The sequence below is a fragment of the Chroicocephalus ridibundus genome, chromosome 2, assembly GCF_963924245.1.
Source record: "Chroicocephalus ridibundus chromosome 2, bChrRid1.1, whole genome shotgun sequence".
Lineage (NCBI taxonomy): Eukaryota > Metazoa > Chordata > Aves > Charadriiformes > Laridae > Chroicocephalus > Chroicocephalus ridibundus.
In genome coordinates this window covers 122513689-122657867 of record NC_086285.1, presented here as the reverse complement: position 1 = coordinate 122657867, position 144179 = coordinate 122513689, and the positions used below count along the sequence as shown (strand labels likewise).

The following is a 144179-nucleotide window of genomic DNA, read 5'->3' as shown; positions in this document are numbered from 1 at the left end:
CATGGTAAGAGAAAAGAGCTGTTATGTCTCTGTTTTTCTACACAGATCTGCAGCCTACCTCCACCACAGCCGCAACTCAGCACTGCATCCCAGGCACCACAAACGTCCAGTCCCCTTCCAGCTCAGGTGAGTCCTCCTGCCGAATCTGAATACATTCACACCACAAGCAAATCCTGAGCCCTGGCAGGCTTCTCTGTCAGCCTCCTGTCCCATGGGCGGGCCATGACCAATGGCCCTGCAGTCCAGCCTGGAGCTGCTGGAATCCCACCACACCTCTCACCTCTCCCTGCTGCTCCCTTCCGGATGCCCAGAAGGGCTGCGCTCTCCTGGCCGTTCCCCGCTTTAGCCAGTCCTCTTACCTTCAGATCAGCCTTCCTGGTCTCTCTGCCTCCTGGTCCTTCAGGTGGTGCAGCCCTGCTGAAGGTGACAGGATAGCTGGGGGAAGCTCCTGGAGCTGATGCTGCTGAGCCCCATGTCCATGGCCATGGTGCTCTGGGGCAGGGAGAGGTGGGCCAAGCACTCTTGTCCACTTTTGCATGTGACAGCAGGGAGGGTGCCTCATTTCTGCACCCTCGCATTTGGTGAAGTTGTAACTTTCTGTAAAATCTTGGCATTTGCATGATCAGTAGAGGCTTCTTGACAATAAAGAAGGAAAAAAAAAAAAGAAAAAGTCCAGCTGAGATCATCCAGTGTGCAGCTAATTCTGAAAGTGCTGACTGGGTTACCCGCAGCATGGCTGGCTATAATGTAGGGATTGAATGGGATTTTTGCTGTGGTTGCTCTCTCCAGCTCTTCTTTATGCCTCCGCTCTTGCACAGTCTTCTGTGTTCTCAGTGCTACCTTGATGACATCAAAGTGGAGAGAGAGAGGAAAGGCAAAACAGCTTGCCTCTAACACAGCTGGAGCCTGGGGCATGAAGAGGCACGGAACAAGAGTGATAGAGTTAGGAACCTGGAGAGCGTGTTTAGTCCCGTTTAAAAAGGCAAAATGTGGAGTTGAGAGAAGTTAAATGGTTTGACCTATGTTGTGGCAAAGGTGGGGATTTCTCGCAGGGAAGTGCTGGCTGAATTCTATGTTAAGATCATTCCCACATTCCTCTCCCCGCTTCCTCCTCCTCTTCAAATTATCAGATACATGGCATATGGAAGTATTAGTCTGCTCCCACCATAGGAAAGGAGATGGAATGTCTGTGGATATATTCGGCAGTATCCTACTTTTCTACCTTTGCACAAAGCTCAGGAGACAGCCATTAAGGCAAGACAGGTGTATGTCACATAATGAATCTCCTGTGGTGGACAGGAGACATTACTAGAGGATATCACGTAATCATTTCATCACAAACCAGGGTGTTTGCCAATTGTTGAAAATGCGTGATGTTCAGTGACTATAGGCATTTCTGTGTTTTCACGTCTGTTTCCTCAGGCAACACAGCAGTTTTTTCTGATGTCTAAACTAGCTGAAGGAATGTTTTCCAGAGGGAAAGGTGTAGAAGAGAGAAAGGAGCTTAAAAGGTCCAATTCATTAGTCCCTGTTTTCTTAAACTGAGATCTCCTGTCTCTTGAAGCTATAGTTTTAGGCACATCTGCTCCGTGTTTGAAGGCAGGAGGAAAAGAAACATTGACAGGTGCATAATATCACAATTAAACATTCTTCCAATAATAAATACATCTGATTTGGAAAAATAAAAAAAAAATGATAGTTGTTTCTATTTGGTTTTGTTGGAGTATATGAGAATCTAGTACATACTCATTTCTAAAGCCGTTCATGGGGAAAAAAGGGGGAGAGGAGAATAGGTGCAATAGAAGAGATACACAAGAGAGATTTCAAAGCATGGGCAAATGTATTTTTTTATAAATAAGTGCCACTGCTTTTTACATCTTCACTGATGAAAGAGGTTGCTTAACTATTAATGAAAATGTAGAAGCACAGATGCTTAAGAACGTATAGCTTTTAAAAATTATTTTTGTTATTCTAAATTATTATCTACAATAGTGACAACCATTTTGAGAGTCATTGACACATTTATTATTCTTTCAGTAGTTGTTAATTATAAGATTGGTCGCTACCCAGTGACTGCATACAATCCTTAAGGGATTTTTGCCGACAGTGGATAGTGTCTAAGCAATCAGTAACAGCACATCTACGTCTGACCCATATTTCAGAATTTGATATAAATCATGTTGCTAATGAGTAGTGCATGAGGCAACAACTACTTCCATTTAAATCTTTACAGAAAAGCCGTTTGTCCAGCAATGTATTTAATGGCAGATATTCCTAGCAGCTAATTTGATAAATGCTTGCCTAGCACATGAAGAGTGGGTTTTCAGAATTCTCATATTCAGCTTGCTGTGGTTCCAACAAGAACAGTTTCACCTCACGGGGGTAATTAGGTCTATGTAACTGGACTGAGGTGGTAAAATGAAAATGTTTTCCTGTTAAAGTGTCAATCAGGTGTCCTTGGCAAGAGGCAGATGAGCAGTACTTCAGTCTTCTCAAAGAGTATAAAAGAAAGGATATTTCTCAGCAATTTGTGTAACCCGCTGCTTAAGAGAATGTTGTGCTGTTATAAAAACATGGGAGGTGACAATTATGAGTTATAATGGTATGGACTAAGAGAAATAAATAATTAAAAATAAGTAGCCTGTCTTCATCTCTGTGATACATGCTTAATCTTTGCTTGCACACTGTCAAGACATTGTGGAACATGACAATATTTTCAGACAAGATTTTTAATTGTCCTGAAGTACTCCAGTGTGGGAATCGGTATGCTAAAATGTGCAGTGTCACCTTGGAGGAACCTGACACTGCAAAATTCATTGCAAAAATATGCAGATTTCTCTCTGTATAAGGATACACTTCCTTGTTCCTGTGAAGACTGGCAGCTTAACAAATAATGTTAAGTACGTTAAGGAAATAGTTCTATTTAATAACTATCACAACAGTTATTAAAAAAGTGGTTGTGAAGCTGTTCAGCTTTCTCCAGATTTAGTCGAGATAGAGGTACATGAAGTGTCTACCTTAACCAGTTATTTTAAGCCTTCAGAATATTTGAGAATTATTTGTCTGGTTAAAGAAGTGTGGTGGATATTTATTAATAAGATTTAGATTCCCATGTTTCAATAGCTGTTTTGCACAAAATTACACAGGAAAAATCTACACTATAAGATGTATTTATTCCCTATTTTGTGAATGACCAGGTGTGACTGATGCAGCAACAGATAAGTTATAGCATTTTTAGCATATAGCAGCCTGGACAACCTTAAGAATCAGTAATACTGCCAGTGAGTTTCTATCACAGCTATTAAAAGCTGAGACCGGTATAATACATCCTGGGGGTAATCTGAGTGAGGTATTCTCCCGGATCTAAAGCTTGGGCTGTCACAGGCAATCTTTGGAGGTGGTGTGTAGGGGTCACATTCCACAATTAAAAGAAGAACTGAATCCCTATCCCCACATCAAGCATGGCTTGTTCTCTTTCTCTTCAGCTCTCTGCCAGCACGTGCAGCTTCCCTTCCTGAAAAGGCACGGGTGTACTCACTCTCCTGAAACCAGAGCCATGAACACTTTTCTGTGTGTAGATTTCTTTGCTTTTTTGCTCAGAAGGCTTTTCTTAAAGGGGAAGGAGGACAGCACCATGACTTGTTAAGTACACGGCAGAAGTTGGGGACTGAAGTAAAATCCTATTTTCCTAGTATATAGAAATAAAAACAATAATCAAGTAGTTTGAAGTAGCTGGGGTAAGTTAAAATCTGAGATTTCTCCTTTTTTTTTCCTTTGGATACAAGAAATCTGTATACAACAGAAGTCTCCCAGACCACGAAGGATGGGAGAGGGACTGGGTCCTGATGGTTCCTTGTATATGCAGAATGCGGATTTGCACTTGCACAAAACTTGATTTCCAGTACCTTCAAAGATACACATCCTGAAGAGTTAAAGAACTTTCCTCGTGACAGTTAATCCAGACATCTAGGAATACAGGGCCAGATCTTCAGTTTGTGTAAATCACTGTGACCCTATAGACTTGTGAGGAGTTGCACTGATTTATGCATGCTGGACATCAGGTCTTCTCCTAGTTTTCCTTTCAGAACGGTGCTTTTACTTTATGTCATCAATTTTTGTAAAGAAAAACCTCAGAGATGTAAGCAAGCGCATTTCTATATATTTTCTGCCTATAAGTGAAATAAACTTAATATCCTATTCAATCACTTAAAAATCTGCATTACCAATGAGAAAAGCCCTTCGTTTTTGTTTCAGAAAAAGACGTGCTCTGCAGCAGAAGCTCTGTTCTGCCATCTATTGTGTGTGTTTTTGGCTGTGACATGAATGAGAGTCAAGGAGAGAACATAAAAGTTAAAGTAGGTTCATATGGAGCACAATGCCCTCAATATGTCAGTGGTAGCTTTTTCACTATTGCCTCAATAAATATAGAAGTCTTTAATGGCTTCTTACAACCATTCAATCCAGCTGGCTTTATGATTTGTATACCCTTCTCCTCTGTGCTGGGTTAAGGTTTTACTTAGAAATACCCTCTGAGCTTCTTCACACCGTGATCGTTTCCCTGCAGTGTGCGGTCACACTGAAACAAATTCACTGAGCTAATTGTCCTTTTATTTATCCTTTGCACACTGGAAGTCATTTAAAAGTCAGTTCATTTATGCCGGTGTAATACAGTTGTAAGGCTAAGTGCTGTTCATGCTAGTTGCATAGTAGGAAACAAGAACTAATAGGACCCTTTCTGTTTGAGTAGTTTCTTTTCGTAGTCCCAGCTCTGCTGTCATTCACTCAAGAGGAGATTTTCATTAACTTCAGTGAGTATGGGGACGTGGCCATCTCCACATTCTTTGTGGTTTCAGCTGTATCTCTGCATAAACATAAAAGAAACTAAAATCAGTAAGGTTTATGACAAGATATTCAGCTTCTGGAAATCAGTACATCTCTTTCCGTTAGTGCTTAAGGTAGTGAGTCTGGTTTTGAATCTTGGGATTCTGGTGGGACTATTTAGGAGAACCTCTGGAGTATGAGGTGGTGTGTTCTGTACCCTCCAGTTGAATATGCTAAATTTTAAAATTATTGCAGTCTTTTTAGGAAGCAAGGTCCATCCAGTGAGCCAAGGCTTTCTCAGCCTTGGCATTGACATACATTGTCCGGATGAAATTGAAAAGTGACATCTTTCTCATAGGAAAGCAAGATACATTGCCTTGCATAGCTTGATCCCAGTTTCCAGGAGAGTATGAAGATAAACATCAGGCTAGTCTGATCTTCTGCCTGCCAGAGGTATAGATATGCTACACTGTCAAAATGTATGAGCAGTATTTTCCCAGATTTCCACACAATAAACTGCCTGATAGGTATGCTTGCCATCTGTATCCTTCCGCATTTAAAAAAGTCCTCAGTCCAATTCTACCTGTCCAAATTTACACTCCAGGAAGAAAAAATGTATTAAGTGGAAAACGCAAACATCTCATCAGAGCACCGTATATCTTAGCTGATTAATAACTGTAGTCAAAAGACCAGGGAAATTCCACACGAAGCCAAACTTCACGATGGCAGATGGTTTTGCCGGTCATGGTAACCTGCAGACTGCCCTCAGGAGTGCTGTCTTCTGCGTGCAGCATGCGTGGTCTTGAGGATATTCTTTGATGAAAAGTGCTAAGCGTGCTGGTATAAGCTGCCACTGCAACATGTTGATTGCTGCAGATTCTCTTGTCAGTGTTCAGGCCTTACAAGATCCTCGCGATATCTTGCCAGCTGTGTGCAGCCCCCACAGATGATCGCGTACTCCTCGCTGGAGCAGCCAGATTGTCACCAGCCTAATCTCATTCATGAGCAGCTATTTATGTAAGTGATCACATGGTGTCAGGCCTGGTCGAGTGAATGACCATTTATCTACGTCCGTAAGGGATTCGCAATCTGGCCGCATGCTGATTGAAGCATAAAACAGGAAAATAGGTATCTAGAGAGCATAAGTTTGGTATGCTGTGATAAAAACTGCAAGTGTGCAGATTGCCATGAAGGCTACGATGGCAGCTGGAGGTGGGGGAGGCACAGGAGACGAGCCTTCTGCTTTCTCACCGGCGTCAGATCCTAGGGCAGTGTTGGAGTGTTGGGATAACCCCCAGAGGGTAGTTTTCTGCTGGCAGTGGACTCGCCCCTCACGTTACACAAGTAGAACTTAAAGGGTGTCTGTCATATATAAATATAAATCCCTGCGGTACCTGTCAAGGCAACTGGTAACTGAACAGTTATGGCTTGTTTCTGCTGCTTCTCACTGGCACGCAGCTGAGAGCAGATTGTGCTACTCTGCATTTGTAGCTTCAAACCTGTGAAACATCTCTGGCAGCGGATCTGAAGCTTCTTTTCTTTTCCTCTCTCTTATCTGCAGGTCCAACAGATCTCAGTATGAAGAGGCAGTTAGCAACCAGCTCCGGATCCTCCAGTAGTTCAAGCTCTAGACCCCAGCTGAGTCCAACTGAAATAAACGCAGTGAGGCAGCTTGTGGCAGGGTACCGAGAATCAGCCGCATTTTTATTGCGTTCTGCAGATGAACTGGAAAACCTTATTTTGCAGCAGAACTGAGTCATGTGACCTTCACACTGGCCTGGTCTTATCTCAGAGTTTCCACTAATGACATTTTGATTTCCCAGAGCACACACTTCAGTTACTGCACAGTCTTTTTAGGAGAGTTAATTACCATAACGCCACACTGTTCTTGATCCATAAAGTGATGTGTTAAGGTGCTTCAAGTGAACTTTGACCTCCGGTATTTCCGAGGTACTTTACTGTGTCCAGCCTATTGCTTTTGTTTTAGTGTGTCAGCATAAATATCGAAAAAGTGGCTAGAAATTAACTCGTTCTAACAAGTGGAGGAAACAGAAGATGCTGTGACGGTTTTAAAAAAAACATGGTTCAAGATCCAAGTGCAATATTAGTGGAATGTGATACTGACTCATTGGACTTAAAGCTGCAGTATATGGCAAGACGTTGCCAAATGTCCTGTTGCTACAGGGCACAATTGCAATTAAAAGGATCTTGTATTTTAAAAAAATGTAATTTTTATAAAAAACAAAACAAAAGATTTTTGTTTTCATTCAAGATTTTTCATTTTTACTTTGGTAAACTTTTTCACTGGTCCTGAAAATGTTTTGAGGAGCTATTGTAAGTCCCCCCTTCCTCTCTTGAACCCCCGACTGTGCCCTTCTACCCAACTTCATATTCTTTCTACAACGAGTAACTCTTGATGCTGGATAATTCTTCCCCCCTGTACTGTAAATTGTCATCTATGGAATACCTTCCGAAGGAAGCATGCATTTCCTGCATTCATACCATTCTCAACTCCATTCTGTAATATATTGCAGCTTTACTAGCAATTAATAAAGAGTTGAGGGTTTTTTAAAAAAGACATATCATTGAGAAAAAAAAAAAAAAGATAAATCGATTTCTAACGGTGAACTCATCTAACTCCATGATCACTGCTGCTGTCCTATAAAAGTCCCTCTAGTTGTGATTGGATGTAGATGATGAATGTTAAGAGGTTGCAAGTGACAATCTGAAAATTTGCACTCTTGTGTGTATTTATTTTGTTTTCCTTAATTTAAACAAAATTCTTACGGAGGAAGGTCATTGACACTTCTGGTATGATTTGTATAATTCCCAGGCCTAGCTAAAACCTGTACAAAACTGTAAATGGATGCAGCTGCAACTATAATAAAACTCTTCTTTCCCCTCCCCCACTCTTCCCAACCCCTCTATTTCTTATTTTATAATATTGATTACACATTAATGGTGTTTTCTTTGTGCACTACGGCAGGCTTATTTTTAAGTATATAGAAAAAAGTACTTTAGTTTATGCTTACTGTACTATCTGTTCTGTTGTTTAGCTTTTGTTGAATAACAAGTTTCTTGTGCATTCCTAAATTTGCCTTATTTCATGTACAAAATTTTATGTAATTCCGTTTTTGACAATGAGTTTAAGGCATCAGTGATATTTTATATCTACTTGTTACATATAGTTTTCCAAGTAATGACTGTGATTGTGACCAAGTAATGTGCACTTTTTCTTGTAACTGTGGACATTGCTATGCTTTTTTTTCTCTAGTGTTTCTAGAATTACTGTTGCTTACAGTTATGTAAAAGAAAAAGAACTTTTGTGATACTGTTGGTGAATATTAATGTGAAAAAGCCTATGAAATATGAGTATTTTGGAGGTACATAGATACACAAACATCTCTAAGTTGTGGACTGATGTTCACATATTTAAATGAGAATTCAAAACCTGAGGGCTGGAATCATTTCCTCTGTTTTGTTTGGGTAAATAAACAGATTTCTGTGTTTAAATACATGATTGTGAAACATTATAACATTTAAATTGACAGAGCATTTAAAGCTATAAATATTATTGTCTTTGAACAGCAAAAAGGGCCTTCCAGTCCAGTTCATGCAGACACCCAAACCTCTTTTCTCAAAATTATCGAGTAAACCCAGTAGGCTGATCTGGCTGGATCTTTGTATTAATGAAGAATGTCCTCAATAAGAGCAGAAGCGGGTGGTCCATAAATCATGAGATCTGAGTCACTAGTATTTTATAATTTTAAGTTGGCTGGAGGCAACACCATTTTGCCATGCTACGTTTATTCTTAAAAATTTATTGGATATCTTTTTAAAGGCACTTGGTCTTGGATATGAGAACATTGTTGCAAATTCTTACTAGTTGCTACCCATCACTTGAGAGATGCATTTGCTTTCAACATCTTCTCACCATGCCCGTGAAAGCCTATAGCTTGTCTCTACCGTAGATGTGTGGTTTCCTCGGCTTTTGTCTCACCAGGCATTCAAAAGTTGGTTAGGAACCAAGTGCCTTTCTGTCTCTTCAACTTTAAAACATCTACAGCTGCTTCTGTCTCTTGCGTGCCAGGAAGGGATGAAGCAGATACCTTGTGCCAGGTCACTATCTTGGCCTCATCCAAAGAAAAGCTCTGGCATAGGTTTTCCACAGAGGAGAAGAGTGACAGCTCTGCCTAGGTTTCAAAGTTTCCTTACTCCTGTTGTGCAGGGCAGTGTGCCTCGAACTGTCAACTAAGCAGCAGCCAGCAGTTTGTCTAAGATGCTGTTTGCCAGCCGGGAATGCTTCTTAGCTGGGCACCTGTCTTGCTAAATCCAGATTAGGACAAGAGGCTAGAGGATGAGGAGGTAAGAGATTTACTTCAGTGTTCTACTCTCTGACTCCTCTTTCCTCTCCCCTAATTGCTCCTTCTCTTGAGGGAGAAGTAGGAAAGCTGGGGGCCACCATATGACCTTCAAGGCCTATGGCTAGTCTCTCCTTTTACCTGCTCCACCCCCAGCCTACTTTGATAGTTCTCCAGGGATGTCTTCCACAGCACACACATCCTCTTCTTCTGGCTGCCTTCTCTGAAATATTTAGGGCCTTCTTCAGTTGTAGGAGGGTTGATGTTCTTCTCTAAAGGCTCGTACAGATGCTTAGTTTTCAGTCCTCAAGTGGTTTATCTGTGCCAAATTCCAGCAGACTGATGGGGTCCTTATAGCTGTTTCCACCTCTAAGTACTGGCTTTTTTCAAGTCTTCTTTGGAACAATCAGAGATTTAACTATAGTTTTAACTTCCTCTTCTTTGAAGAGGGTACTGAAATTCAGACCCATCCTGTGAAGGAGAGGTCATAAATCTCAGTTCACTTCTGTGTGTGCAAATCTAGATCCAAGCAACACAATTAGATTTGCCCTCTTGGATGCAGTATAGGTGTCAGAGCCACCTACTCTCTGCCTGCTTTCAACCTCCTAAGGAAGTGCAAGTGGAGAAGATCTTGCTCCAACTATAGACTGAGTCAGGTATCCAGAAATAACTGCAGAGTTATTTCTTTCTCTTATCCGTATCTTCTGTAATCAATGCCTGATCACCCCAGCCTAATTATTGCTGTTAGGGTAAGGCTGCCTTCAGAAAAGTGTTGTCCTTATATCAATTACCTCCATTAAACTATTACTTCAAGCTCATGGATGTCTCACTACAGAACTTCAGTAGTGCAGATGGGCAGGTCCTTGAGACCGCCTCACGTCTTCCCAACTATCCTGGAGTTTCCTTGAGAGTTTCCTAGAGTTTCCTTGAGTCTTCAGGGCGTTGACGGAAAGGGACGGATGGTGGGAGAATGTCGTATAATATCCCTAAATTCCCATCCAGGGTTAAGTACCAAACATGACTGTGGTCTCAGTGGGTTGAGTCTCTTTAGGCTTACATCCACACTGGGAAGACAAGTAACTTATCCATTCTTTTCTCTTCTCTCCTTGAATTCCAGGATAGGTTTCATTTTCATTTACAACTGTGAGTAAGAGCTTTAGATGCAACCTTAGGTTGTGGGAGCAGACAATCTGACCAGTTTAACACGTAACCACATTTGTTTACTGCTTTCGATGTCAGCTGGAAAACTGGAGTCAGAACACACAAAAAGAGACCTGGAGTCAAAATTTTTTATCCAGATTAGCACCTTGCTGCCTGTCATCGAAGGAGAACGCCACCATATCAGCCATGATGAGTATCAACAGCTACAGAAAGACAATTCAGAGGTAAGCAAGTATTTGACAGTTCAAAAGCTGCCCACCCTTGTATGGAGAATGAATTTTCTGAATGAGGAAAAGCAGATGAACGTGTACGTGACCATAGCTGTAAATCTAATTGGAAAACAGAGTTATACTGAAGGGATTGTATCTTCTTGCTGTAATGACCTGAGTTCCTGTCGAATACAGTTTAAGTGGAGGTAAGTTTTGTTGGTAAAACTCCATTGAAAAAAGGAACAATTTCATTTCTCTCATGTTCCTAGCATTGTATTAAAAACTTCCCATAAATTTGTTAAAGCTCCTCTGAATTTGGCTTTGAGTGGCTTGTGAGGCATTTGTAAGGACGATGCACATTTTTCTATATAAAGAGAAGCTGATCTCAATAGATCCTGTAGTCAGGACCTACCCCTGACTCTAACTACTATTGAAAAACAGTTACCAGTACATGAAAAAGAATTGTGAAATAATGACAAAAATCAAGCCATACCACGCAGATAGTTGCTGGACTAAGTATGTAAGAATACTTTTTTTAACGGTTGGACTTGATAATCTTAAAGGTTTTTTCCAACGTAAATGATTTTATGCTTCTATGGTAATATAAAATGGCTGTACTGGACAAGAGCAATTCTTCACAGCCTTTTATTCTGTCACTGATACTAAATAAAACAGATACAGCAGGATGGAAGAATAGAGTAAGCATATAGCAGTGCTCTCTAAAGGCATGTCCATGGCCTACAGCAGTTTGAGGCTGCGGTGGGTTGTCCCTGGCTGGCAGAGAAGCCCCCACCCTGTCACTTGCTCACTCCCCACAGTGGCACAGGGAGAGAATCGGACGGGCAAAAGTGAGAATAAAAAGTGGGTCAAGTTTAATAAGTGAAGAATGAAAAAAGAAAAATTGATGCAAAAGCATCACCACCTCCCACCAGCAGACCAATACCCAGCCGGTCCCTGAGCAACAGTGACTTTGGGGACATACCCCACCCCAATTCCCCCCACGTTCTGTTGCCAAGGATGATGTTATATGGTTTGAAAAAAATGAGTTGCTTGAGGCCATGCCATCTGTGAAAGCCTGAGCCAGGTCTGCTGACTCCATTCCAACGTCCTGCCCCAGTAAAGCAACCACACTCCAGATGTGCCAAGTGAAATACGTGAAGTCCAAAAATAGGACTCTCTCTTTCTGCTAAGCTGTCCTCTGGACTGGATCAGATGTTGGAGGAGAGGGTGCAGAAATGTTTTTTTCATATACTCCAACCCAAATAACCTGCTTAAATCTCTTTTTCACCACTGAAAAAAAAAGGAGCACAAAAGAGCTGGAAAGGCTGTAAAATTAATAACTGCTTCATGAATGGAAAGTCTATGTCGTGCCACCTAATTCAGTCAATTTCTCCAAGTGTGGAGAAAGGTATTTTATGCAAATTTTTTTGTTCCCTTTTCTAATAATGTCTGGAAACACAATGGAAAAGAGTTCTAATTATTGTGACTATATATATATAATTTGTTTTGTAAGTACACCTTTGCTGTGGTAAGCCAACTATTAAATTATGGTGTAAGGAGAGCTGGGAGAAGGATCCAGTCTACCAATCGCACATAGGTAGGATTGTCCTCATTTTCCCTCAGAGTCTGGGCAACAGGGGAGTAGATCACAGTAGGTAATTAAAAAGAAACAGTGTTGCCGAATTTTCAAGGTTTTCTAGAAAATAATTTTGCTAAGTTCTTCCTAATGCTCCCTTGGAAACTTGAATCAGGTAATTTTTTCCTGCAAGGCTGCTGTTTTGTTATTGTAGGGTTGCTAATCAGTTCTTGGTGCTGGTTTGGTTTTTACACTCAGTCTTAACCCAGTGAAACACAGCAGGAAAAGTGCTAAAAAAACGGAAAAATAGCAAGGATAAGTATTATTAATTTTTCAAACATGTCTCTGTTGAACTGTTTCAAATTAATTTTATTTGTAGTTGCAAACTCTGAGTGCTTTAGCACCACAAGCTTGACCTATTTATTTCCTCTCATATTCTGTAGCAGGGAGGGAAGGATTTGCTCTGTGGAGATATGGCTTCGAGCTGAGAAAAGCCCTTACTGCCCTCGCCAGCAGGCCCCCTTATCAGCGTTCACTTGCTGCCCCCGATATTTGAAAATTACAAGCTACAAGGGATGCTTAACTTGCAGATATGTTCTCTAATAATTAGAGGCATAGCCTACATTTTTTTAATGTCTTTGTCCAATCTTATGTTTTTTCTTTTCAATGCAAACAATGAACTATAAAGTAAAACCAAAAAATAAAATTATAGCTTTAATATAAACCTCTAATATCCAGCATACATTTGAGGTCCACATTTGGAAAACTTTAATAAACTCAGTGCTAAATTACAAAATCATATGTTTGCTCCTTTTAAAAAAAATATTGTTAATAGTGATTGTTTGCAGTGTATGGAGTCCAGATTTCTTCTGCTGTGTGGGGAAATCCTCACCGTGGAGGTCACCCCTTTTATTTGGACAAGGGTGTCAAAGAAGGTGGCACACCACATCTATTCTCCTTGCCAAGTCTTGTGGCACTCCATTACCTTGCAAACATTGCTGATGAAGGGCTTGAAATCACTTGCAATTAGAAAACTACCACATGGTTATTAACTAAAGCTTAGTGGTTTGAACACCAAATCTTTTATATCTGGTAGAATCATAGAATGGTTTGAGTTGGAAGGGACCCTCAAAGATCATCTAGTTCAACCCGCCCTGCCATGAGTGGGAACATCTTTCGCTAGACCAGGTTGCTCAGAGCCCCATCCAGCCTAGCCCTGAACACTTCCAAAGGTGGGGCATCCACAACTTCCCTGGACAACCTCTTCTACTGTCTCACCAACTGCATCATAAAATTTTTTTTCCTTAAATCCAATCTAAATTTACCCTCTTTCAGTTTAAAACCATTGCCTCTTGCCCCGTCACTACAGACCCTGGTTAAAAAGTCTCTTTCTGCCTCTCTTATATGTTGCAAGGCTGCATTAAGGTCTCCCTGGAGCCTTGTCTTCTCCAGGCTGAACAACCCCAACTCTCTTGGCCTGTCCTCATAGGAGAGGTGCTCTGATCATTTTTGTGGCCCTCCTCTGGACCCACTCCAATGGGTCCATGTCTTTCCTGTGCTGAGGACTCCAGAGCTGGATGCAGTACTCCAGGTGGGGTCCCACCAGAGCAGAGTAGAGGGGTAGAATCACCTCCCTCGACCTGCTTGCCACGCTGCTTTTGATGCAGCCCAGGATGCGGTTGGCTTTCTGGGCTGCGATTGCACGTTGCTGGCTCTTGTCAAATTTCTCACCACCAGTATCCCCAAGTCCTTCTCTGCTCTCAATCTGTTCATCCCCCAGTCTGCGCTGATTTGGGGGTTGCCCCAGCCCAGATGCAGGACCTTGCAGTTGCCCTTGTTGAACTTCATGAGCTTTGGCCCACTTCTCCAGCCTGTCAAGGTCCCTCTGGATGGCACCCCAGAGGTATCAATATCTTGACCCGTTACTACAGTATGCACAGGAGTATGCTGTTATGATTACTCTATGATGCTATACAAAAGCTCTCATTCCCAATGGCTTTTTGGCTGGTCGTTCCATTCCCTATACTATTGGGCTGAAAATTTGGTGGAAAATCTTTGTGAAATGCGATCACTGAGTTACGGTGGGCAGTTTGGGTATGTTTCAGTAGTATTTCAGAAAACCTTCCAGTGGCACAGTTTCCTATACTGCTGCCACTAGGACTTTGTACCGGTATTTTAGCACTTGAAAGAGAATTCCATTGTCAAGAAATTGAGAGAGAAATGCGGTTATTAGCTGTCACTCTGTACATCATCCTAGATGGTACATTTTTTTTGATGTAAAAAAGTGAAAATTAATTTTCATTGCTTAAAAAGGGCCATCTGCCCATCCTACTCACTATAAAAGGCCACTTTCTTCTTTTCTTCTGTAGGGGAAAATGAGAATACTAACAGGGATACTGATTTCTTATTAGCCTTCTATTGCTCCCCACCAATAAGAGGATGTCATTGTTATGGTAATACAGTGTGAATCACACAATACAATGAAGGAAATCACCAGGCATTAGATGCCACCAAGCCCTGAAAGGACTCTACCGATCCAGATCCGCTTGTCTTAAGTTACTTGAGTCAAGACTCAGCTCGACACCTTTCGAGTGGGCAGTTTACTCTACTTGTCAACATTTTTTTCACTAAATTTATATTAGTGAACTATGAGAAAGACTTACCTGCAGCTGAAACGTTGCAGGTCCTTTCCCAGGCAGCGAATAACAGCTATCGGGGCCGGTCTTGAATGGGAAAAGGGGTGGCACTTGTTGAACAGAGATCAGCTCTCAGGCTAAGAGTTTAGAAAATCTTTATAAAAATGACAAGCACTCACCTAAGCCACAGCTTTACCCAGTTCAGTCTTTGGCAAACCTCATGACCAGGGTGCCCTTATGACGAGGTGCCATTTCAATTGTTAACGGCAACTAAAACAGTAAGAAAGACATTCAGCGAAAACAATCACATCATTTACCGGGATGAAGTGCAGAGCTGATTACATGTCTCTGATTATAATAGTTCTTCCAGCGATCACAGCTGAGCTGGGAGGCCTGTACCAAATACTCTGACTATATGTTGCTTTCTAGAAAGCTGACAGCTCTAAGGTGAGGGTAAAAAGCTCTTTCATTACTGACTGAGTAATTCAAAATTAAATCCAATTCAAAAAAGGGTAGGCAGTTGGTTTGGCTGCCAGAGACTCTGTGTTCATCCACTGAAACCTGCTAGCTAATTCGCTAACATTCACTTGTAAAATTGAGTTGCTGAGTAGTAGACTGAGTGTGAACACTAATAAATGGTAAACTGCTGCTCTGAAGCGGTTGTGATTCGTGACAAGCAGGTACACTGCGGTAGCTTCTCCTCGTGAATATTTCACTGTTGTTTTATGTGAGAATATTGCTCTGAAACTGAGGCCAAAGTACATAGAAGTGAAAAATTAGCCTGGTCTGGCACCAAACAGCCAGGCCTATGTTTTTGCAAGCTGCTGAGCAGCAGCGGTTTTGAAAATCAGTGTCTGGAAAGGTCTCCAGAAGAGGGTAACTGCTTTTCTCTCTGTTTGAGAAGCATCTGGCTAATTAAGAATAGAATTTAAGGTAAGTATTGCCAAGACTGCCTCCTGTGCCACTGCCTTCTCTTTTCTCAAAGTGTATTTAAAGCAAATGTATTCATGGCAGGAATTCGAAAGAGACCGGACTTCTCCCCAAAGTATTTTGAGATACCAAAATAACGTAGTGATCTCGCCTCATTTCCTTCAAGAATGACAATATGACATGGTGGAGGTGTGCTGTGTAAAACCCACACTTGTCAAACTAAAGGAGTTTTATTAACAATTAAGCAGTTTGGATTCTGTTCTGCCGATGGCAGGGCTTATGGCAATGTTGTGTTACATCCAACTCTCAAGTGAGAGTTGGGCGATCAGCCCCTCCAAGTCAGAGGTGCAGAAGGGTTTCTGGGTGGGTACTTGGTGAGTTTGAGCTAAAGAGCTCCATCAAGTCTTGCCTGACTAGAGGTCACTCATGGGCTCCTCGTGGTTAACCCCGTACACTTCCATGGTGCCTTCTTAACCTCATGCTGTATTTGACACTGTCGTTTGGCTTCTTTGCTGAGTTTGTAGGGTTGGATTGTCACCAGAAGGAAATGCATATTCTTAAATATTTTTGCTTGCATCTGTCCTGAGGAATCCATTTAATGAGACTCCATTTATTTGCTCATATTTACTCTTTAAGAATCTAGAAATTCAGTTGTAAACACAAATGCCTTAAAAACACAGGAGTAGCTTCAAAATATGGTTGCAAAAAACATTAAAAATATCTAGAATGGATTTACAAGATCCCTGGAGCTCCAAGCAAGAACTTTGTTGAGAACATGAAGCAAAGGTAGACAAAGGAGGGTTTATACATTTCTAATAAGATATTACACTCCACTTTTTCTTCCCTCACTGAACAGTAATAGGCCCTTTCATGTAATGTGGTGGGTTTGGGTTTTTTCAACGACAATCTTTAAAAAGCAAAGATAATTAAAAAAAAAAAAAGAAAAAAACCCGAAGTCAAAAGAGATACTTTCAATGGAAGGAGGAGACATATTCAGGAGAAATCATAAGGCCAGCAATCACATCAAACTTAAAAACATCGCTACTTTATTCCTCTTAAATTGCAACACATCCGTACAGGCAAAGGCTTGAAAACTAAACACCGTACCCATCACGCATACCCTCAGCTCGCACAGACGTCCCTGAGAGCCGAGAGTGCCCGATGCTCGGCAGGCTTGGTCTGGGGGAGGGGAGAGAAAGCAGGTGCCACACTGACTGGCAGCAGCTCACCTCCGTGAATACAGGTGTGCCTGCGCTAAAACGTTTCCCCCACTCCCTGGTCATTTACCCCACTCTGGAACGTGGGTATTCATATGGCATTCTTTCACACTTATTTAAAGTATTTTTATGTTTCGTCATCCTCCTAGCAGGAGGGAAGAGCAGGGAAAAAGTGTGACAGGCAGTTATAGCCATACTTTGTTCTGATGCGTACGCGTTTCTAACTGCAGATTCAGCAGGACGCAGCAGCATCACTGGACAGGGATGGTCGTAGTTAGCCCAGGCACCTGATTGACTATCATCTATCATCTGACATATTACCATTACTTTTAATTAATTTGTCAGACTAGACAGCTTTTTTTTTTGCTTTTTTTTTTCCCCCAGAAGGGTGAAACCAGGATCATCACAAAAACAGACAAGGCTGTGCGTGTGCTTTGATGTGTGACAAAAACACCTAAGTGGGCTGCTCTTAGATGTAGCAAATGTGTGTGGCATTCGTCTTGAATCTCCTTCTTCAAAGGAGAGGTTATCATTAATTTCTTCAGAGGATGTCACTGCTCAGTCACTTACCCACCCCGTTATTAGCGTGTCCCACTGAGGGGCAGGTACCATTCTCGGAACAAGGGAAACAGGGGTATTACACAGGCATCAAAAAGAAAATTTTTGGGCAGTGACAGAGGTTTTCCTTTGCGGCACATCCAAAACAAGGAGATTAATGTCTGGGTGGCAGCATCTAGCAAAAGTAACCACCCTTTAACCACTGACATCCAATTATTTAAATGAAAGTCCATAATTATTAGTGTTCATTTAACCACTTTATCTCCTACCACGCCAAGAATTTTCACAGGTTGCTGTATCATGACACCTACTGGTAGAGATAACCGAAATAAATAGATGCTGTTCTTTCTGAATGATGAAATAGATATTTCTGTCTACGTTGGGATTTTTGTTTCACATTGAAGTGGTTACTGACATATGGACATTCACACAGGTAGGGCAATCACTGCAAAGTGCGAGGAGGAAAGGGGGAAAGGAGGAAACTCAACAGTGTCTGCAAGGGGCAGGTGCACCCCAGATCGGTGCGTCCAGGTAAGTATTGCATCCTCAGCTCCTGTGCCCTGGAGTCCAGACAAACCACTTCATTCTGGGGGTTATCTTCAGTTGAAGCTCTGTTTCGTTAACTAGGACATTGGTTTGTCCTAGTTAAGAGAGAAGAGCAATCATGTAAAAGACACTGCCCCTACCTGAAAAATATAGCTGCCTAGGTTTTTGGAAAGCAATAGCTCATCACTGAGAAGCAGCTTTCACAGAGATATTTTACATGGGCTGCTGTAGGTAAGCTTGAATTTCTTTTAATTGAGGTAATGTAACAGTTGATGGACTATTCTGAAGACGCTAGGGATGGATTGAAGGTGATGTGAAGAGAAGAAGCAGAACTGGGCTTTAAACCCTTTTGTATGATTGTCATTGTTGGGGTTTGGCTTTTTTTTTTTTTGACTTACAGACCTTCTCACCTTATATCACCCGTCCTTCGTTGGAGCAAAAATACCCATATGAATAAAACCAGAAAACAAATTTGTATGAACTCTAATCAGGCACTGGTGGGTTGAAATTAAAATACCATATTTTACTATACCGCTCCATCAGTGGGTGCAGAATTTTCCAAAATGTTTCTAAAAGAAGCAATTTTTTGGCAAGTTCAGAAAAATAAAGCATCTTTCCATTCCTCGGTGATAACTCCATTGGACTCTGACCCTTTCAACCATTTTATTCCATCTCAGACACACTCGTACTTCTGTTGCCACCTTGAAAGCCACCTGCTTCCCCAGTGTTTCTTGTTTCATTAGGGAATAGAATTTCCTTATTTGACGGCACACTGGCAGCACTTTCATTCCCCAGTATATGGTTTACCACTGCGCTATTATCTATGTCTACTCAAGCTTTTGAGATCTAGTCTAGGTTTTCTCCTCCTATTAAATTAGCGTAACAATGTCAGTTATCAAATTGTCATCCCTGTTAAGTTCTTCCACTGTGCGTTAATCCATTGTCACGCTGCACAAGGCAGAATCAAGCAGCTTTTCCAGCAGTTTACAAGTGCTACGTCTGGCCAATACTTCAGCTGCATAAATCATCTTATGTCGTGTAAATATGAATGGGAGTTTAGGTATATGAAGAGAGAGGAGCAAAAGATAGTAAGGATGCCAGACTTGCTCATTTGTTGTTTGTTCTTTCCTTCTAGGAACAAGGAGTACAACAAAAGGAACTTCTTGCCTATTGCAGGCTGCAAAGCAGTAGAACAGATGGCACCGCTTCCCAGGAGGAAAAGTACTTTTTGCTTTAACCATTTTTGAAAATTCCTATTTGAGATGTCAAAATATTTTTTTCCCACATGACCATCCCTTTAAACGCTGTGGCTGAATTTTGGATGCATTGAGTTGGATTTCACCTGGAATAATTTGGGAAAAAAAAAAAAAAAAGTGGTTTGGAACGCCCCACACACACTTTCTTCACTTGTATTTCCTTTTTGCAAATGAGGACTTGCTTTTGGATGTTCTTTTCAATAGCAAATTATCTCTCACCTGAAACAAGACAGTGGCAGGAGCCTTCTTGTTAAAGCAGCCTCTCCTGAGACCTTTAACTGATGTATTTACCATGCACCATATTACCAGCCAACAGAGGCTGAGCCACGGAATTTGCCTCCTAAATCCTTGCAGGAAGAGACTGGCTTTTTCTATTAATTTACACCACATAAGGTGATATCTAAGACATGTTTTTCCCTGAAAAAAAGCTTAATTGGGTAATTATAGCTGCAATGCCACTTCCACTGTCATCTTTCCTCCTGGGTAAAATTTTGTGCCAATTCACACAGATGAGTTACTTAAAAGGGAGTACCTCTCCAAGAATCAGTTTTACAGCTGTTTTGTGGTTATGAGGAATCCTTTCCCAGTGCCATCCCCTATGGTAGTGCTATTTATAAGCTCAAAGGAGGGCTTGGAAGTTCAGCGAACTGATCGTTTGACACCATCCACATGCCCGTGCACTGGCATTACGCCCTTGGGCCTTACCAGAAAACGTCAGCTGCCGCTTTGGATGTCCTGAGGGTCCTCTGAGCATGGAGCAAAGCACCTGCCCGGACTTGGTGGTGGAAATAACTAGGTATTAACAATGACTACAGGAAAAAAAAAACCACAAAACCAAAAAACAACCCCCGAAAAAAACCCAAGCCCCTAAATTCCATTTACACATCTGCTGTTAGCTGTGTAAAGACTGCAAGCTGCATTTATATTTGATTCTCTAATCCTCCCATTTCTTGGTAGGGTTTTGCCTTTATTAGTGGCTACCTGGCCCAAACCCAACCAAATACATACTATTCCTGTGCCCTCCTTCCCCATCCGTCCCCCCATGTCAAGGGGAAGGGGGAAGGGAAAGGGACCTTCAGGAGGGAGGCTCAGTTCTGGGCTCCCAGACCCACAGCAGCCCCCCCTGCTTTTGCCAGGCATGAGGAAACTCTGCCCTCAGGGGTCCCAGGCTCCTGATACAGCAACCAATTTTTCACCTCTGTTCAGGCAATCAAAATCTTAAGCTTATCCTGAACACACGAAATCTGGCGGTTCTTTTCTTCTTGTGCCATTGTGTGTGTGAGAGGAAAGAGCGTGGATCAACAGCTGCCTTTAGTCAACACAGTCAATCGGCTTAAGAATGTAATCATCTAGAAGAAGGAAGGGAGGCTAAACTGCTGTCACTTGCTGCTAATAAAAGTTACAGCATTAAGCAACAGCGGGGGGGAGGCTTTTGTTCGCTCTAAGTGAGCATTTGGCTCTCCGTGTGCCTTACACCGTGGCGGCCCCGTACACTGAGAAGGGCTCTTACAATGGAGCAAACTTGGAGGAGACATTTATTCAACGTGCTACTTACTCTGCCATTCACTTCCAGCGTCCCCGCTAGTTCCCTGAACGTTAGCGCTTAAATAAAGCTTCCCTGTCCTCTACCATCTAATTCTGCATTGTTAGGCACAATCCAGTGGTTTTGTTTCTTGGATTTGGGGGTGGGGGGGTGGGGTGGCGCTTTTTTTTAAACAGCAGCTGGTTGGGTCTGGCACAGTAATTACTGTTGTGTCGTAAATTCAGCATAATGGCTGCACGGCAGGACCAAGGAGACGGGCTGTGAGGCAGCAAGCCATGGTTTGAACAAAAGAGAGCTTTGATAAATAGTAATATTGGCCAGGAAAGTGATTTTAAAATATTTGCAACAAAGTACGGGCTCAGTTACCTGACAGATACCATATTTTAACACGCCCTTCCCTTTGAATATATTATTTTTCTTATCTTATTTGAGATTGTGGGGTTTGGGGGAGTTTACCTGAGTTTACTTCTCATGTAGCAAGCACTAGGAATGACACTAGAGTCCTGTTCACCCATAGAAGAGATGAACATTAATTCAGAATTCTGCATTGCCTGATGTGACTAAGGAATGATATGGGAAATCAGATGCTTTGGAGCTAGTACTTACCTGGTGATTCAGGTCTTTGTGTCCTTTCTCAGACCTTCAAGGAGCTTACCAGTGTTGCCAGTAACTGTGATGTCCGCTCTAAACTGCAAGAAGGGAGTAAAATCACTTTAAATAGGCGCTGGATAGTTAGCTGAAAGTTATTTCCTTTTTCAGTATTGCTAATGTGCTGGGATCACAGAATCACAGAATGGTAGGGGTTGGAAGGGACATCTGGAGATCATCTAGTCCAACCCTCCTGATAGAGAAGGTTCACCTAGAGCAGGTTGCACAGGAACGCATCCAGGTGGGTTTTGAATGTGTCCAGAGATAGAGACTCCACCACCTCTCTGGGCAGCCTGTGCCAGTGCTCTGCCACCCTCAAAGTAAAGAAGTTCCTCCTCATGTTTAGGTGGAACTTCCTATACTCTAGTTTGTGCCCATTACCTCTTGTCCTGTCCCCGGGCACCACTGAAAAGAGCCTGTCCCCATCCTCCTGACACCCACCCTTTAAGTATTTATAACCATTGATAAGATCCCCCCTCAGCCGTCTTTTTTCCACACTGAAGAGACCCAAGTCCCTCAGCCTTTCCTCATAAGAGAGGTGTTTCGGTTCCCTCATCATCTTTGTAGCCCTTTGCTGTCCCCTCTCCAGCAGTTCCCTGTCCTTCTTGAACCAGGGAGCCCAGAACTGGACACAGTACTCCAGGTGAGGCCTCACCAGGGCAGAGCAGAGGGGGAGGATGACCTCCCTCAACCTGCTGGCCACACTCTTCTTGATGCACCCCAGGATGCCATTGGCCCTTTTGGCCACGAGGGCACATTGCTGGCTCATGGTCATCCTGTTGTCCACCAGGACTCCCAGGTCTCTTTCCACCGAGCTGCTCTCCAGCAGGTCAGCCCCCAACCTGTACTGGTGCATGGGGTTATTCCTCCCCACGTGCAGCACCCTACACTTGCCCTAATTGAATTTCATAAGGGATGAAGCAAGAAAACCAAAGCTAAGACAACTGATCTAGCCCTGACAAAAAGAAAAGTTCAACATCCAAGTACAAGACATGAAAAACCAATGCTAACATGCAAAAATGAAAAATATTCTGAACCAAAAGAGCAACTCTGGTTGAGCTACTGGCTAACACTGGTTGTCTCTAGGAGGAATCCCAAACCTAACGAGTTTTCTGCATGCTTTACAAACTAAGTAAATATAAAAGTAAAGTTATAGCTGTCCACGTCATAGAAATGATGATTGCACCAAAGCACTTTACTTGGGAGCAAAAAAAGGTGCCCTTCCTATACAGAATGTAAAAAAAAGGAGGAATATTTTAGCCTATCAGTGGACAAAATAAGACTCCTAGACTTTAGTTTATCATTAACGTTCCTTCTTTCTCTTATACTATTGTTTGTAACATCACCAATAACTGGGGAGATTGGGACAACAATCCATTAAGATTCAGTTAAGCAAGTGTTTCTCTGCTTCTCTGAAGCAACTCCTGCGCTCCACTCTGTATACGCAGCACTCGGGATTATTAAAAGCATTTAACAGCAAGTGTTTAACATAAGCCTGCGTTAAGAGTATCCAAGATGCTGGGATCAGCCCTTGGAAGAAAGCTTAGTGAGGTATTTCAGACAATGTCAGATGCTAATAGTGGGTGAACGCGGGCTTTAACTGTAGCTCACAGCAGTTTGTTGCCCTGCGTGGTGAGAGACTCTGGTCTGTGCAGGTCAGAAGCCACAACGTGCCTCGAATGCCCAAAGGGTGGCTGCAAAAGCAGCAACCAAAACCTTCTGATTTGAGCTATTGCTGACCACTCAATGTTGGCCAGATTAACACTGCAGAGGCCTTTCTGCTGGCAGGGAAGGACGGGCAGTGTGCCCACCAATACCTCTGTTCTTGAATTCATCCCGTGAAGGATGAACTGCATGTCCTTCTCTTCTCCAGCTGGAGAAGGGAAGGCTCTGGGGAGACCTTACAGTACCTGAAGGGGGCCTGCAAGAAAGCTGGGGAGGGGCTGTTTGCAAGGGCATGTAGCAACAGGATAAGGAACTATGGTTTTAAACGAGAGCAGGGTAAGGTTTAGATTAGACATTAGGAAGAAGTTCTTTACAATGAGGGTGGTGAGACACTGGAACAGGTTGCCCAGGGAGGTGGTGGAGGCCCCATCCCTGGAGACGTTCAAGGCCAGGCTTGATGAGGCTCTGAGCAACCTGATCTAGTTGAAGATGTCCCTGCTTAGTGCAGGGGGATTGGACTAGATGACCTTTGAAGGTCCCTTCCAACCCAACACATTCTATGATGCTATGATTCTAAGGACACCAGTAAAGCTGATGGCCCACGGAGGCCTGGGGAAGGGGCAATGGCACCACACTGTCCTTTGTGAGGTATTGACTTTTCTTACATGAGAATTAAGTTGTTAATGTCTCATTGGGCAAGGTACCCAGGTCACGGGGTTCAGCGGCAGTCAGAGGCAAGGCGTTGCTCAGCCCAGAGGTTTGGCACTTAGCCTGAGCTCCTGAACTGGAAGTGACAGCCTGAGTCCGCAGAGCCATTGGAGGAAGGAACGAAGAGCCAGCTTTAAGCCTGACAGTTGTGTGCCTCCCTGGTACAGTAATACCAGAAACATGTCATGGGAAGATTTAAATAGAAAGTGTTCCATTTAATGGGATTTTGGTCACAGTACTGCGGATCACTTTAGCAGCATAAAATGTACATTTGAAGCACTGCCCCTTTGCCTTCAACTTCTGGCTCATTTTCCTTTGCTAGTGCCTTAATGGTGAGCACTGTTTTTTTCAAAGGGAGAAACGATCAGCAGCACATAGACAATTTGATGGCTTAACATACTGCACTGCCGGCTGCTGAAGGCAAAATACCAACCACTGCCTCTTTGCTTTATCTGTGTTATATGCTAATCAATGTAACTGCAAGAAAAAGGAATTAATTACGGGAATGTACAGTTAATTTCATTGTACAAGAACACTACACAAGACAACTAATATGGCACTCCTCCAATTAAATGTCTTTTTTCTCTGGTATGTATTTTGTTTCTTCAAACCCCTTGTAACTCCAATCCCTTCTTGCTACACTAAAGAAGATCAGGCTTTGTGTGAGACCCATGACAGGGACAATAGAGGGGGTAAAACAGACGAGAGAGTAACTGGCAAAGACGACAGGGAAGGGGAAGGTTGGTGAGATGGGAAGAAGCAAAAGGCACGTCTTTATGGGACAGGAAGGTATGCCTCTACATTTTTCATCAGAGCATCCTGTGCTATCGTGTTCCAAATGGGAAATGGTGTGACTGATGGAGGAGCTGCAGAGTCCCACCGAAATAACCATGTTTCGTCCGTTCAACAACATGCTCTCTTTTCTGAGGCAGACAGCAACCCCAAGAGTACATACTGCTTTCAGCAGTACTGTAAGATTCAAACAAAAAATCAGTTTTAATAAATTCAGGGTATACAATTCTGCAACTACCAAGAATATACATTCTCGATTGAGTCCCACCAGCTATGTGGGGCTCCGTGGAGGCCCTTCCACCCCTCAGAGCAGCGGTGCACTCAGACGTTGTAACAGTATCTTCATTTCCCCTCTTTGGCCTGGTCGTCATCCTCATAAGCAGAAATAAGTCTTCCTTACCCTACTCCACTCCCTGGTTCCCCTTCAAGACAAAACCTCCCTTTTCCTGTGTGAAAGCAATTCCTTAAACCCACTTCCTTCTCTGTCCCCTCACTGCCCCCAGCCAGTAGCTTCTGAAGCAGAGGGCCTAACGATATCATAGCAGTTCTCTTCCTCAACACCAACCATTATCCACTGCCAGCACACTCTTTTTGAAGACCCTAAAACCAGTATCTAGTTTTCACTCTTAAAATTTTTCCTGATACCTTCTACTATTCCTGCACATCCTTCAAGCATTTGCTAATATTCCTGCCATGAGCAAACAGTATGTGATCCCTTGATTACATATGGTTTTAGAGAAGCTGGTAGTTACTAAACTTTCAATATTTGCTTATAGCTATAACATATCTGAATTTTTTAAATGCAGGATGAGAAACTAAGTAGGATTGGTATGCAAATAGGTAATATAATGCTAACATGATATGCAAATTACAATATCTTTAGAAAAAAATATGGAATTGCCCCATGAATGATACTTGCACAAACACAGACATTTGGGGTTAAAGGCAGGGAAAGGAATTCCCAGTTCCAAGTGGCCCATATGGTCTGAGAAGAAAAACTGTAGCCATGGTTTCCACCTCACCTTTTCTTCTTCCCTGACTTTCAACATCTTGCTTTTTCTACTTCTCATGCCATATCTGTTTCTCTTTCCCTCTTTTATCCTGATCCCTCAGCCGCAAAGGCCCCTGTAACTGGTCTCCAGCCCAATGCGTCGCTGTGCGCACGTGCAGCACGAAGCACATCTCCAGCCCCTCTCTCACCAGCAGCAGTGAAAGAGGTCAGGCTCCATGTGCCTGTCCACATGCAGGAGAAGGCATTTCAAATGCATTTCAGCATGGACCTGCAAGGTCCCAGTTGAACCCCACTGTTGTCTCTTGCTTACGGATAATCTCATCCTCCTAGTCATTTTTGTTTTGTTCTCATTTCTCCTCCAGGTTAATGTCCTGGAATTTGTCCATCCACCCAACAGGTTTTACCACTCCTGCTGAACACGTAAAGGGCTAGGTCTCAGCTTTCTTGGGAGTTCTGAGCTACTGCTTTCTTCCAACCTTGCGGCCACCCAGCAAAGAGGATGGGCCATTCTGTAAAGGCAGAGTTGTCCTTTTAGAGGCACAGGGGCCAGAAAAAATAGTATTATATATACATATTATATATACAAGGGCGCTCCTCCTCATATGAAGCTCCTTCTTCCTTGGTTTCTTGGTTCAACTGCAATTCATGCCACCACATTCCTCAAAACTCTGTTCTAGCAAATGTGTTCCCACATCCCAGCCCTGGTCGTTTGCTCTGGCCTTCACATGGCATAGAACTGTACTCCCAAATAACCGAAATAGATATTATTACTTTGGGCTGAAATAAAGTCAGGTTCTCTGCATTCTGCTCACTAAACAAGTGATCATGCTTTCAACCTCAGTGCAGGCATATTAGCACCACCTTCCACTTTGATGTGCTGAAAAGCCTCCCGTCTTCCCATTCTTTTTGATGTTCCTCTCTGCAAGACACCCAGACATGATCACACAGCAAAGCATTTCACGTGTTTGCCATGAGCCGCCCCCACGTACCTCCTCATCTCCCCACTGGACTCCCAGTGCCCAGTGGTTGGCTCCAGGCAATGGCATGCCTGAAAAACTGGGTTTCCATGAGCCACGCGCAGCTGATCTGCCTGTGTTTTGTGTTGGTAACAGTTTTCCAGCCCTTCTTTGTGATCAGCAGAGCCCCAGCAGGTCACCCTTGCCATTTCCAGTGGTGATGCTGCCGAGGTTCTTTGTAGGCTCAGTTCTGCATCTGTTGAAATCTTTGTACTCACTTCAGTGGGTGCAGTTTTGACCATCGCAAAAGGCCTGACCACACTAGGTGTATTTAACGATTCAAAGACTTCCTTCTCTGCAATATGTAGTTTACCCTCCAACAGCTTTTACTTGACACCGCTGATTACTTTTCCTGTTCCACTTTAATCTTCTTCGTCGGCCTCTGTGGTTCTTTACTTTGATACATCATCTACTTCCAAAGTTTATCTGTCCTGTTACCCATTTTATTTTTGTCTTTTATCTCATGCCGGCAACTGTATTTTCTTGACCTTTAGACAGAAGTTCACCTGATGGCTCTATCTCAGAATGCTACTTTGAACTTTGTTTAAAAAATAAAAATAAAAGTCACAATTCACAGCATTTGCTAACAATTACTACCGAGCGGTAACTAGTGTAACACAGTTATTTCTCCCCTTCAGAGGAGCTACCAGCAATGGACTCCCACTGAGTTATGACTTTTTACGGGTTAGCTTATTTGATCCGTCTCAATTTTTTTTGCCCCGTATTTCAGTTGAAATGTCCCTTTGCCCCTCTTCCCACCACAGCAAACAAAGAGATCATATGTTAGAGGGCAATTGTTAGCATGGCTTTTTTTGGTTAAAAATAAAAATGTAATTCAAAAAGTCTTTTTTATTATCCTATGTATTTTTCAGCAAAACTTTAGAAAGCTGAATTTCACGGACGAATGACGGGGCAGTGTTTCTGAAGTGCAGTAATCTGCACATTATCCTGTGATGGTCCTGTAAGTGCTACCTTAATCACAAATGGTGCATATTAATGAAGGTCCTCACCAGATGAAAGAGAATGTTAAAGAGCAGACGAAGCTTGATGGAATTAACACAACCGACTTTGAGTTGTGCTCAGATTGATTCAAACAGCTTCTAGCTACACTTCTGCAAGAGGGGGAGGGGGAAATCCCAAGATGACAGACGCCGTGCAGAGCAAAGCCCTTTCTAAAGAAAGAAATAAATCATTTATGTACAGTATTCACTAAAAACTGCAGGGGGCAAGAGACTGCAGGTTTTCCTTTCAATAAGGAAGAAAAATGCATATATAATAATTGCTGTTGCAAACATACACGGTACACAGAAAGTGAGTCTGGATAAGAGACATTCCCCTCCTCATGAAGGAATGTGGCTGAGTTATTCCTGGGATGCTCATCTGCTAATAGCATCGGGATTGTCTAGCTGCAAAGCAAAAGGAATCTCTAACTTTATCTTTTAAATTTCTGAAATTCTGTCGTTCATTTGACCAATCCAAAACGCACAATGACCCGTGCTGAGAGACATGCGCCTCAACGCGAGAAGCGGTCGCAGAGTGTACCTAGAGCTGCAGGCAGCAGCGGTTGGATGGGGTCTGCAGAACTGGGGCAGATCTCTGTCCCACAGCACTGTCCTTTTCGTGGGACTCATTTATTCAGGATGGTCAGCCTTGTAAGCAACTGCTGCCATAACCGTATTCTGGGTAAGTTTTTTGTTTTTCTTTTCCAAACAAACCACAATTGAGAACAGCAATCCAGTCTCAAACTTCATAAGGCAGAGCGCCCATTTATGTGCTTAAGCACACAGGAAAAATAAACCCTCACGGTCTGAGGCATGGCAATTAATTGAAAAGCCTTCTACGTACTGATTCCCCCTCCTCATGTTATGATTGCTATTCCTTGTTGTATTTCTGTAAGCTGCAGGACCCCCTCCCCAGCCGGAGAAGCCTCCCAGTGTGGGGGCTTCCCCCCAAACCCGGCACTCGGTGCTGCTGGCACCCAGCCCTCCCTCCCGCTCCTCCAGCATCCCTCCTGCGCAGGGGCCACATCGTGGCTGGGATCCAGCCATTTCTGGCTGGCCGGTGGTCCCTTGAGGGCTATTAGCCGCAGACAGTGTGTAGAGGAGCTCTGAGAGACTACTGCTGATCCCTGGCTGCGTCGCCTCAAAGAAGGAGCAGGCTGTAACTCCTTTTGGCCTCTTTCCCTGAGGTACGCTCTCAGAAGATGACGGTAGCAGAATATCTGGGTGTCTCATCCACCAAAGTAGCAGAAGCGCTATTCATCGTGTGCATTCTCAGAAGTGTATTAGTCATGGTAAGATATGCTTTTAAATATTTCAAAGATCTGATTTTTTTTCAGGAGTGGGATCTGTTCTTTTCAGGGGGAAGTTTGTGACTAATAACACTAATCGTACCAATTTCAATTAACGGAGCTGAGATCATATAAGCACTTGCAAACCAATTAAGTGGCTAACCTATAAGCCTGTCTGCCGTGTACGTGGAGGCAAGAAACGCCCCCCCCCCTCAAAAATCCAGGTTCCCGGGGGAAAAACAACCCCGTGCTGAAAATTTAGGCTGTGATTGGCAGGCCTGGTCCACGTTCGAGCTCCGCCAGCTTTCTCCTGCCCTCAGCATCACTTCACCCCACTCACCGGCTGGGCCCTGGGTGTTTGAGAGGGTAAAGTCTGCAGTGGTAGTTGGCGTTTCTCAAACATCCTGGGCTCGCATCTGTTGGAGGTAAGGAAACACTGGCATATCTTATCTCTTCCAGCCCTTGCTGCGATAGCTGGTGCGCACATGTTGCCGTCAGCTAAACCCACAAATGGCTTAATGGCAGGTACATAATAGCCCGTTAGCAGAGGTTTGCCTGGGATGCTGGCAGGTGTTTACATGAAAATTTGCCCTGCTTGTCATAGCATATAGGACAGCCAGCACCTGGCAACCTCCTACCGAACAACACATTCTTTAATTGCTCCGAAGCGGTAGCAGCAGCTGCCGCCAACCTCGTTAAATAAACAACAGGTTCCACACCTGCCTGAGCAAAATCCTGACCCGGCTCCCAGCCCGCCAGCGGGCGCACAGGTAACCCTGCCTTCCCCCCAAACAGCGGCCTTGGGGATTAGAGGGAGTCTATCAGCATCGATTCGTCCTTCGGCTGCGGAGGTTCAGTTCGCCCTGCCCTTCTCTCGGGAGCCGGGAGACGTGAAAATCTTCCTAATTAGATTTCTGTTTTATGGATGATTCTTGTCGCACACGCGCACACGCCCACACACACACACCACCCCCAGACGTACAGGCACAAAGTCTATGTGCCTGAAAAAATCACTATGGCACGACAGCCAAGTGCTTATCTCTTGCAGAGTGCTTTGATACAAAACAATCCTGAGTTGTTTCTGAGGGTCCAAAGGCTTGGTACAGGACAGGGCTTTTTATTCTCCATGGAGGGAAGCTGTGCGAAGAGCCAGATTTTGGTTAGATATAGCCAGCAAAGACAAGAGAACTGTATCTCCTGACTTGTAACAGGTGCGCTTGTACTCTCAAAGCCATGAACAATTGTTTTATCATTCCCCTTTCTATCAGGTTTAATTAAATCTCGGCATCTTATTGGATTCTACAGTAAATACACTTGCCTGGATCCACAAACGTACCAAATCAGGAAGAATAGTGGGGAGGAGGAGTTACTTACCTGCTGCCAGGATACTTCCCTTCTGGTTTTCTATTTTCCCTCCCTTTTATGCTGTTGAATAAGGTGTGCCTCTGAGCGACCCCATGGCATTTTTTCCAGCCTCCAGCCAGTGTCCGAAGAGGCTGCAAGCGAAGCACAAATGAGTAAAAAAGGAATAAATGCAAAGGTCCTTGTTATTCATACTTAAGCAAAAGCTACTGTAAGAGACAAAGTGATTATAGTAAAGCGAGTGGAACCCCAGGTGAATGCTAGGAAAATGCAAACAAAATAACCTTCCCAAAAAAACAGGTGATTAAAAATCAAGATGGTCCATTTAAAAGCTGTGTGGGACTTAGTTTGGGGAAGCAATCTGAGAGCAAAGCCCCATGCTAACTGGGCTCTGTTCTTTTGGTCCGCAGAGCAGGATTTCCTGCATTTACGTGTTTTCTTGAGAATTTAAAGACAGAAAATACTTAGCGGCAGCTCTTATACTACAGTTTTAACAGACACAGAAAGGACCATCTGCTGGGTCTCTCAGCTACACGAGAGATGAAAGGGAAAAGGTGAAACAGGAGCACTGCATCTATTTTGCAGTTGTACATCCACCCACCATAGGGATATATTAGCTATTCTTTGGCAGCACTAAATTCCTGACAGGGACAAGTTATTTACTACTAATAGTCCACAAAAGCAAGCTGGCACAGCAAATCCCCTTCACACAGCCATAGAGAGTAACCAGTAGTGATTATCAAGCGACTATTATTTGCATTTAAGTATTTTCCAATAAATTGCCTTCAGCCTGCTTTGCAAACATCGCTGATAAATACAGTAAATGTTGTTAAAGCACAAGACTGAAGTGCCTGTGTGCCAGCAGTGACCACTGTCTGTTCTTACGCTCTGCCTTTCCAACAGCATCGTGCTGCAATCACAGCCCAAGTAAAATGCTGTATTTTTAATAGATCCCCTGTTAATTACACGTTCAAGCGACAAAAGCGATTTTATTGAGCAGAAGTGCAGGTTTCAGCTTAAGTAGCTCCGAGCGGATATTACCTTTGGCTGTTTGTGGGAACACGTTGCCTTCTAGTGGCTGGCTACAGCTCCCTTGTACCAGGAAGGTTTCAGGATACTCTTCCACAAACATACCCAGAGTGCAGAACATTTTTTTTTAATTCCCTCTAGGGGAGAAGCAACTGTCCGACAAGAGTTGTGCTCTGTATTGCTTAGGAGGCAAGAAAGAAGAGTCACAAGGAAAGACCCTTACTGCTTGGTTTGAGTGTCTTCTAGGAGAAATTTTGAATGTGTTTTAAGCCCTCCATAACCTGTAACAAGCCAAAGCAATGGAAGTTTATCAATTCACGGTGCTGAATAAGCCTGTCTCTCCTGCGTGAGCACAGAGAAAGAAAGAAAATCCTAAGTAGTAGTTTCTTGCAAAATACTGAATGCACAACACCCATGAGAACTGGAGCTGAAGGAGAGCCCCGGGAGGAGGTTTGCCTGCTGGACTCTGAGAACCAGGGTGGTCTCCATCTTAGCAAGTGGGGGGAAACAGCTACTGCTAAAAAGTAGAAATAGGTTGGGGAGATATTTAAGCCATTAGATTCAGGAAAGTAGTAGAGAAATAGAGATGACAAAGCCAGATGGGGTAGTCTGCCCTCCCAGATTTGCTAGAGGAAGAATTCACTATTGAGACAGTTAACCAAAGCCCTTTTTATCTGCATGTAAAAAATTTCATCTGAAGTGGCTGCATTTGAAAGGTGGTGGCAGCTTCAACAAAATGCTTCCTATGGGCTTGATGTTGATGGTTCATATTACTTTGGGGATCATATGCAGGGCTGGATCCTAAACCTCTTATCTGCAAATGCAAGAAAAGTCATTACAAGAAGAAGAATTAGAAACAACGGCAAGAAAACAGTGACTAAGCTACATCACTGAAAGAGGGAGCCACATGAAAATGGCCAAAGCTGTGCACTATTTAAAGAGACACAGATATGGAAGGCAATTTTTTTACTCCTTTGATGTACAAAACTAAGGCTGGGGGGCAAAATAGAGGTTGGACACAAAGAACAAAAGGAGAGGAAACAGAATTACAGCTGAAAATTAGAAGCAGAAGCCCAATCATTGGAAGAACAAAGACTGGATCATCAGCTCAGAGGGTGAAAGAAAATGTGACAGTAAGTAAAATGTAAGAGGCCTGTTACAAGAGACCTGAAGAAAATAGGAAAAAAAAAAGGCAAGAAATTTGAAGGAAAGATTTTCAATTGCACAGACTAGAAGGCGCAAGTTGTCAATGACAGATGCATGGGCCTGGAGAGGGATCCAGTCACTGATAGGGTGGGCATTTTTGAAAATCCAACACCTCGCTAGCACCCCCCTGCTTCAACAAGCAGACTGTTTTATTATTGCAGAAGAAACAAGGACTACTGATTAACATAGCTAAAGAAAAAAATGTTTAAATCAAAATGGGATGTTTCCCCTCAAACTATTAAACGCACGCACAGAACAGCACTATATAAGAAGTCAGATTAGACTGTTGCAGTCCTCCCTTTTGGCTCCGTAATCTATGAATATACTTGGAACACATAGCTGTGCCATTCCCACCTGTTCTCCAAAACTCTGCTCATGCACACATTGCATACATAATGGAGAAAAAAAGCAACACATACGTGAGCAGCAACTGCCTTCATCGCAATCTGCACGAGGTAAACATGACAGAGATGAGTTAAACACATGAATACACCACACAAAATCCAAGACTGTTCCTTCTATTCAGAGCTCTGAGTACTGACTCCTGGGGCACTGCCAGTTTGAAGAACGTAGCTCATCGTTCTTGAATATCCAAGCAGCAGGATTGGTGGAAATGCAGTTTTCCTCTCCCCTAATCTATTCGTTATACAACTGCAACTCTGAATCTCCTGTAAAGTATAGGAGCATTAATTGATGTATGTTTGTATAGGTAATTTTTTAAACGCAATAATAAAAACCAAGAGGCTCCTCCTGTGAATGTATACGTAGTAAGTCTACATGACTTATAATCCCTTTCCCAAAGAGATTAATATCCAAGACAGTTAAACACTTTGTAGAATATTCCTGTTGGTCCAGTGAAGGAACAGATGCATCCAAGACTGAATTTGACCTATAATTGCCTTTTTTTTTTTACACTGGAGGCTGTCAGCCACCTTTTTTCTGTCTAATGTTAGATTCTTGGGCGACATCACACTGAACGATAAATGCAGAATGACTTGAAACACACAAATATAGTCTTCCAAATTGCCACCTGCAAACTCAGGTCACAAAAAGAAAGAGATGAGAAGGAGAAGGAGAAGGAGAAGGAGAAGGAGAAGGAGAAGGAGAAGGAGAAGGAGAAGGAGAAGGAGAAGGAGAAGGAGAGAAAGGAAGAGGAAGAGGAAGAGGAAGAGGAAAAGAGAACTGTTAGAAAAATGTTACTACCAACTTATAATTTTGGTGCTTTGAGAAAGTTGTGGCTCAAAACCTAACACTGTTTTCTAACAAAGTGTCACCTAAAGTTTTCAGAGGGCTACCTCTTGGAAAAAGAAAATCCCCCAGACTGCTACTGCAGTCGCTGTGGACTATCTAATGAGACGATCCTGAAAGTAATGTGGACCATCAACATCAAGGCACAGGAAGTATTTTGTTGAAGCAGCCAATGCCTTTCAAGTGCAGCCACTTCAAATGAAATTGTTTTTACACACATATAAAAGAGTTTGGCTGTGGTAAACAAAGGAATGCTTTTGGTATAGGGTAACTAATTATTGTTACAGTCTGCCACTAACTGGAATATCACCTCACTCTGAAAATAATAAACTTACCCCCAAGCTTGAGAAAACTATCCAACTTCGAAAACAGTAATTCCTTTTTCTTCAAGAAAGATTAAAAAAACCTCCCCCTCTAACATGTTGATAAGCATGATAAGGTAAAGGTATTTAATGATTCTACAATATGATCTTTCCAGAAAGTTATAGTGTAGGTCAAACAAAGAGTATTCATGAGACAGACTGAAAATAAAAAAGAAAGTGAAGTTCAGATTTAAAATATGAAATCATTGTGATGCAGTTCGACAAAGTAGTGCCAAGGGGGAATTCAAAATTTCTTCAATATTCTTCAAGCTCATCACAGCCCAATGAATAAAAATCAAATTGTCTGTTTCTTAATATTCCAGAAAGGATTAATAACTAAGATAGGCAATATGGAACAATATTAGTGTTCGCATCTATGAATTTAGATATTCACACCACCATTCTGCATTTCTAACTTCATTTATTTAATGACAGACAAAAATAAAGGCTGGTGGCTGTCGTGGTTTCAGCTGGGATAGAGCTGACTTTCTTACTAGCAGCTGGTATAGTGCTATGTTTTGGATTTGGGATGAGAAATAGTGTTGATGGTGCACCGGTGGTTTTGGTTGTTGCTCGGCAGTCAAAGGCATTTCTGCTCCTCACACCGCCCCACCAGAGAGTTGGCTGGGAGTGCAGAAGAATTTAGGAGAGGACACAGCCGGGACAGCTGACCCCAACTGTCAGTGGGATATTCCATGCCATATGGTGACACGCTCAGTATACAAAGCGGGGGGAAGAACAAGAAGGAAGGCGGGGGGGGATGTTTGAAGTTATGGCATTTGTCTTCCCAGATAACTGTTGTGTGTGATGGAGCCCCGCTTTCCTGGGGATGGCTGAACACCTTCCCACTGATGGGAAGCAGTGAATGAATTATTGTAATTAAGGTGATGTGAATGCTTAGTAATCCCGATTTACAATAATGGCATATTATCCATTCCTAATTGCTATCCAATCCTAATTGTATCCTTGGAACACAAACCCAGTTAAAAGAAATTTTAAAGGCAAGAACCAGAGCAACGGCTTGGAATCTGAGACCAGCGAGGACAGGGCAGGAGAAGGTCTGCTGAAGTCAGAGAAGGTAGAGAGTCAAGTACAGCTAGAAGAGAGACTCTACCATGCCACTGCTTCTGCCTGGAAACTCCGTAGCTGTAACACCAGCTCTGCATCCGATGTTAAAAAAAAAAAAAAAAGTCACTCTGGAGTGTGAGACACCACATGTCAGAAGTGTACTGTGAAACATATGTTCATGTTTTCCCTTTAAGACAGAGTATTTCACATTTAGGGCTTTTTTATATATACTTTAGATTACAGATGAATCTATTGTGCCAAAATATTGGCAGCTGCTTTCCAACATGGGAGACTGCCTTCCACGTTCAGCAAACTCTCCAAGCCTTTGACTATAAAACATCTGAGCAGACTCTTGCATATTGATATTCATTACCTGTACGGTTTGCATAACAGACATGCAAACAGCCCAATCAATAATATCAGCTCATATTGACTAGCTATTTCTACCCTGAAATAGGAATGACAAGCTTCAATTGATTCACATTCATGCACTGTGTAAACATAATTTAAAATTAACATGTATGAGAGAGAGCTCATACTATTATTACCGTGTGGAGTAACCTGGGGGATGCACCATAGCACAAAGCTGGTATGCTAGACAGAGCTAGTCAATTAAACGTAAGGTATAATTTGCCACCTAAATATTCCACAAACTCCAACTGCTGCTGGCTACAAAGCCACAGCAATAGTCTGTCCTTGTGCCAGCGCTGGTTGCTCCTCGCAAGCTGCTGGAGGGGCAGTGAGAGAGAGTACGAAACACGGCCGACCAAGCCAGGGCTGCCCAGGAGGAGGAGATGTAGCTGCAGCTGGAGGAAGTCCGAGGAGTGAGAGTGCCTGGGATAAAGGGATGCTCTGGGTACCAAAATACCTCTCTCTTGCTTTGCTCTACATCACACCAAAGAAACAGGCTCCCACCCACCTTGCGTAGCTGATTAGAAAGAAAAAGTTAGCTTGCACAAGATGGCCTAAATATTTGTACAACTTCACGTCGTAACTGGCTTCTTGCGCTGTGCATGCTGGGTTTTCTGCTCAAGGTCCAGAGGAGTTCACCTCATTTTGGGCAAGTACCAGGTTCCAGTTCAAACAAGCAAGCTCTGAAGGCCCAGGAAGACCCCACTCGCCCTCTCTTTGAGGACCATGTGTGCCACCCTCCCTCTTTCCTCCCCAGGCGCCTGCCACTGTCCGGTGACTTTGTCCTTTGACCTCCCCAAGGAGAGAAAGGGAGAGGTGTGCGATCCCTTCTTTACTTTGGGGCAACAGAGGCGTAGCAGTTTTTCCAGCATACAGAGGAAAAATGTGGTTGAGTAGTGCAGCCCTGGGTTAACTAGTAGACCCAATGCTCCTTAAACACGCACACACACACACACACACTTCTGAGCATCTACAGCACTTCTTTCAGCTCCCATGCCGGTTCAGTGATTCATGGCTCACCCTTTACAAGGGTTTTTCCACCAGGTTATATCCTTGCCTGTTACACTGGCAGCCTAAAGTCAGCTCTCCCGGCCTCCTCATGGCTTCGTCCTTTGCTGCCTCGGCAGTGAGCTCCCCAGCTTCTGTATTCACAAGGCGGCCCAAGAAAGGATGGGTCAGAACAAACAGCCAATGCTTAGTTATACACAAAGGTAAAAAGATCCAACATAAATCTCTTTTAACTAAGCTACTATCAATTAACTATCAATTAACTGTGGGGAGGGGAACATAGAAAATCCTGTAACAAAAAAAAAAAACAAAAAGAAAAGCAAACTGCTCAGCCCAAACAGTGTCTGCATTACCATTATAATGGCAGCCTGAATGAAAACAGTGGAAAAAAAAAATCAAAGAGCTAAGTAGTTTGTTTTACAAAAAGGAAAAAAAAAAAAAAAAGAAAAAGGAGTTCCTTTGGCAGAAAAGTAAAAGGATCTTCAGCTGTCTTCTTGTCAAGTCAGGACAAGACCCTGGTCCTGCAGTTCTCCAGTTCCAGGAGCAAGTTTCACTGACGCTCTCCGCTGGTGATGAGAGGGACCATATTTTGTCCACTGTCACCCTGATGCTGGTGGATAAAAGATCTCTGTGCCCTACATTTTTATCTATTGAGGGCTCATCATCTAGTGTTTTCAAGGGGAAAAAAAAAAAAAGAAACTCAATGATAAGAAGAAAAAGATACCATAGAGCAGCTGCAGCTGTAATTGGCTGAAGGGCTAACAAACGACCTAATATTCTTCTAGCTAGGATTTATCCAGCTGCCCACTGTTCTGATTAAATAGGACTAATCCATCAGACGAAAATTGGTTCATTGGTTCAAGAAATAAACTTACCTGTTTCTTAATTTTTCTTTAATTTTATTATTAGAAGATAAAGCTCCATTTCTCTAAACCTAATGTTTCTTCTAAATTATTCATGGATAATTTTGTAAATTAACACATAAACCTACTCCCATAGAGCTCTCTTATGAAGCTGCTGTATCTGATCTTTATTTAAAGCTGTGAATTAAAACAAAGCACAAGATGAACCACTAAAACTCCCAGACTTTTGTATCAGTGAATATATTTCATACAAGCTACAGAGTTTTTTCTAGTATTTGACCTCTAGTATTTGACCAGAAATAGGAAGCTACCACAGTTATAATTAGCCTTTGATTGATCACAATATATACGTATCATTGTTCCACTTCTGAAAAATGCTATGTGTTCCAGGATAAATATGGCCTATTAAATTGTAATCAATAGGATTTTTTGAAGTCATTTGGTCTCCATCATCATAAATAATATAAAAGTAATGTTAAAAATGATAGAATCTTTGACAGGAAAGTTTTCTGCTTGGCACTGCCTGTATGTTGGTGCTGTTACCCCAACTAGGGAGAAACAGTTGGTCCTTCATAGGCAAAGAACGTACAGAAGTCTCTAGACAGCAAATATGTGAAATCTTAATTAATTTATTTACAAAGCTGCAAAGTCCACCCTTTGGTCCCTCCATTCCCCAACTGGAAACATTACCAAAGGGTTTCAGAGGGCACTTTATTTCAGTCCTCTCTCTTGATTCAACCTCTCAGCATCCTGCCCTTAATTCCTGGCTGGCAGACGGGCTCCCTTTCCCCCCGAACACCTCAGTGTGAATGCACCAGCCACAGACCTACACAGAGAAATTTTCCATCTCATCACCCATCTTTGGCTTAGCCTTCCTCATACAGAGGACAATAATGATTCAAAGACCCAAGTGCGCTGCTATCAAAAGAACTCAAATTTTTAGTATCAGATAGTGTACTACAGTATATTATACACCTTTGGCTAATGTCACTGTGCTTCAGCAAACATTATGGATCTAGTGCTAGTAAACATCCCTTGATTTGCTGCTAAGTCCTGCCAGCAGAATACATATTTAAAAAAAAAAAAAAAAGAGAGAGAGAGAAAGCAAGAAAGCCGGAAAACAGAACAGTACAGAGCACAGGAGCTTCCACTTGTTATGAATCCACTTAATGAGCAGAATGTTCCTTTTCCAGTGACATTTGTAAAAGCCAATTTCCAACACTGCATGTCTTTTTGCACTGAAATACATGACAAATCTTCCCTATAAAGTCATTCAAGAGCTTAGCATGCATACAAGCAAGCAAGAAGTATTCGCTGTGGCAGCATTTTCTTTTCCCCATTGCTCAAATGACCTCCGTCAATATCATGTTTCACTTCTGCTCCATATGGCTGAGGTCACGTTCCAAGATCTTGCTCCCCATCAGTGCAGAGATTGTCATGGCTTCAGGTCTGGAACAGCTTCACTGTTGAAACCAGGAAAGAAAATGGAAGTATTGGAAGGTTCTTCAAATAAGACTAGTGGAACGGACCCTTAAAAGAAGTAAAAGGCCAAAGACTGAAGAGTTAATGAATGTAAGATCCAACTTCCAAGCCTCTCTTCATCTACAATGAACAATGTGGTTTAGCTACCAGAGAAATGGAAAAACAATCGGAGTTGGAACGTGACTGGTATTTCACCAGATGGCAATTGCCTTTACAAGATCTAACTGGCCAGAGAACAGATCAGATTTTGGTGGATCTGACAGAGAGCCTTTACAAAACTAACATCTCAGCATTAGAAGAGTTCACTGTTTTACTCTGTTCAAATCAGTAATAGCAAACTGCCTACAAAATGACTGTAAGCATACAAACAATCAAAAGAATCAAAGAAAAGAGTATCAAAAGTTTTACTCTTAAATTTAACTTACATTCTTGTTAACTAATCAAGAGTGTGAGTTTTGAAAAAAAGAAACCAACAAAACCCTGCAACCTTGCTTGGTCTGATTTCCCATCTGCTCAAAAACAAAGGCAAAAAATAGAAGATAACATTAACAAAAGCGCTGCATACATTAAGTGCGAGTGAACGTTATTACTGAAAGAGCTGTGTATAGATAAAGTCCTTTGGCAAGAATCTTAGATGTAAGCAACCTACTGTCTCGCCTGAGGGACCCAATCACCAGCCATGGGTTCATTTCAACATTTCTGACATTTGGTCCTTAACTCTCTCCGACATCTGGGAGCCCCTTGGGACTGAGCCCTCCCGGCAGAACGGGAGAGACGGTGGCAGTTCCAGGGAATGGGTTTCTCCTGGGCAGAGTGAGCATTTTCTAGTATTAAAATTGGTGGTAGTCACCTCCCTGCTAAGATCGCTCCCCACTTCCCTTTTTCATCTTGCAGCTTACATGAAACCTGGGCTCTGTATAAGGCTCTGAAAAGCTGATCTAAAAAGAAACATCAAGGCTTTTACCGTCGTAAGAAACAGAGGCTCATAAAACTGTGATTGTTAAGCCTCCACAGTCAAGTGAAGCAGGAAAAAAAAATATCTAAAGGTTTTAGTAAACACATCTGAATTTGCCATCTTGGATAACTGAGTACCGCAATAAAGTGCCAAGAAGAGACTAATACATACTTACATGCCACTAATTTCCTGGTTTCAATAAATTCAATATAATAAAATTGACAGATGCTGTTTTACCTACACAAGTGATTCATGAAGGGCCCGAAACTGTAACGCTGCAACAAGATATGCCATCTGTGCTAGGGTTTTTTGTGTTTTGTTTTGTTTTTTTTTTAAATAAAAAGAACTGACTGGCCAAAGAGTGGTGACAGCACATGATTTGCTCAGCACAAAGTGAGAAGCTTGTGCCACCTTTACCTATAGAGGTAAGAGAATTACTGCTATTTTCCTATCCATTGTTTCCTCAGACTGTTATTTTGCATATGCTGAGAAGAAAGAAAAATAAATCAAAGAAATTACGGAAATTTAAAACAAAATTAGATATTTTTTCATGTCTCCTTTTAAAATTATGTTAATTGGCATGCATTTTTAATGACAACATCAGCAGCGAGTAATAAAAAGTCAGCAGGATCTACACATGGATGAATAACAACACACTAATGATAATTACATAAGCCTTCTGTGTAGTGACATGTGGGTCAGGAATTGAATTTGCACTCTCAGATTAAATCATCTATCAGGTCCCCACATCATCCGTAACAAATGTCACTGGTAGGTTTCTTTCTCATGTATTCGGAGTGCTCTCATAGTTCTGTTTTCTAACCTCCAATAAAAAATCAAGGCCAAATCTTGACTCCTAATGGTACTCGACAGGAGTGTTGATTGCAAAAGGGTAGCGACATTTGATTTTCAGAAACTTAGAGAATGTAATTTCTGCTTTGTATTTAAACATTTAGAAGGCCCTCTTTGATAAAGGATCGACTTAAATACATGTGTTTATAGTTACATACTGGCATAACTGCCTTGTTGAATCGGGACCTTTTTTTAAGCGGGTGACTTTAACGGTGAAGATTTAAAGACTGAGCAAAGAGTTTCTGAATTACTGAGATCAGGCCAAACTGGGAATGTTTGAAGTCAAATGCAAAGGCTGCCTTTAGTTTCAGAGAAAATACATTTTTACATCCTGTTTTTTTTTTGGCATAATGGGATATGCTTTCTTGTCATTATAGAACAAGCTGACAAAGTGGCTGAAAATAATTCTCATGAGATCGGAAGAACACGGTGCTTCCAAACAGGACTTTATTCTGTGGTACCAGGAAGCATTTGGCAGACTGAGTCACCTAACACAGGCTGTTTGGGAACCTTGAAAATGGCATCTGCCCTGCTCGCTTTAGGCACAGGTAGGCCAACAGTTTGCTTACAAAGCCTGTGGTCCTGAGCTACTCTGACAGGTGAAAAATAAAAGCTCATCTAATACCTGTTGTATTGAACATAACTGGCAGCATTTGGGTAGCTGGGGGCTGCATGGCAGAAGGTCATGAGTTGCCCTGAGCAGGTAACAGCTACGTCCAGCCAGCTCCGAAACTGGTGTGAGCAACCCATTGCCTGCCAAAACATCAACATTGACGGAGCACGTGGTGCCTCTGCTCAAATGCACTTCAGAAAAAGCAGCAGCCGCAAAGGGCAGGGGGACACATGGGGAGATGCTCTTGGGCAGATGCATGGAGGACCCACAGGGGAAGAGACATTTTTGGGGCATAGAGGTGACCTATGTCAGAGTGGGGACAATCTCAAGGGACTGCAGCCTGGGGTGACCCATGCCAGGACAGGGGCACCCCTGAGGCACCGTGGTCTCGCTGGAGCAGGGGGAAAATGAGCAAGAAGCAAGGAGCAGCAGAAAGAAACCATTAGGCACAGGATCTGTGGGCTCATGGAGTGAATAAGGAGGGATTGAGTGAAACCCACAGCAAAACCAAGGCAAGATGACACTAAGAGGAGGAGAGCAGTTTTGCCTTAAGATGAGCCTGGGAAGGAGGAAGGAAAGAGGCTTACTTAAGTGTTTGTTTTCTCATTTATGTCCCCCCCACAATACCTGAATCAGACGATGGTGTTAATTGGCAGTAAATCAGCTCAAGTAAAAGTTCCCCGAGTTGAGACTGTTTTGCCCACGACACCGTGTGTCTTCAGTTGTAGTTGTTGAAATGGAAAAGATCTACTGAAACATCTTGTCAAGCTTGACTTATACATTTACAATGGATGATGGAGAATCCACCACAACTCTTGACGCTTCAGGATGTATTTACTTTTTATCAGTTTCCTGTCATTGTTAAAAACATAGTTTAAATTGCCCAGTTCAGTTTCCAACCAATAGATTTTGTTACACCTTCAACAAATAGTGAGCTATTAATAAATCATGTTCAAGTTACTTCTTTAACCACCTTCAGTATTTAGATTGATATGAATCTTCAGCATCTTTTCTCTTCAGATTTTGTAGTTTTTAAATCATTTTACAGTTATTTGGCAATTTTTATCAAGTTTTCAATGTGATTCATTAGTTACGGACACCTGAACTGGTGTATTTTAGTAGCAGATGCACAAAAGCCAAAGAAAGAGGTCATACAAGCTCTATATTCAATTTAAATCTAAACAGGATTGTCTATTACTATCAAAAGATACACTGATTTGTTAAACTGTCTATTAAATTTGATGATTACACATGGAAGGGCAATACATTTTTAACTCAGCCTTTTTGCTTATGAATTTTACCTTGGACCAATATTTGCTGTGTTAATTTGATATGCTGTTACTCAGTTTCCATGGAGAAAATATCAATTTCTTTTCCTAGGTAGTGTAGATACCCAAACAGTGGTGAAACCATAGTATCTTGAAAGTCAAGCTATATTTTTGAATGTTCAGCATGAATCTCAGAAAGGATAAATAAAAAATTACTTTAATTATGTATCAAAGTACAATATGCATTTAAAGTTAAATAATGGGGAAATGTGGCCAGGTAAATATTTCAAACGAAATGTAAGGAATTGGCATTTTCTTCCCAGAATATCCTGTCCATTTTTTTTTCTATTAAACTAGCTATATTAAGTATGTATAGGTCATTAATGTCATTAATGCATAAAATCTAATAGTCTAATAGAAAACCTCCACCTTTTTGATAACTTCTTATCGGAGTCAGAACTCCATCAGGATAACTTCTGATTTCAAGAAGTTACTTTTATCCTGAAATACTAATTCCAAATGTCTTAATGGACTTGAGAAGCCAAAGTTAGATTCCTTAGTGTGGACTAGACAAAAACAGATGATTAGTCAAACAACGTATATATATGTTTGTATGGTTTTATCTATTTGCACCTCTACTTAAATAACTTCCTTGAGTCCAGTCACCTCTCCCAAAGTGACGACAGGCATCAAAAAGAGGAAGAGATTATTGAGGACACTTGCCTCATTCAGCACTGTGTTTCGGAGGGGTAGATTTAGATTTACTAGCAATTACAGCTAGATGACTACATGAATTTTGTGTTAAATTAATTCAGTCCTAAAGTTCTGTGCCCTTTTATTGCTGTAGGGCAAGTTTTACTGGAATTTACAGATCTCTGAACTGTGGATTGATTTTCACTTTTACCAACAAAATCCTGTACAAACACATTTTTTTACAAGCGTTATTCAGGCTTACTTCTCTTGGATATAATATATACTGTGTTCAAACTGATTATTTTTACCAGAAATGTCACCTGACTTCTACCCATAGTTATCTCTTAAGCATACCAAGCACACCGTGTAATCCTGCTCATCAAATGTCCTCATCAGGTGTTCTCAGAGGCCAAAGTGGTAGTTTTCACACTTTCACAAGCCAAGATTTTCTTTCAACGAAATAAAAGCACAGATGAGGCTGATGCATGACTCCAGTATGGAAATGGCATGTGGACAGGATATGTATTCAGCAGCACTGGAACCAGATGTACATCTTGGTGACCAAGACCGATAGATCGGTTAATACCCAGGAGAGCAACTCTGTTGCTAGATACAACTTGAAAAAGTTATATATAACTTGAATAAGAGTCCTGAGACAAGCCAGAGATGGTATGAACAGGATGTTCATCAATGGAAGCTTCCTTTTTCGTTCGTCATTGGATGTTCTTTCAGCAGAAAGTGGTGGGACTGTGCTTTCACACAACTCTCATAAGCCAAGAATAAAAACTATTATGGTGGGACTTGTGAGACTGCATAAACATTTTTGGTTTTTTTCCCAGTTTGTAGTTGAGAAGCAAACAGAAGATGGATATTCAAAAGCTAAACAGTGAAAAACAGAAGGAGAAGACAATAATAATTAATAACTGGTACTATTACTACTTATAAATTATAAAAATAACTAATAACTACAACAATAATACTATTTTATTTATTATAATAAAGTTTTAATTTACTCTTAGAAGAATTTTTTCCCCCCAATTTTTGTATGTATTTTTCTATTTGACGTCTCTGAGGACACAAACTTCCAGGAACAGATATCAAAATAAAGCTGATATGTGAAAAGTCCAATATAAACATTGGAGAAAAGGATAGTCCTTAAGTCAGAAAAATGAAATTAGAAAAGAGGATATGACCCTGTTCCTATTCACAGAGAAGCTCCTTGTTCATCCATGCAGACCTCCTTATGACTTTGCTTCATTTCCTACGGGTAGGGATGGACCATTCTTGAGTTCAGAGTAAGTAATTCTTGAAAATTAGCCAGCTCTCCTGGACCCTTCTTTTCTCCAGGGCTGTATCCCTAGGATTCTCCCAGGCAGATCCTTGGACTCGTGGATGTATAAAAGAATCACCCTTCGTCTTAAACACATCAAACTGGGTCTCCATTATCCTTTGGAGATGAACATCATTGGGAAATGAGGACTTGTCTCAAAGACCAAACACCCCTTGGTTCCCTCAAAATTTCAGAAGCCAACAAGGTTTGGGGAATTAAACTCTGAGGAACAAAATGAATTAGAGCAAAGACAGCAGATGGAGGAGACACAGCACCACTGGACAAGTCAGAGCAGTAAAATGAGAAGGAAAGTAGGTATGGAGGAGATAGAGAGAAGAGGAACTGGAGAAAGGTTACATTTGTGAAGACAGAGGAGAGAGGATGAAAAAGTGAGAGTGTTCTTACCTGGGGTAAAATCCAGTACTGGGATTCTGCAGAAGACAATGAAAATTTCAAAATGTTTCATAAATACTGGAGAAAAGAATTCTTTTCTCTATTGGAACTCTCCATTTTCTTTCTCCCTTCTGTGAAGTAAATTCTGGCTTTCAGAAGTACAGTTGATTGACATGGTAATTTACAGAGAAGAAAAGAACCAAATTATACTGGTATAAAGTTCACGTGATAGATGTGCAACGCTGAGGCCAACAGTATAAGCAAGTGACACTGTATTTCCCTCTTGAGAACATAAGCATGCTAAGCTGCTGAATGAGAAAAACTACTGGGAAACACAATAACAAGGAGATCATGAATAAAATCTGCAACTATGATAATCTTACACTTACAGCTTTTCAACACAGCACCACCAGATAGAAGGAAGTGTACAACTTTAAGATCAAAAGGCTAGAAAAATACCTTACACAGACTCACTCTTAGGGTTAGCTTATTACTGCCTGAGGTTTTCAGTCTGAAAGCATGTCTATAGCATACATGCAGTGAGTCTGATATGCCCAAAACCCATGAAATTTGCTGATGACCGAGGCATGCCTGTAAATGTGAGGCATCTCGAACTCTTTGTATGGTTGTGCCTTTGCACATCATCTATGCAGCTCATGTATCCATGAAATAAATCCTATACATCATGATGGACACCTTGGCCACATCTATAATTGTAAATTAAGTGTCCACAAGCTTTGCCAGCACTTAAACATGGCCAAGCCTACTAGTGCACTGTAGGAGCATCCTCTGCCGAGGTTCTGTCCGGCAACAAGAACCATCATTCCAGGAAAGTCCGGAGGCTGGCTCAGCTGGTTGGCCTGGGAGCTCACAAGCGTTCCTAGGCACAGGTAACTCAGGAGCTTAGATGGAATAGAATCATAGAATCATTTAGGTTGGAAAAGACCCTTGGGATCATCGAGTCCAAACATCAACTCCACTCTACAAAGTTCTCCCCTACACCATATCCCTTAACACCGCATCTAAACGACTCTTAAACACATTCAGGGATGGTGACTCCACCACCTCCCTGGGCAGCCTATTCCAGTGTCTGACCACTCTTTCTGTGAAGAATTTTTTCCTAATGTCCAGCCTAAACCTACCCTGCTGCAGCTTGAACCCATTCCCTCTTGTTCTATCGCTAATTACCTGTGAGAAGAGACCAGCACCAACCTCTCTACAATGTCCTTTCAAGTAGTTGTAGAGAGTGATGAGGTCTCCCCTCAGCCTCCTCTTCCTCAAACTAAACAGTCCCAGCTCCTTCAATCGCTCCTCAAAAGATTTATTCTGCAGGCCCTTCACCAGCTTCGTTGCCCTCCTCTGCACTCGCTCCAGCACCTCGATATCTCTCAATGGAGCCAGTATGACCTGCTGGGCAGCAAGAAATTTTGGACATGGTCCTCCTATCCACTAGGGTAATCCTTTACAGCAGAAAAAGAGGACTTTGGCAGGTATGCTCCGTAACTAGAATGTAACTTTTATGCATAGCATACCCAAATGCATATATAATTAAGAAGTGATGGCAATTAGTAGCACCCACCTACTTTGGGACAGTTTACGTGCTTGTGCTGTGTAACACAGCTGCACCCCCAGTTACTTCAGTGTGAATGCTGTGCAGTCATGCACTTTTCAGTGGGACGATGAGCATAAAGTATGTTAATAACTTTGAGGGTGTAAGCAGGCAGACAACTAAATAGTAAGAATTTAGAAGTACAAGAAAAGGTTGTTGTGTAAAACAAGTACTTTATCAATAAACCCCTATCATTGAAGCAATAATAAACCTACTTCTCTATGCCATCAGTCTTCAAGATAAGAAAATCCGCGTGTATGAACCCCATACTCTTTAATAACATTTTGTATCAACCAGCAGAAGGATCACTTTTGAGGCAGAAACAAGGAGTGTTTACTTTTCTAAATGTCTGATTAGCATTTTTTTCTTTTACACTCCTGCATCTGCTAAAGCTGAGACCTGTCCTGCTCGGTAGAATGATAGAGAATTTATTTATTTTCCGCAACAGCCGCTTCTTGGCGAAGTGACAGGGGGGCATTACTGCACCGGGCTGATAGCGGCAGCGGCAGTATGGGTTTTGCTGCACTTTGGCTGGATGTTCGGATTTGGGGTCCTTCTGCATATGCATGTCAGTTCCAAACAAATCTCAATCTATTCTAAGGAAAAAAAAAAAAATCAAAACATTAATGATGCCATTGGGTTTCTTTCTTTTCTGGGTATGTGCTTTGAATATGACTGTCCAACAATCAAGAGTTTTCATTTCGTGCAATGAAATGCTTGTAATGCCTCTGCACGAGATGGCCCAAACCCATATATTAAGGTTAGAGGAAATAATTTCTTGCTCCTTGACAAGTGGTAGACATCTTTATGCAGGTAAAACAAACATTCAGTTGTTCCTATATTTGTGAACTGGTACCTCATTTACACTTTTTAACACCGGAGCAAAAAACTACAAGCTGCATAGCCACAGAAAATCAGTTAAAAAATACTAAATTCTGCAAAATGTGTAGCAAAGTAAGAAAGTGCAGCTAATTTTAATTCACTGCTTATGACAGGTGAACTAGTCCTTTGAAATACATATTTTTGTACAATGTCTAAAAGGGATTTAATCTATTAGATTCTCTAGTTTTTGAACTATAGAGATATTATGCTTATTATTACTTTATTGTTTTACTATAGTTAGTATTTCGGTTCATTTTCTGACATTCACTATGGACCTTTCTTTTTGTCTCAGGACTAGCTTTAGCTTGACAAAAACACATGCTGTGTCAAAGAACTGTTTTCTTCATAACATGTCTTTAGGATCTTAATGCCATAGTTCACCTCTTGTATATTGTATATCATTGATCTTGAAGACCTTGAAACCCATTTGATCTTTTAACTTTTAGAACTTCTTAATACCAGTTGGTAGGTATTTTAATATTGAATTTAAAATTACTTTGTGGGCTTGGATTGTCCAGAGATTTTTCTTGTGTTTCTTTTTCGGTTCAACCAAAGTTTTGAAGAAGTAAGTCGATTTTGCTGCAGAGAAGGGATAACTATAGCCAGAGGACAACTTTCAATAACACTTCCTCTTCATGAGCACTTCTTTCCTCGAGCAAAGGTAGTGCACAGAAAATGCCAACCTGTAGTACAAGCACGCAAGGGTGAAATCAGAAAGGCCAAGCACAAAGGACATTCAAATCAACAAAGAAGTCACTCTTGAAATACATCAGCAGTAGGAGGAACACCAAGGTAGCAGTTGGTCAGCTACTTAACGGAGAAGGAAAGGCATCCCTAAAAAGGTTGACTGTAATCAGATAATTAACATAATTGGTACCAGAGACAAAAGGGTACCATCTCAGCCTTAAATAGGTTAGAGAGCACTTGTATGAGCTATATGTTTTAAAATGACATGGGCATAAGGGACGTCATTGGAAGGTGTGACTGGTTCAGTCACAGGGCTGTCAGGAGTTATCTTCCAGAACTCGTGAAAATGAGTAATGCAAGGAAGACTGGGGGAGGACAAACACAATAACCACCTAGATTTCAAGAGGAGTCAAGGGAATTGGTATCATCAGCTTCATTTCACTGTCTGGAAAAATGCTAGCACAAGCTAATGGTTTATAAGCACACGCAGAGATAAAAAATAAACCAGCTACGGTCAACGTGAATCTGTCAAGAAGAAGCTGGGTCACCCCAGTCTAACTTCCTTCCATGACAGAGTAACAGGCACCGTGGACTGAGGAGCAGTAGATGTCACATCTTGATTTCAGTAAAGCTTTTAGCACTACTTCCATGACATTTTCATAAGGAAACTGGAAAAATACGGTCTAGACCAAACTGTTACCAAGTTAGTCAAAAGTGGGTGGAAAACCATCCTCATGCAGCTGTAGTGGCAACCATAGGAGTCAGTTCTGGCACGGCTCCAGTTCCTTACAGCATTTTGGTTAAAGGGATGGGTGACAGGACAGTGAGTTCGGAGCGGGAGGCTGGGCTCAATGACTGACTGAGGGCCCTTCCGACAGGAATTATCCTGTGATACTGTGGTCCTGTTTCCTGAACTTGCAGATGATACCTACCTGGGAACTACTGTTAGCTCGTTGGTGGATAAGATCGGAATTTAAGATGATCTTAACAAACTCAAGTTGTGACTTAAAAGCTTAGGATAGCACTAAGCACTGATAAATAGAACGTTCTACACTTAGAAGCAATTAAGTGTTCAAACACAGGATGGGGAAGAAGCAGCTAGAAGCTTTTTTACTGGGAAAGATGCAGGGGTTACTGGGACCAGCCCGGGCATGAGTCAAACAGGCTGTGGACAAACCAAACACTGTTCTGGGACACAGGAGCATAATTTCTGCCTCTCAGGAATGCAAATCAGTCCTGCCCCTCGGCTCAGCCCCAGCCGAGATAAGATATTCACTCTCGGGAACTGAACAGCAAAAAAGAATTTGAACTAACTGGAGACAGTCCACAGAAGATCAATGAAAATGGTAAGAGGTTGGAAAACATGACCTATAAAGAAAGGCTGAATATTAGGATTGTTTAGCTTAAACAATGGAAAACCAAGAGAGACAAATTAACTGCCTAACTATCTAATAGACTGCTGGGAAGAGGAAAGGAAAAAGTTATTTTCAGTGTCTGTGAAGTGTAGATAAGACTGAATGGGCTTAAACAGCAGCAAGGAAGATTTGGGTTAAATATTTGGATAAGCTGTCAAATTGTAAGAACAGTGAAGTGCTGAACCAAACCGTGTGCGCGTCGGGAGGCCCTGCAGAGCGGCTGAGGCACAGCAGCCTCAGCAGCAGCCTGAGCTCGCGGGGGGACAGCAGGGACAAGTTGGCCTTCAGATACCCGGCAGTCCTATGTTTCAGATTCTATAACACATGAACAAAATCAGCCTTTTTTTTTGCAGCACCAGGAATACCCTAATATTTAATCGTGATTTAAGCATACTTCATAGCCCACTTTCCTAATGCCTTACTCTCCTTCGCAGTCCTTAAATATAATATTTTTTTTAACCACATCGCAATCATCAGATGCCAGAGATGAACCCCTTTTGACTGACACCTCACACATACTTTTTTCTATTCCTCCAAAGCATTATTTCATTTTTTGCCTAAGTCTCTATAAATCCTTTTTTATTAAATATTCAAGTACCATTGGCACTAGCATACATATCATTCCTCTTTACCGTCACCTACGCACTTCATAAAGATCTTGATATTATTTCTCTGAAAATTTAGAAGATGCAGAATGGAGCAGGTCTGTTCCTCAAGTCCAGTAACACTCTACGAAGTCCCTTGAATCACACAGCTGTTTTCCCTGCCTTTGCATTTGATTTTAAAGGAATCGACACATGCACATTTTCCCCACCCAGATTAATTCTGTTCTAGGTAGCACGACTTTTACGTAACAGAAATAGGTGATACTGAACGTATTTCTAGATTACTTTTGAAACTGTCTTACACAGCGAAGAAGACAAATCAGACTTGCCCGGCAACAGAAGCAAGGAATTTTAGAACCAGGAAACTAAAGGCCCTGAAATTCTTATTATAGGAAACCAAAACAAAGACCCTGAATTTGAAAAATGCTGAGCACACAGTAACTTTTAAATTTCCTAACCAGAAATATTATAAAATACCTTCAAACAGCCATTTTTAAGAACCTAGCCATCAAGTTTTGTAATTTTATACTACCAACAAGCTGCAGATCTGTTTTTCCTTCAATATTTAAATTTCTCTCCCAATTTAGAGCCATGAAAGATGCTCTCAATATTTGCAATTCTATATAGGTACTAAAATTTTAAACCAGTTGGCAAAATCACTTGTGCTAAAAACATAACTAAACTTCTTTTTCACCAGTCTTATGCTGACTCTCTCCTTATCCATGCTTCTTTCAGTGACACACTATCTGTGCTGGCTGCATTTTCCTAAGGCTCTGAGGACATTTATTTGGACTTGCTGAACTGTAAATGCTCACTTCTGGAGGGAACCCAGGGCTACGGTCTATTCTGGCTGCTACGGGTCAGCTCCTGCTCACGCTCATGAAAAAATCGGAGGCTTGGACTTTTCCACTCAATAACCCAAAGGAAGGCAAGGAATCTATGTTAGGTTTATTGCATTTTCACAGCTAATTTTATTCTTTTCCCCAAAGGATAGATACCATGCTGCACAGTGCATAAGTGAGTGAGCGAAGGGTGAGGCACTGCGTACAAGCGTTCCCACCATCCCCCAGATTTGCTCCTTTAAAAACCAGAAACGCACACATCGCCAGCAAAGGTTCTGCCCGATGGATGCTGGGCTGAGACTTCACAATCAGGGGGCATGAAAACATGATTTGCAGGATGGATCTGAGCAGCTGGGAAAGAATCAGGAGCAAATAAGAGCATTTGTAGCAAGGCCCAATATTTTCTAAAAGAAAAAAAGTGTCTCCTTCTTTGTATGAATGTCAATAGTAATTTATTTATTCACCATAGCAAGATTTCTTATTAACAGAAGTCAATTATATCCAATATATTCAGCTGATTTTCAGATGTGCTTTTTCTATCTGGGATCTTAAACTGTTCTCTGCCCTAGTTGTATATGCATGAGGATGCTCAGGGATACTGGAAGAAAACTCTCATCTTTTTCTTAGAAAGACACGGAGATAAGGCTCTGAAGACTACGAGACCAGGACAAAGGACATAGAACAGAAGGGCTTTAGAAAGGTGACCTGTACACAGAAATTCCCTTTTATTAAGGGTGTCATCAGCTTCCCTAAAGTACATTCCAGGTATTTTTTCCCGATGGACTTGTGAAATAACTGTTGGTTTGATCACTGCTGGTGAGTCAATAGGCACAATAGGTTGAGCGCGTGAACTTTCAATACTTAAACAACTGTCATTCAAACAAGATATCACAAAGTCCTCTCATCAGTGTCTGCTATGTATTTGCAGAGTACCAGTGTCCAGGTGCCTGAATTATCTCAAAAAATGCTGCTTTATATCTATGTCTAGCTCAGTTTCCATAAAAAAAAAAAAAGCTGTACTAATAACGTACTCTGTCTCCACAAGCAGGTATCAGTGCCTGTGACTCCATCTACTTTCCTTATCATGGAAAGCTGTCTCCAAGGCGGTGGTGCACAAAGGTATTGCTATTTGGTGGCCCTTCGACTACAAGCCATGTCATCCGACAAAGGCGGTAACAGCACACCCTCTGCACACCAAGCAGCGATAAAGCCTTCATTTGTGAAAAGCGCCTTGATACCAAAGGCTGTGTTGCTGTCTCTTTTCATCCACCAGTGGAAAAGGAAACAGCGAGAAAAAAAATAAATAAAAAATGCCCTGGCTCTGGCCTGAGGAAGAATTTTTTCCAGTGTATCAGTATTTCACTTCCATGGACTGCACAACTCAGACAGTGCTTTCAGATGTTGCCAAAGTTGCCAAGTGCAGGGAAGGATGATGTGAGCTTCAGGGCATCATTTCTATTGAAGGCCAAGTCCCAGGGCCGGGGGAGAAGGAGGGCTTGTTTTCACCACAACTAAAGCTCCGCACTGAAGAAAGACAAACCCAGAAACCCTGTGTTTTCGCGGTTGGTTTTCTCCGTGCCGTGTGCTTTTGCTGAGGGACAGGAAAACTGAAGAGAGCGAGACCGCAGCAGCCTGTTCTCTCCTGATGCCATCTGCTGGCTGAACTCATCCCCTAAGTCTGGGCTGACCTAAGGAGAGCACATAGACGTAAAAAAAAGGTCAAGGCTTAATTTATTAATACTTATAAGGTCCTTAGCAATCCCCGCTCAAAAGTCAAATATTTATTTTTTAAGACAGAATAAAAATGTGCAGAAATATTTTACAGGTTTTAAAAAGAAAAAAGAAGGAAAAGGGCAAAAGTCAGTATTTAGGTAGTACAGATTTAACAAATTGATTTGCATTCCATTGCTTAGATGAAAGCTTGTGAAAAGGAATTAGCTTGAAAAGTTATTGCTGCCAGAAGCAGAGCTGGTCCCTGACTTTGTACAGCCCCACGCAAAGACAAATATCTAAGCAGAACTTAACAAGTTAAATAACCTGCATGACAGTACTAGCTGAGGGAGTTTGCCAGGTGCTGGATATGAAAAAAAAGGTCATTGGATTATAAAGTGCATAGGGTGGCACTGTATTCTTTCTGGATTTGGACAGATTTTGGCAGAAGGGGCTGCCACTTGCTGCTAACAAGACCCTCAGATGGTTCCACAGCTGAAATAATAATAATAATGACTGGAAGATAGACAAAAGATGGTGTTTAGGAGGCGTTGTTCTGGTATTTCTGAGCAGGCCTATGAAAAAGCTATTTGTTGCCCCCCCTCTAACACTCACACCCTAACCACCAGTACTCGAACCTCTCTTTGCAGGGTAAAATGATGAAACCCCTTTTTTTTTTTTAATTTTTTAATATAATGGCTACTGAATTTCCATTTCAGGAAGGCCTTCCAGACTTCAAAAGATAACTGATTTGAAGAGTATAACTTGGACTGGTTGCCTTTTGGGTGCCATGGACATCTAATTTCTTCTGCTGTGGGAATGAGAAATAAAGGAGGTGTATGCCTGGATTGTTGTTGGTGTTAAGCACGTTCTGGACGGGGCTGCAGATGGAGGCAAAGTACTGAAATACACCCGGCATTACCTACCGAAAGCAGTATAATCACTTTCATCCACAGACTATTCTACTTACAACAACTTATTATACAACACCTAGTTTTATTCTACTAGTATAAGATGATTAATATTTGAGTTACATCAGAAGTCATTCAGACTATGTCTTACATCGTCATTTAAAAATCTTTGTCAAAGGACCAATTTTCCTCACATTTCTATTTCACCAACCTGTACATACAAAGGATGTGCACAAGCAGGATCTCCCGCCTAAGGCACTGAACGTAAAATAAATAAACAAATGACAAGTATTATTTCATCTCTTTATTTTTTTTTTTTCGGAATATTTTAATATTGAAGTCCAAGTTGTTATTTTCAAGGCATAGGGAAGGGGAAAAGGAAAGGGAGAAGAGAGAAGTTATGAAGACAAATTATTTTAATTTATGGTTTTGTGAATGGTCATTTCTGTAGGCAACAAAATGTTGTTTTCTTAAAAAAAAAAACCAAACAAACAGCACCATTAAAGAAAGCATGATCCCTGAATTCTAAACAAAACACTGTCTCAAACCAAAAAAATTGCTAAAATGCTTGTTTCACCCAGTCATGTCTGGTGGGGTAACGAAGCAAAGCATAACAGCATTGAACTGTAGCAATCCCGCTGAAACCAACTACACCCCCTTCTGAAGATTCAGAGAACCACCTTCCGAGCTTGTCCTGTGGGAATAATATTTTCTTTGGTAGAGGACTGAAGGAGGGTATTTATTTACTTCACTGAATGCAGATAGAAAAAAACATCTATGCACGTTAGGGATCTCCCCAGTAAATCTGTATTTCTCATGCATGTTAGGTACGAGTGGATTTCACATCGCTGTTATACTGCAGGAGTAATACTGCCCTACAAAGGCATAGAATGGCTAATGTCGAACAGATGTAAACATTCAGAATACTGACAAAAAAAATAATAACAATACATACACACAAAAAACCCTGTACTGAAAATGTGAATCGAGTTAAGTTCCCGTAAAGCAGAAAAAATATTTTACAGCAGTACAAGAGAATTATGGCAACAAAGTAAAGCACTTTTCTTGTAACATTCATGAACAGTACAAATACAACAAAGTTATTCTACGGACTAAATTATTCTTTAACTATCAAATATAGTACAAAGCGAAATATTATGTGCTATAAAAGAAGCAGCTCCTTAAATTAGACTAAAAAATGCTTTTTTTTTTTTTTTCTTTTTTCTTTTCGTTGGTTTTACAGTGACAAAGCATGATGACCGAAGACGACAGGATTTCATAGATTCAGAAACATTTAGCCACACGGGTCCATGATAAATCCACTGAATATTTTGCTGCTTGCCCCCCCAGTGTTCTGCAGAGCCACGAGGCACTGCGCTGCTGCCAGGAGACTGCAGAAGCCATTCAGTGCTCAGAGCAGGGCCGTTCACGCGTGTCAGCTAAAATGATCCCTTTCGGTGACGCTTCTCAGCTCATCTTGAGTGTTTATCCTGGTACTTCACCACACCTTGGAGAAACTGCTAAACCAGAGGCTACAATACCGATTCTGAAATTGTGCGTGTGTTTATAAGGGGAAGGGGGTGCAGCATAAGGTAATTTTACTTCAGAAATTGCATTATAAAGCACCATATGCACCAGCTTCAAAACTGTGCAAGGAATTGCAGGGCCCTGAAAAACCACCTGCACGTTCTGTAGCTTACCCTGACAACATGCACCACCCTCAAGAAGAAAGTATATAGTACAGAGAATACACCTTTTGCTTTATGGCTCAACCTCGATTTTTGTCTTTTAAACACTATTTCACGTACTAGACCTCAGCAGATAAATAAAATGCAAACAGGGAGCATCCAGTTCACCATTTCTTAATTATTTCTTTTTTAACATTATTTCAAAGGGAATTTCTGCTTGGAAAATTAGTTCAGAACAGAAACACACAAACACACACACACTGCAAATGCCCTAACATTATCTGCATATCTCACAGGTATGCAATTAAAACAATAATGAGGGAGGAAAGAAAAAAAAGAATGTTTCTCCCTCTCACCCAAAAGTGCTGCTCCAGGGGTAGGAGTAGGGGAACAATTTTGGAGATTCAAAAGAAAAGAAAAAAAAAGGTAAATTATACATGCTGGACATTGGGACACATACGTACGCACACGCAAACACAGAGCAGTGTGTTCTTAAGCAATTCTTCCACCACTTTTCAGTGCATAAACTATTAACACCCCACGGTGCAAACTGTATGGTCATTAGAAAACACAATGACATTGGGCCTGAAACCTGGACAATGAAACAAAAAAAGAAGTCATTCAAAATTAACCTCTAAATGTGATTGTGTTCTTATTGAAGACCAAGGCTCACTCTTCCCCAAGCATTTGTGTGCTACCAGAATCCAAGTAAGGTTTTCAGTCCCACTGGGATTCAGTCAGGCTCTTATGTCACCACAGTTGCTTTTGAGTGTTTTAATACCCTAAAAAACTATCATCTGCAACAACACTTCACGACTGTTGGCTAACATATTGGTCAAGTTTATGCCTGGTGCAGCTCCAACGACTCAAGAACGGAAGGAGTGGAACTGCACTATGGAAGAGTTTGGTCAGTTTTGTAATACAACATAGCACCATCCAGTCTAACGCCATTTTAAATAACATTTTATCATGACCTCACACATGCAAGTTGCAATCCTGATACAAAAATGACAATGTGACATGAATGAGTTACCTACCACATTAGTCACACTCTTATCCTTTGAACAAAGTAAAACTATTTTGTGGCTGGAATTTATTTCTATATTATGTCAGTCAATACAAGAAGTTTTTCAAGATGCAAGTACGAACAAATATTGACTTATGTGCTGTGGACAGGAAAACCTGAGCTAGAAATAAGGATTCCCAGCAGGCTTATACAAACACAGGTTATTAGAAGTCTAAGACTGGTTGCTCTCTTTTTTTTAAATAGAAGTATCCTACCTCTACCAAGGACAAATACAATGCAATACAATTCCAATACAAAGGCTCCTCAAATATGTATTTTATATGCACGAGCTGACTCCACTCATGCTTACTCATGAGTATTTTCCAGTCACTGTTTTGCCAGCAGCGGGCATAGCACTGGATGCTAATTTTCATGTGGTTACTTTTAGGTTTTTGCTTGGCTGGCTTATTTTCCTACCAGAAGACCTGAAAGTGCTGAGAAGCCATTTCTTAACTCACATGTCATATTAAGGAGCACTTTTGTATAGAAAAAATATATTATTGTATCAGCAACAAATTTGTTAGTGTAATTATAAATGGCCTTTGTACCACACAGTGTCAAAAATAATATCGATATGTTGCTAATTACAATAAAAGAGAACATCAAGGTGCACCATAGAGCTTCCTGTGACAGGAATGTACATTGTAGATATTCCAGCTCACTTTTAAGACAATAAATGGCATTTATCATGTTTGTGAAAATGGTCCCACAAGAAAATAAATGTGGTTCCTCCATTCAATAGAACCTCACTAATATGCACCCATGTCAGGGAATCCAGTTAGAGCTTATGAATAAGTATGCAAACAAACACCATATAGAAAAGGTATAGTGTAAAACGCGGTATACTTTTTATTTCCTAAATGTAGTTCTATCATTCACACTAATGTTTCAGAATGCAACAGTAAATTGCACCACGAAACCCAAGCAGTGTTACATCTCACACATTCGTACTACATTGCTCTCTGAGAACTGTGGAAGGAAAATCAGTTTTCTTCAGCAGACTGTAAGGTCTTTGGATTAGTGAGGTTCTACTGTAATGGTAAAAATAACATTTCTTTCTGATGCTGACATTTGGGCAGACCCAACCACATATTGGCAGATGGATGACTTGCACTCCACACTTTGTGTTCTTGAAGTGGGAGTAAAAAAACCCAAGGTATTTTCATCTCCCCAGCAACTGCATGTGCTTTATCCCTTTATAGTATTTTCCTTTTAGGTGAATAGGGCCCCAAAAGTATCATTTTTCTTCTCTGCTGTTACGGTGGCTAGCGCATTTGGAATGCGGCTATAGTCCTAAATGTAAATACAGTACTGGATAAATACTGAAGATTACTTTAAAGATGCAGTATCCCTTGCAAAAATTTCTAAAAGGTAGAGTAAGGGGTCTGGATTCCTTTGAGAAAAAAAGTCAGTGTTGTAAATAAGTCTAAGAATTACTTTAAGTGGCAAAACTCTGAGATGTTGTTTAAAATAGAGTAACTCACATAAGAGGAAAAACAACTGATAACCTAATATTCAACCAATACACAATTAGAATCTTTCCTTATTCATTCACCATACGAATGCATGATTTTTAGGCCACGGAAAGGCTAAAACATCCAGAACCTATTACATAAGGCTGACCTTATATATATATTTGGGACTGACAAAACGAGCGGAAAGATTAGAGAAAAATACAAATAAAGAATATGTGAGTGGGAAACAAGAAGAGAAAACAGGTTTCTAATTCCCAGTAGAGAAGTCACTTTCTCCAGACTCTACTGAAGCCAATGTGATTCCAGTGTTGGTCCCACTAACCCATCGCATATACGAATCTTTCTCGAGGAATCAACAAGAAGAGATGAGGAGCAAGATTTGAATTCCATAGTCCCCGGCGGGCATGTAAGGAAACTCCTCTAACAATCTAAATTCCTCCCTTATTTTTTGCTAGGTGAAGTGACTGTATTTTAGCCCTCGATAGTGAAAGTCAACTGAAGAAGACAATCCTGTCAGCAGAAAAACTGCAAACTTAGAAGCTAGGATGGCCAATACCCCGCACCTTGCCACTACCCCACTCAAAACAGTCACTATTCTGCATAGTTACTCCACTTCTTGCAGAGCTATTCTTCCACTCATCTTCAACCTGCAGCTTGTATCGGTTATCAAAAAGTGGAGAAAAAATGTGCTGCACTTTGTGCAAATAAATAGAAGCTACGAATGACATGCATTAATGCCTTTTTTTTTAGCACAGCAAGAGAGATCATAGAAGCTGCAGTAACAAGGCTATTTTGTTTTTAAACTACTTCTACCGGTTTCCTCAAAAAAAAAATAAACAAAATAAATCAACTAATTGCAAACCATTAGTGGCCTAAACTGTTCCAATTTCTCCGTTCCTTTGTCCTGCTCTCCCACGCTGATAAGGGATACTGCATCTTTGATTCATTTCCTACCGTACAACCAGACAAGCTACACACAGTTTGGAAGGCCCTATGCAGTCGTCGTGACAGAAGGCTCCGCAGCCCTTGCACACGATCATGGCTTTCAGCCTGCAAGAGCATTTCAGTTCCAGTTCATCGGCATTGCTACTGTCAGCAAATTTCTGAAGCGGGATCTGCGCGTTCTGGTTAGACAGGCCCGTGGCAGTGTTCGAGCCACTTCCTAAAATCCCAATCGACTTCTCAATCGCAGATGCTGCCCTTTTGAAGCTTGTGCTACCAAAGTGTATCGTTGGGTAATTTCCACAGAGCTGCTGCTGCGGCTGCTGCGGCTGCTGCGGTGGGTGCTGCGTCTGTATTTTCTGAGCAGCAAGTTGGGTAAAAGGCTTTTGTGGCTCAGAAAGTAAATAGGAAGAGAAATCTGCATTTTTTAATGCAAACGCTTTTAACTGTTCTTTCACTTCGTTCTGATCATAGGAAGCTTGTTTCATGCCCAGTTCGCAGCTGCTGCTTAAACCTTCCTCAAAAGAAATAGGTTCAGATTTTATATTGCTACAGATGCTTGCTGGCTGAGGCCAACTAAGTCTTTTAGTGGTTTCCATAGTGACTGTCGGTTGTTTTTGATCAGAGGGGACTTCTGCATTTGGGTGAGGAGGGGGAGGAGGCGGCAGGGGAGGAGGGGGAGGAGGGGGATGCACTAATGTTTTACTCTGCAGAGTCTGAGAGGCACTGGCAATGTCATCACCTTCCTTAATTTGAATATTAGGGGAAAACACACTTCCTAGCCTCAGCTGGTGAGCTGCTGTAGAAATATTCACATCTCCCAAGCCCTTCTGTTCCAGGTGTCTGCTAAAAGCAAATGCGTTGCAGCCAGGTGGGCCTTTTGAAGTAGTTTGCAACAAAGCTGCCGTAGGAATGGGGCCTCTCGCAGCCATGGACATTTGGTAAAAATGCTGTCTATGTGAGGTACTAGCTTCTGCGTGAAAGCTGCCATTTTTGTCAATGTGAAATAAGCTCTGCTGGAAACTGCACGAAGGCAAAGGCCTCTTCTGCTGCTTGATCTCTGGGCTGTGAGCGATTCGGCTCTGAATGGCGTGTTTGTTCAGCCACTCCTGCTTAAATGGCTGACCATGCCCTAGCTGATTCATGCTGGAACTAATTACACAAGGAGCCACTTTAACATCTGTGTCCATTGACACCTTCCCAGGCTCACATTTAATTTGAGCATGTTCCCCTACAGTCCTGGCCATCCTCTTTTTCGGATGGTTTTCACGCTTTCTGATTTGGAGTGGGGCTATGCTGCCTGCGGTAAATCCTTTACCATCTGGATTAGGAGAGTTGGAAGGATGTTCAACAATATTTCTCTCGGACACTGCTGTTTTACATACTGAGGTAGTTTGCAAAGGCAAGGGAAGCCTGTTAATTTCTAGTTTGGCTCCTGATCTGGGCTGCGGCAGCACTTTCTCTAAAGGCAGATTCCCTTGCAGTAACTGTGTCACTAAAGGATTGTTGGCCTCCACTGACGACAAGCGACAGCTAGAGCCCCCGGCACTGGTAACTCTCTTTAGGGTTTCTGTCGTCAGGGACAGGGAGTCTTCCATGGAGTCCGCGATGGATGTCTTGGAGGCCTGCGGCGGCTGCGCACTCGTGGCTATTTCCCCGGTCTGGGCAGGCATTTCAGGTCCTGTAAAATCTTCGGTGTCCATCCTGAAGCACTTGTCAGACTCATTAGTTTCTGATTTAACAGGAACAGCAATGCTCGTCAAAAGACTCCTGGATTGCAGTTCTGACATTTGTGTGTAACTGGAAGGTTCGGTTTTGACATTTTTTAAGCAGTTTTGCTCTGTGTATTCCTTATGCTTACCGGAGTTAAGATGGCTGACCACTGGCTGGTCTGTACTCATTGCCTCTTCATCATGCCAACAAATTCTATTGTTAGTGTTATACTGATTGGCACAGGCAGCATCTGCTTCATTTTTAAATGCTGAAGGACCTCTTAATTGCTCAGCAAAACCTTGGCTGGGAGTAACCACCTCAATTAACTTATCTTGAGGAGCAAGAGGCACTTCTCGAAGACTTGAACAACCTGCCTGCAAGTTCTTGCTGTCTTGCTTTGCTGTAATGGTGATAAAGCTGGAATTGTGCTCAAGGCTTTCATTAGAGACCACTTCAGGCCTGCTTATGACAGACACCTGGGGACAGGCTATACTTTGTAAGGCAGCTTCTGTCCTTACAGGTCTGCTCTGCAGGTCAATGCTGTTCTCCGCGTTTTCAATAGAAGATGAAAGTGACAGACTGGAATTCAGATTTGTAGTGTGGTCAACAATGACTTTGCAAGGTATAGACCTGTTCATGACAGTTTGTGTAAAGCTCACCGGCTGAGATTTACCAGAGAGATCCATGCGGTTTCGTGCTCCAGAGCTTTTTTCTAAGAGATCAGCATTTAATTTAGTAGCGTTATCATAAGAGCTTATTGTCACCATGTTACTAGTAAACATTGAAATGGGCGGCCTTGCAACAGAATCTGCTACTGCAAGGGCCTCACTGCAACTTAAAGCTGACCTAGCGGTAGTGTGAATGGAGACAGGGCTTTGCTCGTTACACCCAGTTATGGCTATCTTATCAGAAGAAAATCTGTTGGTAGTCCCCACTGGGGGAATCAGTACAGAACTACCAGAGAGATGATTTGGCAAATTATTTGCAATAGATGAAGCTGGCACAGTGGCATAATGACTGGAGACTGTGTTATTCGCATTGCTACTTGGTATCGGCAACCTTTTGTCATCGATGGCATTTGATAAGACCGTATTGTCTATGGAGACTGGTACATTACTGTTATCAATACATTTTGGTCCAACGGTTATGCATGGAGTATCAGCCCCTTGGATGGTTTTCAGCATATTTATATTACAAGCTGAAACTGCTGTGTTTGCACTGTCAACAGACATTAAAACAGAGGATTTATCAACAGAACTTGCAAAAGAAAGTTCTTTAATTGCTCCAGACATAGCAGTGCTGCAAACAGACACAGAGACTGAACTTTTATTATAAAGCACTGGCACACTGTTACTTTCAGTAGAGGTAGATGAAATAATTTTCTCACACAATTGTGGCACAGGTATATTTTCATCAGAACTGTGCACAGGTATCTCAGTAGCAGTTTCTGGTAACGTAGCTGTGTTCAGTGATGGCTGCAATAAAGTGGTAGTCTCACGGTGATGAGCAGACTTGTTGCTAGGGGACCTGCAGTTAGGATTAACTATAATGACACCAGTAGAACCTTCAATCTTTGCGTCAGTAGAAGTCGGTATCTCCAGAGATGAGGTACTTTCCTTTGAGCTGAACTGCGACTTTGACTCTTTATTAGTCTGGAGTAAATGAGCTCTGGCTTGATGCTTTGCAAATAGCTTGGCCTTTGTTTGCTCCTTGATGTGTGCCAGTGTTCTTGTCTTCCCACCTTCGCATGGGGTCCCCATTGCTCCAGAGACTATGCTCGCAGCCGCTGCCACGGCTGCTGCAGCTGCAGCTTCTCTTTGGGCTCTTGCTTGCTGAGCTCTTGCTTTGATATCTGCAAGAGTTCTAGCCCCAGTGTTTCTCCCACTGCTGACTGATGTACTTGGGGAAACTCGAGGTTCTGGTTTAGAAACAGGTTGGCTCTTGATGATGAAAGGTGGTCCAATTTTTGAAAGCTGAATCTAAAGGAAGAAAAAAACCAATAATTTTATTGAGATCATCGACTCACTAAAATCACCAGCAGTCTCTTAAAGGGGTCAGAGAAAGGTAATGAAGGGAATTTCTGTTCAGTGCAGCTGTACAGAAAAATGCTATAAATTAAGGATACTTACACTGCAGTATTTTATCATTCTCCAGCATGAATAACTGACACCTGTATTAGCCTACTCACATTGATCCTTCTGACAAGAAAGATTGATCTGGATGACAACATGATGCTTATCTGATACAATTTGTCAGACCTGTTTTATCTGCAGTGTATTTAACTGAGAAGGTCAACAAGCCTAGTGCAATGATACTGGAAAAGAGCCTACAACTAAGCACTTGCTGGAAATGTGTGAAAAAATAACGATCATGTAGTGCTTTTGCTCCTTGTTCTCCAATGACTAAGACATTAGGAACAGCCTGTCTTTCCCTTATATACCAGACAACCAATCTTGCCTTTAGATAGGATGTAGCAGTTGTCTCCACTGAGCGTGTTTTTCATGTTATAGCATAGAGCACTTTAGAGTAGTGGTGTAAAAGAAGTGAATCATCAAAGGATACGCCTTTCCCTTCCTCGCTTGCAATTTTAAAAGACCTGCTTTAGTACATCCCTGGGATACCTCCTACACTACTGCACTTCAAAAACTAAATCCTCAAACCTACAGATATTAAAAATGCAAATATTAAAGTTTTAAATACCTAAAACTTTAAGCAAAATATTAACCTGTAAAATCACTGGAATTATGAGTATGTATCCACTTAGGCACATCTGTTTTTAGGATTAGAGATTAAGAGTCCTGGGACCACTTTCATAACTCATACACTCTCAGAATACCCAAAGGTTGGCAAAAAACCATTTCCATTTCTTAAAAGGGACACATGTCTACCGGCTGTCCACAGTAATAGGACTTAGTGGCTAATGCTGTGAACTCTATTTTGAAAGGAGCCAAGAAGAAAACTAGATAATATTTGAAGAAAAAGTGAGAGCCATACAGCAGAATGATTTAGGATAACTGGGGTTCTTTTTCCTCTTTTAATAACAAAGGATAGGAGTTTGTTGGTCAGAAGACCCAAGAGCCAAATATTTGTCACACAAAAAACAAACTAGAATTGATTGTCCAAAATTATTTTTTGAAATGCTTGCCAACTTTTCAGTATTTTCATTCACTGGCTGGAGGCTTCGGGGAGATTCAACAGATAAGACTGTGCAAAACTGACAGCATCTGATTTTCCATAAGACATCAGTGGAAACCAATAGTAAGATGGTAATGTAATATATAACCATTTATGTAACCATACAACTCCATGCTGGTCTGGAGGGCTGGAATACCTCACTTTTCCTAGCTGTTAAATTTTTGGCTTATAAATAAACGCTCATGTGTAATATTGTGAGGGTTTAACATTTACACGAATATATTTTAAAGACTATCACAAACTCACAATTACTTCAAAACACTTTGTTTTTTGTTTCAGTAGCAACTTTTTTCAGTTTCCACTTTGCATCACCAGAACTGCTAAAGCTCTAAGTGCTTCATTATTTTTTTCAGTATTGCAGTCATGACCTGTTTTTATTCCTTAGCGATCTATTTTCCTTTGTGCTTAGAGAATTATTAGAATGTACTAGGCTAGATAGAGACCTTCCAAATATGAAAGAATATCACTAAACTCAGAATGGGCTAACTTCCAGTTGCATCACTGATCATAAAAATAAATTAGTTGAAATACGCTGCTGCATTAGTGATAAAAACAGTTAGCCTATTTGCCCTCCTGGCCATATTAACAATGTTCAGTGATTGCAGCAGTTAAAAATAAATGCAGAAAAGGGCATTTCTGAATAATCAGGAACTAGTATTGCGAAGTCAATGGCTTAAGTTCAGCAAATTGGATCTAAAACTTGGCTGATGTCATCATGTACAAAATCAAAAGAGTAAAAATGCTGAGCCTATATATAACTAAATCTATAGAACCCTCTGTTAGGAAAAAAACCCACCTTTCACCCGGAATTTACCTTCTTGCATAGCAGAATGATACACATAAAAGTGTTTGCTTAGCTGTTGTATCTATTCTACTTTTTACTTTGCCATTAACAAAGCTATTTATACATATATCAATTAGACACTTCCCCCTGATAGCCAGGTCTCTGTTTTCAATTAATTCTACTTCAGCCTACCCCAAGCCCTGGGCTTGCAAAGGGATCTCCAATTATTCAGACTCTAGGTTCTCTTGCTGGATTAAGGCACCGGTTGTTTTTCTTAGTATTGGTTACGGTAACATTTACTATTTGTGCTTGCTGGAGAAGTCACCCACAGGAGAACAAGTGGATAATACAGTTGGGCAATTAGAAAAACAAGTAGGACTATTTAAATAATGGGGAAGCTCTTGAATCAGATTAAGCCATAGATCCTGGAAAACTTTCCCTCACACAAAGCCAATTTTGTAGCAAAGACCCTGACTGAAGAACTACGGGTATATTTATATCAGAAGTAATTTGGCATGGTAGGAATGTAATAGTAAAGTGAAACCATCAGCACTAACACCCCTCACACTTTCACGAAAAATACACCATGCGCTGTGTCTGCATGCAGTCAGTAGGAGGGAGATAATAAACCTTTCATTTCCAATTCAGCCTGTTGATTCATTACTTTACCTTAAGGGGTGGAACTCGGGGTTCTTCTCTGGGTGGCTGATCTTTATCAGATGGACTCGTTGATGAAGCACTACGGTTAGGCTGATCATCATCTATTCTAGCTCTCTTCTCTTTGCAGATTCCAAAACTGTGCTGTTCTGCTGTTTTCCTCTTTGGGATCTCTGGGTCTCTACTTTCATTCCTCACTTCAGGTGATTTTGTGGGTTCTAATGACTTGGAAGAATGTGAACTCTCTAGGCGGCTTTGGGTGCTGCCTGTTAGCTTGTGAGATTTACTTCTGCACACTTCAGAGAACGTAGCTTTCTCTAAAGATGAGGTATACAGTTTGTCATGTGGCTTTGATGGAAGCAATTCGATATTTTTGCCAACTGATCCTTCTGATAAGACAGCTACCTCTGATGGCAAGAGTGTACCTTTCTTGTCACCTCTTTGCTGAACACTGTGATTTTTAATTTTGATCACCTCTGGAGGAGAGTGTTCTGGAATGGATGCAATGTAGGATTTCTCAGTTTCAGAATGTGACTTACATGGCTGATGACTGAGGTTTTTGCTTTGGGGCTCTTCCAATACTGAAGTATCAGGCATAATTGTTAGTGGACCAACTTTCATATTTTCAGGGGCACTCTGAAGTTGCTTTGGCTGAACAACAAGATTCTCTTCTTGAACCACCTTAGGAATGGCAGGGCTTTCTTCTTTCAAAGTGGGAAGGGAGTCTTCCAACAAACATGGTGATTTCCCTTGTTGCAGAATAAGTCTTTCATTGCTTGGGGAATTAGAAACTGGAGATGTCTCTGATGGAAGAGGCAAACTATTTGCTACGGATGTTTCAGAAGTTAGAAGAACAGAAGATACTGAAGATGTTTCTGATGTTAAAGGCAAATCAGACATTGGAGATGTTTCTGATGTTAAAGGTAAATTAGAAGCTGGTGATGCCTCTGATGTTAAAGGTAAATTTGACATCAGAGATGCTTCTGAAGTTACAGGTGAGGTGGACATTGGAGAGATTTCTGACATTAAAGGTGTGTGCAAATTTTCATCACTGGCCTTTTGCTGAATATCACCTTCAACGTTTTCAGTGCTGGACACTTCAGACGAGCAAGCTGTTTCAAGAGACGCTGGAGTACAGGGTTCCTCTGAAGTTGACTGAGTGTCTCCTCCAGGGGAGGCAATGCAAACACATGGTCCCTCTGGACTTCCAGAGGAAAAGGAAGTTTCAGAAATACAGGCATTCTCAGACAACTGTTCCTCAGGGTCACTTTGAAGCTCCATATCCACTGCAATGCCTCCACCAGTGAACAAGGAGCCTTCCAGAGCAGCGTTTTGCATTTCTGGTGCAATTATCTCTTTTGCAGACTCAGAATCTTTCTCTGCTGTATCACTGACAGAGTTTGAGGATGAAGCTGATCGTGCTGGTGATATGCAATCCTCCAGCTGATCTATCACAACTGACATCTCCTCCTGAGGGCATTCAGACTTCAACTCCACTTTAATTTCAATGTGGGATACAGTATCAGTTACATCATTCATCATGACACAGGACTCGGTGCTGTCTGCAAGCTGTACTGCCTCTGTTTCTTCATTTGTGCCAGCTGGACTGACTGACTCCTCAGAAAACTCATGTTCTGGTTTATGGTTTTCCTCTTGGCATTCACAAATACTTGTCTCAACCTCTTCAGCAATCTCCTCCTGAATGATTGATTCTTCAGGTACCAGTATATCCTCTGATTCTGCGGTTAGATCCTTGACAGGAACCTGTTCCATACTACAAAGAGGTGGACAATAATCTCTCTCTGGCAAAGGTGGAATTTTAGCGCCTTTCTCTTCTTGGTCCTCAAAAGTTGCTTGCTTAGAAGGACCAGGTGTGCCAGAAGATCCACACAAAGAACTGCTTTCATCTTCATCATTGTTCTGCACTGCAGTGAGTTTCATTGATTCTCCTCTTGACATTCCCAACCTAAATAAAAACACACAAATTAAAAAGGTCTTTTCATCACAGACGTGATAAAGGAACAGGATTGCCGTTGTCACCCACATCTTTTATTTACAAAGAGGACATATTTTCCATTTAAAAATAGTGGTTTGGTTAAGTGGTGGCTGACTAATGTATGTATGGTTTTATATATTTTGGAAACCTAACTACCCAGATTTTCTTACAGTGTTAAAAAACCTAAATATTTTTTAAAGTAAGTAATCTATCATTCATTATTTAACTATTTGGCACTTCAATGAAACAAAAAAGCAAGCTACACAGATTCACCATTACTCATAATCTGTTTAAATGTGTGTTTTGTTTTGCTTTTAAATACCACCACAGTACTGCGATACTAATACAGCATGCATTGCAGAGAAAATACACAACTATATCTTCTTCCATCGGTAACACTTCTGAAGCAAATCCCTTTTTTCCTCATACAACTACATTTAGGGTGAACACAGCCAGCAATATGGCTTAAATGCTGCACTTAAAAAGCTGCACCTAAAACTAATAAGGCAAAGCATGTATTTCAGTTTTGTAATTTGATAGTCATTTCAAATTTATTATGAAAATCAAAGTAACTCAACTTCAGCCTCAGAGTCAATTCTAAGGATCTCAGCTGACAGCTTGTGTGGTTTTGCTCCATTTTTTCAGCAAACTAAATGCTTCATTTAAGATGAAAACTATTTCTAAATAAACAGATCTACGTATATGCTATTCATTCAATACCACTATAATTAAAAAGAAGTTTAACATTCTTAAGAAGCTAAAAAGACACATATTTAGAAACTATGCATTCATTCTCAGGGATGGAATGCAAAGGAACTATTCCTACGCATAGGTCTCTTCTGAAAATTTTCTTACCTGTGGTCCTGAAAAGATTAGCTTAAAAAAGTTTTATTACTTCAACAGAATTAAAAAACCCACAACAAACCAAAAGAAAAGCTGAAGGCTGAAAATGTGGTTATTTTAAAAAATGTATGCACTCTGACATCCTAATTTCCTTCTAAAGACAGTGGGAGTACAGGTGTTCAGCATCTTTAGTAAGATTTTTCAAGCAGACTTTGGACCTCGGCAATTCCATAATAGTAGAAAATACACAAAAGCTTGATTGGAAGCCTTAAAAGAAATTTCATGGTCTTAAGGATCTTGTAATCTAATTAACAGAAGTTTGATCTCTGTTCTCATTTTAATCAGAAAACAAAGAATAATATGTAAATCAGTGAGCATAAAAGATATTCAGAAATTATGGAAGCAAGAAACTTGTCAATGTGCAGCCAGAGGATACAGAGATCACGAAGGCCCATGTATATGGAAGTACAGAATAAACATGTAAAACACCAAAATCTGTGGCTGCAGATTTTAAAAATACTGAGTAGATGCATTACAGTGACAGCTGTAAGTGCAAAAAAAAACAAACCCAGAAAACCCAAAAACCTGCAAAACCCAGCCTGGAATTAGTACCTCAAAAAGCACTCTCAGGGTAATTATTAATATTGCCTACTACTAGTCACTTAATATGCACAAAGTCTCCCTGTGCCATCAATATGCTGAGGAAGGATTCTCTAGAGAGCAATTCAGAACACCAAATTTACATCTCCCACATTGAATGCATTTCTGAAGATGTATCTTTCTTCTATATAGACTATATATACCCTACACTGTCTAAGTTTAGGTGAGTAAAGTTTATTTTACCTAGGTTTAGGTGAGTAACTTCCTCTAAAATTCCTTGTGTAAATGAGGAAAAGTTATCTCAGGAAAATGAGGAGGGGAAAGAAATCCACTGCATTACTGAAAACTGAATCAGCGGTCTATTTCCTCTAGCTGGCTTACATCACGAATAGATATTGCTTGATCTTTATGGAATGAAAACCAGCAAAGGAACGAAGGACAGGATAAAGGTGAATGCAACTGTCACACGGACACTACACAAATACACCCATTCTAGTAACATATTGAAGAGGAAGAAGTGTAAGAAAAATAAGATAATGCAGGATTAAGGCCAGCAGAACACGTACTGAATTTTAATCCATCTTTTGCAGTATTGGAAATACTACTATCTTGAAGAAGATACTGCAGTGAAGAAAAAGGCTTTCAAAAAGAGAAGGCTCAAGATCAGCATGTTTAAGGCAATCTCAGATTGCAAGACAAACAGCTGATCTGTCTTCTTCCTTAAAGAAAAAGACATGCAAAGTTTGCAAAATGGCACAAAAATACGAGGACAACAATAAATAGCCATCAGTGAAAGTGATAAGGACAGGACTGAGCTGATAAAGTAAGGGCAGTCAGTCATCAAATAAAAAAAAACCACAACAGCTACTCAAAGATATACGGACGCTGATGTTCTAGTGCTGTGATAATGAGTAGCGGGGAAAATAATAATAAAAAAAAATTAATGAAGGATTAAATCAGCAATAAAATTTAGAGAAGGTCTACCCAAAATTAAAGCTTTGATTTAGTGAGCTGGCAGTACTATCCTGACATGGAACTCTCTCGAGCATGGGAAAAGAAATAACATACTGAGACAATAGAGTATAACCCTTGCAATCCTGGGGCAACAAGCCAGAAGAATGTGGATTTTTGGCAACACGCATCAGCTGATCCTAGATAAATGACTGCAGAAAGAAGTTTTTGTTTTTTAAAGCAAGTCAGAGAGACGAAAAGTTAACAACCATAAGGAAGCGGAAAAAGATCATAAATGGATGGAAGTAAACTACAACTGACAGTCCCATGATAAACAGCCTAAGTACAGATAAGAGCAAACACAAGAAACATAATGTGTAGAGCCAAGATGGAAGAAGTACTCTACAGCCTTTGAATGCCACGAACTGGGAAAGTTTACAAAGATTCTGCATCTATTAATGGTTCTTCTGTAAGTATAAGGTGAAACTTGAATTTAGTTATGGAATATTAAAAGATTAAATCAGATGAAATCAGAGCAAAAATACCACATTGACTGTAAAGTGAACAAGTTAGACTGCAAGGGAGATCCATTTTGCAGACAGTGCATGTGAGAAATAGCTCAGGAAGCTTTCAAAATCTGCTACTTCACTTGAATCAACATAGCTGAAAAGAGACAAAGCCTAGTCATACTCAAAGCAAGTTTAAAAACCAAAGTGAAAAAAGGTGAGAGAACTTGCACAAGGTGGAAACTATAGCAAAAGCTACCATTTAGTCAGTAAATAATGAGAAAAAGTACTTAAATCTGGCCAAGCAACGAAGAAGTAGAATCTGCCTATGTAAGAGCCAGGAAGAAGAATGCAAGTGAAACAATGCAAGCTGGGGAAAGAGCAGGGGGGACCAGATTCAATACTGTAGTCATAATGGAAATTATGTGCAATATGACATTTTGCATAACAATGTTGATGTCAGGAACCTATCAAGCCAAATGACATGTATCACTGCAGACTGAGCAATTATCTGCCAACCATCACAGTGTCCAGCATTCAGCTAGCACGGCAGGACTGCTGGCTCTGTAAAATTACGAGCATCATTCACTGTGCATGTGACAGTCATTTGTGACTGAGGAATAGGCTTCAGAGTGAAGTGCTCATCCTTTGCTGGTACTAAGCTCCTATTTCTTGTGGAAGGCCCTGTGCCAATACCTTACATAGCCCTTTCCTTCATGAAAGGCTGGTAACCGACTCCTCTCTTGACGCGCATAAGGAAAAACCATTACGTTCCTTATCGAAAAACCTAATTAATATTTTTTGATACTAAAGGCATCAACACCCGGACTACGCTGAGGTCTCAAAGAAATTAAGCACTTGACAATAAGAAAGTCTGCCATATTAAGACCCTAGAATTTCCATTATATGTAAAGATAAAGTGGTGTAGAAATAGTATTCTCAGTGGGAGAGAGCACTTAGCAAGCATGTGCAAAATAAAATATTAAAATGGATCTGTCCATTTGCTGCCTTGTTTTCAGTACATTTCCCAGTGGTCCAAGGCAGTGGGTTGTGAGAAGTAGCACTGTTACTGCAGAAACACTTTAGTTAATGCCTTAATCTGTACGTTAATCACTTATATGAAGGGTTCCCTGTGCCCTGGACTTCCTAAGTAAAAAACTTATAACAACAAAACTAAGGCATCTCATGTGAGGATGGTTCCCAATGACGCATTTTTGTCTGCTAAGTATTATGCATAAATTCCATTAAAACCCACCTGAAAATGAATAAATAAAAAAAAATCAGTAACTTTTAAAGAATTAGTTTATACTTTACAAAAATTAATACTTTTAATACTTAATAACTTTAAAAACAGAGATGTAATTACAAGTGTTAACTTTTTGAAGAAATTTTTAAATGGAAGATTTTTGAATTTTAAAAAGATATGACTCTCCTTAAATTTTGATTTTAAAAAAACCCGAAGAACTGAATCTTCAGATGCTGCAGAATGCCATCTCCATATCTTCATCAATGAAATTGTGCTGACTTGTCCCATTGTGCACCTGGAGTGTTATGATCTAATTCATATAAGGGTATTTATATATCCTTTGCATTTCACTTATAAAATTAGACTAGTCATCGTCACTTATAGTTGTCTCTAGCCAATATTTCTTCTATGTCATATATTCTACTCCAGCAAAGGGTCATCTCAGTCAAACAATAAAAAACACTACTTGATTTTAGAAACTTTGCAACTAGGTTAGAAAAATAAAATAAATAAAAACATACTACAGAAATATTTCTACCGGTCTTCTAGTCTGTAGAAGCTGTATTTCTATTTTGCAGGAGGGGAGAACTGCCCTAATGCTATCTTTTAAAAGATAATTAGAAAATACTCACACGCTTGGGCCTTCTGTCTTAAGCTCTCCTTGGAATGAATTTTTATGGATGAGTTATGAACCTTCACAAACGTAATTGTAATGCAAGTGCAGACACACCACCATAATTCTATCCACAACTTCTTATACTGGGGAATGACTGCCTTTGATAACTGCTTTATTAAGTTTTACAGCATATGACTGTGCTCTGTGAAGCAGAGATTTATATTTTCATTTGCTCCTAAAAAAAAATTTAAAAAATGCTTTTATTTGCTTCAATACTTACTTTTCACCATAAAACCTTTCAAAGAATTTTTCTTTCCAAGGTTCTGTTTTCTTTTCCTTTTCAATCTCTTGTCTGATGCGCAGCTGCATTTCTGGTGTAAATTCTCCTAAAAAACAAATACTAACATATTGAATAAAAGTTGTCAAGGATTAGCTTAAGATGAGCAATTATAAATTACAGATACAAAGATGACATACAGCGATTTCTGTTACAGTCATCCAACAATTCCAAATGAAAATAATGAAAAACAAAAGTGAATGTGACATAGAAAGATTTAATTTACCATATAATATCAGTATTTCAAAAGTATATTGGTGGGATTTAGTTGCATGCATTTATGTTTCCAAGGCTGGAAGTGATGAAAATGCTTGGGTTTTTTTTCTTTAAACTGTCAAAACAAGCTGCCACAGCAAGCTGTAAAAATGTACACTAAATGCAAAATGGAATCAGCAATTTTCCTTTTGTTGAATTACTGGTGTATTACACTTTCTATTCTATAAGTATCTCTCAAATGTAGAAACAGAGACATTCTTCATAAAAACAATTAACCTTTGGTAAATCTGAGAACAAGTAGAGAGTTACCTTCTGCCAATCGCTGTTTCCACCCTTGTGCTGCGTATGCGAAGAATTCATTATTTAGAGCAGAACTACTGAGGCGCAAAACTCCATCACTTCCCATCTAGAAAATAAGCCGATGGTAGCAGAAGACAGTGTCAGAAATAGCGTCAGCTAAGATTACATAAAAACAGAGTTCCAATTAAGGGAAGTGGGGAGGGATAGGGAATGGGATCAACAAAGAAAATTACCTACTACTACTAAACCAGCATTTTCATTATAGTCGTTACTGTAAATGCAAGTGGTCTTAATCCAGCATCAGTGTGCTCTCTTCAGTCATCAGTATTACTGATGATAACTCAGTTTACAACTGATTGATGTGTTTTAATCACAGCCCGCTATCTTGAGCCTATGTCTACAGCTATTTTACGCAATCAAAAATTAAGATCATTATTGTACTTGTGCATCTGCCTGGAATATGGTACAAAACAAGTTAATTAAAGGTAATGAAGACAGTAAATTTGCTCTTTCCAAATAAATCTAACACTCATGTTAGCTAATATCCTGTACTGGCAGAAGAGTGGATGACAGGTAACCTTAATAAAATAACTGGTGTAAACTTAGCACTAAAACTAGATACAGCTATACACATAATTTTATAGGCATTGACAGTGAAAACTGTGGAAGAACATTGTAATTATTTTTACTTTATACATCTGTCAAACATTCAATAATAAAGCACCATTAAAAGTCTTGATCATGGTATTTTCTACAATAATTCTCAAAAGCAATCCAACTATTGAGCTTTCTTTTATGATAAAACTTAGTGCTTATTTTCAGGTTGTGAGGATATGTCTGACTATTTGAAGGAATTCTAATAACTGAAAAAAGTAATTACATAAAACAAATTAGCAGTGGGCATCACCTCTAGCATAATAAATAAACAGACAATAAAAACAGACTAGCAAATACAGAGAGAAAGAGAGGGAACAGCAGAAGATGTAACATTACTAGAACAAACACTCTCACTATTTTACATCCTTTAAGGTAACTAAGAGATAAATGTTTGACAACACCAGTTACGATCTCGCAGTAGAAACCAGCACATTTTCCAGCATATTAACATGTTTTAGCTACGTAATATCCCCTAATTCTCAGTGCTTGTTTCAAACTGGAGCTAGAAAGAAGCAGGTGTGTCAGAAACATTAAATTATATTTAGCCGGATCTCCCTCACTGAGCTCTATATTTCACTGATAATACTGCCTCTACTTTCAGAACAGTCTTTGCTAATTCACTCATTGCCTAGCTGACATCCTGTCTCACAATAATCTCATAGGAGTAAACCAGAAAGATGTGAAGTAGTAAAAAGAGAAATAGAGTGATAAGCACGGATGCTGAAAAACAGGCAAAGCTAAAGGCATTTGATTACAGCAAGAAAAACAGTGTGTGCACGGTACCAGGGTCCCTCAGCAGGATATGAACCTACAGTACTGCTGCCTGTGATTTCCTGCTATATGGCATTGTTTTGCCAATATGTCATAGGATTTGCATTCAAGTAGGGTGGATATGTAATGCTTCTATGCTTCTCATGATGTGGGTTGTGGAACTCACGCATATTAATTACAGATAGGCTATGACTAATGCTGAAACCGGAGGAAAACTGTAAAGAAACAGTGAAACATGCAGCAGAAGCAGCGAGAAAATAAAACCAGTGAGACAAGAGAAAGGCCATAAAGAACATGTACTTATTGTAGAAATCAAACTGGTATGACACATTATCTCCTTTCTGCACAAATGAACTTTTCCAGAAATATTTAAATTCCAGAATTAATATATTAAGTGAGATTTCTAGATACCAGCGCTTCTTGCACCTAAAGACAAACCAATATATGGTCAAAAATGGAACTTGCACGATTTCATAAAGAGGTAAGACAAGAAGTTACAAAGATAAGAATCACAATTCACTAAATAAACAGTTCTTTGTGCCTCAAAGAAAGGTGCTGAAGCTACCTTCAGTTTCAACATAAAAGGAGATGAAATAGTAATACCCACTTGTGTCAATGTAGGTTCTACTCCAAACTTCAGTAAATTCAACATTTTATCTCTAAGCCTGACAGTGTTTTGTAGGAAATAGTAATACAGACATGAAATTTTTATTATCATATTTAACCTCATTTATCTGCAGGCTGTCTCTGAAAGGCATGATCCTCCTGAAACTCCATTGCTTAGCTGATGGCAAACAGTGTAGCCATAAGACTAGCCAGATCAACAAACCTCATAGGAAAGTAATAATTTGTGGACAATAATTTTCTGTTAAAGCAGCAAGAGGATCCAAGTTATCCTAAGGTCATACGATCATTAGATCTCATGCAAAGTTGGAATGTTCTGCAAGGGGCGGAAAGAGAATGCAACTTTTCAGCAGCAATCCACTTTCAGATTGCATTACACATAATATGAGAGTGTAGCCAAGTGTGATTGAGCTATTTCACCAGGCTGCATAAACCAAGAGCATTATGAAGACTGCCAAGTTATAGTACCATGCGAATACAAGAACAACAGTATTAGCTTTGTTGTAACCCTCTTGTTGTAAGGACATGAGAAAAGCAAGCTTTGTGGGAAGAGTTACCGCATCTTTTATTTTATGGGCTATTATACCTGGAAAAAAAGTGTCCAAGTTTTTGGGTGTATAATTTCTTATAAGGTGTGAAACTGAAACTGCAAACCCCAAGCCAAATGCTAGAAAGAGGTTCAATCAAATTCAAATGTTAACTAGTCCACCTGAGAGAAAAGCACAGGCTGGAACTTCAGAACAGAAAGCAAATGTTAGTGAGGTCACAGGTAAAGTTCATTAGTTCTTGTAGACCAGAAAAAATGCCAATAGTAAGTACCTGTGGAAGAAAAAAGGAGGGGGAAAAAAATCCAGGAGAAGAATAGCGGAAAGGGAGTAGGTTGCAGTGGATTACCTAAGAAGAAAAATTAGTGTAGGTCAACTTGCAAAGGAACAACAGATCATTTAAGGACTGCATCAGAAAACAGATGCATGCTGCACTGACTGCTTTAGATATTAACTGTAACAGCTGACAAGTATTAGGGAACTATGTTCACAAAATCGAAAATATGATTATGATTGTAAAGATGCTTTGGTTAAGAAAAGTGAGAAGAACAAACTCCAGAAGGTGTCACTGCTGACTTCATGATAGTCATTGCCTCTGATGAACTGGCAGAGGAAGACCTTTCCTGAGACCTGTGTTCATGGGACCATACACCTCATGGAAGATCTAAGTAGCTGGAACAGCCGAAATCTAGACAGAAGAGCATATAATGATACAGAAGGTGGAAAAAGACTAATTAGTTAGAGGAGAAGCTTCCAGTGATCTATTTTAACATGGTATGAAAAAATAATTTCAGGCTAAAGCATTATGGTGGGATGCATGAAAGTAGTCATCATTACCTATACTTGATACACATAATTTAGGGTAAGAGATAGCAATGGAAAAAACGCAGGAAATAAAGAGTTGGCCAGCCCCAGTGACTTTGCCAAACCTGCTCAGAAATTTGAGATAAAAGAAAACCTATAGTGGGAATGGAGGACAAAATAGCTAAAGGAACTCATAATGGCCAAAGAGCTGAAGCGAATGAGGCAGAAATTTTCAAAATGTTGTAAGAAGAAAAAAGTACTAAGCAGAAAGCAGATCCACTACCAAATCAAGAAAACTACTCAAACTAAACTAACAAGAAGTTCAATCGTTTTGCTATTTTTGATTAATTTAAAGTTTTCTACAAAGGGGAAAAAAAGTTTGAAGAAATTAGAACAGACACAAAATGAGCAATTTTACATCTGGTTGTTTTGAAAGAGTCTATCAGGAAGAACAACACAAAGATGTTTCAGTCTTTTTCTCAATACCCTAGTCATGTATCAGGCTGACATTTTTTCTGCTCTGTGGAACTTGGAAGGACTAAGAGGTCTTCCTGCTACATATTAGCTAACAACCTCTACTGAAATCTTCTTTTCTACCTCACCCAGAAAATGCATTTTCACCCAAGTCAAAAAGTTAAAGTGCAAACTGAAAATTTTGAAGCCAAGAGGTGTATCTACTTCTATATGGTCTGATAATAGAGACAGCACAATTAACCACTAGGTCTAAATTAGAATTCGAAGAAACACATCAATAAAGCAGTTCTTAAATACACTATTAATTTTTATGGTATTTAAAAAATGCTGTCCAACAGAGACAGCGTGTTAATGAGCTGGAACACAAAACATCTCTTGGAAAGTTTATGTTTTATTCTGTTGAGCTTTAAATTTCTTTTTTTTTCTGATTAAGCACAATGGTAGAATTATGTTTTCTAATTAATACCTCTGTGCAGAATTCACAATGGCTTCTAAAAGTTCCTTTTTTATTGAAAGCAAACAAAAAAACACCCAACCCCAAAACATATCTGCTAAAACCCAACATCTGTTTGCATTACAAAGCAAATGTCAACACTCTTATCAAAAGGAACTGAGTAATCTTTCTATGAACAGCTACTTCAATTATTTATCTCCAAGTTCCATTGAAAATTCTCTTCTGACAATAAGGCAGGGATTACTGGTGGTGGTTTCGTAGGGATACAGCAAGTACTGCACAGGTGTGTACTGGTAGGTTACCTGATCTTGGCTAGAATGTTCAAAGACAAAGAATTAGCAAATCTATTATTTCTATCTCTCTTTCCAATGATTCAAAATTCTCCTAATGTATTTATAAAACTACTAGTGATCCCCTATATATAGTTCCTGTGTAGTATAATGTATTTCTTACACGAAAGCTTATGTATGAACACTATGCCATTTGACCATACCTCACAACACAAAAACAAACAAAAAAATCAGTGAGAGAAGTGAAGATACATCCAAATTAAGTGTTCAGTACCACTCAAGTAGTTATACACTTTCTAGAAACCCTCTTCTGTGCTTTTATATTCTATCTTGGGGGAAGAACAGTTCCATAATTCACAGACTTTCCCAACGGTATGTAAAAGGAATTATGTGCAAAAGATGGAAGGTATGAGAAAATACATTTTGACATTTTTGCATTAAAGCCTCCAAAATATTAAAAATGAAAATTTAGCAGCATTTACACCACACAGAGGAGAAAATTACAGAATCATAGAATCTTCACGGTTGGAAAGGACCCTTAAGATCATCGAGTCCAACCAAACAACCTACAATCTCCACCCTTCAGAGCATGCCCTGAAGTGCCATTACATTTTATTTATGTATGTGGAGAGACACCATTGACATTTTGTAATGTGGAACAAATGTGATTCCCAGTACTGGGGACCAGCATCAAACTGACCTGTGATGAATGTACAGTGCAAATGTAGCACCTGAAGATGCAGAAACCTTAGTGACTGACTTTCTGAAGGCAAACACTTTGGAGAGCTGGCTAGTCAACATGCCAGGCCTGGCTCATTTTACTCTTGTCCATCAAAGAGTAAAAGTTCACAGGTGACAGGGAAGACCAGTATCTGTATTTTCACCCAAAAATCTCTAATACTAAGGGAAATACTCTCCAAGAAACAGAACTGTTTGAGTCCAAGTACACAGAAATAAACACTTAATTTAGGTACTCTGCATCACCACTCTGGAAGAGCTCCTCTGTTTCCACTAACACTAAAGGAAGCATAAAGAAGATCAGACTCCTAATTAGGACCTCTACATCTGCTACCTAAGCTAGTCAGCATGAAACACACCCTCACAACCTAAATCCAAAGAGAACACCAATAGATTTGTTTGTAGTGTACCAGATGCTCTCTTGCTCCACAAAATCCCCAAAGGATTAAAATTTGCTATCAAATCTAGGAAAAAGTGATAGTAAGCTTTAGAAGAAACTGCAACAACACAATGCATGTCTTAACATGCACGAGCTTCTACTAACTGGACATCATCTGAATGCAGACTACTCTAAACCAGGTGAGTATTTTGGAATATATGCTTTGGTGACTAATTTTTGTGCTTTTCTTACACATCCATTATATTAGCTAGGTGAACTCTGTCCAAATTCATGTTTGTTGATCCTATAAATTTCTACCGCTTCCTACTGGTGATCGTGAAGTCTTATGCATTAATTGTTCCTTCATGGCAGTGTCTTTGTGACCAACAAACAGATCTCAGAGTACTTAACACCAAGCTTGGCGGTCCATGTTGTAACAGGAGTCAGCTGCCTTCTCTTTTAAAGCCATGACTTTTTAAAATAGGCTACCTACTCAGATTACTTCAGCCACCCAAATACAGATGTAAGCAACAACTATTTATAGCTATCAACTATCTTAGTTGACTAAGGTCAGAAAACACTGACCTTAGGCCTGAGACTTTTTCAAGGCTTGTGAAGTAGTATGGATGCTTGCCACCTGTGGTCAGTGGCTTCAGGCCACTACTTAAAATGCTTTTGGGATTCTTTGAAGGGGCAAATAGAAGGTGTGACTGCTAGCAGTCATAACAAAAACAATATCCAAACTCATACTTTACAAACTATCATTTGATGACAAAGATTAATATTTGCTAATAATGATTTCTATAGTGTTAGTGTCCAAGGCATACAAGCCTAGACCCTACAGCTCTATACAAATGTAACTTAAAAAGTAACGGAGGGTGGTGGCATTCCTGGATGGAAATCAGTTTAAGATTAAAACAACTAATGTAAATGTCTGGACATGGCCTAGGTTTCCAATCTCTTATTACAGTCTATGGAAGTCTAGCCGATGCAGCCAATGGAGCCTAGAGGACTATTCAGCTGACCAGCAAGTCAGCATCTACGTTACAGTGAGACAAATAGCTCTTCAGGCTCTTTGTGCCTGTATTGACTTGATCTGCTTCGTCTGTAATGGGAGTTTAGATGCTTAGTACACTTGCAGACATCCAAATTTAGGTGTCTTCATTTGGAGGTGAATCCTACCCTCCTCTGTGTCAAACAGCTCAGAAACTGGATAGCTACAAGGAGGTAACACACTGCAATGACAGAAAAGCGTAACAGAAAGCACTGAAAAATTAATTCCTGTTAATGCTTATAAAGCACATCATAAAAAATAAGGCGATTTCTAAAGGCCATCTACCTTGTCATTAACTGCTGAAAACTTAAAATCATCCTTTGTCACACAGAGCAGAACCAGTTACGAGCTCTGCAGATACCTTTGGACAAAACATTCCAGGTATAAGCACTCACAAACATACTCCTGAGCACGGATACATCAGAATACGAACGTACATCTGCTGCACTGGACACCAAAGACTGCATTCCTATTCCTCTTGCAACAGCATGTTTAAGACAGGCACATGCGAATTTTAAATAGGCAGTCTCAGGCACCAGTTACTAGTTTGCTTGTGTGGTTGATTGGCAAGTTTGAAATTCAGATATAGCAGCGCAATACACCCAACCCACCCAACCACACTATCAGACAATAAAAATCTCTCCATGCTAAAACTCCAAACCTTCATATGATCTTTATATACAGAGAAAGGTAATCCCAAAATCAGAACCTGTTCTGGAAAAAGAGAGGAACCAATCCCAAGAACAGACTAAGAAAAGCCAGTGCTCCCAGTTTCCAAGAGATTCACCACCTTCAAAGGGGATTCCAAGAGGAGAATGAAGGGGAATATGAACAACAGAGACCATGTGATGAACCTCATGAAGGTCTTGGTAGGTATGATGCCTGCAAAATCTACCCATTTCACTGGTTATTAAATTTTGATGTCCACCTACCTTCACTCTAAGAGCACAGCCAGAAATGAGACTGAGTGGCTCAGAAGTGACAAGGAGGCTGTAGGAATCACCATGGAACCTAGGGATCTGTTAATGTTTTTATCCGCAGTGACAGACATGTACTGGTAATGAAGTTATGGTTCAAGAGGTACTACAGGCAGAACAGTTTTGGCATCATCATCCATGGGGTGATGCCCCAAGAAGGTTTCGAGATATGGCAATAGGTAAGCAAAGCTGGACAACAGCCCTGACAGAGGAAAAGAAGATCTTGTAAAAACAGGCTTGCTAATTTCTCCAAAATTTGCATGCTGTATTTATATATGTGGCCCAATAGCATGGGCAAATCAAATCAAATAAAATACTGTTCTGTGCACCACTGCCAAAACAAGTTTATTTATAAAAGGAGGGGTTAAAGAAGGGGCCAATGTGATGACAGTGATACACTTATCTCAGTCTTTGATAGTTGAACGCTAATGCAAGAACTACAAATGGTACTTAGGAAGACTTGGAAGATTTAGTTGACAATCAAAATTTTGCCTTAATTGGCAAAATGGAGATCTGATAATTCATATGACTGATAATAATACAAAAGATTAAAGCCTGTTTGGGAAAAAAAAGAAAGAAGAAATTACAAGAGAATAAAAATAATAAAGTGTTTCAAGTAGGAATACTTTAATAAATGCAGAATTAGTTGGGAGAATCCCCAAGAACATGGTGCTAGTGAAAAAGGAGTTAAAGAAACCTCACAGTTCTTTAAATAAACAATACTGACCACATGGAGTGCAAAGCCTCCTGCAAAGGAGTAACGAGGATTGTACAATGAGACCACATTGTCTTAGTTAGGACCTCACTGTTGATCTCACAGCATGCAGGGGATGGAAATGAGGTCAACTTACTAAGCAAGAATACCACAGCAGAACATGGTATAATGGGCCAAAATTAGACACAGTTGGCAAGGGACACATCAAACTCTGTAAGAAATAATTCCATAAGTATATTAGGAGCAAGAAGATGATGAAAGAAAAAGTTAGCCCACTATGCAACACAGAGGAAAAACTAGAGGGATACGGAGACAAAGCTAACGATCATATTGCCTTTTTTGCATCCATGTTCACCACAAATCTCCTGCATTAAGGTGCTTATACACAATAAATGCCAGCAACAAAAGGCAAAAGGGTAAGATCTCAACCTTGAACAAGCAAGGAAATGAATAAATATTACTTACATGCATTCAAATCATTCGTGGTTTACAGACTAGCCTGTTAAATGAATTATGAATTTATTTCAGAATGGTTAAAAGATGTATTTCAGAGCAGTAAAGAGGACAACTGCAAAATTATACATGGTAGCTATATGTATACAGCACATATGCATCACCTGTGTCTAAAGAAGGGGATAAGCACAGCTAAGGACTTACAGATGAAGCCGGCTTCAGAAGAACTCTATGGCCTACACACAGACAACCAATTCTTTTTTGAGATGCCCTAGGGTGTCCTCAGATATTCATATGGACACAATCTGGGCAGATACAAACTATTGTTCTTTTATTATCAACCGTGAGGCTGTATTTCAGAGGCATGATAAAAAAAAAATGGAAGGAATTTGCAAATAACATCAGTCAGAGAAGGACTGAGTACACTGAAATCTACAACTGAAATTCAGAATTCTCTTCATGGATTTGAGAACCACTTCGGAAACAATAGGGATAAGTAGGGCATTGCAATAGTATCAAATGCAAAGTTTCGGACTCTTGTAGTAATACATAACTAGAAACTAAGTGTCTATGCAATGCTTCTGTAGAAAACTATTTGTGGCTTATGAGCACATGGTCTGATCACAACCTGAATATAAGTCAACCTTGTCACAAAACTGCAAAGAAGGCGGGCACAACACTGGAAGTTATAAATGGGAGTCCTGTGTAAAAACACAGAAATCAATTCGGCTCTCCTTGGTGTTACTTATCACTTGAGCTGGAGTAATATGTTCAATTTTGATTGTTGCAACTCAGAACTGGTACAAAGTCCAAAGGAGAGACATGAGGCTGAGCACAGATTTATGGTCCTTGATCCACAAAAACTGCATTAGTAAGGGCTGCTTCTCAACAAAAAGAAACAGGGAGATGGGGAATGGGTTCCCGCCTTCATGTTTGAGGCCTATTTTAAAATGAACACGGTAATCTCCATGCTCTCCACGTAGAGGCTGGCCTGAACAAAGAATAATAGTCAGAATCACAACTAGAGAGATTCAGATTACATACTGAGAAAAAAACTTCCTAACAGTGAAAACAGTGAAGCACTAGACTTATTTGGAGAGGGTGTGAATTCTCCACCCTGAACAGCCAAAAATCCTTTTAGACAATATCTATCAAGAAAAACAGACACTGTTAATTCTGCCTTAGCGTAGAGAAGACTAGATAAATTGTCCTTTCTTTGCATATTTTCTATGTCAAGATATAAAAGATGCCAAAGAAGTTTAAAAATAAATTAGTAACAGTGTTTCACAGTTAAAAATGCTAAAGGATGATATATCGAATAATCACCATTACATCATCATTAAAAAGAAAAATAAGAAGCACTCTTGCATGCATTTCTCTTCTGACCAATTGCCAACCTCCTTTTTTTACAGAAAGGTGCTAAGTCAGTCCTTGCATTCTGTCTTCAAGGGCTCTAGCCTCTTAATGCCCTTCCAATGGAGTCACTCTATGCAATACACTGTAACTGACCACAGCTCACGATTCATGTCTGAAATAACCAATCATTTGGACAGAATGACCTTCAGAAACACTGTGATTTCATAAGATAATGGCTTAGCTTTGCCTGCATGCGATTTAAAACTTAGATTGCAATTAGTTCGAAAATATCTTAAATGGATGTCATAGCATGGACCATTGCACTGTGTTCTGGCTCTGCTTGTATTCGGGATGCACTCTCTCAGTTTCTGGAACGATCTTTCTCAAACACAAACTATCAGCCACCACAACTATGCTTCAATGATGGCTGGAAGGAGCCTTCCTCGCTCATCAATAATTGCTTTGCTACCAGTTGATAGCTTGAGGCATATTAAAAACCAAGTTAGATACTGTTCTTCGGGCTGTATGTGGCATCCCTCTAGAACAGAATTCTCATTAAGCCCAAGACCCAGAAATTATCATTGTGAAATACAGGATGGCTGCAGAGAGTAGTATTATAAGGCCATATGCTTTGTCCATAACTATGTTTTCTAGAAAAGAATGTTACCATTGCAAAATGGACAAGGCACTAAAAAGGGGAACCGAACTTACTACTGTATGTGCTCTTGTCATTCTCTGGATTGTTTAATTTCTGACTGACACATTCTTCAGAAACTCGAACAAGATCTGCTTGCACCTATATAAGCCTACATTTTATATAATAATGCAAAACACTGATTCTCCTGTTCATTACTTTGGGTAATGATCTGGGAACAAATTATGTCAAGGAGCTCCCCACAGCTAGAGCTCTCCCTGCCAAGTAATAGTTGGCAATTATAAAACTTAACTTTTATCACCTGAAAAATACTTTTAAGTGAACTCGCATGTATTTCTAGTATGAAAATTATTGAAGAAGTTTCTCCATTTCCTACAGAATACTGCTGACTGTTCAGGTATGCCATTACCTATGTAAAAGTCATTTTTCCACTTATACAACTACCATTCAAAGAGATTGTGATAAATGGAACCAAACTAAAAGGATGCTCTAACAGCTGGGAAGTCTATAACAGAGAATGAGTGTGAATGCACTTGGGTAAGAAAAGGAAAAGCAGCTGCAGTTGTCACATAAAATCTCTAAGTTCTGTTAAACAATGGCTGCATTTCTGATGATAGTGTTTCTGCTACACAACGCAATGTTAAGCAAAGATACTATATTTTTCAGCAGTCAGTAACACGTGAGTGGTACCATACGGTAACAATATCGGATAAAATGAGAGGTTAAACTAACCCTTGATAATGGCAAGGAACAGATCATGTAAATAAAGCTTGTGAGAGATCACATAATAGCCAATTACTAGGAAAGCTGTCAAATAAATGATTTCTATTTCTATTTAGCTTAGCTGGCATAAGACTGAAAAAGGAGATTTTTATTTTCCATAAATATTTCATTCCATTTGGTATAACTGTGGCTACTACTCATATATATGCATCCACCATCTTCTATTTATATCAGTAAACTCTGCCAGCAATCAATGCTAACTTTTAGTATGCAAAAGGGTTAGTTGTCTATTGTATGAAATAGAGCACTCGATTGTTATTAAGGTCGCTGCTCTTTACATTTAATTTGGTTCTGGTAGATTAAAACACCCAAATCCAGTAATTTTTCTTTAGATTTTTTTTTATGGCTCATGTAAATTTTGGTGCCCTTCTCTGGATTCTTTCCACAGCTTCTGAAGTGAACTGGCCATGCATAATATTCAAGATGATGACTTAATATTATTTATTTAATTAAAGGGTATTTTCTTTAGCGCAGCCTCCCTGTTGTTGTTACTTAAAGGGACTGAACAGATGCTTCTGCTGAGCTGTCCATAATCACGACCGTATCTTCTTTCAAAATCTGATTTAGAAACTAGCAATGGAATAACCCACATCATTATTTCCAGTGCAAAACGGTGTATGCTTTCCTACCCTAAAGCCCCACTGCCACCATTAAGCTTCAATGTCTAGCTTAGAATGCCTTACTATAGAACTCCTCAGTATTGGATTACCTCTGAACTTTTGGGTAAATCTCACATGGTAAGGGAAATGGCCACAAAAAAACAGAGCTCAAGAGTCCACAGGAAGTACCTGTAGGTGTGAGAGACAATTCGTATATCCCTCAGAATTGGTAGGGAAGCAGAGTTTGGTGATCCAGAAAAAGGAATTCTATGGGGATAAACCAGTGACACTATCAGGCCCTGAAAAAAAAACTGTATGGGGGCCCCAACAAAAAAGTTGAGAACAGAAAAAACCAAACATCTTGAATGCAAGCTGACGCACAGTGAACAGCAAAATAAAAACACAGGACTTCAGTAAATTATTAGATTAGGAGCTGCACAAGCTCGATTCAAGAAAGTAAGAATTCTGTAAATTCTTTACAGAAATTAAGCTAGGGCAAAGTACACCCTTGCAAATTATGTCAGTTTAAGTAAAAAAAAAAGAAAGAGACAGGAAAAAAAGCACAAGCAGCTTTTCATTAATCTGTAAGACCAGAAAGAACCACATTGGAAGTACTAACCTGGCTGTTATTAAACTATAATAATACACTTCAGATGGGGATCAAAATCAGAGGCCAAGCAAAAAAAATGAGATATACTAACAAAGGGAAACAAGAACACTAACAAATCATCTTAAACTACATTAAAGAGCTAGCTCATTACTGAACAGCTAACATGCTGTTTGGACTTCTCCAGGTTTTCACACATACAGAACGTAGATTTCAAATCTTGTGGAAAAAAAAGGGAAATAGTGCAACAAAGAACCCAGATGATTACAAAGAAATGAGCACCAACCAGGATGGAGCTCTCAAGAAGAAATCATGACACCAATCTAATGCTTTCTCAGATAGGTCTGCGGAAAAAGCAGCAGATATCGTTTATAGAATCATACATAGAAACATGTGGGTTGGGCATGACCTCCAGAGGTCATGAACTTTTCAAAGCTATTCCACTTAGAGCACCTTGTTTAGGGCCTTGCCCACTTGAGTGCAGACTGTCTCCAAAGAGAGCTTCCACAGCCTCTCTGGACAACCTCTTCCAGTGCTTCATCACTCTTGCTGTGAAAATATTTTTCCTGATAATCAAATCAGAATTTCCCATGTTTCAGCTTGTTTCCATTGCCTCTAATGCTGTTACTATGTGCGTCCAAGAAGAGCTCTGTCTTCTCTACAATCTCCCATTAGTTAGGTGTGAACTGCCACAAGATCCCCTTACAGCCTCTTCTCCTGTGTGAACAAATCCAGCTCTCCTGTGCTACAGCCCCTTAACCATCTTGGTAGCCCTCTGTTGGACTTGCTCCAATATGTCAATGTCTTTCTTGAAAGAAAGGGTATCAATGATCACTTCTCTTGATCTGCTGGCTGTGGTCCTGCTCATTCAGCCCAGGATGCTGCCAGTCTTCTTTACTGCCAGGGTGCAATGCTGGCTCTTATTTAACTTGCTGCCCACCAAGACCCCAGGGCTCTTTTGGCCTTTTTTGAAGATGGGTGCAACATTTACTTTCTCCAGTCATTGGGGACCTTTCCTGAACTCCAGGACCTTTCAAAGATGACAGAGTGGCCTTGCAAAGACACTACCCAGCTCTCTCGGCACCCTTGCATGCAGTCTGTTGCATCCCATGGATTTCTATGGGTCAAATTCTTGCAAATAATCTTGACGTGGTCCTTATCTACTGCTGGCAGTTATCCTCTTTGAATGCTTTTACGAAGTTCAGAGGCCTGGGAGATCTTGTTGGAGAAAATGGAGGCAAAGAAGGCCTTATGTCAGCTGCATATGCGTTCATAGTCATTAGATCACACACCCCATTCAGCAATGGTCACAAATTTTCTTTGTTCAGTCTACTACTACTTATTATTTGGTGTGAGGTTAGAAGGGACCTCTGGAGGTGGGCATCTTGTCCAAGTCCCCTGCTTAAGCGGGGTCACTGAGAGCCAGTTGCCCAAGACCATGTCCAGATGGCTTTTGAGTATCTCCAAGGATGGAGAATCCACAACCTCTCTAGGCAACCTGTGCCCTCACTAAAAAATGTTTTACCTTATGTTCATATGGAACCTCCTGTCTTTTGGTGGGTGCTGATTGCCTCTGGTCCTGTCCCACCCTACCTTTGTGTATTTATCCACATTGGTAAGATTCCCTCTGATCCTTCTCATCTCTAGGCTAAGTCCCACCTCTCAAAGGCCTCTTCTCATATGAGAGATGCTCTAGTCCCTTAATACTCTCAGTGGCCCTTCACTGTAGTCTCCAGTAGCTCTATCTCTCTCTACTGGGGAGCCTGGAACTGGATAAAGTACTTTAGTACCTTGCCAGTGCTGAGTTAGATCGGATGGTCTAGCAAACTCCCCATCACAATGACACCAATGCCACGCACCTCTCCTCTGACCCTGACCCCTAGGATCTGAACCAGGGTGTAATCCAACCTATAGAGGAGTTCTATACATATATGCTGCTCCCCTTGAGGGCAACCACACCCCTTGTCTTCTCTTGCCTCTCCTTTCTCAAGAGAAGTACATTTTCATCAATGCTTTTGATATACATAAAAAAAGGAAAGAGAAACATGTGCAGACAAAGACACAGTATAATACTGGAGAGGAACAAAAAAAAGGAGGGGAATGAATAGTAAAGGAGTTGGTAATTACCAAGTTTAATAAAGATGTTGATGATTTCAGGTCTTGAGGACACAGATGGTAGGAATGTGGAAGAAGTAGTGCATTTGGAAGCTAGAGAACATTTAAAAAAACAGACAGGGTTTGCCAAAAAACACAGAGACGAAAGGATAGCAACTGTTTCTTTGCCTGAAGATAAGGAACACTTAGAGGCTCATCTCAAATATAAAAATACAGGCACACATTTACACACAGCGCTACGACTTTGAAGAAAAATCTACCCTTTCTTAATAAAGTTTCCATTTATTTAAAGCCGACAATTGAAGAGGTTCTGAGTTTAAAGTAAGTAAACAGGAGTATAATAAAATTGCTTCTGACAAGATGCAACTATCAGGACCTTTTTGCTGTTGTGACCACAAACCAGTTATAACAATGCTGAGAAGTACATGAATGATAAGACAGACACATCCAACACAAAGGAATATAGTAGACAGCAATACATGGATCGGACTTAAGAGCTGCTTCCAGAACAATAAACTCAGCCACCCCAACTTCACGTTTTAGGTAGGTGACATGGAGAGATACCAACCTAACAGTGTGTCTGTCACGTCAATTCTGATGTAATACAACTTGACTGCTAATGCTCACTGTAATACAACTTGACTGCTAATGCTCACTGAGTAACGTCTCTTCCATGGGTCTCACTTTTTTGCAGCAGAGTACAACCTGACCCAGAATATGGCTGAATTTTATTTAGTCCTGATTATGAAGTTATCAATCCTTATAAGATAAACTCTTGTCGTTCCCAACTAATCATTGATATAAAACAAACAGTTTGTGCTTGAATACAAAATGAAGAGACAGATTCTGAAGACAGATGGTGAAAGTAATTCTGAATATTATTTTAGTCCTTTAAAAAACAACCAGGCTACACTTAGAAGTTAAACATCAAAGGATGAAAAAGGAAATATCTATATATTTCCTATATTTCTATATTTTCAATGAAGAAAATCGGAATAATTGCTTCAGACAAGAGGAGAAAAGGAAGAAGAGTCTTTTAAAGAAGGAAACAAAGACCTTTTCCATTTCGACTAAAGTGGGAAATATGCCGAGTAAGACTGAAGAATTGCAAACATATGTTTTCAAAATGAAATGTGACTTGTTAATTTAGACCTTGTCTAAATCAAGAAGACAAGTGGGATAGCTATATTCATTCCAATACACTGTAGTGTCAAAAAAGACAATAGAATCCAATCTGGTTGAGCTCAGATGCAAGAAATTAAATGAAGAATTTAAGGAGAATAATAAATCTGGCAAAATGAAAAGATAAAGCATGTTTTAAAATGAAGCAAAAAACTAGTAAAATATAAGGAAAACCAGAATATGCAGCAAACAGTACCTTCTAACTGCATTCAAATTATATACATTACAATTAAAATTTATTTTTCTATTACATCCATTATACAAGTACCAGTCCCAAGCATGTCTGATCATGCAACAAACAGCAAGCTTTTATAAAGGTACTAGAAGAGGCACATAGGCCTGGAAAAAAAAAAAAGGTAAAACAGAAAAACATACCTAGATCATGGTCAAGGCAAGCATGTATGAAACTTCTTTAAAAAAAGATGCTTGGAGACTTTGAGAAAGTAAAACATTATGAAATTATCCAACAATGCTCATATGTTGGGGAAGGTGCAGAAAAAGAGATGTAAACAGCCAGGGTCTATTCATCTACCTTTTGATGAAAATAAAAGACTTATGCCTTTGACCCCAAGAAGCAGAAGGTGAGGGGATGTTTACACGTAAACATTTAAAATTTTACCTATAAAAGACCCTTCCAACCCAAACTATTTGACGATTCTATTATTCTATTATTTTAAATTAAAACGCTGCATCCAATCCCTTTTCTCTAGACATTAGACAACATTGCCCTCCTATGCAAAAAAGAACGACTGGATGTCCTTATCACAGAAGAGAAAAGGCTAAAGGAAATTTGAGTTTAAATAATTCAAACACAAAGAAGAGCAATGTTCTGAAATAATTAAGAAAAGCCCCCTCAACCTTTTTTTCCCTTTTTTATTTAAGCAAAACAAATCTACTGAAGGGGTGGGGAGGGAGAGGAGGGGGAAGACAGGGAAAAGAGGGGAGAGGGAAGAGAGGGGAGAAAGGGAGAGGGGGAGGGAGAAAGAAAGGGTGAAGAGAGGGAGAGAGATTGCAGCAGAAGCATGGATGGATCACTTCTGCTTGCTCTTTTCATTGCACCTGCATCCAACATCCTGTTTCAAGTCCCCGGCTATCTTCAGAATCAGGACTGTAAGGAATGTTCTGTTCTCAATCTAATTCCAGTGCAGCCCTACGGTGGAAACACTGGAGGCACTGCAGACTAACTCATATCACTTAATTAGTAGCACTTTGCAAGGAAGGAACAGTTGAAACACGACACACTGCAGTAGTGAAATGGATCCTTTATAGCCACATCATTTGAAGCATGACAGTCCCTTGTGTCCATATATGTTACCATTTATGTCCACATATTAGTTATACTCTGATAACGCAGCTCCTAGCACAAAGTCTTTTAAAAAGGCACTTGTGCAAGTACTTTCCCACTGGAAGGGAGGTGTTTTATCAATTCTTTTATCTTTTTAAGGTAATAATAATTCTGTCAAATGTAAATGGAGCTGGTAACGCATACAAGGTCCTCTTTTTTTTAAGCACTAACAGCTGTGCACTGCACTTTATAAAATTTGTTTGGAGGGAAGGAGAGGGGAACAAAAGCTTCACTAGTTTGCATCAGGAAAACAACCACGAGCGCAGGGCCCCTCACACACCAAAAGAACTTATGGAAAAGGATGCTGCAGAGACAGCTGTGGCTCTTGTATTTTCAGCTTTCAGCAGGCACAGCACCATTGCTGTGTCCGACTAGACGTTCTGAGTTGAGCCTTGCTACAGACAAAAGCAATCACAGCGGTTCTGCTAACACCTCTGCAAAACTTGTTCGTAAAGGTGAGACATGCTTTAAGCATGACAAGAGCTTGTAGCTAGGGCTTTAGAAATGGAACAAGAACTTCCACAACATGGATGCGGCATGGTGGAAAATATGGATTCATGCTTCTGAAATACCACGACCAAGCCTGCAGAAATACAAAAACATGACACTTAATCAAAAATGTAAGGCTTCCTATTCATATATGTAGAAGTACTGATATTGAGGAGGACCTCTAAGGATTATTGCAAACACGCAAACAAGAATTCCACTACCACATCAACCAGAGCAGCCAGATTGCAATGCAATTGCAGCGAGCCTTACTGGACTGCACTAGGGAAGTTTAAAGTGTATTCCTGTAGCTAAAGCCAACAGGGATTTTGAAGTAAAATCCTTCAGCCTTCAGCTCATGTAAAGTGAAGCTGATGTTTGTTGTTAATACATGACTGTGAAATGTGCAGATACACCATCCGTACAGCTGCGTTTGGTAAAAAAGGTATTAACTTGCAGCACAAGGACGGAGGGGCCAGCTGGGGGTAGTAACCTCTCTGAACACCCCTGGCTAGCTGAGCTAGAATCTTATTGAAAAGGCAGCTTAAATGCTTTGGAATTTCTTCATCTATCTAGTCTGTAAGACACCTATATTAAAGCTACCCTAAGAAAGCTGTACAAATAAAGCACATTACAACAATGCCATGCTATCCACATTAACCAATAAAACCAAAGAAAAAATGCCAGTTAAAGGGAGAAATGTGACATAAAATGACCTTCAATTACTATACACACAGGGGTGCCAATTTAACAGCTTTTTAAATACACTTAGGTGCAGAAGACATATGTTACATTTAAGCTTCTATTGCAAATGTTCTCCTCAACTAAGTGCTTTTGTCATAACCCTAGAACTATTTCAGTGTAAAACTCAAACATTTACAGGAACATAACAATAAATATTTGAAATCTACTCATGATAGAGAATTGAAAAGGACAGCTAAAAGGTTGCAGTGTAAGTAGAAAAGGCAGCTAAGTAAGATAAGGTAACCATTTAGCTACTACTACACAATAATTCGATGGAGAGAAACGTAAAACAAAGCTGGCAGCAAATAATACACACAGGAATAATTTCTGCAGTCTGATGTCTTATAAAGAAAACGCTGGAAAAGTCCAATGGCAAATATAATCCCCAAGTACTGACGAAGTTAAGAAAGCAAAAAGGAAGACAGTTAAACTGCTGCAAGGAAGGAACTGTGAAAATAAAGCTTCGCTTACTCTCTTTTAATATAAAACTAATATACAGTAAGATATAAACTAAACAGTATCTCTTTTATTCTTTTGGTTACAAAGAATAAAATAAATACTAAGTGTCAGAATGGCAGATACCAGGCCTCTCTCCTTGTCTTTTACAAGCATAAGAATTTTGTGTTTTATTCATTACCTGCTCTCCACTGCAGAACTCAAACTGATGTGCTTGGGAGTAGGAGTAATTTGTGCATATCAAAACCAACGGTTACCCATTGTTATTGTTGTTCAAATGGTAGGAACAGATATCAAGCTGATTCATACTACACGAAAGAAAAGAGGATTTGAAATGGAATTCTGTAGATAACCTCCCCAAAATTACTTCTAACTATTTTAAACAGAACAGAGAAAATCAACCTGTGCCTTTTTTTCAGTACAAGGTGAGAGGGAATCTTCGCAAGGTAATATAATCAACCTGGAAGCACCAGCATCAACCTAAATTAAGTAAGCCAAAACAGAGACACAGAACCCGTGCTGACCTTAAAATGCCAGGATGCTGTAACGTTATTACGTAACATCAATACTAGCACTGACCCAAGAGACAGTTATTATTTTGGGATTCACTGATTTAGAAGTTAAAAGAAAGAGATTAAGGTGGGTTTTGACCCATTTTAGAATCTTATGATTTTTATGTCATGTTTTTCTTTTTAGTAGATTGGCTTACTATAAACTTGAAATATTCACAGGCACTTCTGCAATACTACTTGGCTTAAGTATTCCCTTAAGAATATTTAAGTTTAGAATTTTGAATTCAAGTAATTATGTCAACTTCCTATAAATTGTAGACTGATTCAGAAAATAGAATAAAAGATTGCTAGATTTCTTTCACAAAACAAATAAAGCTAAGACAAGATAAAATTTTTACTAGGATATCCTCTACTGTTTTAAATGCTCTTCATGAGTAGGTTTGGTCAGATAACATGGCACTGCAACCTAACACAGGTCTGAGGAGGCTTTGAGATCCTTTGTGGTTGTTTTTGCAGGAGGAAATTCCCATCCCATGTGAAAGGGCAAGGCAAGTGCAAACCACAAGAGACTCAGAAGAAACCAATATTACCAGAAGAGAAAATACCGGACAGGGAATTAAATTCTCCGAGATCAGAAAGTTGTTAAGCATTTGTAGAGTCTGGAAAGACACATTTTTTCAGAGCATTCAGGAAGGAACAATTTTGTTTAGCTCTCTAAGGATGAGTAAAATCACTTAAGCTTTCTGCTCCTATTCAGACGAGGCAGCACTTCCCTTCTTGGAAGCTTACTACACGGGTGTATTTCCCTTCCTGTTGCCCGTACCCCAGTGCTAATAGCTGGAACCTGACTCCCCAGGAGCAGCAACAAGGAAAGGTGGTGTAGACCAGATATCGCCACCTGCCATTCCTTTTCAGCAACCTGTCGTACAGACCTGTTACTCATCCTTGCACAACATACGTTGTTTAATTAATATTTAAAGAGGCACTGATGCAGTATAGCAATCTAGATACAGAGAGAAACTTCCTGCTTTGAAGATGAATGTTTGCTGAGAGGTGGTCAGGAAGGCTTCTGTTACATGTAATTATCAGCTTGATGTATTAACATTAGAAGGAGGTATTTCTTTGATGAAAATTCCATTGTTCTTCAGCTGCAGAATGTTCTAATTAGAGCTGAAGAGAAAAATACTTTGCTAGGATTTGTGACAACTGAAAGCTTTTGTGCAGAGACTTTGCTTTTCATATAGTTTTTATACCTACATGTTTTCTTTATTGCCAGCTCAGCCATTTAGGTCTCCTTAAGGATCGCCCAACAGGCTTCTGTATCAGCTGAGCTTTAAGGTTTTTGAGCTTTTGAGTCCATATAAATTAACAAAGACCTGAAAATCTGGATGTTCAAATTTCAGACATGACATTCCCAGTATCCAATGATGGAACATTTTGGAGCAGGCTGCTAAATAGACTAGTCTGGGTCATGGCTGCTTCTACGATCAACGTCCACGTACTATGTCACTCTGAACTCGAATGAAAGTAAATAAAATCCTTGACAAAATACATCTACCATAACTGCCAACTTGCTCCCATTTCTTTTATAGGCACTTCGAATAAAGAAACTTACACACAGGCCTCATTGCTACTGAAATAAAATTTAAACTAATATAAAAGCTGAAATCAATTTCAAGTGTGAATGACTGATTATACAATTTATCTTTTCCTAAGGGAAAAAAAAAAGGCAATGAACCGTCACTTCCACTGTGTCAAAAATCTAGCTGGAGTAGGAAAAATGACAGCACCAACGTCAGCAGAGTTGTTCTCAACTTCTTGCGTTCTGGGACACCTTTCCTAAGGCCTTTTGTTCCATGGGCTCCCACGGCTCTTGTTCCATTAGGGGTTCCCATGGCTCCCTAACAGCAACCGTAAAACTTGAAAACAAAACAAAAATCAGAAAACGCATCCCATGAAGCTTCAGTCTTGGCCCTGAACTTTTTTTGAACATAGTAGACTAACCAGGCTTGAGAGAGATTTATAATAAACACTTGCACGCAAAATAGAAGAGAAAACCTCAACTCCCTTAACTAATGGTTTCTAAAAATGCTTATTCAAACTGACATATGCATGACAAGTTTCAGCTCAGTACGATTTAAAGAGGAGGAGTTATACCGCCCAGAAAAATGGTGTTTATGACAGAAATGACAAAGGATCATTCATCATAGGGTTTTTCTATGTGGAGCAGTAATAAAGCCTAAATGAGACTGCACTTCATTAGTAATTTATTTCACAGATCACTATATATACACAAATAGCATAACTCTATTACATTTTTATAGTGCCATTCATTACAGTACTTCACATACTATATCCACATGACAACACAGAAATGCAGCTTGCTCTGGGGAAGACAGCAGCAGCCAACTGCAGAGCAGCGCACAAGGAGGAAACACTTCAGAGCCAGAAAAGCAGGGGTGGGAATTCTCAGGCGAAACAATATAAAACAATGAAACTCAATCCTCAGAGATGGGCAGCTAACTCAAAGAATAGTTTTACACCATTTTTGCTTGCCTGATGCCCCATTTGATTTTAGACAGTAGAAATAAAAGAGGAAGACTGAATACTCTTGCCTTGTCCAGTTGGAGTGACAAGACTCCCACCAGAGCTCCCTGGCTGGAATTCTCTCCCTCTCATTTGGTCCTTGAGGACTACACTGGCATTTTTCACTTGCCACAGGAAGGAAAAGAATATCAGTTCAACTGCTTTCATCAGCCCGTGTCTGGGATGCTACTCTTTAGGCACAGCAAAGAACATATTCTCAGATATCAAGAAAATGGGTGCAATTCTTTCTCTACTAAGACCTCCACAAAGTGAGGATTCGTGGCTATTTCACTCCCCACCAGAACACAATCCTCAAACTATCACATTCAGAGGCCAAACATTTCCATTAATCTTCCAGAGATGAATGGAGATTCCTGCCTTCCAAACGCACATTGAAACGTGGTATGCTACACGAACCCACAGAACCCTGTGAGAAGACGACAGACAGAAGGACACCTGTAAATGTCTCACGACAACTGCTTTTTTGTGACTAGTTCACTTGCGAAGTAACAGTGTCCAATTATGCAGCGTTGGGCCTTTGAAATAACATTGGCAATGCATGCGCTATGTGAACGCTTTCTGAAATAAAAGTCAAAAATAAATGCATTGCTTTTAACTAGTGAGGTATGATTAAATTCAACAAACGTTCTCTTGATTTTCTTGCCAAAAACTCTGCTGTAGGAACACTGATAAGAAGGTAAATGGCTTGTCAGTTCTATAGCCTCCATTTTTAAAAATAAATTTTAAAGCAAGAAACTTCCAAATAAGGCCCCTGTACTTGAAATGTAATTCATGAACACTGGGATCTTTGATGGATGGAGAGAAAACATGATTTTACCTAGCAGATTTTTTTATCTCTTCTGGTAAATTAACTAGCAAACCAAAACTATCATCAGGAAAATATTTGCTGAGCACTAAGTTAAAATCTGTTTTACAGCAGGGAAAAAGGTTCTCTTAAAATTTGTCAATACTGACTTTGACTGCCTTGTGGGAGCTTGAGAATAAATACATTTACATTGCGTCTCCTATGGCTCTGGTTTTTAATGTTCTTTTTTCAAATATTCCATTATCAAAGCGCATAATTTTAGTCCACAACAAACAGTACCTAATTTAACAAGATGCTGAGTAACTGTTCATCAATATAATTTTTCTTTCTCTTTTTGTCTCATATTGCACTGCTTTCCCCTGTGCTAATGTAGTAGACACTAAATACTAACAGTTTAAGAAATGATACTATGGCGTTTAACACACTGATTTAAGATGCAGGTTTTAATCAGTCATTTAAATGACCTGCATTCTCTAGATATTACAAAAAAGAGGGATACTGAGCATATGCAAAAAATATAATGCCCTATTTGGGTAAGTTAATGTGTCTAAATTAAGTACGTGAGTATTCCCTATTGAAATTGCTAAGACTGTTTAAATTTGGAAGTGAGGCAAGTGCATAAATGAAATTGTTTTGGGCTCTCTTTACTATTCTAACTGCTAGACATGCTGGGAAGATATTTTTCTCGCTCTAAGACGCCTGCAATCTGGCTAACAAGTGCAGGAAGGACCAAACATTGTAGGAAACAACATGAAATTGAACTTTTATTTCCACCCTGTTACTTCCCAAATCATTCTACTCAACAGAACTGATTAATAACCTGTATGAAGCTATGGCTGTGAGCTCTGAACAAGAAATTTCTTACAAAAGGTGTGAATGAACGGATTCTGCACTGGAGCTGAGCAGATGCATACATAGGCATGCATAAAAGGCAAGGAGGAGAAAAAACTAACAGAACTAACATTGACCTAAACGTTGCTGGCAGAGTGCCCACGAAGATCACACATGAAAAGAGATTCAACGTAAATAAAGTCTTGAGGATGAGTTTATCTTCAACACCATAGGTAGAAAAACTAATTAAGAGATTTGGCAACTTCAGAAGATTCGCTGGCCAGTTTCCACTTAGACAAACCAGGGAGCTACACAGTTTTCACAATGAAAGGAAGCAGGAGCTGGTTGACACTTAGATAAACTTTACAGTTATTCTACATCTAACAGTTTTACCTAAGAAAGTATGGAAATTTTCCTCTTCTTTCCTGGAACAACTCCTAGTCAATCAAATCAGCCTATGGAAACACACTGTTAAAAAAGTCCCATTAAAGAAAGAAATATTGCATGATGCTACTTACCTGCCTGTCTACTTCTGGAAGCAAAAGCAGGAGGTATTGTTGAAAATGCTGAGGTAAAGAAGCAAAGGTGTGTTTATTTATTAAAGCCCTCAGGTTAGTGTTCACTAGAATAGATCCTGGTGTTTCTATGTCAATATCCTCAGCTTTGGTCCATTTCAAATGTCCTGGAGTAAATAAACAAGAAATAACTTTAAACATAAACAAAGGAAGAGAGTAAGAACAAGTCTTCTTTTAAGTTTTTAGCTTTTATTGTATAATACAGTAAGCTCCAGAGAAACGGTACTCTGAGAAGGCTAACACAGACTTTTCTAGGTGTCTTAGTGGCTTCTTTTATATTTCCTGTATTTGTCTCTAGAGCTCTGCCAGGATCCATAATCCAGTTAACATCACAGCTGACATATTCTTACTTCCAGCTCAAGAGACCAACTCAACTCAGCAACAGCAGAAGATTTTCCTATTATGTCATCAACATAATTATAAGCATATACTTCCAAGCAAAAGGCTGCTTGACAAGGCTGATATGAACCAATCATTATGGACTGCTTCTCTTTCCCTGTGCTCTGCATCTGCAGCGTACTATGGCCTACGTAACTTGTTCCATAGCACCTGCTAAAAACTACCTGTGAGCAGAGAGTGATCATAGGGATGAGAATATTTAATGTGTTAACTTAGTGTCTAAAAACATGCATTTTTCAGAATTTTCATAAGAACCTCTGATCTAAAATGATCAACACACAGAAGGCAGCAGCAGGAATTATCAGAGGTTTAGAAAACAGGGTCTGTGAGGAAAAAATACAAACCTGGAAATGAGTAAGATAAAGACTCAGCAGAGGGAAGGGGAAATACTTCTTACTGTCCACAGTAGAAAGCAAAGGTAATGAGCTTAAACTCTTGCACAGTAAGAAATATTTCTGTTAAGATACTGGGAAAAGAGAGCTTTCAGCCACCAAGGACAAGGAGACACTGAATTAGATCCATCGGGAGGCATTACACTCTCCATCAGTGGAAATCTTTAAAAGTATGTTAGACAAATACCTGTCAGGAATGACAGGTGTATATCTGATTTTGCTCTCTGACTGACCAACAAATTATATGACCACTGGAGGTCCCATCTGGTCTTGTTTTATTATTTCTAGGATAATATTTAAAAGATACCTTTCAAAGTTCCTTAAAGAGCAATTATTGCTACCTGCTTCAGGGTATATACATACTGCTGCAATCCTTTTTTTTCTCTCAGTCTTAACATATTATGACACTCAAAATGGAAATGGAAGAAGTGGGGCATCCAAGTGGCTAGAAAAACTCAAAAGCCTCTAACCCCTCCCAGGAAACTCTTCCAGGTTTTGGTCTGTTGTACTTTCAAATATTTCAAAGATACTACAAAAAGGGTCTTATTTAAATCATACACAAACTCCTGCAGAATCTCCAAACCAGCAAGTGAAAATAATATTCCATTGCTATGAGCAATGATGGTATTTGGCATTCACATAGGACCTCTCAGCAAGGATTACAACTGGCATCTTAAGAAGAAGAAATATATTTTACAAATGGGCTACTAACTACTTAACAGTAACATTAATCAAAATAATGCACTCATGCTTTAGATTTCTTGGAAGGCCTATAGTGTTCGCCCCTGAAAGGCTACAACATGACCCACAAAACGTACATATGAAACAGCAGCAGATCTGTAAATTCTGCAAGCTCCCCTTCAGCCACAAACAGTCTTGCAATTTCCTTTTACTTTTCAGCAGATAATACTAACTGAATGAGACAAGGATCACTTTGCACTCAGCACAAGTTAACCTTTTCCAACACATATTTCCAACATACTGTATTTTCGTACAGCAAAGACTCCACTACAAACAAATGAATGCCCTGTTATAAAGGACAATTGTATGGAAGAAGTGTTCATTTTCACGAATGCATCACAATAAACTGCCCTCGCCATCTGTTCCACCCACTAAAAATAAATGCAAAAAGAACACAGTCCCTAAGTGTAACACAAGTAGCAGGATGTATCTGATTTTAATGCCTGTATGTATACTCCTTTCTTTAATCAATACAGAATATACATCTCCGTGTTCTAAGTGACTCCATATTGGAGTAACATTTTCCCCAGCTAATGCTTCATACCCTATGGAAAGACATACACATACAGATGATCCAAATTAAAACAAAATATGTATGACTGCAAAGTCAGTGACAGGCATTTCAATACTGTGAAAAGCCCAAGACACTATCAGAAAGTCAAATCTAATTCTGTGTGTCTGGGTCATATATTTTCTGATTTGTTTGACCTGCTACTGCTTACAGGCTACTATGGAGGCTTTATCAACTTGTGGAAAAAATACGTGTATTGTTCCTAGGATGATAGGCCAGTAGCTCACTGTAGACACCCAGCATAGTCATACTTAAAAAAACCAAAATCTGTTCAGAAGGATAACAAATTTTCTCTCCTGCACCTTTCCTATGGTTAATTTAGGACCTTTAGTGCAGGTTTCAAGTTTGTAAGCAGATGTAGGGAAGTATTTGGGAGCAGCATGGAACGTAGTTGTTCTGTGCAATGCGACAAGAGTATGCCACTACTGAATAGCTAATTGTAACTCTGAGAGGATTTTATGACAAAATATATGCTAATGTTTTTTTTATATTGCTTTCTACAGAGAAAGACATTTTGAATCCTTCTATGGTTGCTACCAGAGGTTGTGGGGATCACTGCCCAGATCAGAAATAGAACCTGGAAGATGAGAGAGAAACTCAAGCTTACAACCTTGGAAATGAAGAGATTAGTCTCCAACACAGAGAATTAACTATGAAAAGGATGGGAGCACCATGGTTCTACATCAAAGTATAAAAATCAAAATAGGAAAAGGACAAAATCACATAGTTGGCAGAATAAGTTAACTAAAATAGTGTTCTATTAGTATCCGAAGAAATATTATGTCATAAGAGAAACATTGCAGCAGGTACAAGAACAGAAACCCTTAAACCTTCAACATAGGTCCCCGCATTCCAAGTGTGGTGTTCCCAGGAGGCCTGAGGACTTTTTCTGAAGACCACAAAAAATCTAATTAATTCACTCTACATTTGTTATCGTTGGCCAACAACTGATGAAATATCTGGGGATGGGGAGGAGTGTATACATCAAATTATATATCTCAGCCTTAAATGTAGAGAAAACTTACAGGAAATAACCTAAAATTGAATGTATCTTTGCACAGCAAAAGTTCTGCTACTGAAGAAGTATTTTCGGTTTTGAATAACGCCATTTGATCAACACAGAGAATTAGCTATTCATCTGAGACTGATGACTAATCTGCAGAAGGATCATGTATGAAACCAAAGTACACTTTCATGGGAGGCTGTGATACAATAAGGCTTGCATGAAACAGTTCACCAGAAACTGTCAATAGCAGACTTAACAACCAACCTATGATATTTAGGAAGTAAAGTACCTTCAAGCTGTTTTACAGAATGGTTATATAGAAAAACAGGACTAGGCTGAATCAACTAATAAAGAAGAACAATCTTATCCTCACAAAAACAGACATTCAATAATTTTTAGGGTGATCCAGCCACTACAAAAACTTGTTTGCTAACTTTTCCAATATGGCCACGTTGAAAAATACTTTTCTAAATGATTCAGCAGTGTGCTGAATGCAAAAAGTCCTTTGTAAAGATAAAGAAACAGTTATGTAATTATTCTACTTTACTTTAGTCGAGACAAGAAGCTTAGTGAACACTACATTTTCTGCTCCTTAGGGAACATTTCCAATTATATTTCATGCAGAGGAGGAAAATCTGCCTATCACATGGAGCTACTGAGAATTTACTCCTAGCATCTCTTCAGAGAAAGTTCTTCATTAATTACTGATCATCATCCATGAATCCTGCTAAAAAACACAGAAAATAAAACCAGAAACTGTATCTACCACCTCAAGAGATGTAGCTTCAAAATAATTAAGGATCCAACTGAAGAAACAAAGCAACCAAAGAAAGAGAATCAACCAAAAATGATATGCCAAATCTCTGTAAGACATGCAACAATGAAAATGAAGAAAAGAAGGTTAACTTCTAATAGGGCAGGTACGTAAGCATATATGCTATTATCTTTGGGAATAAATGCATATTAGACTGCAAGCAAATTTCCCAGGAAGAAAGAATATTTCTTGCTACACCTCGCCCCCATCCCCACCAAAATCATAATGCAGTAATCACAAGGTAATTCCTAAATGACCTCTCTGCCTGCCGTTGCTTAGGTCTGTCAAACTTTAAAAAGCAACTACAGAAAAGCATTCTGGGGGGAAAAAAACACCCATGGATTTTCCAGGTAGCCAGAAAGAAAGATGCCTTCTTGAGAAAGGGTCAGCTGCTGAGTTTGAAAAACGGTTAGATAAACCAGAAAAATGAAACTATTAAAGAGAAGACAGAGTTCAGAAAAATATCAGTATTACATTAACAAGTACGATATTTATTTTACTCCTACTCACCTAAACCAGATTTTTTTAACCTTTTTAAGTGCTGGCTTGTTTGTTTTCCAGTTGGAGACTTTTGCCCATGTTTCATCTCTTTATCAGAACCATCTGCTTCACCATTTTTAGATTCAGATCCTTAGGAAAAAATAAAACCCCCCAAACATGATACTGATGCACTTGTAGCAACAATCCCCCCAGCACCCCCTACACTGCAAACAAAACAATAACAGGATTTAAAAAAATTTGGCAGCTACTTGCTGAAAGGCAATACACCTTTCTGGTCACAATACGATTCTTCATCATCAGAGGAAATGGAAGTAAAAGCTCAATAAATCAATTAAGTGCTGAAACCTAAAGTTTACTGAACAATGCAGTCAGTAAAAATGTTCACTGATCTAATAAAAATAACATTTTCCTATAATGCCCACGAGATATCTTTAAAAATATTTTAACCTCAAGTTATGGGGCAGTAAAGCAATCTAAAGGTGAAAAAACATTTGTGAAGAAACATTTATAGAAGAGATATGCCTGGAAATAGAATTGTCAATTTGTGTTAAACATAGACATAGAAATCTCTTAAAATGAAGCAACGTAACCACCAGAACTAAAGGTCAAGGTTATGCTGCAGTGATAAGCATAGTACCAGAAGAAGAAAAGGTAACAAAAGGATCCGAGTATTGCAATGCAGAATCAAGACACAAATTCACATTCACAGAGAAGCTTGCCTTTCCCCCCCCCGCCTCCCCCTTTTTATGGCACTGAATACCAGCATGTGGTCCCCCATTAGAGTTCCAGAGCCAAACAAAATGTTACTTTGCATTCCTTTAAAGCTGCTGCTATTACCAACTGTCATTTCACTGGGTGCCTTCAGTTCTTTATTAAAGAAAAATCTCCATCCTTGAGACATCAGATTTGATAAGGAAATAAAGACATTAAACAAAGCCACCAAGTGGAAATATTATTTCAGCAGCTCCAAATTCTGTATGCTACACCGCTGATTCAGAGGAAGGCTCTGTGACTAGAGCTGATCTTGCAAACGGTCCTTTAGCTATTTACCTGAAGGTGAATCCGACTGCTCATCAGACACCTTTAATGGTGTCAAAACAACACGAGGAACAGTCTTGTTTACCATCATTGAGACTCCATTTCTTCTTTTCTGCTGTTGTCTTAAAGCCTACAAAAATGATAACAAAACATAAAAATGTAACAAAAAATAATGCTTATAAGTGAATTACACGAGACATTTCTCTACCATTAAATTGAATCTCTTAAAATAAGCATAATTTACATAGCTACTGACTTGCCAGACTTCACACTCGTCCCCTTTATGTCATTTTCCTTTAAAATATAAAATCAGGCTTGTGGTTATAAGGAGAAAGAAGATGCACCTTAGATCATTTTCCAATACAGTTTTGACAACAAAGAAGCACGTAACTGTTTGCTCTACCTTAACAGCACAACATGATAACCCATGGAATGTGAAACTAAGACTTCCAAGTAAAAAAAATGTAAAATAAATGTTTCAAAACCAGAATAAAAACATATATGTCTGCACATCTCTCGCAGGTGCATCCTCTCCAGTATACTGCTCAGTCAATCAAGTTAACACAGAGTGTCATCAGTATGTACAGCATGTAAGGACTACAGTATTGATGCACTCACTCAGCCGTGAGTAGTGCTGCACAAAATCACTGAACATGGCAGGAATCATTTATTTTTGTGAAGGGAATCAGTCCTAATCTTGGAAACCTTGCAGCACTTGGCTACTGTCTGCTTGACTTTGGGCATTAACCTTCAGAACACGAACGTGATGGTGTTCTGGCAAATCTGGGGAAAAATGATACAAGAATAAATCTCTACAAATGGGAGTGCTTTGTGTTTCATAAATGGATTGAATACAGGGTTGATAATGTCATACAAAATATTTAAAGATTAGAAATAGCAAATACCTGCCAGACTGTTCTATATGGAAAATGATATCTGATTCAAAAGATCTTACAACATACAAATATGAATACTTGCCAATTAATATATTTGCAAGCATTAAAATTCTGGAATTAATCAGAATGGGCTGGGCTTAATACAGATCTCTCCTATCCTCCTGTCTATTTCACTCCGATCTTACTGTGCACTCTCTTTTTATAATTGTGATTTGTGTTATGATCTTGGGGGGGATTTATTAAAGTAATACTATATCAACAAGGAACATATTTGATATGAATTATCCCTGTAGGTTTATGAGCAAGAATGACCGATGCCTTATAAGGTTTAAGTCTGTAACTTCAATTAATCTGTAATATCTTTCCAAAACGTTCACATAGCTAAATAAATAAAAAAAAAACCTCTGAAAAAAAAGAAATCGATATCACTCCACTCCTCTAAATAACACACTATACAACATAAGATACACCAAGACACACAAAAGCTATTTCATTGATTAACCCCTTTTATAGTACACTTCTTAAAAGACACATAAGCACTGTACAATAAAAAGCGAAAGAACACTTGAAATCAAACAAAGAGAAGAAGCTGGTCAGATCTGCACTGAACCAAAGAAGCAAGCAGAACGCCATGAGGAACAGCATATAATTCAGACATTTTTGAGACAGAAAATTCATACTGGTATTGAGCAAGAACAGACACACTTATGGATGGAAAATTCCAAAATGTTAACATTTCTCAAAAATTCCACAAAATTCCAAAAATGACCCTCAGTGCACAGTCCTGCCAAGCCAAGCGTCAAACCAGGTGATCCTTATTTAATAGTAATACCACTGAGACAGTAACAAGTAGTCCACTAAAAGTTAACTTAAAAGACAGCCAACTTCTGTGCTGACAGCATACCAATAGATCCACAACCCAAACTTTATGGTGTTGTGCCCCCCAGTGTGATTTGCCTTATGAAGAGCAAAGAGAAGAAATATCCATCCTCAGTGTCATCCTCCCTACACACTAGAGTAAGAACCCAAATGATGCCCCATGTTCTCCCCCAGTCTCCTCCTCACCTTTCAAGACAATTCCCACCTCTACCAGGGACCATAGCCTTTTTGCCAGCATCCATAAGGAAATACCATTTTAATGATTCATACAGCCACTGTGACAAAGGTAGATTCTTTGTAAAGCCTCACAGTTGATTTTCAATGCTTTAGACTCGACTCCCACGAATGAGAGAAAGTAAGCAGCAATGTATCCACCATCAATGACAGGCAGTAGAGTTTGTACACCTTAGGTGACACATGCGCTGCTGGGGCAAGGGCAGCGGTACTCAATCTTTGTCAGGCGCACCACTTACCTTCTTTCGTGTTACAGGAAGGCCACTTGCGGACCTTAAGCACACGTTCATGCAACTGATCTGGCACTTCCAAGAAGCACGGGCCACCCCATGCTCACGGAGCACTAATGCAAGACAGCATGGCTCATCCCAGCGCTACCCAGACACTCAGAGCCACAAGAACAGGGAACACAGCTGGAAGCAGGCAAACGCTGCTACCAGAACTATTCACTTTGAGGCATAGCCCACTTCTGAGTTACAGGCTAAGAACCTCAACACGTGAGGATCAAGCGCAAACCTTAAAGACACCACTTCCCTTTGACACACATTTGCGTTTTCCCTAACGTTCATTGTTTCACTGCCAGTCCCTCCCCCATCTCTGATTTCACAACACAAATGATTACCACACAGGGCTCATAGTTAACTTTGGAAATCAGTCTGTACAGGATGACTCAAGCTGGCAGTAAAGCTACACACGTGGACACCTGAAAGACAGCTTGTAGGATATAAAAAAATAATTAAAACCATGCAGACATCAAAATCTAAGTTCAAAGTTTTAACACAAAGTGCCAATGAATTACGCTGTGCACAGAGAATAGACAAATAATCTTCCCTACGCCTCCCTATCTTTTCATTTGCCAAAGGAAAGCTATGAGGCAGATGAGGAGGGTCCAAAAGTATCAAGTAAATAATCTAACATTTGATTTACAGGGTAAAGAGATGGCTAAGATTTTGCCCAGTCATCCTGTTTAGTGGGACATATTATTCCCAGCTAATCATAACAATTTTGCGTTAAATTCACCCTTGAATTTAAAGCTGCAGGGTCTGAGATTTTGAATAGACAAGTCTTTGCAAGACAACCCTAGGAACAACCCAGCAGAGGGAGACGCCGACTGACGCCTAGTTACTAGTAAAGCCAAACACCAGAAGGAGTTAAGTATAAACCAAGGACACTCTGTGAAGTCTCTGCTGAGAACGAATATATAACTCCTCTACACTTAGCCTGAGGGATATTAATTTTAGGATACAAGACTACTGTGGGCTAAGACAAGAATCTCGTATCCCAAGATTAATTCTACTTAGCTGGGAAGTCAATGGGATTACTCAAAGTGAAACATACACCAAACGCTTTGCTATATTGAGCCTTTAGTGCACCAAGCTAATTTAGTGCTTTCCTAGTCACCACGACCAAATAAATCTCTAGTTTTGGCTCTTCTGGTGAAGGGAATAAACACAAAGTAGCTGAGTCAAATTTGTAACTAGCACTAAAGAAAATGAGAAATTTTATAACTGATTTCAAAGAAAAATGGTTCCAGATCTCACTGTGGATACAGTAACAGTAACTAACACACAAACTACATCAGCATCTTTTACCAACACAGCCTTTTGTATCTCATCCATATTTAGAGATATGTAACCTCCTAGCTGGGCTGCCTACAGATCTGCAAGAAAGAGCAGAGGATTCTACCAAATGATAAGGTGTCAGTTTTACTATGGAAAGTGAGAGAAACACATATAGCACATATAATAGCTTACATAAAGTATATTTTTCTTTAACAAGACTCCGTGTTTACATTTCAAATGTATTCGATCATTTTGTGCTAAATGTTTGAGTTAAAAAAGCTGCGAGTTGTAAATTTCTAGAACTGATCACTGTTGAAGTATTCTGTAAAACATTACTACCATCCTATTTGTACAGCACATAAATAAAAAAGGAGAGAAAGAAAATGAAAGGTCATGTGGTATAGAAGTTAAACATTAAAAGCTCTCTTAAAATCACCACCAAAATATAGTACTTACATCCAGCCTTTCACAAGCAGATTTGCAAAGGACATCTGTGAATCTCTTGCACATAATGAGTATGGAGAATTCCCAATATTCCCATTCATAAAAATGAACCTGTGACCATCTGTTGAATAACACTGCCACGGACATTATACAGGGCTTGGAATAATTAATTTGTTTAATTCAATTATTTTTATTGCCAAAATCTTTAAGTAACCTATCAATCCATTTTTATCAAAAGAACTCAAAATAACATAAAAAGATGAGTATTAAGAAACACAAACTCTGAAGATAGATGGCAAAAGAAAAACACCATGCAATTAACAGTGATATAATTCCCAGCAGTTCTTTATACAGGGGTGACAAGAGCAAGCCTCCTTCTCTTTTTCGGGGAGTTTATGCCCCTGCCAGAGTGTAGCAATGTGTTGGAGGTTTCATGAATGTCATTATCTGTTCTTTAGAATCATCATTTCATATTCAGTTGATCTTAACACAGGAAAGACTTCACTCATATGACAAAATGGTCGACTCTCTTCAGTAAAAACTAATAAAGTCATCTTTGAAGTAGAAATGAGAGGAAACAATATGAACTAAAAGGTAACTGGGGACAGGGGAAAAATACATCCCCAAAAGAGCACCAGAAGCAAAATGTCAAGCTCTGTGCTCTGATTTTACTGCTGCTCAGGATATTTTTTTATTATTTTTCTTTCCCACATCTTTTCAACTCAGAATGAACAAATGCAGCATACAGATAAACCACTAATGCAGAAAACCACTTTCATTTGAGCTTAAATGCATGACATGCTGAGAATGTTAGAAATTAAGTTATTAACAACAAAGATATGTAACACTTGGCTGCACTAAGCAACATCATCCCAGATTTCTATTTGTTCCATAAATGTCAAGTCTACATTCTGAAACTCATATCATGAAACATAACCTTTGAAATTTCACACATTATGGATCAGAAATGTAAAGCTACGGAATTCTTCCGTTCTGCCATGTGAAAAACACGAGCTGTGATACATGGAGAAAAACCTATCGCACAAAATAAATAACTACTCTACATCATGGTCATGGATCCCAAATTGGCAAAGATGAAACAGATTCATAGTTTATCACTGATTCACTTAAGACAACCATAAAATTCAGTCTTCATCCTCTCTCTCACCCTCATTTTGTTAGTAAAATTAAGACAGCTTTTAATTCCCATGTCTCTACTAAACTAAAATTTCGCAGTGGCAACCTGTTTCACGGACACACAGAGCAGTTAAAATAAAACAGTAAGCACCACAAGTCATGAAGAACAAACGGATTATTGTTTTTAAGATGCTACTAATTGTTATACTAACCATACATTAAAAGTACTCAGTTATAAGCCTGCAAACGTAACATTAAAACAATAATAAAGACGTCTTATGGAAACAGCTACAAAGTACAAGGTGCCATTTCCAAAGCACAGAGCAAAGTAATTTACTTCCAACCAGACTTGTACACCAAACATAACAGTATTGGTGCCAAGTGTACACAACCGATCATTTGGAGATGAAGAGTAGTGGTGGAACACCAGGCTGGAAGTTTGGAGATGTAAGGTTTATTTTCAAACTCTGCTAGTAACTTCTCAAATAAGCATCTGTTCCTGTCCCATGTCATCCTCCTACCCTGTGACACTTATATCCATATGTGGAACAAAAATAATTTCTTACTGCGTATTTGTTCTTTAGCTCCCAGTAGCAGTCAAGGTCTTTCTGTACAACTGCAGTATACATTAACAACTGAACACTTATCCGTATATAAAAAAAAAGTTAAAGTGCTTGGACATTCAAGATGCAGAGACAGAGAGAACGTGTGTATCTATGTGCGTGTATGTACACTGCAAGCCAGCACTCTCTTCTATAGGTGTGCTACGGTTGCTGCAGATCATGATAGACTGCGAAGTAAACATTTTTGTTGTTTTCCCAACCACAGAAACAAGAGAAGGACAAAAACCATGTGATGTGTTCAACGTCTGTTCTGACTTGCATGTGAATGGGAATGATGATGGCATATGCATCGACTCAGTGACACTCTTTTCCAAAGAGAAGAGTGTTGGTTTTTTGTAAAATTGCTTGTGCAGTATTAAACCAAAAATATCTATCAACTGAAAAGTGCTTTATGGGGAAATCTGTTTCTTGGCACAACAAAGCACATATAGGTAAGGAAACAGTTTGTAGAAAGCAGTTTAAAAATGAACTAAAATAAAGACAGCAATGACAATACAAAATCTTAAAACAGTAACCAACCTTTTCCACTAAGTCAAATTTGCAAACATACTCCGCACAGTGTCCAAAGCATACATTGGGGGCTTCAGGACTAGACTACCGTTCTCCAGATAAAAAAATCCTCTCATATTACCTCTCAGAGAAACAGGTGCACCAATTTATATTGCAGCAACATAAGCAGTTCCACTGTAATGCCTTTCTGCCAGACATCCTGTTTCATCCCTGGTTCTGCCACATGCCCACACACCCTGAGCACACAGCCTTCTGGGGACCTACCCAACAGCTCCTGGAAGTGCATTTGTAGATAACTGCTTGTCAGCATTTTGTAGGAGGCTTCCTAGAGCTCTGAAGAGTTGTGGGCTGTTCCAACTCCTGTCCTTCCCGGAAAAGGCCAACCATTTCTAGCATGCACTTCAAAATCAAGGCATGATTCATTTTCACCTGGGTATCATTTCATGTTATAAACTATTCAAATCAAAAGCTGTTCTCTTCATAAGGCCCAAAAGACGATATTCACTTAGAAACCCACTGCTACTATACGGAAAAATCAAGTAACATCCTTTGAAAAGTTTGACTGCTATGCACAGAGCAAGCAAAATGGGACTCTCTTCTCCAGTGATGGTATTTGTCATTAATACAGTAGCAACAAACCATCCATCTTAAATAGTTGCTCAGGTAACTTAAAGAAAAACATCATCAGACAAGTACAATGCTTAGAGCTAGGCCACTATCATCAGCTTGATCGTCTGAGACTTGGGACAAGTCACTGCATCTACAGAACAGAATAAAGAGCGCACTTTCAACCTGCATTTGGGAACATTCCACTACATAGCAGTGGTAGATTTAACCAAAGGTAATTTTCACACCAGGATATGTTTTAAGCGGGGGACACTGTCCTACAGTGATGTAGAGGGGTAACTCAACACGGTACTGTTCTAAAGTTGCTTTAAAATTCTTCTTTTCTCAGAGCAAGAAATTCTGGAAAACACATTTATTAAAACAGAAACATGCAGGAGAGCTGCAAAAAAGCATGCTATGCAAACAACCCCAGAGGAAAAACAAACAAGCAGAATGCCCCAGCAACTGGGAGCTAGTTATTAAAAATGGTACGAAAAGAATACAGGGATTGTGTGGATTCCTGTCCCTTTCTCTCCATCACAGGTAAGGGCTGAAGACCAGAAGAAAGTCCCATAAACTTGCGTCTTACCAAAGCACTTGTTGAGCAGCTGGTACCTGCTGCCCATGCATAGGGACCTTTAGAGGGACATACCGTGCAGCCTGCCTTCGGGCAATGCATGTACTCCCTGAAGAGCTCCTGCTGGAACTCTTGCTCTTGCAGCTTCTTTTCCCCATTATGCAGTCTCCCTGCCATAGTTTCTCTGTCCTCTTCCCTAGACTTGTCTTGACAATCAGAAAATCAGTTTAGTTTATCATCTTCGAACTTCCATTTTCCTGAATGCATTTTGTAAATTCCACTGTCCCTTCCCATGTCTCTCTAGAAGTCAAAAAGCAACATGTTTTCCTTGTTTTCCATTTGTTGACAGGAAAATTTGTCAAGAATCATCACTTATGTTGCCAGACATCAGATCAAATGCTTCAGCTAGGGAGCCAGAATTCTCCAACTGTGGCCTTGGTAAATTTGTAGCATCTGAAATGAAACATAGGAAAATGGTTAACAGAAACCCTGAGAAACTGCAGCAAACTCTCTATACTGAGGAATTCAGTACAAAAAATACCTCTCAGTTCACAGTGGATTTTCAGAGCCTTTCAGGAAGACACCCTGTGCTCAAATTCTAAGTGATAAGGACATAGTCATAATGAACTCCTCTGTCACCTTTGTTTCTGTGGGGGCAAGGAAGGGAAAGGAGGGCAGGCAAACGTATCAGGGTTGTATCAGAACATGTGAGTGAATAGTTGCTCAAATGAGTCAAAGGACAGACACCACAGACAGACTCATACTGGTTTACTTTCTACGGAGAGCAAAAATGCTTCAAGATAACCTGCATCTGGCTGTAGTCAAGGAAAGAAGTCCTAACAGAATGCGTGTGGAGGGAGCAAGACTGGTGAGTTTGCTCTTGTTCTTCTCTCAAAGCAAGATAAGCAGTATGCCTGAGCTGAAGACAGGAAAGCAAAACCACACCAGCAACAAGGGAGATCAGGATTCTACCTTCAGTGCCAACCTAGGCACTTGGACACCTGTGTCCTTAAAAAACAAACAAATGAAGAAATCTGGATAAACTATCCTGTGAATTTGGGTAAATCAGGGCTAAATTACACTGTTCACCATTCTGTTCTGAAATTTAGTCTCGTGTTGCTTCAGGTTGTAGGGTGGTTTCTAATAATAATTACAGTTGTGCTAGAAAACTCAGCCTGAAATGTTATTTGGAACTGTACAGGTCTAACGTCCTATAATTCAGAAGCAACATGTGAGCCAAACCATAATTTCCCCATAGCTGTCTTACTGCTTGGGGTCTGACAACATCCATTGGAAAAAAAGGTGTGGAGTTGCTACTTCTACTATGAGAACAAATCATACAGATGGGTGCCTTCCTTCTCAATAAAAATCTGCATCTACCCACCTTATGAATAAAATAGTGGCACACATATGAACCCAGCCACCAAGCATGCAGACAAAGCCCAAAGTTAAGAAAAACAAAACAAACCAGCGGCAGTAACATACCTTGTGTAGATTCCCTTAATTCCTGAGCTTCTCTCCTCCCAAACCCACTTGGCTGCTGTCTCTGGAGTTTCTGTCTCTACAAAGAGATCTGGATGCCCAGCACAGTCTCAGACATGTCCTGGTCTGTATTCAGATCCTGAGTCTGAATGGAGTATCCTTCTCTTCTCCCAACAGAAAATTTATGGGTACCCTTCTTGGTGCTGATTCCAAAGTGCCAAAAGTGAGGCAGGATTTTCTTCCACGTCTGGGAGCTCTACTATCATCCCAGACATCGTTATAGTGCATCTTCAAGTTCTTTATCCTCTCTTGGTACTGCCCCAGGAAACAACTGGTACACTGATGGACAAGGTGCTCTTATACTTGGCTATCAGAGTCCAACAGACACTAACACCACCTCAATGTCCTGGATATTCACACATGCTCAGTGTTACCTACGTGAGGCCAGTTTGCAGGTATGATCGTTTCTTCTGAGAAATGTTCCAAGAACATCTTGATAGATACAGACAGATCTGTACATAGCGAAGACTTCCAAAAAAAGTATCACCTCAAGTCAATGGAACAGAAACTGGACCATAGAGGAGCATGGTAGATACTATGGCATGACTTGATGTCCGTACTTGAGTTAGCCTTGTCCAGAGCAAGAACAATTCACACAGTAGTGTGACCATGTACCACTGCTAGCAGATGCAGATGTAGTTCAGTACTTTCCCAGGAAGAGGTCCTTACATGGGTCTGCATGCCAAAACTCTTGAGTGTGAAAATGAAGTAAATCAGTATGGAACTGATCAGTACTGATAGGAAATCAGCGTGTGACAGCATGCCATAAACCTTCTTTTCAAAGGTACTAGATCAGCAACAGCTGGGCACACACACCCAAGCACTCCCAACAACAAAAGGGAAACAGAAATCTGTAATATCTGCCGTCAGAAAGCCAAGCATAAAAGGCAGCTTTACACCGTACACTCTTGTGTCTAAACCCTCATGAATGGGAACTATTTTGCTGGACATTACACTCAGGTACTATACACGAGCAAAACTGAAACTCCCTCAAAAACGAAAAAGAAGAATGAAACACACTCAGTGGTAAAACACCCAAAACCTTTCTCCCAACAAGGACGCCGTGGAAGGCAGTGAAGCTAGAATGTTTCCAGACCAAAATGGCAGCCCAGCCTTTGAAAGGTGAAGAGATAAGCTCTGAACTATAACAGAGACCTTGTGAGAGTCCACTGCAACTGCAAACCTCCCTAGCCCCTGCAAAGGACTCCAGATCCACTGCCACCTGAGAGAAGTCAAGACCCAGAGCAAGGGCTCAGAAAATGCCATTTTTCCTCCAAGCTCCTAGCAAAGCTCAAGAAATGAAGTGTTGAGACCAATTTAATTCATGAGAACATCCGAAAATGCAGGCTGTTACAAGGAAATGTGAGATTGCTCTTTGCAACCTAAACCCGGGAATATACCTCTACAATTCATTAAAAATTGAATCATATGTAAATCCATCATATAATACTTTAAAGTGAATTACATATGACTACAGTGGTTAATAAGTAGATAAACAGTGGAGAAAATCTTCTAATTCTAGCTCAGATCTTCCAGCAGTACTGCATATTATCAACTCGCCTCTCACTTGAATTTTAATGGATTCCAAAACAAATACACACCAGACCAAGTTAATGTGAAGAACCCACTGTTTTTAAATAAATTGAGTAGGACTCTGTTTGAAAGACTCTTTCCTAGGTTTTCATTCTGTGAAGACTGTTTAATAATAGAAAAAACCAACACAATAGCTAGGGAAGACCCCATTACGACATATATACAGTACACATATGTTTAGATAGTATAAGCACTTCCTGACAGCATGCTGATGTCTCATGTTCTGTTACTTTAGCATGGAACCAGTAAGTCAGTATCAGCTGAAGGAGTGTTGCATATAACTGTCCAAAGTTTCTTGTGTATTCAAAGGTATACTAAAGGTTCTTATTTGTACAAATTTTAGTTATTATGTATCCATAAAAGCAATAGAAAGATTGGAAAGTGAAAGAATAAATGTCCAACAGCAATTTTATAAATAAAATCGCTGTTCAAATTAATTCACCTCTGCTACAATATCAAATTAAATCAAACCTGCAGCATGTATATGGCAGTAGCCAACACCTGAAACTTCAGAGAAAACAAAGCAAATACCCTCTACTGTTCCACAATACAAATGTCCATTTGTCTAATACTGTACATAGAGAAAACATTTTACCGATAGCTGTAATAATACTCTCATACTCTGAAGTACAGGATCTAATTACCATCAACTTAATTAAAACTAATTTCTTTTTATCGATTACTTAACTTTCTGATGTTGCTCTAACCCTACCGCCTTAGGGAATGTTTTCAAGTATTTCCATCAATGTTATGACTTTTTATATTAATTAGGCTATTCTGATTAGTTTGCCCTTTTAAAAATTATTCTCAAATCTATATATCGGCTAAGTGACAAGTGGTAGAGTTTAAACAGCTATACAAGTTCAAACATTTGTTGCTTTGCTCTCTTTTTTTCCCCTCCTTTCCCTTTGCCCGCTCCCTCCACCACTAAAAAAGTTCGTGTATCGCAAAAGACATCCTGTATCGCAAAAAGTATAGAAGTTTCCAAAACGTGTGTCTTGTTCACTACTACCCGCACAGTTAGTGAGCTGCTTTGTGCCCACTGATTAATTTTCCTCCCCAGTCCTCAAAGCCTCTAAGCACAAGATTACCTTACGTCAATGAAAAAGGTCTATTAATTTTAAATTCAAACCACACGAAAAACTAAGCAGAAATACTTAAGTGTTTCGAGGAGATGTGGATGGGCTTTGCTTACCTTAAGCCTAAATCAACAACTCGGCAATAAACTACCCCATGAAATACTAGACCTCCGTTAACCATAACTCAGAAAGCAGTTATGAGAAATATTAAAACAACATCATCTCATTATTCTAACACTTCAAAAACTTGTATTTCATTTTTTGTAGTCTATACAAGACTAAAACAATTCCTACATACTCAAAATTGAGAGGAGATAATGGTAACTTTTTGGAATTACAGTGTTTTATTTTTTCTTTTTTCTTTGCCCGAATGAAAACTGAACTAATTTGGCACTGTTGGAAAATAATTTTCACATTGTTATGCTTTCAGTTAATATCTATCTTTCAATAATCATCTACTTTTGCCAAGCTTTACTACTTGTCATGCAGGCTAAATCATCCAAATCGTAAGTTATTCAAAAAACAAAAACTACCCCATTTTTATACACTGCAGTGTCAAATACAATAAATATGAAAGAAAAACCAAACAGCAGGCATACCCAGATTCTCACCTATCTGCAGAACCTCTTTCAAAATCTTTTTTTTATTTTAAGCCTCACATAAAATTTCCAGTACAAATGCTTACACAGGAAAAGCAGGGATGTGATAATATAAACAATTCTGCTTACTTGAAAAGCACTTACAAAACCATCAAACTCACAATAAATAGGAGGACTGCATCATTGGTTAAAAAAAAAGAAGAAAAAAACCCCAGCAATACACCACTAAACAAAGCACTAAAAATCCTCAGAAACGCCTTGAAATTCTGCTGAGATCTTAGTCGTATAAGACTGACACACATGCTACAGGGAAGCCAATTGATTACCAGTCAATACAAGCTTACCTGCTTAAGTGCTTTCTTTGTGTGCTGCTGGAAGGAAGATACTAGCTTGCTTTGCACCGGTGCATTAGTAAGGCTTGAATCACGATTGGAAGACATTTCTTCAGATGTCTGCTTTGGGCAAACTTTATAAAAAGAAAAAAAAAAATCAGAATACTGTTTTGGGGGTTATATTCCCTATATCTTTGAAAGTCCTAAGGACAGGAAAGAAAAAAAAAAAAAGGCCAGTGCCTGGAAAATAAAAAGCTCGCTCTAAGATATTCAACTAATCTTGATGTCCAGATGACCTAAAAATGCTGCCATATTCTAAATAAATGCAACGCTTCACAAATATTTGTACCTCATCACACCCTTTCTATGCAGTTCTGGAGGCCTTGCATATTTTGCCTTTCAGGTCCTAGAAGGTAACTGAAATAGTTTAAATATGGTTTTCGAACAGAAGCTAGACAAAAATTATCTTCCTCACCAAGACATTTTTAATGGATTATTATGTGTCTAAATGTGTATTTATACAAAAGACACTGATGACCCTGTGTTCTAAAAATATTTATAAATATGTAACTTCACGCCAGATTGTAATGGCTTTTTAGGAGCCAGACTCATCTATTTTATAAGTACTTCTTAGTAAAGCTAAGAACACACACTTTCCTGTTTAACAGAGTAGACCGGAATATCCATCCTGCAAAGAATAATTCTGGTCTCTCAGGTAATACACACTGCTACTTGCCTTCTAAATAATACATGTTTTAATGAACAAATACTACAGAGCTTGCATTAAACAGACTCTTGAATACATGTGTGAGGCACAGAAAAAATCTCCTGGTTAAAAACAAAAGGAAATTTGATTAATTGTTTTTTAAAAACAGCTTTATTAAACAGGTATGAAAGCTGTGAAAATAGCTGGAGGATCCTAGTAGCCTTGGTGGTCAGCAAGCTTGACTAAAAGGGCTGTAAAAACCTTTCCACTCCTAATGCCTTGCATTACTGTTCTCTCAGTAGTGTCCTAGGACAGCCCAGCTAAAAGAGCACTAGCATGAATCCAGAAATGAAGCAACTTTTTTTTCCATTCTCCTCTGCTGACTCAATTCAATTCTGTCTTCCAGCGCTGCTCAAAGCTGGTTTGCATGCTGACATACCTTCCTTATAATGCTCTGCAGCTGTATATGGTTTTGCAAGGTTTGCCATACTTCGCACACCTACTGGAACAATCTGAAGACACTCCAAGCAGCTGCATGGACACGTGCCAGAAATAATTTTAGCCCAATGTTTCTGTTTGCCTATGGTTTTCTCCTCCCATCCTTTAGTGGGATGAGCAGACACCTGAAGTAGCATTCTAACTCTCTTGCCTTTAGCAATGTTTCGTAGAAGAAATATTGTAGTGATTTTTTCTTTGTGTTTGTAAGAAAAAAAGATAGAATAGAGACAATTTAGTTGTCAGGAATTAATGGCCACCATAAGATGCATGTGATATTAAACATTTGTTTTCACATTGAAAGAAAAAAGAATTAATACTTACCTCAAAAACAGAGAATACACTCTGTTTTATGGCACTGGCATTGTGTCCAGATAATTTTCATATCAGACTAAAAATTTTCATTAGCAGATAAGACAAAACCTATTTTGTCACAAGATTTATAACTGATAGTTGTCACTTTTTTCCCTGATACTTGAAGGATTTGTCAAAATATACAAAGAAGCTGTAACACAAAACAGGTTTTGAGTTTACAGCAACACCTGGTTTGGATCAATCTTTTCCACATGATGAACAAAGCTTACTATCAAAAAAGACAACTTAAAGGAGCAGCGAAGTGTCAGCAGAAAACAAATAACAGCTAGTTTATATAATCTAAATCACTGCAATAGCTAAGCTCCTGAGACAAAGAACACCTACACCAAAATAAAAACCTGACATTTCAAATTACCCAGCTTTTGTCTTTTCTTTCAAAGAGAATTTTTTTACTGTTTTCTGGCAAAGTCTGAGAGTCAAAGTACAGAAGAAAAAAAACCAGAAATAGTGTGAGCACACAAACCCCAGAGTTAAGGAGAGAACAGAAAAAAATTAAAAATGCCTAAAGAATGGAAACTGTTACATACTTAACTGTCCCTTCTAAGAGAGGACACAACATGACCTGTCACAAAAAACCTATTCCTGTTCTCTGGGATGCCTGCAACTCCCATTACCTTCTTGTTTAAATGGGAAATTCTGATTTTCATTACTCTGGATCTAGGATATTATCCAAGAGTCTCCCCTATTTCTTTTGGTGATAAAGTTCATTCTGGTGAGGTTTGGCAACACTAACTGATGATGCTCAGCACTACAACTGTTAATGTCAAAGCCATGATACAGCACAGGAATAAAAATAAACATAGCCCTATATTAATTTTCTGCTTTCATTCATTTTTCTTTTAACAATGAACCCTGAAATCGTGCCAGGGTCTATGAGATGCCATACTACTTATTTCTATCATTACTTCAATTTTACATAAAAATATTACTAGTGTATTGGTTTCTTTTGCTTCTGTTTCTTTAAAGCTTTGACAACAAAGTTAAACCAAGGAAGAGGGATTGTTCTAATGGGTGAAGCAACTGGAACTGAAACCCACTGAAACAATAAATAGCTTTCCATCCCTATAATCTCTTCTGCATTTACAGAAGGAATCTCTCACTCTAGACTGGTTCAGTTTAGTGCAACCCAAACCTAGTTCCTCCAGAGTTTTGAAAAATACACTTTCTCCTGTAGTCTTTTTAAAGAAAAACGTATGTTCAGCTGAAGTCCATTGCTTAAAAAATTTAAAATGACATGGTTATTAGAAACAGTCAACTCCATTTATTAACAACAAATGATACTTCCTTTCTAAAATATATTTTGTACATTATAAATATTTTCTTTCATATATCTATTAGCTTAAAATAGTAAGAAGCTACTTCAAATATTGTTTTCCATGTTTTAATTAAATTTCCATTTCCATTTAAAACCAGCTTGATACAAATAATGGCTATAAACCTAACCATCTAGTAAATAAGAGATACGTCATTGCCTACTTTCCAAAAGTAGAAGATACAAACATTAAAAATCTAAACACATTATGTTAATTTATATAATTGCTTAATAACTTATCCATTCTATTCACTTTATTAGCAAAAAAAAATACTGAAAGTGATATACAGGCTTTATTTAGAGGATAATTAAGATATTGTTTACAAAACAATATGAATTGACTTTTCAGTAGGAAATGAAATACAAATATAAGACATTGAATAAATTTATTGTTTAAAACATGTTCTGCTACTTAGTGATTTAAATCAATCTGTGCCAAAATCTCGCTACACTACAATGCCTGTGACCACAGAAAACTGTATTTATTTGTTTGTTCATTTATGTGGATAAAGTCCAACTGCTTTTCTCTGAACGGGTTAGAAGTCAAAAAAGGGGAAAATATGACAGAAAAATAATTAAGTGTTTGAAACGAACATTGATGATCCTAGTGAAAAAAACAATGCCTTAAGAACAGAGCAGGCATATCTTATGAAAACCAAAGAACACAGTAAAAGAAAAACAAATTCAGCAAGAGACGGTGATATTTGTACATACGTACAACTTGGGAAAGCAGCAACTACCTTGTCCATAAGCACTGAAGATGCATGGATATCATCAGATCCATGTTCTCTTGAAAAGCTTTATCAGGAAAGAATGCTAAAAATAAACTGTATGCTGGGGAGGAAAAAAAGAATGCTGAAAGAATGCAACAGATGAAGGAAAAATATTTGGGTAGGAAAAAAAGAGGATGCACCATTACTGCTACAGTAGAAAAAAGAACAAGAGCTGTTTTAAGCCTACGGGAGGCATTTCCATTTAGTGGAGAATAATTAGGCTCCATTCTTTAAGTCGGCTTCTTCAAGGGCCAGGACTGAGTGAAGGAATAAAGCAAAAAGCAACTACTAAGCCATAAACTGTTAGGTTATGAGCTGGAAGAGCAGCTGGGTTTCTGAAGATAAGACCTCCTTAGTGAGTGTTCAGAGAGTGTTAACATGAATGATAGAATTAGAATTACTTAGCAAAATGAACATGTTAAAAATGTTCTTGACAACCTCCATTTAAAATAACTTCCTCTCTTCCATTTTTCCAGGACCAGTTTTGGTAATTATTATGAAAGGCTATCATTTATAAAAATCAGCAATGCTATCTTTTAACTTCAAATTTTATAGCCTACCTCTGTAATTTTTCATTACCTTTTACCTTCCCCGACCAAGAAATACGACACCTACATAAAACATATTAGAAGATGTGTTTCTTCAAGGAAACAATTTTTATAGGACTACAACTTAAAATTATTCTGTCTCACTGCCACTGAAAGTTATTAGGAATAATTATAAACAGATTTATGTAACTAGATGGACAGAAAATTTTCTGGAGTCCTTTAAGGGGCTTATTTTTCCAAAATAAATAGCACAATTAATTCCGATTTCAGACAGACCATATTGATTTAAAATCAAACCAGTAAAATCAACAGCAGTTCACTTCCTTCTTTGTTACAGAAACCACAGCAGATGAGAAGGATTGTTTACTAATGGCCACATTAAAAAAACACAAATTAATATTACTACCATATGCTGAAGACTAGAGTCTACCTCAAGCATAAAATGTATGCACACACTCTGGAGAAACGAAACTTCACAGAGAACTCCCTTAGGAAAACATACACACTAAATCTCTCTCTAAAATATCCATAGAATTCAATATTTTCTTTGGGTGACACAGATCTATACTTGTATTGACATAAATGGTCATGCTTTGCCAACACAGATGTATCGAGTAATTCACCTCCATCCCTCTTTGATCTCTAGAGCCCAACTTGCAAAATCTGAACAATTCAGAACCCGACTGTTGCCATCAGCTCTTGAAAATGAAAACCATTTTGGGAGTTAGTTAATTGTACAAGTACGCCAGTGCAAGCAAAACCAGATGCACATATCAAGAGCACTACTGTGACTGTAATATTCTTTTTGAAAAGCAATACTAGCGCTGTGAAATGATAAGTAATATTGAAGAGTATTTTTTGGAAAAAGACATCAAATACCACAGCAGCTTGGTAGCTTGCACTGAATCACATTATATTCTCGGCGTGCTTTTGAGCCCAAACATTTCACAAAGCTTTGAAAACTGTGAATCCTTACTCCAAAGGAAGTCAACATTTTCCACTAAAAATATACAGCCTGTCATCACTAAGCCACCGATTTCTCAGGCCTCATTAACTCCACCGTACAGCAAAAAAGCAGATGAGAAAGATCTCTCCCTCAAGCTTCACAGTATCTTCTCTCACTCTTATGACTCCCCTCCAGTGGCAATGAAACAAACAGAAGTTAAACTCAGTCCTGGGTACAGTATTTTCATTTTATAGCTACTTGCGGGGAGATAAAAAAAAAAAAAAAAAGAGAAAAAAGTGAAAAACTGTCTCTTTCTGATGTGTCATCCAAAACTGCGGATGTTCGAGCTGCTATTCTGTTACCGTCCTTCTGTTTTCAGAAGGGCCTGTCCCACATCCAGATATTGCCATGCGCAACGGACATATTCAGCAGATTCATCCAATATTATTCCCAAGAGACAAGATGCTGAGGATAACAGGTTTTCCTGAATTGCCAGAAATTCCGTTCCAGGAAAGGAACTGAACATCTAAATCGGGACTAAGGTTTCAAACAATGGTGAATATTCATTCCTAACTACAGGAGTTATCCTAGTGGCTTCCTCGTCCAAAAAGCACAATGTGTTCAAGAGCACAGTAGCTACAAAGACAAAATTTCAGGATTCAGCATGAACCTGATCTTCTATCATCCATCATTTCATCTACTATCTCTAAGAAAACTGCCTAAGAAATTAATTCTGCCATTTCACATTTGCAATTTGCAATTTTAGGAAAAGCTGAAACCCAAAGTGTCTCAAGAGGAGACATATGTTGCTCATATTTGGGCAAACATAAGAACCTATGTTTGGGTTGGGGAGGGAAGTCATGCTACCATAGGAATTGCTACCTCCTCCACAGTTACATCATTGTGCATTCCATTGGCTTGCGTGAAGACAATTTTTAATCAACTGTGCTCCGTGGCTGATGGATTAGCCCTGGCTTCAGAAACCCTAGGGACAAATGCTTTTTGAGAACAGAACATCCTATTGATGGGCAAAAGGATATTATAGTCGTCATTTTCCCAGGCAACAGTAATTGGGATTTTAATTCTTTTACTGACTGCATCTTTACATGCTGCCCCTGTATTTGAGGGAAATGGAATTTATAAAAAGATATGAGACTGCTAGATTGCTTCTATAGAAATCCCATTCCAAATAAAATCAACTGTAGCGTAAAGAGTTTAACATATGCCTTTAGAGAAGGTGGGGAAAGAAAGACTTCTCCACAGCATCTGAAAAATCCTGAGGTGTGACTATTCCAGTTGTCAGTTTAGCAGTACTGATGTGGAGGAACAGCTTTCGCCAAGTCATGTGTTTATAACTGTGGGGAATTTTTATATTATTATGCTAATAAAATTGTTCAGTAGTCTGCATTTGTACTGGGAAAAATGTGCCTGCTGGTGAATAATGTGATTCTTCTGTGTTTGAGTGTCAGCTGGTACTTTTTACTCCAAAAGCTGAAGACCATCATCTAAACGCCCACAAATGGACTGAGGCTGCTGCCTAGGGTTTCATCCTCTGCTTCCAGCTAACTTTAAAGCGGCACTTTTTAAACTCTTTGTAAACAATTTCTGATCACTCTGTCAGAACTGGGGCTTCTGGCCTCTACCACAGTGGAAACAAGAGCAAATAAAATGCAATCAATTGGGCAATTAAGAATACAATGTGCAAACAATGTCCATCCTCATATATATCACACATACTAAGGCTGAAAGGAGACATTATATCTATTGACTTTTTCTAAAACACAAGTCAGAGAATTTCATAAGGCATTTTTTGTACTGAATCAAATGTTATTTTTATGCCACAGAATCATTTCCTGGAAAGAAAAAAAAATCCCAGCTTTAGTGTGAAAATTTTAACTGTTAGACATCTTGTTAGATTTGGCCTGCTAGAACAAATATTTTCTTTAGAAATACCTTTTCTCAAATATTTACAAACAGATCAAGTCACTGCCTCACCTTTGACAAACCAACTAGACTGTCCCCATTAAATTTCTCAGAGCAAAGGAGGCATTTGTTCACTCAGGAGTTATGTGTCTTTTCTAAATCCTTCCCTATTTTTCTTAATTCCTTCTTACAGCTATAATGAATGCAATACACCAGTAATCATTTAACTACTGCTATACCCAAAGGAAACAATGTGCCTATATTCTTTAGTCAGTACTACCAGAATTATAGTCCAAGAACTGCATTGGACTAATTAGCAAAAGCATTTCATTCATGTTCAATTCATTTTCTACCGTGATCCTTAAATGTTTTTCAGATTTACTGAATTATTGAATGTATGTTTTTCCACTGTGCAACTGTGACCTTTTTTCTTCACTTTAACGTCTGAAAAAATCATGCTGTTCAACTGTAATAATTTACAAGGCAATCAAGAGGGGTCTCAACATTATTATTTATTATCATTAAATTTAGTCAAGAAGGATTTTATACTTTTCCAAAAGAATTTACGAAGATATTGAATAAAGAGCGTTCATATCACAACCTCAAGAGAAGAGCAAAAATACCTACTGTGGATGGAGATTCCTACGCCTTTGCAGATCTAATAATTTGCCATTTTCAATCCACTTAAAACTGGCTGCATTTCTCAGGCATGGTCCTTTTTTTCAAGCCAGGCATTCTATACTGTAAATGAAATCTCTTACAGGATTCTACATATATTTCAATAGATACCTTTAACAACAAAACTCCTAGTCTCAAGAAAAGCTATTATCAAACATGTTTGACAAAACTATGTTCTGTATCAGCTGACTGATACAAGATATACTGTCTTCAATTCCTTTTTGATCACATCCAGCATTGGCCTTTCTATACGCAATATAGACTCACTATTGACATCCCTTATTCTTTTTAAATATACCTACTGCATGACATCAAAAAAAAGTAAAATGTCTTGTTTTCAAAAGTTAAATATATCGCAGTTTTACAAGATTTGTTAAAAGATGGAACATGAGGGAAATGTCTCAGCTTTAAAAACAATCTAGGTGTAAGTTACTGCTCTACCCCAAATATTTGAAAATGTTTAATTTTAGCAGCTGCTCTTTTATGTCACCACAAGTGCTAGAATTATTTTTATTACTGTAAACTGTGAAAATAGTATGCAGCCTCCTCCCAGTCAAAACCCAGCAATTTTCTACTTCTGGCATTCTGGCATCCTTATTTACATCCTACCACTCCTAAATAATTACCAGGTTTTTGCCATGATTTTTATTTGTTTATAACAAGTAACATCAACTTTTGCTTTCCTTCCTGTAACTGTATTTACACCGCTTTTCACTGCTGTATTCTTCCTGAGATTTAGGGAAGTGTACATCAACAAATTGTCTGAGTACCAGACAGGAACTGTTGAAGAACTACAAATACGTATATTCACTTATACATGCAGTACCTACTACCTAAGCATAAAACCACTGCACATGCAGGGTCTGTTAACTTCTAGACATAATATATCAAAGAAAATGAAGAAGCAGACCCATTTAATAATTCTCAAATTTTGTTTTTCCACTGAGCTTCAAAACTTCACCACTGGATCTACAACAACCTGTCTTAGGTAATTCTGTTACTCCTGGCACTGAGCATTTTCTGATTTTTCAATGCTGCTAGAAAGCAATACTAGGTGCAGCATGGAAGCTAGTTAAGTTGCTCAAGATCAAAAAGGAAGTCTGTTGCAGAACAACACCATGAGCTGAGCTTTTTCATGTCCTAGTTGTAAACAGGACACCTTCTCACCATATACAAAGTGAGTCAAAACAGCAGGCTGCAGTCCAGCAGTAGGACAGGTTGTGAGGGGGCAGCAGAAGAGAAGAACTGATCAAGGAAAGGTTTATTTCAGAGCTCCTGGGAAGCTTGATTTTTCAATAAAGCATTCACTTTACACGAGTGTAGTTTTAATAAGAAGAATATTAATGTCTATTACTTGCAAGTAATTTTAGATGACTGAAGAACAGTGTATTCTTTATGAGCAGTTATTACCTCTCAAAAAGGAAAAATATTTCTAAGGTTGCCATTTTCAACTTCTTGCAATGTTTCAGTGTGTCATTATCTCAGAGAAAAAAAAATGCACAGGATTTGATAATTCAACATGTCTTTATGTCAACATGGCACCCAGGAGAATCTCTGCCTGAAACAAAAAAAATACAAGCCCTTGTCCTGTACCCAGAACTCTACTGAGGGACCAACCCCACATGCCCACACTGAAATCAGTGAGATGTCTATCTGACAACTGCAAGTCTGAAGCCTGATAAGCTGTGGGGCCTAAACCAAAAACACTGTAAGCCAAAGAATTACCTACCCAAACCACACCCCACAGCATCACTCATTTTCTCTTACAAATGTAAGTCAAATAAAGGCATTTGATGTTCCCAATTTCCTTAAAAGGCCAAAAAAGAGAGGGAGTCACTCAAAAATAATTCCACTCAGTAGAAAACATTACTTACACTGTTTAGAAATCACTCCATGAAAATCTTAAGTAAACAATACTTTTTCTTTTCCCAAAGTATGCCCTCTAATATTGAAATAAAAACACCTACCACCATTTTCTTCTCCATTATTATTTGTCTCAGCCATTTCAGTGCCATCTAACTCAGATTCACATCCTAAATCCAATGTTCCATCAGTAGGGCATGTTGATTCTTCTTTCTACAGTTAAAAAAGAAAAAGAAAACTAAAATTAACAAGAAAAAATCAATCATGATCCTGCTGCATCTCCGAAAATAGATTACTGCAGTGTACTCTCATGCTTACATTTCAAAAAACAGAATAAAATAAAACATGCTTGTGAGTTACTTCAGAGAAAGACATAAAAACAGACCTTCATGAAAAAACTTGCAAAGCAAAAACAAAAAAGCTTTTCTGTGAAGTCATAACATACTCTTTTTTTAAAAAATGTCAAATAAAATGCAAGGTCTTCCACTTGTCTTTTTTTTTTTTTTTTAACAGAAACAGACCTGTTTGCCTGTTAAAAATCCCAGTTTTCCAGTTGAGTGTCCATAATGCTGCAGCAAAACACAAATCCTTTAATGTTTCTTTTCTGCCTTTGCCTGTTTCCTGAATTCAAATAGCTGAAGCAACCTGGAGCTCACAAGCATGGGAGTGATTGTGAATACCTGGATTTGTGCCAAGAATATCTCCCGATTTAAAGAACAACAGCAGCATTTTTCTTAGTAAATTAGGAAATAGAGCTTCTGAAAACTATTAATTCAATCTCAGATACAGAATTTTTAGTTATAAGGAGCAGGCAAATCTATGTAGTTTTATATTTTTTAAACCCTTACATCAAATGAGTCTGTCATAAATCACCAAGGATCCTTTCCCCCAGCCCAAAATTTTAATTGACTACATTTACACTGCCAAACATATAATCTTACTTTCTTGTTTCTCACCTCTGCCTCACATTCCACCACTCCTATTGTGAAGCCCGTCTAAGTTTGATCATGTACAACACGAAAAAAATTTCCACCCACAGAAATCATCATATACATACCAAAAAAGAAAATAAAGAGGAAAAGAAATAGAAATAGCATAAAGGCAAAATTCTATCACTATTTTATATTCCTGCTCCAAAGCAATGATGCGATCTGTAAATTAAAAGCTGATTTATATTAGACTTGCAAAAAATTTTGCACTATTGAAAAATCAAACATTAATACAATTACTTAACGAGAAAGTCAGTGATCCTCTTGAGCTCACTGCTCATAAAACAAAGGCCTTTCTGTGAACAACTCTGAAAAAGCAGCATTTTAGCTAAACTACATGTTTTTTATACCATATGCCAAATTCAAGAACATGTATATGCTTTCTAGGATAAAACATTCAATGTTTACTTTCATTATAAATCCTTTTAAAAGACATCTGAAAGCAGTTAAAGGACTATCAGGTCATTTCCTCTCCAAAGAATCTAATCTGTTTACCTTTATATCTATTGAGACATTCATAAAATGGATTAATAGTGCTATGCACTTTCCATATACAAAATTTAAACTTACTTTGAGAGCGTAGAGTCCCGACTTCCCAGGGATTTTGAAGAATGTTCCATCACCTACACGAGTGTTAGTATGAAGCATTGCATTCAGGCAAGCTAATGGAGAGGTTCCACTGAAAAATAAAATTGTGCAGTCCAAGATTGAGTGCCTCTTGTAAAACTATTCCCTCGGTCTATTTTTTTTTAAAACTCATGCTTGCCTGGCTTTTTTTTGCCCCCCCCCCCTTTTTTTTTTAATTCTCTCAACCCTGAAAACATCTACATTACAATAACAGGCCAGTTTCAAACTTAATCATATGCATCTGTCCCCTAGGCTTGAGGCAAAAAGTCTGTGAATTATAATTATGCTTTTCTTCATACAGCAACCAGCTCCACATTCTGAGAACCGAAGTCCAAATATTTATGTGAAATTACTTTGTAAATAACACCATGAAGCCTCATTTTTAAAATGTTACAGACAATGTGGCTGCTGCACATGAATGATCAAAACAGTACCAAGTTCAAGGGCAGCTGCATCCCATAGGATGAAAGGCAACAAAAGAATAATAAAGAGCCCAGGAAGAACACATTTAAAATTAAAAGTGATATATAGTTAAGCCTTCTTCTGGTTTAACATGGTCAGCATGCATTAGTATACACAAATACAAGCACATTTGTACCTTCTATGAAGCACTATCTTTCTAATTAGAGTTGTTTTAGAGATTAAGAGATTGACCTACTCAAGGTAGTAATTGTAATACCACTGTGGAACGCGTGGGACTATTAAAGGACTATTTAAAAAGAAACACAATTCATTAAGAAAAAAAGAGCACTTGTACAGAGATGTCTTTGTATATATGCATGTTTACATCAGAAAAAGAAAGCAAATGTTTCTACCCTAGCTACACTTATGCTATTCTGAAAAGTTGATCTAAGAAACGGTAGTGAAGAAGGTAGTCATTAATTGTTTTATTTCATTTTAATTTAAAAATTAAAGTACAAGAGTTATAGATGTACTATCACATCTTTGTCCCCATTTACTGACTAATGTACACGGTGTACTCAGGGACTGAATCTGAAACTGTGCTTCCTCCCTGGGGTCCCTCGCCTGCACGCACGCTTATCTTTAGCCACGTAAATATATTCCACTTGGTTAAGTGGAACAATGCCTGTGCATTAAATTAAGTGTGTTGCGAAGTATTTCAGGATTAATTATACACTCAGCCATAAACCAGGAACAGGGCTTCAAAAGTCCATCATAAACTACTGTTCTTTATTATGCAATATTATAACACAACATCCAATCTTTGCTGAAAATTGCTGGCTGATTTTTTTTTTTTATAAATAAAACCGGAATGAAATTATAATCTTTCATATGATGATACTTTCTGTTGATTTCCATGGCTCTGTTACAACAGAATTCATCCTTACTGTACCTGCATTAATTTAATGGCAAGGTGGATAGTGTGGCAATTTCTCTTCCAGTAAAAAATCAACTATAAAGTGTCCTCAAGACAGGAAGTCCTGTCCAATCTAATTTGTTTACTACTGGTCACCTAATCTATCACATTACTAAATCTAAAATCAAAAAGTACAGGTAAAAATGCTGCTTGATGGTAAACACATCAGATATTTAACAGACATCTATTTTATAAGTATTCTAAATATAATCATGCAATATGAAAATTCTGACAAGTTTTTGTTGTTTCTTTCCCCCCCTGCAAATAAAACTAATTCCACATCTGGTTTTGATACAATACTATAAGAGGATACAAAACTAAATACGGTAGAAATATAATGATACTGCTAGCAGTAGCACAGAAAACGTTAAGAGATTTCATTGTGTTTAACGATTACTTAAAACAGTTTGGGAATAAGTAGGATACTTCTTTTTACACATTTTCCTTATTGTATTAATGTTTGACAAGCAAAGACACAAAGCATTTAATAGAGTAGTTCTAGTTGCATAATTTCTTCCATATGTTAACATACATAACGTGGAGCATTTTCAACTCTTACAGTCTTGGATCTTTTTACTGAAACATTATCACAGATTAAGACTTTCTCTGCAAGACAGAAAGAACTTGCTGACTCTGCAGTGGAAGACGAACTCAATATATCAACAAGAAACAAAACTGTGTGTGTATGTATGCACAACTTGTATCCTCCTATTCCAATGTAGATATTTTGGACTCTACACTTATTTTTAGATATCATTAACCAATTAAAATGATACAAGATGAATGAACCCAAAATAGCGGATTTGGCAATATCTCATGACCACTACTGTGCTCGCAGCAGATATCTTAATCTTCGAAGTCTAGCCAACTGGCAAGTGGACAATAGAAAATACTCTCTGACTTACAAAGAAATCCGTATCAGCTACTGAGCCAAGAAGTACTTTAGCTACTGTTATGCTCGTTTCATACAGATATCTGCAATTCCTAAATAATTTGGCATGCAACCAAAGGGCCATATCCACCCTTCTTGAAAGTTGGAGTTGGGTATGTCTATAATGAGCACAAAACAAACCACACATACTTAAGTTGCAAATGAAATAATAATCTGGACACTGTGGGGTGGGATTTATTTTGAGCTAGCAGCTCAAAGTGAAATTCCATGGTGTCCTTTATCACTGCCTTTTTGACCCATGTTAACCAATGACTTGGCTATTCTGTCAGCACAGGCATCCTTAAAACACCATATTAAAATTCACAAATATTACCCACAAGGGATGCTGGAAATGCTCGCACGGGACCGCAGTTAGAAAAGCCAGCAATCAAAGATCCCAGGATGCAGACTGATGTCTGAATCACAGAGCAGTTTCTGAGGGATCCATACTACTTATTGCATGCTTTCTAAATTCTCCTACAGCCTGAGGACATATTCGTTCTGCTCAGAGCTGCTGGGATGTATTAATGCTGCAGCCAAGGACTGCCAAATATAAGCCTGGGTACCTTTGAATGTCAAAAATGGCTGTTTGACCTAAGTTCTTGAAACACTCCAAGTCAGTGCAACTTTGATTCAGTTAAATCAACTTGGATACGATAACATTCTACTTTGTAACTTGGTATCTGTGAATCTTTAAAGCCATAAGCTATTTTAAGCTTTTTAAGTTCTGTTGCCATAGTCTACACATGAGGAATGTGTTTACCATTTACAGCTTTTGGATGCAGAACTTTCATACTATTTATAACCTTTTGGGTGAGATTGCTTTAAACCACTGCAGTACTCCAAAAGTCATTCACACATGGGAGTCATCCTCTGTAGCAGTATGTCTTTAAGATTCATCATTTTCTGCTCATATGTTTATTTTATATATGTATACATATATATATATACACATACATACAAGCAGCATACCCACACCCGCACCCTTTCAAAAAGATTTAAAAAATGAAAAGTTACTTACTTTCTGTAAAGGTGATATGAATTCACAGCAACCAGCAGCAACATAAGAAAGAGAAAGAATTACTGATCAGCCTTCCAATATAAAAGTTGTTAATACAATTTGATCATTTAGAATATCTCAATCAAGCATTTCAACATTTCATAAATGCTCTTCCCCAGAATCTCTATAAGTTGGCAGTAATCAACGCATCCTGCTAAATATAATCACAAAATTCCTGTACATTATCAAAGCAAGCTTCTCACCCCAACTCCCCCAGTCAAAAGCATCTCCAATATTTTGTGATTCTGGGCTCCCTCTACTGGTCATGCAGCCCGCGTTACCTAAACCAAAATGCTCGACTACACCGTCTCTAAACACAAAGCTCTGTAAAAACACATAGGGGAAGTACAGGTTTCAGTTACTTTCTCCCCTGCCACCCTCCCCCAAACGCTACAAAAATGTGTAAAAACACCAGTAAAAACACTATTTACTTTTCTATTTTAAACTCCTCAAACACACAGTTGTGTCAGAAAACCCCTGAAAACTACGGTTACACTTTCAATTCCAATGGTCTTTGCTAGGCTGCTTGCCAAGAGAAAAAAAAATATGATCTTGGCAAAAAAAATGTTTTAAACATGGAAAATAAATTAACTAAAGCCAACCTGTCCAGACAATATAGCGTAGCAGACAGTGAAAGTTTCCCGACGCTATGCAGACAAGGCACCTCGGGTCCTGCAGCAGGCAGCGTTTCCGCCATATCCCCCTCACAGAGCTTACCAGGGCTCCTGATACCTTCCCAAATCGAACAACGACTGCTGTAAGAGGAGCACTTAGCTATCGTAAATGTGATCAGTATTTATTTGTTTGAAATCATTTGCTCGTTTTATACAGATCCATAAATAGTCACAAGGGAGCAATAATTTCTACTCACTGCTGGAAACAAAGTAAAACCAAAAGGCTTCAGAACTGATTTCTAGGCCTGATACGAAGTCAAACAGAAAAAAATATGCTTATACTGCATGTAAGTTACATCAGTTTGGGAAGGTTCAAAAGCCCCCTGGAAGAAAGGACATAAAGTCAGAAATACCATGATGTATTGGAGACAGCCCTTAAAATTAGCAACATGAAATTCAAAGGAAGTGCTAAGTGCTATACAACCGAATGTGAAATCAAATCCAGAAAATGCGTATTTTCATGTCAAGTCCAAAGGACTGACACCAGCAAAGTGAAATAGATCAGAAGGTAATGGCACCAGCAACTGTATGCGTCAACCAGCTTGCCAGCCCACCGACATACAAGGTGAACATTCTCTTACCTCCAGTGCTAGTGGATACCTGTCAAATTCAGGGCCTATTTAAAGAGAAATACAGGCAAAAAGTCTAAAGAAGAACAAGAGTGATAGCAGATAAAGAAAATAAGACTTATGAGGGAAGGCTATAGAAAACACATTTCTGTGGTCCAGAAAACAGAATAATTGTAATTTTTCAGAAAAATGTAAAAGGCTGTTAGAAGTCAATGGAGATAAATGGTCTTCATGGCCCTTGAGGGAAGAAAAAAAGAAAGTTCACACGTAGTCTAAAAGTGTGAATGTAGCTGATGTTGCTTTAATCAACACCAGAACAAAGCAGGGAAATTTGTAAAATGACCTTCATCAGAAGATCAAACACACACCAGTCCTGGTTGGTATAGTATTGGGTCCAGTTCTACTTAATATATTTATCAATGATCTGGACAAGGGGATTGGGTGCACCCTCAGTAGGTTTGCAGACAACACCAAGTTGGGTGGGAGTGTTGATCTGCTTGACAGTAGGAAGCATCTTCAGAGGGATCTGGACAGGCTGGATTGATGGGCTAAGACCAACTGTACAAGGTTCAACAAGGCCAACTGCCAAGTCCTGTACTTGGATGACAACAACCCCAAGCAGCACTACAGGCTTGGGGGAAAATGGCTGGAAAGCTGCCTGGTGGAAAAGGATCTGGGGGTGTTGGTCAACAGGCAGCTGAATATGAGCCATCAGTGTGCCCAGGTGGCCAAGAAGGCCAACAGCATCCTGGCTTGTATCAGAAATATGGTGGCCAGCAGGATTAGGGAAGTGACCATTCCCCTCTACTCGGCACTGGTGAGGCCGCACCTTGAATACTGTGTTCAGTTTTGGGCCCTTCACTATGAGAAAGACATTGAGGTGCTGGAGCGTGTCCAAAGAAGAGCAACAAAGCTGGTAAGGGTCCAGAGCACAAGTCTTATGAGGAGCGGCTGAGGGAGCTGGGGTTGTTTAGCCTGGAGAAAAGGAGGCTGAGGGGAGACCTTATTGCTCTCCACAACTACCTGAAAGGAGGTTGTAGAGAGGTGGGGGTTGGTCTCTTCTCCCAAGTAAAAAGTGATAGGACAAGAGGAAATGGCCTCAAGTTGCGTCAGGGGAGGCTTAGGTTGGATATTAGGAAAAAATTCTTCACCAAAAGGGTTGTAAAACATTGGAACAGGCTACCAGGGAAGTGGTGGAATCGCCATCCCTGGAGATCTTTAAAAGACGGGTAGACGTGGTGCTTAGGTACCTGGTTTAGTGGTGGACTTGTTAGTCCCCAGTAGACAGTGTTAGGTTAACGACTGGACCCAATGATCTTAAAGGTCTTTTCCAACCTAACGAATTCTATGATTCTATATACTATATGAACCTGTGCCAGTGTTAGCATTTGTATTGAATGATCTCTTGAGCGTGTGTCTAGCACTGTATCCTAGGATTCTTTATCTTTTTATTAAATCAAAATTTTGTTTAAGCCTGAGGTTAACCATATACCCTAACTATACTTTTTCCAACATTAACAGCAGCCAGAAATGCTGGAGAATTGGCTAGATGTCTAGATGTGTATTGCTTGCTGAAGTGTTTCATAGAGCAATGCATGCAGTACTGGATGCTCAGTGTGATGAAGTCAAAGAAGAAGTTTTCCCACAGTCTTCAAGACCACGTGACCATGGTCTTGCTATCATATGCCAGCAAAATGTCTGAACTTCCCTTACAAGACTGCAGTCATGACCTAGCTTGGGAGTGACACAAAACCACCAGGAATCTAAGCAGCAACACCAAGACAAGAAGAGAGCTGTTCTATATATCAAGAAGACAGGCAAACTGCTGCTGATGACTCTAGAGCCACCCTCCCCCCACAGCCATGCTTGACTGAGCTGGCAGTGCTGCAGCCGCTGTTAGTGCTGAGGCCGAGGCAAGCTCTTCCAGCCTGGGCTCAGGAGGAAGAACCAGGAGATGTCCAGTGAACTGACATCTTGACACCCAAGACTGAAAAATATCCCAGACATTTTACTGCATTCAAACAGTACAGGCACAGGATCCTTCCCTTGGCACAGAGGGAAGTAGAGAGCACAGAGTAAATGGCTGAAAACAATGCTGATGAGTGCAAGATTTCCTGCCAACCATCTACAAACTTTTCAGCAATAAAAGCTTCAAGTTAGTCTAAACAAATCAAATCACATGATGATGAAGTCTCCACTGTCTTCCCTGGTTATTTTGTAGATCCCTACACAGGAAGGCAGCAAGCAGCATATCTGCTTCTCATCCAATGTTAAACACAAACTACATGTTCCAGGTAAAATTTCATTCAGAGTTACCCTTCTTTCAATAGACAGCAAAATCATGAACTAAACATGTTAATCCAAACTAAACCAATTTAAATTATCAAACAGAAAACCTGCTTTGAACAATCAATTTAAATCTTGCTTTTGAATTTTTTTCCATTTATTTTCCTACCACAAGGTTAATTCGTTCATTGCTTGAAATGATTAAAATACCCCAATCAGCAAATAAATAGAGCTTTAATGTAATATTACTTTTTGCTAATCGTGAGACTATAAATACACTCAGCAATTATCTAACTTAACTTTCAAAAATTAATCTAAGTTGTATTTTCTGATGTTAAAATAGAAATGGCAACACATTTACTAAATCATTACAAGTGTACTTATTTGTGTTAAGTTGTTTTTGGAAAGAAACTGAAACTTGATTAAAAGATTGTCTTTTAAATGCTGAATGAAAATACATTAGATGTGTTGGACAGAAAAGGAAAAAAGGGAGACTTTTCAAAATATTACATATCCAACAGTTTATTAAACAATAAAACCATTATCTTTTAGTATGTGGGTAGTAGGTAGCTAGGGAACCATCTACTATTTTTATCTAAAGACTAGTGAAACTGTAGGGTTGCTCGATCTCAGCCTCTCACACAGAGAGATCTAATGAGATCTACAGAAAACACTCTTGATACCCACAGTTGGTGTGATTGTCAAAACTATTTATGTTCTGAAGTCTTAACCACTTAAATAATAAATAAAGTCATAATATATAAATTCTTAAGCCTTAAACAGTTATTTGCTAAAGTTTTATAGAAATTGAAGTGCATATAGGTAGAATACTATTTATACAGTTTGAATAAACTATACTTAAGGTTTATTCCTAATATGAGCTCTCCCAATTGGATCTTTACATGTATTTCAAAGGATTAAAATAAATTTCTCGAAAGAGATTTTTTTTTTTTAAGTTTATTTTTAATCAGTTTTATCCACGTTAGCCAAAATTAACACCAGTTTTGTTCTCATTTGGGCATCACCCTAAGGAAAATTTTTACATCTCTGGTCCTACTTGTGGCACCTGACTTTTAGCCTTCGAATATCACAAACACGGCTACTATTCTTCAGCAGAGCAAGTAAGGCAGCAAGCTCACAGCTATCAGGCAACAAGACAGGCTAGTACAGCTGATTTGATGGTAGTCTCACAGACTGTAAACAAATCCCAGAAGATGATAGGGAAAAAGACCCATTATATATACTACTGACATCACTCTGTACACAACCCTCATATCGATTTCTTGTTTTTCTAACCCAGATGAACATGGAGGCAAGAATATTATTAGTATGATGGAAAAAAACAAGGACCAGTACAGACGTGCTAAACGTAACACATCTGTCGTAGATAACCTTGTGTCTGTCTCACAAGTCAGCAGAACTTACCTATCAGCTTTCACTGAAGTTAACCAAAGTAGTGAATCCCAAATAACTAAAGTGATGAACTTGAACCTTGCCTTTTGTAGCTTGTGAGTTACAAGCAGCTGGAATCACAGCTGACTAAAGTGTCTGATACATCACCAAGAAACTGAATCTTTTCATTGTCCTTCAAATGTGAAATAATCTGGTGCAATACTGGAGAGAAATTCAACATGGACACTAAATTCAAGCCGGGTATCATCAAAAAGGTATTTCTTGCATTCCTCAGCAGGAAATCTCATTTACAAACTCACCTAGCCTGGTTTTACATTTTGAATTCACCAAACCTGGAATCAGGGAAGGAGTCAGAACTGAAGCTGTTTTCACAGAACCAAGAGGTGTCCTCTACCTCTTACCAGACAGTTGGAAGCATTAAACGGCTGTCCTTCCTTGGAGGAGTGGCAAGCAGCCACCCAGAGAGACAGGAAAAGATTAATCAAGTCTTCTGTGAAAGGATATACAAGATAAACAAATATTGGAGATTATGCCACTGCCACTTCTAGGATCCTCCAACAAGAACCAATCTCCCTCTGGGCCTTTTGTACATCTACATACAGCCATTGCGCGCAGTGATTATGTGACACTGGCACACATGATAAAGCACAAAAGTAACAAAGCACTAGCCGTATGTTGTCATGTAAAAATCAAGGCGGACAAGTGAACGAAACTGCCAGTTGAAGGTGACATGACAAAAAGACAAGGGATGCTGGTAAAAAAAAGGTTGGTTTCTTTCGTTGTTTAAGAGTTTGCCAGCCTGGTTGCATTCACCGACTGTAGGTCACAAGCGACCACACAATCTAAGATTAGCTTTCTTGGTAAAGCAAAGCTCTCATGCACGGCTACCCATAAAGTTTTATTCTCTCTCAGTAGCTAAGAGTTTGGCTCACTTTTGCAAATGATGGCATAGACTTAGTTTTTTTCACCTCTGTATGGCAGCACTATGGTGTATCTGACCTTTCTTTTTTTCCTCAGAGGTAAAGACTACTGCAAACACATCAGATCTGTCCTCGGCTCTGTACAATGGCCTTTGACAAACATTTCAATCAAGTTCAGCATTTCCACCCTTAACTTTAGAACACTCGGTGGTCTGAGGGCAGGGTATATGAAGTTCTGGTACCCTACAACACTGATAATGAATCTTTTTGATATCTAGAGCAAAATGTATTGTATTTCCTGGTGCTGGCAGCCTGGGAAAACTTCTGATGGTGTCAAACCTGGTGACAATAGCTACAGTAACGCTCCAGGAAAAAAAAAAAAAAAAAAAAAAAAAGGAGTTCATCTGTGGTGAAACCAGAGCTTTATTACAACTCATCTAAAATAATAAAATGAAACGCCCTGGGAACAAAATTTCACCACAAATCTCAGTACTCCTTAAGCCAGTGAGGCTTTTTCTTTTCTATTTTAAACTATTTTCTCTCTCCAGAAAGTCTTTACATACTAAAGTTCCAGAACCTTTGTAAAATTTAAAAGTGTTCCTGAATAGAATTTCACAGTTATTGACATGGATTTTCCACAGAAAATATTTTTTTCTTCAAAAACATGTTTTTGAAAGAAAAATTTCCTATGGAGATACAAATTTACACTAGGTTTATAATGTATTTGAAAACAAGATACTAGCAGTATAGCTAGTAAATTCCAGTAGAAAAAATAAAAAGCACACAAACATATCATACCAATGCCACATTATACACTGCAAACAGAAATACACAAACGTGATTTCTTGAAATTTAAATATTCCTACCCATTATTTTTGCTGATTACCTTTGCCCTTTGTCAGCCATGCCTCTGAGTAGGTCTCCCTGAATATCTTTAATGTTCTGGAAAGTATGCTTGAAACACCGTGACACCTCTTTAAATGATATTCACATATGGCAACAAGCATTCCTCGACCAGAAAGGAAATGAGAATACAAGTTTTATAGAGAATGTTTACACTTTTCTGTGTTCTGTAACACCTGGGAAAACCTCAGGTTTTTCTTCTTTGTGAAGAAAAATCTCAAAGCAAGGATATATAGTAAATCTATCTCTGTACTTTGAATCCTTCCCATTTCATTAGATGTAGTGCAAATAATACAAGAAAAAAAACAATGCTAACAAAAAAAAGACATTTTGACTGTGTTTTTGAAAGATACAGGCAAAGATTAAAAGAGAACCTTTCGAAATAATACTAAAAGAAAAATGTTTCTGAAAGGAAATAATCCCAAAAGAACAAGAAATCAGCGCGTCAGAGATGGTCACGACAGCTAAGGTGTCTGCTGGACCGAGAACACCCTCCTCATTCAACATCACTTGAAAGAAACTATTTGATTTCTTTGTGTAACAAATTCTTATACTGGTCGAATAATACAGTTCTCTCTGACAGCTACTTCCTATTCAAGAATACACATTTTTTCTTTTCTCTTCTACTAAAATATTACCTTTTAATAGTTTTAACTGATTTCATTAAAAAGCAGTAGTACATTTTTCATTCTCTACTATAATACCAATGATCACCACAAACGAAAAAGTTATAAAGAAAGGAAAAAAAATGAATTACTGCCACATGAAAGGAACTCTGGAGTAGAGGTTAAAAAATGGCTTTCTTAAAGAAACCATGGTTTTGATATATATGATGTCTTATTTTAGTATCAGATTTCACAGGCCCTTGTGGGTTTTAAATACATATGTTTAGAAAAATGAAGTAATGACTGTGCTACAATCAAAAATGTACTAAACCAAAGAAAAACACTGCCACAAAATGTGCAATGTATAAAATGAAAAAAACACCCCACCCTTACAAATATTCTTGGCTTCAAATTGGGTGAAGCTTACTCTTCAAAAAAAAATTAAGGTGGAAAGTAAAGCGACTACGCTGAACAAGACATAGTCAGTAATCACCGAATGCCTTTTGGCCTCTAAAATTTAATCATCCTACACAAGGGACCTCTATGAAGTTATCCCAAGTTCTCTTGTTTAATTTGGCTTTTTAACTGGCCAGTCTCCACAACTTTCTCTGTAGTGCTTTAAGAATACCTTGTGTGTGTTATTGAGATATAAATGGTTAGTCAAATGCAAAATAAAAAATACCCACCACCCCCCAAAAAAAAAATCCCCAAACCAAAACAACATTACAGTTATTTTTAAGAACATTCAGCTCCACCAAGGTTCACACACTCATATAATCGTAGCCTAATTTACATTGGAAGGAACTTCCAGAAGTCATCTAGATCAACCTCCTGCTCAAAACAGGACAACTTGGATCTGGGGCTTGTCCAGTCAAGTTTTGTGCAGTCTCCAAGAATGGAGACTTCACGATCTCTCTGGACAACCTCCTCCTGTGCCTAACTGCTCTCACTGGGAAAATATTTTTCTTAGTATCAAATCAGACTTTTGCATGTTCCAATTTGCGTCTGTTGCCTCTCATTCTTTGCTTCTCATGCTGTCTCTGTGCAACTTCCAAGAAAAGCCTGGCTCTGTTTTCTCTACACTCTCCCACTAGTGAGCTGTGGACTGCCATGGGATCCCCCTGAGCCTTCTCTTCTCCTGTGTGAACAAGTCCATCTCTCTCAGCTTTTCCTCATACATCATATGCTCTAGCCTCCAGCCATCTTGGTGAACCTCCACTGGACTCACTCTGGTATCTCTTTCCTTCCTGTACTAGGGGGCCCAAAACTGGACATGATACTCTACATATGGTCTCATAAGTGCTGGACAGAGGGGAAGTATCAGTTCCCTCGACCTGCTGTCCATGCTCCTGCTAACACAGCCCAATATGAGTGTGGCCACCTTTGCTGCAAGGGCACATGGCTGGACTAACATCTGGCTTGTTAACCATCATGGCTTCCAGGTCATTTTCTGCAAAGCTGATTTCTAGCCAGTTAGCCCCCAACGGGTACTGTTGCATGGGTTACTATGTCCCAGATGAAGGAGTTTGCTCTTGCCTTTGTTGAATTTCATGAGGCTCCTGTTAACACAATTCTCTGCTGTCTTGATCCCTCTGAAGAGCAGCCCAGTCTTCCAGTGTACCAACCACTCCCTCCATTTGAGGATCACCTCCAAACTTGCTGAATATGCACTCTGTCCCATTGTCCAGGTGTTTAACAGCAACATTCAACAATAACAGCTGCAGTATCAATGCCTGAGCAACACCACTTAGTAACTGGTCACCAACTGGACTTACCAGCTTTGATCAAAATGTTTGGTCAAATTTCCATCCAACTTATTGTCCACGTACTGAATTCCTATCTCACCGATTTGTCTGTGAAGATACTATGGGAGATGATGCCAAAAGTCTTGCTAAAGTTAATGTAAACAACATCCACTGCTCTTCTCTCATGAACTGAACCAGCCAATTGATCATAGAAGGTGAAGAAGCTGATCAGGTATGATTTGCCCTTGTTCATTCATATTGGCTTTTTGCCACACTTGCTCAACTTTCTGCGCGTTGGAATGGGCCATTCTTGTTCACCAAGGAAGATAAAACAGCTTTCCTGGTCCCTTTTGTCCATAGTCTGATGATCAATCATGGCCAAGGTGGTCATCAACCTTCACACCTTCAACCAGTTCTTCCTTATTCATATATAACAAGTCCAGGACAGCATGTCTCTTAGTTGGGTCATCAATCACCTGCATCAAGAAATTGACTTTCAGGAATGTCCTGGCTTGCTTGCATTCCCCATGACTATTATGGCCTGCAATAATTGCAAGGTCCCAGCAGTTACTTAAAGGCCTCATCTATTTCTTCTTGGCCAGACGATCCGCAGCAAATGCCTACCACAACATTACTCATGTTGTTCTGCCCTCTCCTAAGTGCTTGACAGGTTCAGTACCCATTCCAAGGCAAAGCGCTGTGCACTCCTGCTCCTCCTTTGCATACACTGCCCCTCTTTGCCAGCCTGTATCCATCCACCTATCCAGAGCAGCACTCCATTGTGTGAACTATACCACCATGTCTTTGTAACCCCAGGAGCTCTGGAAGTGCACACAGACTTGCAGTTCCTCCTGCTTGTTTCCCATATTCTGTGCTTTTGTGTACAGACACTTGAAACGGATGCCCCATTCATACTGCCCGCATAAGGAAAGTGCAAGGTTTACCCGATCACATTGTTCCCAGACACTTCCTCAATGTTACCCACGCCTTCACTTCCTCCAAATTGCAGCAACCCTCCCCTTAAGCAGCTATGTCAAAGTCCTCCAGAATAGGTTACCAAGACTGTCAGCAAAGATGCCTCTGCCACACTTCATCTCATGCATCCTGTCCCTGGTTCAGCAGTCCGTATTCCTCAAAGAGGGTACCGTGGCTCTGTCTGTGACACCAGCCATGCATCTACATATTGACTTGAGGGATGGTGCCCTTGGCCACTTGAGCACTTCCACCTCACTGGCAGGACTGAAGAGAACACCACGTGGGCATTTGTGCCCTTCACCCTTGCCCCTAGGTCTCTGCAGTAATTTTTTATGTACTTGGGTTGACCCCAGTAGTATCATGGTGGCCACGTGGATGAACAGCAAGGGGTGAAGTCTGAGGGCTGGACAAACCTCAGATATGTCCATGTAAAACATCTGTGATGTAAGTACCCAACAAAAAGTAAACCACCAGCTACAGCAAGTACACCAGGTTGGCAGCTGGGTGCCTCTGTTTCTCTTAGGATATGGTCTCAAATAACTGTCATCCTTCTTTTCTTCTTCAGGTACACATTTGGTTTAGCCTCAGCTGGCTCTGATGCTGCCCCTGGCAATCTTGCTCACCTCCTTCCAGGGCACTACACCTACCCTTCTCTGCAGGCAGAGAATCTTCGTTCTATTGCCAGAAGTCATAAATTTCCAACATTTCAATCTTAGGAGTCTCTATCCATAGCTCATTTGAATATAATGTTTAGCTGCCTCTACATTGCAGAGCTTGGGTTCTTGCCTTTTGCAAAGATCCTGTTGATCTCCTGTTTGTCCCTCCCATGCTGCATGGTCTACTCATCTCCACCCACTTGGTTCTTTCACTTGGCAAGTCAGCACCTTGACCAAAGTGCACTTCCCAAGGGTGAGACGACAGCCCTGCCATGTGTGAGTAGTCCTAGACCTAGAAGTGCAGCCCAAGACCTGGAGTTCTCTCTGGTGTGCAAGGAACAGTTGCTGGTGACCATGCCCTACAGCACATCAGAACCATCACTGCACAGTCCTCAGCAGTCCCACATTGTCCTGAAGTAATTTTCTGCACCCCTTTGTGCCACTCTTACTGCTGCAGTAACTCCTAGGTCTTAGTTCCCTGTTTCCTGGGCTCTAGGAGCTGCGCTGTTGCCTACCTGTTATACAGCTGTTCCTCAAGCATTCATTAAACAGGTGCTTGACACTGATCAACAGTCAGCTGAAGACAAAATACATAGGTTGTCCACAACCAGCAAGCAGCCAACCAAAGCTGTCTGTAGGAGCTGACAGAAGCAAATGCCTCCATAGGCTGGCCCTGACCTGCAGCAGCAAGCCACCAAAGTTCCGTGAAGCAGAAGCTCCCAGAAGATTTCCCTGAAGCTTCCTGAAGAAGAACCTAGAAACCACTGCAATGCTAGGTCTCTGATTAGCTGCCTCTGCTGGAGATCTGAAACACAGCGGCAAAAAGAACAACAGAGGACTTCTGAGCTGCTGCTCCACTCACAGAGAAAGCCATTGCAATATCTGACAGTGGGTTCATTAACTCTGTTGCACAGTGAAAAAGGGAAAAGAAGGCAGAACAAACTGTTACCAGAAAATCACTGTGGGCCTGGTCTAATTCAGAAGGCTACGTAGGACTCCTACTTTATCATGCTTTACCAGGAACGTAATCACGATGCAGTCACAGCTTCCAGCCACACTCCTCCTCTGATTGATTAGAAGAATCTCCAGCCTTTCTTACATCCAGAGCAGGGGTTTTTGTTATGTCAGCTGTGTCAGTGACAAGACAGCACCTTGCAGTTATGCCAGTGACGGTGCATCCGTGTACCTGTATGTTAGCCAATGGAGTAGTTTCTGTTTTCACCAACATGCTTTGCACCAAGATCAATACCAGGCTCATGTCACTTTCAGCCAGCTCTGCCACTCAGTGCAGCAGCCTAACTTCCCTCCAAGGCAGACCACGTGTTCCTGCCTCCACACCATCTTCCCCCCTTCCCGCACCCTTTTATTTTTTTTTCTCCTTTAAATGTGAATGCTTGTGCCAGCACCCAGGGAGGAGGGCAGCCCAGAACAGGAAAAGCAGCTTGGAGAGAGTGGGATTATTCTTTCGGCTGCGATACTAGTTTTCGGTAACTGGAGAAGGATGGCCTCAGACTGACACAACTGGTTTCCATTTCAGACTCCTCAGAGCAAGGTCTGTATTTCACCCTTTGTCAGTAACATAACGTGCTCCCTCCAGCCGCTCCCAAACCTACGCGCCAGATGCAGCTGGCTCGCCTGAGCTGCAGCCCCTTGAGTTGCTACATCTGGCATGAGAAGACACAGAGGAGGGGAGGAGAAGGGGAGGTACCACCCTGCTGAGGGAAGGCAGAATTACCAAGCTTGAAGGAGCCCCACACCCCGACACGTTCTTCCACTTGAGCCTAATATTATGTCCCTGCTCTCTCACGTGATATCAATGAAGTTTTCTAATCACTGCCATTAAAACCAATTGCAAATAATTTTTTAAAATTAGAGTATGTGCCTACGCACAGACATCTCCTTCCACCTTTGCCCAGTAAGGAAAACACAAGAAGCAAAACACAGCATGCTGCTAAGACCTATTATAATGAATTTTAAGATAAGCATATTTCAGAGAAAAGGCTTAAATTGTGGCAATATTTAACCTTTTAAAGGAAATAATGAAGAAGTACTGCTAAGCAAAGTTCACTAACTACTGTATAGTTTAAAACTATTGTTTACATTTTATGACAATTATGGATTTCTTTTTTCACTTCAGAAATCTTTAAATCTTGAATATGTTAATGTTGAGCTGTAATATGAGATTACTTTATTAAATACTACTTCTCTCTGATAGAAAGGACAGCATTAAAGCAAATTGCTTTGCCGAACTTAAAAGTGATTGATTTTTCTTTCTTTACTCTAACTAGCAAAGACCTTATTAAGTTTGAGTTATCCTAATTAAACTGTTTCACAAACTTTGCCCATTCTTAAAAATTGACACATGCCAACATGCTGGCCTGCTGGAGTTTGTTACATTGTGCCATTTCAGCTACACCATCCATCTGTCTAAGTAATCAATTTTCCAAATCAGTAAGAAAGTTTTTAATGCTTATTACAATTTCTATGGAAATTTTTACCCGGAAAGGACGTATCTATTAATTGAATGGCAATGCTGAAACCACCAAAGCTGAGTTATTTTAATATAAGGATTTTACAGTTTTTACTTGATGGAAAGTAATTTCCTGAGTCTTGCTTACCACATGCCAGTACCACACGCAACTCTTCCAGTCAGTTAAAAATTTCAACTTTGCTGCTAACAGGATTCAGTTAGATTCCTCAACCACAGTTGCTTGGACTTGTTTCCTTTTTATTCTTTCTTTTCTCTCATTTTCCTTTCTCTTTCTTTTCCTTCTCTCTCTTCTCTTTTCACTTCATCTTTTTTTGCTTTTTTCTTTTCTTACCCTCCTTTTCTCTCTCCTGCCTTTTATTTCTCTTTCGCTTTCTTTCCCCTTTTTGTCTCTTCTTCCCTTTTTTTGTCCTATCCCTCCCTCAGTTCTCCTCTCTTCTCTCCCTTCTCCCATGTTTTCTGGGAGAAAACGGTTTTCTGATTTTTTCTCCTACTTTTCATTTTCTTCTCTCTTCTCTTTCCATGTATTTATTCTCTTCTTTCTCCTTTCATAGAATCATAGAATTGTTAGGGTTGGAAGGGACCTTAAAGATCATCTAGTTCCAACCCCCTGCCATGGGCAGGGACACCTCTCACTAGATCAGGTTGCTCAGAGCCCCATCCAGCCTGGCCTTAAAAACTTCCAGGGATGGGGCTTCCACCACCTCTCTGGGTAACCTGTGCCAGTGTCTCACCACCCTCATGGTGAAGAACTTACTAACATCCAGTCTGAATCGACCCATCTCTAGTTTTA

The 144179-nt window shown here is 39.7% G+C and overlaps 2 protein-coding genes across 9 annotated transcripts in view; one reads left to right on the top strand and one right to left on the bottom strand.

Annotated features, from left to right (window-relative positions):
• The window catches only part of NOL4 (nucleolar protein 4), a 196057-nt gene extending 187721 nt beyond the window's left edge, over positions 1 to 8336 (top strand). For all 5 annotated transcript variants that reach the window (XM_063326797.1, XM_063326798.1, XM_063326796.1 and 2 more), the window contains 2 exons: positions 46 to 126; positions 6383 to 8336. In XM_063326797.1, the coding sequence (XP_063182867.1) occupies positions 46 to 126; positions 6383 to 6576 (275 nt within the window). In that variant the 3' untranslated portion in view covers positions 6577 to 8336. The remainder of the gene's footprint in view (positions 1 to 45; positions 127 to 6382) is intronic.
• A 45323-nt stretch (positions 8337 to 53659) lies between these two features.
• On the bottom strand, positions 53660 to 126829 carry ASXL3 (ASXL transcriptional regulator 3). Of its 4 annotated transcripts, XM_063326793.1 has the most exons (11): positions 125272 to 125284; positions 115561 to 115682; positions 111889 to 112635; positions 110479 to 110856; positions 102948 to 103065; positions 101907 to 102026; positions 97417 to 97580; positions 72890 to 72986; positions 72308 to 72413; positions 65282 to 67235; positions 53660 to 62612 (listed from the first exon to the last, which is right to left on the bottom strand). In XM_063326793.1, the coding sequence occupies exons 4-11, from the start codon at positions 110578 to 110580 to the stop codon at positions 58929 to 58931; spliced, it is 6345 nt and encodes a 2114-aa protein (XP_063182863.1). In that variant the 5' UTR covers positions 110581 to 110856; positions 111889 to 112635; positions 115561 to 115682; positions 125272 to 125284; the 3' UTR covers positions 53660 to 58928. The 4 variants fall into 4 exon arrangements, with proteins under 4 accessions (XP_063182863.1, XP_063182861.1, XP_063182862.1 ...); XM_063326791.1 differs by lacking the exons at positions 110479 to 110856; positions 111889 to 112635 and adding an exon at positions 126727 to 126829 and having other exon boundaries at positions 125275 to 125380; XM_063326792.1 differs by lacking the exons at positions 101907 to 102026; positions 110479 to 110856; positions 111889 to 112635 and adding an exon at positions 126727 to 126829 and having other exon boundaries at positions 125272 to 125380.
• Between the last annotated feature and the right edge of the window lie 17350 nt (positions 126830 to 144179).

Coding starts and splice junctions, on each gene's coding strand:
- ASXL3 (XM_063326791.1), bottom strand. CDS start 126,804: ATGCTTCATACTAACACTCGTGTAGGTGATGGAACATTCTTCAAAATC. Junction 102,027..102,947: donor GCAGTCGGATTCACCTTCAG/GTAAATAGCTAA, acceptor TTTTTTCCTAAG/GATCTGAATCTAAAAATGGT. Junction 67,236..72,307: donor GAAAGGTTTTATGGTGAAAA/GTAAGTATTGAA, acceptor GTTTTTATTTAG/GTTGGGAATGTCAAGAGGAG.